General features: G+C 35.7%; 1 protein-coding gene and 1 non-coding gene across 5 annotated transcripts; both read left to right on the top strand.

Annotated features, from left to right (window-relative positions):
• The first annotated feature begins 58,741 nt into the window (after positions 1 to 58,741).
• On the top strand, positions 58,742 to 125,156 carry LOC131039851 (sphingosine kinase 2). Of its 4 annotated transcripts, none has more exons than XM_057972706.2 (11): positions 58,742 to 59,392; positions 62,435 to 62,557; positions 67,793 to 67,893; positions 68,614 to 68,686; positions 73,054 to 73,140; positions 73,379 to 73,456; positions 73,684 to 73,754; positions 97,257 to 97,553; positions 105,796 to 105,918; positions 107,817 to 107,833; positions 124,676 to 125,156. In XM_057972706.2, exons 1-11 carry the CDS (start codon positions 59,053 to 59,055, stop codon positions 124,677 to 124,679), a joined length of 1,314 nt encoding a protein of 437 aa, XP_057828689.2. In that variant the 5' UTR covers positions 58,742 to 59,052; the 3' UTR covers positions 124,680 to 125,156. The 4 variants fall into 4 exon arrangements, with proteins under 4 accessions (XP_057828689.2, XP_057828688.2, XP_057828685.2 ...); XM_057972705.2 differs by having other exon boundaries at positions 107,777 to 107,833; positions 124,676 to 124,754; XM_057972702.2 differs by lacking the exon at positions 107,817 to 107,833.
• On the top strand, positions 91,504 to 91,575 carry TRNAA-AGC (transfer RNA alanine (anticodon AGC)). Its single transcript has one exon. It is a non-coding gene; the product is annotated as a tRNA-Ala (tRNA).
• Positions 125,157 to 144,179: the final 19,023 nt, after the last annotated feature.

The following is a 144,179-nucleotide window of genomic DNA, read 5'->3' as shown; positions in this document are numbered from 1 at the left end:
CCATATCACTAGGATAAGTCAAATAGTCTTCAATTGATAATTTACTCCCCAATAACTTTGGAACACACAAAGGCTTGTAAACTAGCATATTAAATATCTCCAACTGAGTGAACATACTCTAACATAATCAAAAAAATTATTCACTCTCTCTTATAATCATCATGCCTAGGATGCATGTAGCGACCCCTATGCCTTTTAACTAAAATTGTGTTGATATTTGAGACTTCAATTCATAAATCATATTCTTTTCATTACCAAAAATATCATATCATCAACATATAATGTAATAATAAGAAATCAATTAGCATCCATCTTATAATATATGAAATGATCCTATTTCAAATTTATGAATCCTAATCCCAACATAAATGTATCAAAATTTGGCCCCACGTCCTAGAATATTTTTTTAAGACCATTATAGATTTCTTCAACTTACAAATTAATTTTTTTTACCTTTTTTAATTTAGTGTTCTAGTTGTGACATGTAAAACTCTTCCTCCAAATTGCCATAATTTCTTTCTTCACATCCATATACTCAACCTCAATATCAAATATCGATGTGACAAGTAGTAGAAATTAAATGGATGCCAACTTAGCAACTAGAGATAAAATATCTATGTAATCAATTCCCTCAACCTAGGAGCAACCCTTCACAACAAAAAATCACCTTGTACAAGTATCAACACTACTATATGAACTATTTTTTTTTAATACCCATTGGCATCTAACAAGTTTAATTTCATTAGGAAATTATATTAGCTCCAATGTATAATTTTTTGAACAATACTAGATGTTGAGAGGGTGAAGGTGGTGAATCAACATATACAAAAACTTGATCTCATTAAGTTACTTGAACAATAACATTCATCCAAGCACTTATGCATAAAATTAAACCACTAAATCATCAAAATCATCCACACAAGAACACCAAGATTTTTTATGTGTAAAACCCAAACTAGAAAAAACCATTGTGAGAATCTAACTCACAATATATATCAACTGTTTACAATGAATAAGGCTTCCTGCAAAAGATCTTACTACTCCAGACTTGCAGACTAAGGCACACAACCTTAGGAAAGATACATAATAAGGACTCGCGCAACTGAAGATCACTTATTTAGGGAAAGATACAAGACACTTACCCGAATACAATTATAATAAATTGAACTATATACAAAATAGCATCTTCCAAAATGCGGATAAGAATTCATAGTTTTATACTCATTTGTCTACTTTGCATAACTTGCGGACCACTTCTACATATCATATTCACACTACAATAATCATACCGTATTACACAATACTGATACTCTCTCATAAACACAATATTGATACCAATTGGATCCACAATGGTCTCTACTAGGTTGCCCAAAAGAAAAGTGTAATTTGTACATAACATCGACCCAAAATATATCATTTGGAAGGTAAAGAAGTCATGTGAGGATTCACACAAAGTCAACACACCTTTCAATCATCATAAAAAATTTGAATGCAACCTCTTGGACCAATATGCATAAGTCAGTACAAACTGATCTGGTAAATCCAAAATGTCTTAACTCAGACCCAAAAACAAAATAAGCAGTCCACCACAAGAGAATTACAACACCTTAAGAATAGTAACACTTGACCTACATGATCATCTGAAGCATATCCAATACAAACATTCATTTCAAATCATAGCATAGTTCACAAGAGAAGAAAACAATGATTAAATCATAATTTCATAACCAAGTAGGGAACATTAAAACTTCTAGAAATGACTTAAATCAATATCCCATATCATCTAATTAGCACAACATACATCTACAAATAACTATGTAGCATAACATCATTTAAACCAAACATCCCGATCAAGAACATATTGAACCACACACTTCCAATGTATATCTCTTCTAATTCTCAACACAAACACAACAATATATGCATACCAAAATAATACATATCTGGATTAACAACATCACCAACACATAACACATGTTTGAAATCAATGAAAACAAAAACACCCATAAGTGCAACATCATTTTTCTTTAACACAACTATCATGATTCATGATGACATTTCAACACTTTGTATCATTCATATCCATAGCCTCCTTTATAGCCCTTAGTAATCAATGTTAGTAAAATTGAGGCAAAAATGCATCTCCAATAAGAAGGAAAATACCTATCTAGTTATTTTCTATATTGATAGAACCTATTTAATAGATAAGATGGAGGTTCTAACTCCTCTTTAGAACTCGCTTAAATATTTTATCTCTCCTCTTCTTTAAATATTTTGTAAGATTCTTATTTAATTTTATCAATCTCTGGAGAAAGCTCAACCACAAACTTTCTAGTCACAATAGCCAAAGTTTATACCCTTTCACACTAATACTATATCTAATGGAGATACATTTTACATATGTTTTCTCCAACTTTGACTTCGTCCTAGGCACATGAGCATATGTCTTGCAAGAAAAAAACTAATATGTATCAATGAAGTAAATTTAATTGGCCACACCTCCATAGGTATCTTATTGCAAGATTTGACATATGAGATCTATTTACAAAGTAACAAGTTTTAATAATTATTTCTACACAAAAAAAAATTATTTAAAGAATTCTCCTAGCCCTCTCAAATGTCTTATTCCTTTTTTCTCTAACTTCATTCTATTGAGAGGTGTACAAATTTATCTTAACTCTTTATATTCCATAATCCTTTTATAACCTATCAAAATCTACTAAAAATTATTCACTTCTATTATCAATTATCAAAATCTTAATCTTTTTATTAGCTTAATTCTCGTCAAGAGCATTAAGCTCTTTAAATTGGATAAATACTTCAAATTCACACCTAAGGAAATATGCCCATGTTTTTGTACTATAATAATCAATGAATGGAGCATAATAAATAGATTTTGAAATCAAAAGAACATTAAAACATAGAAGTATTTCAAGTTCAATACACAATTATTTTTTATAGAAAGAATAAAATTGAACACATATTTGTTTCCCATAAACACAATGTCTACAAAAATTTAAATTAAAGTTACAATCATTTAGCAACTTAACTAGAATTGGTTCAAATGGTGATTGTGAATAATTTATTTACTACAATACTCAAATAACTATTACACTCAATTGTGCATGCATCCAACTAAAATAGAGTACCTATTCAAACATCCTTAGCAAGGATCATAGCTCATCTCACAATATTTCGCCCTCTACTTTAGAAAATAACTTACCTATTGAATCATTCAATTTACTTAAAGAACATATGTTTCATTGCAAACTAGGGATATGCATTATATTATAGATCACCTCCGCTCATCTATTAGTGAATAAAATTAGGAGTCTCCCATGACTAATGATATTATTAAACTGAGAATCATCGAAAAGTTACACCTTCATGCCATCATATTCTTCATCTTTTGTATACCAACCTATAAGTGAGGTCATTTAAAATGATGCACTAAAGTCAATTAGCCAGACACATTCTAATGTACATGTGTAACCAAGGATGCAACAAAGGCATCACCATCATCTTGGGACAAATCCTTAGAATCATCACCAAAATATCTCTTTATCTTTTTCTTATGGGCTTCCTATGGTATATTTTGTAATGGATAGTCTTACTATAGTTTTGAAATTTTTCTTGCACTTGCCAAAAGTCCCTTCTATGAAATTTAGATCTAGACTTTATCTTGTTTCTTTTCCTTCTCCTTTCATTTTCTTTCTTGTTTACCAAAAATTGTTCTCTCTCCTTGGGAGATTTAGAATAATTTCTTCACATCTCTTGATTAGGGAATGATGACACCATATGATCCATTTTAAAAATAGTGATAGTGCTCCAAATATCCATAAAAGGTGGTCCCATTCAAAGCTTATGATAATGTAGAGGTATATTTTTGAAATGGTGAAAATCTTATCTTAGGTTTACAAGTGCATCAACCTAGAATCAATATCCTTCTTACACGCATTTAATTTAGAATAGGTGTGAATGGGTTTGTCTATAGTTCTCAAGGGAAATTAAAAAAAACCTTTTGAGTATTTGCAAGAAACATTTCCTATTGCTCTTCACACTTGTCAAAATATGAATTATCATGGTAAAATTTTATGCCTTAATAAGCAAGGAATCATACAACCTATTGATTCTCTATTCAATAAGGATAAAAGAGGACTTGGATACATAATTCAACAAGCACAACCCACAATAATGTTAACTCTTTTAAATATGTGAATATAACTTTTGATCTCATGGACAATGTATACACCTAAAAATGGTCTGAAGATAATTAATTAAATACGCAGTTATTTAATTAATCCCCCTTCCCATTTAATTGAATTCACAAGCAATTTGATTAATTCCCCTATTCATCTACTAGTAAATAAATCTACATTTATATAGTGCATTTCATCTCCCCTTTTGATTAATTAATCCTCCCCCCATTTAAATTCATTCTTCTAATCTCATAATTAGTTAAAATAAATCAAATCATGATTTGTTGAAGTTAATTATCTTTTTCTAAATATTTAAATTTTTAAATTCAAATGAGCACATGACTCCTAACTTTTAACCTCCTAACCTAACCCATTCTACCTAATCCTAGGGTCTAACTAACCCTATCATCTTGCACATCCTAACCTCTTTTATCATAACCTCTTATGGGTTGGATATTCTCCCCTTGAGACACATGCACTTTTGCCACATTTATCCTCCCTTGGACACTTGCCCTCTCATGAGAAAGGTTCCTTGACACTTGTCACCACAGGGATGACAAGTGTCCCTTCCTCCAACCTCTTCTCCAAATTCCTCAATCTTGACCCTTTATATCTTCAGATCAAATCTGGACCATCGATTCCTACCACCTCAGCTTTGGCCTTGGAATTCCTATAAATACCCTCATTTTGGAGAAATAAGGATCCCTTGCATTCATATTTTTAGCATCATTACTATAGGCATTTTCATTTCAATAATCTAGCATAATTAGCATATTAGATTAATCATGCATGATAATCATGCTTTTCATACCATTTGCATAATCATGAAGTGGCTATTCAACTCTTGAGTTGCCACTTTGGAGGTCATTGCTCTGTTGAGAGCCAACAATTCTTCAACCTTCAAGGTCCTCAAGAATAGAGGAATATGGGACATCTCAAAGAAGTATTTGGTTTGCATTTGTTTATCTTTATATTTGCTTCGTAATTTCATTATGTTGTCTCATCTATGTGTATGCTTTCTTTCATTGAACCATATTTTTTAGCATCACAGACAATATTACAAATGGATTCATCATACCCTCATTCTATAATTTATATATCTCCCTACTATTCACCTACCACGTTATCCTCACCATTGACTTCCCCTTTACCATCATGGACTTAAAGAATGGTACCAACAAGGCCTCACACATATTGATGTCTTTTAGAGTGATGACAAATTTCTATAACTCATGGGGCATGATATGCCTTCTAATGATAATAAATTTGGCTTTATCTACAAGCTTAATATTAATTCTTAGTTTGCATAAGATGATTTCCTTATCCACAAAAGTAAATATAAAAATAAAATAAAAAAAACACCCTAGTTAAAATATTTCTAAGTCACTTTTGAATTTAGAAAATGTTAAAATAAAGGATGTATATTCTAATGAAAACATCATTGAGGTGTTTGAGGATAAGGAACTCTTGAGGATAAGGAACTCCATCTTCCCCTTATGGATATACATAAAGAGTAGAAAGATACACCATCCTAATTAAGGAAACTAAGGAGATTAATTTTGGTATCTAGTTGAAGAGTTGAAAGTCACCTACATAACTACTTTCTTTCCTAAATAATGAGAATGATTATCTATTATCTTATAAAAAGGATTCTAGAATTATTCATGGTCCTGCATTGATATCCTTGGATTGGACCCATCATTATTTGTGCATCACTTGGTTGTGCATTTGAATTCTAATCCAATCAAACAAAGGATAAAGAAGATGAACTTTCAACCTTCCCTCTTTGTAAAAGAAAATTTAGAGAAAATTCTAGTAGTGGGATTCATTTGACTAATTGGCTATCTAGAGTGGGTGTAAAACATTGTTTTAGTGGCCAAGATAATTGGAGGCATCCAAATTTTCATAGAATTATATGATCTCAATAAAACTTGTCCCAAAGATGATTTTCCATTTCCCAACATTGATATCATTATGGAGTTTATAGTAGTCAATGCCAATATATCCCTTATGGATGGATTCTTTAGATATAGTCAAATTTTTATAACCACAAAATACCAACATAAAGCCACATTCACCACTCCATAGGGGACATTTTTCTACCAAGTGATTTATTTTGGTCTAAAGATTGCAAGAGCTACCTATCAAAGAGTAATGACTATTATCTTTCATTACCTCATATCATGATGGATGATTATGTAGATTATGTCCTTGGTAAATCTATGACAAGAGATGAGCATCCCTAGGTTCTTGAATGCATTTTTTATCAAATTAAACTAAGTAATAACTTCATCTAAATCCAAAGAAATATGTCTTCAGGGTCACTTTTGGTAAATTATTAGGCATCGTTATCTCTAGGAGAGGAATTGATGTTGATCTTATTAAGGTTAGGGCCATCATAGACATGCCACCACCTAGAACACTCAAGAAAATTCATAGCCTCTAGGGAAAGCTTTAGGCTCTCAGGAAGCTCATAGAACAACTTGTAGATAAATATCAACCATTCACTCATATCCTCCACAAGGATGCTAAATTTCAGTGGGAATCCTCTTGCTATTAAGGATTTGATAAAATGAAGGAATACTAAGCATCATCACTAGTTATTAGGCATCTTATTTTAGGAAATCTGTTTCTATTATACATCTCAAAAATTGTAGTAGCATTGTTGGAGCTCCTTTCCCAATATGTTTTACATGGAAATGAATAATCTATCTATTACATCAACCATACTTTGTTAGTCTATGACCTTAGCTATACTTCAATGGAAAAATAATTCCAAGTTATCATATTTAGTTCTCAAAAGATTCCATTTAACATCCTCAATCATTAAGCCAAGCTAATATCGAAGCTTGGTCCACTTTAATATATTCTATCTAGAAATTCCCTCACAAGATGCATGGGTAAATGGGTCATGTTGCTTAGTGAATTTGACATCTAATATGTGGTTTATAAGGCTATCAAGCAACAAGTTCTTGTAGATCAACCAACAAAATCTCCTTTAGTCTACATAGATTCATTGGTCATGTAATTTCTTGATGAGTATTTCTTTATGATCAATGAAGACTCATTATGGAAGCTCTAATTTGATGGATCTTACACACATCATTTTTTAGGAACCAGTATCCTTTTTATCACTCCTTAAGGTGATTTCATCTCCAAGGAATTTAGATTAGCTTTCTGTGAGATTTTGTCAAGATCAAGAGGCAACGGAAAGAACAAATGAGAGAAAACAAAAATAGATGATAGAAATAAACTGTATTCTATCAAGATGAAAATATTGATCAACTGGATCATCAATCAATACATACAATGAATATGAGCCTGCTTATATAGGCAAGGCTATATAGATATATGAGCACACAAACATGACATGTGGCTCAATAAGAAACAAGGGTAGGTAGGAAATAGGTGTGGGTAGGTAGGAGAAACAATATAATATTCCACATGAGGTGGATCACCCATTGAATGTGGAGTGTAACAACAAGATCATACCATAAAAGGTGGAAATTCTCCTACACACACTATCCCAATGTGGCACAAACACCCAAGTGTCTCATACCCAAACTACTATGAAATGCATTTCCTAAGTAAACTTAAGTAAAGTGTAATAATATCCATGATGAATAATTATTTACACCAACACCCCCCCTTAAGTGCAACTTAGGGGAATGCACTTAAGTCTACAATGCAACTAAGCAATGCAATATGGGTCCCGGCTACTAGGCCATGTTAGGTACCCATGTACAAATGCAAATGCATGAAAACCAATGCAAGGAAATCTCTCACAAAGCAGGGAAAGAGAGAAAAACCCAATGGGAAAAAACCCTCCCCCAAAAGAGAGATGGAAACTAGATACAAAGAACTCTCATAGAAGTATGTGAAGGACAAAACCCCATGTGAGGAAAAAGTCCCCCCCATATGAGAGAAGAAGAAGAGGGACTAGGAAGCCCCCCCTCAATCTGGAATCTACACCAATGATAGAAGCTTGAAGATGAATGAAGAAACTGCTCCATGAACGTCGAACAACATTCCTCCCCTTCGGAAGAAACAAAACCAAAGGTGGATCCAAAAAGTCTCCCCAACCATGAAAGGAAGATGGAGAAAACATACTCATGATGAAAGAAATCTCTGAAAAACTGCTCTCAAGTGTCCCCATGTCGATGCTGAAAGATACCCCCTCCAAAGGTGGTAAACTGTGTCACACTAATGAAAAGGGCACTCCAAGATCTAGTGGAGATGAATGTAGAACAATATCCAAAGACTCATATGTCTCCTCAAAAAATAAAGAGACCTACTCCAAGTGTTGTACAAAAGTATCCACAATCATGTCAACCTCTAAAGATTGATCATGTAGAGAATGCACAAGAGGGTCAGAGTGATCCCTCGCAACAATCAAAGAAGGATCATCTTCATCAAAGAGAAGATGAATTTCATGAATGGTGTCTCCCAAATCTTCAATGTAGGAGTCCACAAACAAACCTGCAATGTCTGTCAAGTAGGCATCCCAATCAACTGAAGCTAGAAGACATGAAATATCCTATTGCACTGAATCATAAGAAGGCAAAACTGTCGCACTAGTTGCATCATCAGGTGCAATAGGTGGTGTGATATCAATATAAGGAGATGAAATGCAAGGCTCAAGAATGGGGTCACATGTGAGAATCCCCAAGTTCAAATGCCCAAAGTTCTCCTCAAAATCTGAATCATCAACATAGGAAGAACCAACCTTATCAATAGGACCAAAATCTAAAAAAGAGTACAACTAGGATGCATGATCAACCACCCCAGTTGCAATGATATCTCCACTCTCCAAGTCTCTAATGATAACTGAATCAGGTGTGAACTCCATAGTTTTCCTAGTTGCCCCATCTATGATTTGATAGATGGAAAGAAGATTATTTGTCAAGTGGGGTACACACAACACATCATTGAAGGAGTTATCCCCAATGGCAATAGATCCTCTCCCAATCACATCCATGTATGTATGATTGCCCATCAAAATTTGTGGCATGTGGCAAGGCTCAAATGTAGAAAACATAGACTAGGAAGATGCCATATGATGAGAAGCCCCTGAATCTAGAAGCCATCTCCCTGAATCATGACTTGTAGTAGCACAAAGAGCTTGTCCCTTTCCTTTATCTATCCCAAAAGAGCGATCCTTTTCTTTATCCTTGGAAGAAGAAGCCGATGTAGACATTCTAGAAGGTAGGTTGATTCTATTATTCTCAAGAAGATTCTTCAACTCATCAATATCCTTCTTATAACAATGATGTTCATCATGTCCTAACTTCTTGCAATATCCACAAAAAGTATTGTCCTTATATGATTTCCTCTTTTGAGCATTACGATCAGCCTTAGGATCGAGTGGTGCTGTAATAGTTTCATTTACATAATGAATGAGTCCTTTTTCCATTAGTTTACTCCATGCTTTAATCTTCCATGATGCATAATTATGAGGAGTTAAAAGTGGAAATTTAGGAGAACCCATAGCACCAAAATAAAAAAACACAAGATAGAGAGAGGCACAATCACACAAGACACCCCCCCAAAATACTCAATCAAGAAACCCCCCAAAATGGTGATTTTGGTACTTTATACTTAGTGCATATACAATGGGCCACTTGCAAAACAAGGCAAAGTGGACTTCTGATTTCAATTTACAACTTCTCAAAATGAGATCTAAAAGACTTCAACAAATACTACTAGTGATCTAAACTGAGATCCAAGCAAAATGCAAGTACCAAATATGCCAAAAATGGCCAAATACTGAAAGTACAATTTCTACTTAAAATCACTACAAATAGATGGCATATTATGAAAATAGATGAAAAAATATGCACTTTAAAAAAAAACGGCACCTGAAAAGGAGTCCATATGAGCCCAAACGAAGCCTCCAAAGTTGTAAAAATCAAGATTTCACGATTTCCGAAAAACATGTATCTGAAAATTAGAAAAATCCTACACCACTGTACAGATCATGAAATTCTACCCCAAAACAAAAAAAATTGCTTTAAAAAACGAGTCCGGATGAGTGAGATATCGCCATTTGAAAATTGCCTGCAAAATTATAATTTCTAGAAAATTTCCGCCGCAGCGTCAAACTTCAAATGCCTCTAGATTTGACCTCCGAAGTCCGATTTGGATGAAACAAAAGGCAAAACTGACTCTCTTGGTCCTCTTGAATCCAATGGTAACCTCAGATTTGACCCATCAAGCTTCAATAATAACCTGCAATAGAAAACTCCAAAATACACAACCCCAAATAGCATCAAATTTCTCTCCATTAGCAAACCAATGACACTCTAATGGCTCTCATACCATGTGAGACATGGACCAGCTCTGATACCATGTGATATTTTGCCAAGATCAAGAGGCAATGGAAAGAACAAATGAGAGAAAACAAAAATAGATGATAGAAATAAACTGTATTCTATCAAGATGAAAATATTGATCAACTGGATCATCAATCGATACATACAATGAATATGAGCCTGCTTATATAGGCAAGGCTATATGGATATGTGAGCACACAAACATGACATGTGGCTCAATAAGAAACAAGGGTAGGTAGGAAATAGGTGTGGGTAGGTAGGAGAAACAATATAATATTCCACATGAGGTGGATCACCCACTGACTGTGGAGTGTAACAACAAGATCATACCATAAAAGGTGGAAATTCTCCTACACACACTATCCCAATGTGGCACAAACACCCAAGTGTCTCATACCCAAACTACTATGAAATGCATTTCCTAAGTAAACTTAAGTAAAGTGTAATAATATCCATGATAAATAATTATTTACACCAACACTTTCCCTTATACCAATAATATGGTAGAATATGAAGCCTTAATCAGATTTTTTAAAATGGTTGTTCAATGGAGTACCACCCAACTTCAATTTAATGGGTGTTCTCATCTTATAATTTAATTGGTCAATAATGAATTTCAAACAAAAGATGTGATAAGATTATCCCTTAAACATGCATTCTTGATAGATTCAATAAGTATTTCACCCACATCCAATTTGAACAAGTTCCTTGGCTCAATAATAAAGTTGTTGATGATATCATTACCATTGGATCTATTTAGCCATGTTACATGATAGTTAGAAATGTGAATTCCTTATTGAATAGATTTTCATTCTGGCTACAATATACCTAATAATGAGATGATGTGTCATATTATTGGTCCTAAATCCACATGGTATCACAACAAAAAATTTATTCCACCTAACCTTATAGAAAGTCAACAAAAATCCTTAATCCAGTGTGTATCTCATGACACCCTTTTAGGATGCACTTTTTATTGTTGAGGCTATGATAGTTCTCTATTGTCATATTTAAACATAGTATAAGATATTATCACATTGCAAGGTGCACAATGGTATTTGTGGTGCACACCAGTGGAATGGTCCTAATAATGAAGCTTCTTAGAATAAGGTACTATTGGCCTATTATGAAGTATGTTGCCAATGAATATGTTAAGAGGTGTATTCCATGTTAGCAACATTATGATCTTATCCATTCACAAACATAAGAATTGCAACCCATTACTACTCCTTGGCTCTTCTCTCAATGAGACCTTGGTCTAGTTGACAAGTGTCATTCACCTTCTTCTTATGGTCATAATTTCATTATTACCATCGTTGAATACTTTATAAAGTGAGTGGAAGCGATTTCCCTCACCCTCATTATCAACACTCAAATATCTAAATTCATGTTTTGAATCATTTTCTATTACATGTTGTCTCCTCCTCCATCATTATAAACAATGGTAGACCATTTAAAAATCATGAGATTTGCAATCTTTGCAAACAGATCTAGATCTAGCATTGAGTGTCTACTCCATACTACCCTTGAGGTAATTCCATATATTTTTTAGGTTTTGACCATGGTATTCTTAGTTTTAAACATGTAAGAAACATATCCTTTTCCTAGGCCACTTATTATCTCAATCTCACAACCATTTCTTTTGCATTTCAAATTTTCTCATTTATAAAAATATATTTATATTGACACTCCCCTTCAAAAAATAAAATCAAAATTCATATTTAAGATTTAACAATAACATCTACAATATCATCAAGGTGTCAAAATTGAAAAAAAAACACGTTTTTTCTCCTCCAAGTTGTTTACAAACTATGCTTTAATTGGTGTGATCATTTTCTATCTTTGTCATCAAATCCCCTAGTTTGAATAGAAACATTAATTTCAAACCCTTCCACTTTAGATTGTCTTTCCTCATAATCCTCAAGTATATCTTCCATTTAAATTCTTGGAAAGAGAAACTCAACTTCAATGTAGAGCTCAAGAAACAATTAACTCAAATTTAGTCCCAAGTAGCTATTGCCAAAGACCACAATGGATTTCCTCTCTCAACTATGAACATTATTGCGGAGGAGCTTGTTCTTGATACTCTTGGAGAAAAATGATCCTTTCGTAATTCACTTTTTGTAGTTGTATTATCTTACTCTAATGTGTTTTGTTGTTTTTCTCCACTTCGTAATGTCTTGTTGCAATTGTTCTTAATCTTTATTTTATGCCTTCAAGATTCATATCTTGAAGAGACATTCTACTATATTATTTATTTTTCATTAATATATGAATCTTTCCAATAAAAAAATATATATTTTCCATAACTTTAGAATAGTAAGACTTTGAATTTTTTATCCACGACCTCCCTAAACTATTGTGCAACCAATTTGAATTCCACAAGAGCATTGATTTAGTGGAATAAAATTACTTTTAAGTATTACCTAATGAAGTATGATGTACTTAATTATGCCATTTCACCATTTGCCATTTGCTCCAAAAACTTTGTTCTTTAAAAAATGAATTTTTTAAATATTACCTAATGAAGTATGATGTACTTGATTATGCCATTTCACCATTTGCCATTTGCTCCAAAAAAAATTGTTCTTTAAAAAATGTTTTTTTCAATAACCATTTTCACATTATTGAAGAAAGATCAGTTCCTACATAATTAAGAGTAGTATTAGAAAATTAGCGAATATTGGAAATCTCAATATCAATAAATGATTAGTAGTTGTGATTATTATACAAAATATATGATTGAAAACAAATATTTGGTTAACTTGTGTGTTGATAGTTTTTGTTTATAATTTTTTTATATTTTAACTTTTTAATTGAAAAGTGTTTTTTAAAATAGTTAATTTTTCTAAATTTGTAAACTAACATACTTATTTATGGGAGAACTTATATAAAACATACCATATCATTATGGGGACACCTGTTTTTATTGTATTTTCATTATTATATCTTTATTTACTTTTATAAGAAGAATTAATTTTAGTGTTACACTAAACATGTTTAGAAATATTATTATGTAATTTGATAAATACAAAAAAAATATACTTTGTGAATTATTTTATAATATGTATTTTTTTTATGTTAAAAAATTTAAATTAAAAGTTATGACATTGAATTGATATTTATATTTATATTTTACTTTGATTGAATGTCTATATTTAAAGAAGAGTTATTTTATTTGCTTAGGAATTATTTTATAGCTTGTATATTAACATAAAAGTAGTTGAATGATTTTAGTTTTACTTTTTATTATTTTTGTATGTGGTTCTTAAATTGTTATGTTTAACATGTTCTTCCCTCACTCCTTATTGCCATTGTATTTACACAGTTGAATGTGATTAGATATTACATTATCCACAATAATAATCAAATATTATATTATAATTACTTACAATTAAAATAAATATGTATTTTATAAATAAAATAAATTTATTAAATAATATAAATAAATTGATGTGTATGTGTATGTAAGTCAATCAAAAAGATTTAAAAATATTTATATTTACAATACATTTTGAAAGGAAACTTATGAAACCCAAAAAAAACTAAGGGGAACAATTATAGATGAGCTCAAAGCATCCGTTTTTACATTTTTTGGTCAACTCTTTTTTTTTAAACCTCCCTTGAATTTCATTTGTTCTCCATTTCTTTTTAAAATGAGTATACTTAAATAATACCTAGAAGCATCCATGGAGAGCTTGATCTATTTCACTATGGTGATTAAATATAATCTTTAGTAGAATCATTATTTAGATTACACTCAAATTTTCAAATGTAACCAATTATAGAAATTGTGGCTAAATTATCGTGTAAGGGACTTGCATAGCCTTTACTAATATTAATGTAAAAATTAGTAATAAAATTCAATTATTAATGTACAAATATAAATATTATTAAATATTAAAATAATAGTATTTAATGAATAATATGTTTTACAAAAATCAACTCACATAATAATTTTGATAAATAAATTAAATTTTTAAAATTCTTTAATCATTAAATTAAAAAAAAAACTCAATAAACATTTTATACTATAGAGTAATATAATTTTAAAATAAAAATAAAATAAAGAAAATATGTTAATTATGATTATTCTTATTTTATGATAAAATATCTAATAACTAAATTGTATATGTGTTAAATTTTATCAAATGTATGTAATTAGATTGTATAATAAATATTAATTAAAATAATATATTCTTGAACATATCAATTTTCAAATTCCATCTGCAATTAAGAGAGTATCTAGTCTTATAATTCAAATATTTTAAAAGCCTAATTCACACAAGCTAACTATTTAATGAGACCTTAAAATTCTTTCCACAAACTACCACATGGTTATTAGAACAATAGCATTGAAGAATGTTTTAAAACACTACAAACTCATTGTAATAACCCACTTACTTAATCCAAAAACTCAACTGATTTTTTTTTTAATACATAAAAATATTGATTTCTTATTCTTACTTATTCTTATTTACTTTTTTTTATTCAATCACATACTCAGGTACATCTATCCAAATGAGATAGGCATCCATCCAACCGGGATGGACATCTAACCATACGGGTTAGGCATCTATCCATACGGGACTAGGCATCTAACCATACAGGTTAGGCATCTAACCATACAGGTTAGGCATCTGTCCATACGGGACAGGAGGTTTCATCTATCCAATCCGGGATAGGCATCTACCCAAACAGGGTAGGCATCTATTCATAAGAATATAATGTGCTCTGGCCAGAGACTTTAGACTCATCGGGACCATCTGGGTCCTGAGGAACTCTCTAAAGACTACACTCCCCTACTAGGAGTGCACCGAGGTTTCCTTCTTTAGGAGTATAAAAATAATTACATTAACAAGCTTGAGTTTCGCCTTAGAATTCGGCCTAAAGCCTCGGGAAGTCAAGCGAATCCATACAGGATTCCTTCTGAGTATGCATTGAATTAATTTTAACATTTCAATTATTATTTGCACCATTTGATTAAAAGATCAAGCAGCTTCAAGAACCAACTACTCACCCATAACCAAATCCTAACCCCCATCCCCGAACGCCTGAGTACAAGGGACAACTTCATCCCTAGACTGACTACATACCCGTTTCAGCACAAGATCAAGGCGTAAAGTATGTAGTTATGGTTTCTAACTATGGTTTAATGTAAACTATTTGGTGGGTACGCAACCCTTTTTAGGGTCAATGTCCCAGACAATTTCTCTGTGGTTGCTACCCACGATGGTAGCTCTATAAAAAAAAGGGCTCAAGATGGCCTTTCTCTTGTGGCCTAAACAACTAAGTCATATTTCCTATTAAATACGTCACCCTTAATCCATTATCATCTACTGAAATCATCAAGATAAAATAAATTTTCAAGATCTTCACACACATCCAAACCCTAATGGGGTTATCTAAAGTTCAACTGATCGAATGTAAATTCATTTAAAAATTATTTTTTTTAGATTATCGATCCAAGGGGGATTACCCGCCCCTTGGATTTTAACTTCCAAATGACCCTTATTTCTCCCTGGAGATTTAGAGGGACGATGCCACAGACGTTGTTATTGCAGCTTTATTAGGCATTAAGTGCAGTAGTTCAACATGACGACATTACCCATAAGTGTGACCCAGAGGCACCATAGATACCGAACGCCGCTAATTTTTGGTCTCAACTACTCTTATTTAGTTATCTAACTAGGAATTTAACTTTGAATTCATGAATCTTAAATGAAGCAATATACCAATGCAATTATGAAAAAGAAACTATTATACACAAGGAATTATCGCTTGAATTTGAAAACTATAGTATGAATTTTACGTAATTGAAAGAAACATAAACAAATTGACTACTTGGAATAGTATTTTCTCCTAAGGAAAGTTATGATAATTAAAAATTCGAAAACTTGAACTAAATACATGAAATTACTAATTGCTTGGAAACCATGATACTTTCAAAGATAACTTATGAAAATGATTTGAATTACTTGCAAGATATAATTGTTTTGGGACAAACCATTACACAATAAGTATGAATCCTAGTACTGATTTGCTTGAAAGAAAATTAAATGATTGAATAGAAAGAATTTGGAAATGAATTTTAACACCTACTTGTTTGAAGTGAAAAGTACTTAATAATAATCCCAACTAATTCTTCCATATGAAGTAATACAAATTTCATCTACAAATGATAACACTACTTTAAATGTGAATCCTAATACTTGAAAGGTACTAAATTGCTTGAAATAGAATTTAAATTATCAAATAATTATACTTTGGAAATGAATTTAATACTCACTTGTTGAAGGGAAAAGGAAACAACTATTCAACAATAAGCTTCAAATTAACCACATTATTCTTAGTTACTAATTGTTTGAAAAAGAAATTAGACAAGAGTGTAAACACTTGCTAGTTAACCAAGTAAATAATACTAAGTCTCCTAATAAAACAATTCTAATCAATAAACTTCTAGTTGCTTTTGAACTAATACCTTTGCAAGATTATAAAGTGATAACTAATTACTCCTTCCACTTGAAGTAACGTTAACTTTATCGTTGGATACATTCTAAAAATAATAACTTTATCAATTTCAAATACTTCAAAGGGAGCTAATGTTTGCTCCTTAAATTACCCTCAATTAGATTTATTATTAAATTTTCTAAGTGATCACGGAATAGGTTTCTTGAAACGCATTTGCTAAAATAATTTCGGTTTTGAATAAACTCTCTTTGCATCCTAATTAATTCTATTACCATATGAATATTTAACTATGCAATTTACCTCTAATTTTAATGTTAATTAAATTTATCCTTACTAATTACTTGTATTATTAAGTGTAACTTTTCCTTTTTACTAGTCTTATGTTTCTTTTAGCTAGAAGGTAAATGATTTTAACTATTAAAAGAAGTGACTATTCGCAATGCCTTATATACTCATGTCTTGGAATATAATAAAGAAACAAATCAAATAATCAACTTTTCGAATTGAGGCAAAACTTTGTCTAACATTAACTCATATTGTTGAAATACCTAAAAGGGTTACTATGAATCTAAATACATCTACTTGTTAGGTAAATTCTTTTAACATTTGATACTGGTACAAATTGAAATATACAAAAGTTAGTTTTGAAATCCAGTAATTAAAGAACTTAAATATTTGAAATGTATTGAATGTCTTGAGGGAACCCACTTACTATTAGGATTTATTTATTTGATGAAAAGATCCAAAACTATGGAATAAGTGTATCATTGGCGCAATAACATTTTCCTTTGCTTTGTTTTTCCTAGTCAAACTAATCTGTTTAATAAGGAGATTTAACTATTATATCTACATCCTAAGAAGGATTAATTCAAGATGATAGATCTCTTAATGCTCGATTATCTATTGAAATTCTCAAGTGTTAATTGACCCTTTTGCCTTATGCAATATTTATCTTTTCAAAACCCAAGGGACTCTTTTCCCATCATTGAGGAGATACTAACTCTTTAGAGTTTAAAAAGAGTTCAAATTTGCAACTTAATTTTCCATAATTAAACTCCAATAAGGTATCCATTAATATGGGTTAGACCCTTTTCGCTTAAATTTTCCTTTAATCTATTAATAATCTAATTCTTAAAACTAGAGATGATATTTTAAACACATTTCCATTAATTTTAATAAGGTTAGATTATAAATAGGTCTCATTAATCCTTTTTAAATAGATATCAATAAATAAAACCATTTTTCATTAAATAGACCTCAATAAATAAATCCATCACTAAATTTGATTAATTTTCAATTTTTAAAATTTATAATTATAAACTAATCCTAAATGATTTTTTTAATCACCAAGTGCATAATTAAATTTCAAAGAACTATAAGCTTATTAATTTAATCATTCAAAATAACTTTCAATATTCTAAAACATTTTTAGGTTTGAATTAAACAAATAAAATTTAATTACAAACTCTAAAGTATAATTCAATTTTAATAAAACAATTCCTAACTCAAAATATATATATGCCTTTTTTTTTAAATAATTGACTCAAAATCTTTTGATAATATAATAATAAACTTAAATCTACAAACAAATTTAGAACATAAATTTAATATGATTTTAAATAAATTTGATATATATGTTTATATAATATATATTTGAAGGGAAATTTACTAATTTATTAATCAAGGCAAGATTTACTTCTTTTTTTTTTTTAAATTCATACATGCACATGGAATAATATTTTTTTCCTAAAAATCCAAAGAGATGAATATGTTTCTAAAAAGTACAGAGATGAACTTTTTTTTTTTTCTGTAATGCACAAAGATGAATGTTTTCCTAAAATCCACACATGAATATTTTCCTAAAATCCATAGAGATGGGTATTTATCTAACATACACAGAGATGAATATATTTCTATTTTTGTTTTTGATAATACAAGCAGCCAAAAACGAGGGGGCTGACCCATGGGTACAATTAAGAGAACAATGGAAGGACCATTGTCCGCAAACAATCAGCATAGAAGCAGCCTTTTACCTCTATCAAAAACAAAAACCATCTTACGAGAGTTTATCAGCAATAAAATACTACCAGTCAGAGTATACTTTCAGTGCCACGTAGGGCTATAAGCATTAAAATATAAACATAAGCCGAAACTAGACCTATCCAGCCTACTACACCACATAGACAAAAAACTTCTCCACATGCAGAAAATTAATTCTTTTTCCCACGGCTCTTCTTAGGGAGCAGCTTCTTAGCCCATTCCTTAGTGAGGAACTTGAACAGGCCTTTAAAGTCCTTGTCCTCCTTGCCTTTACCTTTGTTGTGCTATCCTGCAAAAGGCACAGAGTAGTGCCCGAGCATCTCATGACATTCAGAGCGAATTTAGACACATCATGCATCTTGGACTCCGTCGCCTCTAGTCTGCTGGTAATCACCTGCAGGTTGTCAAAGAGGGCTTCTATCTTTTTCCCGAGCTCTGCCAGGTTGGGATCTTCTTCCTTCACACTACTGGCCTCTTCAACAACCAGCATTTTCTCAATCCTGAAGGTCGGGGAAGGGAAATTGGCAGGTTCCGGGCTCATAGAGGCGGCTAGGCTTTCGGAAACATGGGTTGAGCTCACAGAAAGGGGGGGAATGTTTGTGCTGGGTCTGGGGGGTTTTATCAATCGAAATGTAGTTGCCCATGTCGTGCGAGGAGGAGGGGTCTCTTAGGGATTTATCAGAGGGTTTGGAGGCCAACCTGCTAGAGCGGTGGGGCGTGTTAGCGTCTTCGGTAAAGTCCAGGTCCGAATCAATTTCTTGGATTTTAACTTTTTTAGGGGTTCTGACCTCCTCCAGGGAGTGATTCTTGGTTTTCTTACTGGAGGAGCCAAGTTCCGTGCAACAGGGGCTTGAATCATTAATGGCCAGAGGTTGGGTCGAGGGGCCGACATTCTGTACAGAAATGGAACGGGGCGGGCAGAGGGTGAGGTGGAAGTTGAAAAGGCAGAGCATAAGGCCCTGGTGTAGGATAGGAAAGTCTTTTCCTTTCTTTTTGGCTTCAGCTATATCTTTAACGTTAGCATCCATCAAGTGCAATAAAAAGAACGGAATGGAAATAAGGTCTTTGTTCCTCAAATGGTTCAGGAAGGGGAGGTGGTAGTAGTAGAAAATGCCATACCTGCCTTCGAGCATAAAATACTTCATCACTATGTAGCAGACTTTGTCCCAAGGGTGTGGGAGTTCCTCTCTGTTAAAGCCTCCGGCCCTCTTGACAGGGTTCTCGCCATGGCGGAAAAACTGGTTAAGGCTGGTAGAGTCCGCAATGTAGCTCTGTTTTTTCCATTTTTTGCCCTCCATTGAGAGGCCAGTAGCCTGGGCTATGACCTCTTCATTTATTTCAAAGGAGATTCCCCCCACAGTCACCCTTCTGTCCTCCCAGGAGGACACAAATTGTTTAGAGAGTCTCTCGTCGTTGCCCTTCATGTTCTCCATAAATTTGTCAATGCCTCCTTCAATGCACACGAACCAGGTCGTTGGTTTGGCTTTGAACTCCTCAACTTTGTTAGGTTCCAATCTGAGCTTGTCCCCCCCCCCCCCAATTTTAGAATCCTCCAGCTTCACTGTTTGAAAATGACTGAAAGCCAAAACACAGAGCCAAAGCAAACTCAAGACGAAATGGTTAGGGAAAATGTGCCAGACTTGGGTTAAACGATCGTAATAATCATAGTGATTATTATCCTTTAAGGTCTCGTAGATATCGCTAGTTGGAGATCTACTCGGAGCATGCGAGCCTTTACTCAGGCCAATGTGAGTTGACAGCTCTTTGCTCGGGCCAATGTGAGTTGACAGCTCCTCAGCGCTGCCTTTGTTGTCACCAGTAGGCACCATCTGAGTCATAAATGAATGGTAATCATTCCCAATGTTAGTCCTTTATTTATAAATTCATCCCCTGTGGTAGTGATGACTTCGTATACCTCTGTTATGTGTCCATCTATAGTAGAAATTGGCGGGATCTCCGCGCCAATTTGAAAAAATTAACATATTTTCCTTCATCATTGGGCGGAAGGGTTAGTCCTTTCCTGGCACAAGGCTTTTTCCTTATCCAAGATTTCCTTAATTATGATTGGCAACATATTGGGGTTCCTCCAGCATCGTAAGCCCATTTGTAGCCTTCCTTCAGCCACCATGGAATCCGTCGCTCTATTTCCTTCTCTGAAGATGTGGTCTATGGTGAAGTCCTCCATTTTGACCAGCAAGTGCCTGATGTCCCTCAGAATGGGTTCCACTCTTCATCCAGCTGAAGCCTTCCCTTTGATAGAGTCAATAATAACTTGAGAGTCTCCTTCGATTTCCAGATGCTTTATTCCTATGTCATTAGCCATTTTCAGCCCCCAGAGGAGGGCCATTCCCTCAGCTCGAGTGACCGAACTTTCACTGAGGTTGCTAGCATAGGCTACAACCATGTTCCCTAGATGATCCCTGATGACTCCACCACCAGACTGATTGTTGCATTGAGCAGAGCCATCAAAATTCAATTTAAACCAGTGAATTTTGGGGGAAGAACACCTAGTCATTTGTCTCTTTTTCTTGGTGCTGTTGTTGAAATGGTCAAAGCTAAGGGGGAGCTTCCAGCCACCAATGATCTTCTTATCCGTCTCATCAAGAGGATAGGGGGGGATTTTCCATTTTGTAGCTTCTAGATTCTTTGATATCAACTTAAAGCAGGTGAGGGCAACAGAGTCCGGAGGGGTCTCAGTGTCTCTGAAAATTTTGTTGTTTCTCTCCTTCCACAAAGCCCAGCAGATGTGTGGAGGAATTTGTTTCCAAATTTGAATGATGAGGGGATGATGGGAAGGGGGGGTCCAATCAAACACAAAGTTTTTTATATTCTTGTGGAAGACCCAACACAGACCACATTTCTGAAGCATGATAGACCAAATGTGAGCCGCAAAGGGACATAGAATAAAAAGGTGCTCAATAGATTCCTCGTCCTTTTTACATAAGCTGCATCTATTGGGGAGATGGAATCCCCTCTTTTTCAAGTTATCAAGCGTGAGGGTTTTGCCATGCATGAGGGACCACCAAAAGAAATTAATTTTAGGAATTAACTAAGGGTTCCAGACTTTCTTCCAACCTTCCACATCCACAGGGTGTTTTAGGAGCTGAGAGTATGCAGATTTGACCGAGAACTGGCCCGATTGAGTCTCTTTCCAAATGAAGTTGTCTTCGTTTGTGGTCATGGGAATTCTAGTTTTTAGCAATAAGAGTTGAAACTCCTGAGCCAGGGGGACCAGGTTCGGTTGATTGCTGCAGATGGGGACTAAGTCCTTCCAACCACTTCCTGGGACCAAATAATCCATAGCATAATCCCCCAGGATAGCCTTGAAATGGTTCCTGATTTGATGGAAGTGAGTGTTGATTAACGGTCTATCCCCCGTCCAAAAGTCCTCCCAGAATCTCACCTTTTTGCCATCTCCAAGCTGCCACTTCAGACCTTCTCTGACCATCACTCTATTCTTTAGGATGTTGTTCCATAATTTGGAGCCTTGGGGAAGGTCAGAAGTGTTGAGATTATAAAAGAAATGCTCCTGGTCCAAATACTTAGCTTTGATGATGTTGCATCAGTCCACCTCCCCTTTAGCCAAGGTCCATCCCACCTTGGCAATTAGCACCTTATTAAGGGCATTAATCTTTCGTATACCCAAACCTCCCAGAGATTTGGGTAAACAAATAATATCCCAGTTGACCAGAGCCAGGCATTTTTTTTCCTCTAAGCCAGTCCATAAAAAGTTTTTTTGAATTTTTTCAAGTTTTTCACCCATGGTCCCTGATAAATGAACATGGAGAGGAAGTAGACCAGAATTCCCTATAGGGAGGCTGCGAGGAGCTGGAGCTTCCCCGCACTACTGAGAAATTTCCCTTTCAATCCCACAATCTTTTTTCTGCATTCTTTCCAAGATAGAGTTCCAGAAGGTGGGGGTGACTTCCTTGACCATGAGAGGGAGCCCTATGTAGGTCCCTGGGAGAGTAGCCATTTTGCATCCGAGGATGGAGAGGATTCTGAGTTGGAGGTCATTTGGAGTGTTGAAGAAGTAGAGATTACTCTTCTCATAGTTGATGCACTGTCCTGACGCCTTGGCATAGTCCTCCAGAAGGGTCTTCCATCCTTTAGCCTCCATGACAAAAGTTCTGCCAAAAAGGAAAGTGTCATCCACGAACTACTGGATATTAGTAGGGGGGAGCATGGAGGTCGCTTTGAATCCTTGGAGCCTACCATTGGTGACTAGATGAGTCACATTTCTGTTTAGGACTTCAGCTATCATGATAAAAAGATAAGGGGATAAGGGGTCGCCCTGCTGGATACCCTTCTCAGCTTTGAAGCCTCCCCTAGGAGTCCCATTAATCAGGACTGAGAATTGGACCGTGGTAACACATTCATGAATCATACTCACCATTTTTTGGTTGAATCCGAGTTTAAGGAGCACTTTGAAAAGAAATTCCCAATTAACCTTGTCATAAGCTTTTGATATATTAAGTTTAAAGGCCATACCTGGTAATTTGCTCCTATCCATGGAATGGATTATCTCATGAGTTGTAATGGCGGCATCCAGAATTTGTCGTCCTGGGACGAAGCCTTTCTGAGACGGACTGATAATTTTTTCTAGGAAAGGTTTGATTCTGTTTACAAGGACCTTGGAGAGAATCTTGTAAATGGTATTGCAGAGGCTTATGGGTCGATACTCCTTCAAGCCGCTAAGAGTGGTGGTCTTGGGGATGAGGACAATGAAAGTGTTGTTGATCTTTTTTTTTTGTTTTCTTTATTCTGATTTTATATTACTTTGGCAATTGATTTATTTTTGTTCAAGCTATTCTAATATATATATTCCATTCTAAAAAAAATCTAGTTTTTTGTAAAATAAAGAAAGTTGATTGAGGAAAAGATTTCAGATTAAACAATATTCAAATTTGTATATGCATATTTTTAAAGAAATCTATTAACCAATTTATTTCCTACGTGCAGAATAAAAGAAGATTTTTCTTTTTCTTTTTTTGGATAGAAAAGCAATTTATTACATGTATTTGATTAAATCAATTAACAAAAACTGAAAAAGATTTCCTTGCAAAAATCTGAAATGGATAAAAGAGATTTCTTTCAAAAAAAATAAAATTAAAATATAATCTTTCTTATGTGCAAAATTTTGAAAGAGACGAGAAGAAGATTTTCTTTGAAAAAAAAAAGCAAGCAATGAATGTGCAAGAGGGGAACCTGGATTTGAATGAAGAACCTTGCTAACCTCCTTCAATTCCTCCTTGAAGCTTGGTAATTATCTTCTCCAAAATCTTGCAACACATCTACAAAATTTCTCCTACAACTAACATGGTATTGAAAATAAATTCATAAGAATTTCAAGACTACTTTATCATCCAAATAAACAATGAACTCTCCTTTTTCAAAAATTTAGAACTCGATATATAAAAAAGAGAGTCATTTTCCCACTACAAAAGAAATTAATTGATTTCCATATTCTTTTCCCAAAATAATTTCATGCAAAATGATTAATTGTCATAGTGGGGGTTACGTGCAAAAAATTGAATTTGAAATTCTCTTCTAGAACCTTCTCATTTCCTCCTACAACATGTGCTAAATAGCATATTGAGAAAATAAACAATTTCTAAATTAATTTCATGCAAAAATGATTGTTGTCATAATGGGGGTTACATTTGACCATGCATTCAAATTTCAAATTTGAATTCTCCTCCAAAAATGCATTTTGTAACTCCTTTGTCATAAAAATGCGATGAATAGAATTATTATTGTCATAGAATAATTTTGTAACTCCCATGTCATATATTTGCTAAATATAATATTTATTCTTTAATATTTTAAATTTTAAATTTCTTTTCTAGAATCTTCTTATTTCTCCTACACCATGTGCTCAATTAAGATATTGAGAAAATAAGCAATTTTCAAATAAATTATGACCTCATGTGTGTGTCACCACTTAAATTTTTATTTTTTTTTAATTTAAAAACTTCAACCTCATTTCAATTTATATTTTCTTTCTAACATTGTGGTGGTGGTGGTGGTGGTGGTCGTGGTCGTGGTCGTAATATACCTTCAAACACTTCCATATACTCTTTAGTTTATTTTGACTATAATTAAAAGAAAAATGTCTTCTTAGAATTATTTTACATCTCAAAATGCAAAAAGACATAGATTATTAAAGGGAGAAAACAATAGGATTTAAGATATATAGTTGTTTTGTGAAGTTTCAAATCATTTTGTTTTATAGTTGTTTAATTTTTTAATATTATATGAATAGTAACAATTTATTATTTGGATCAAATATAGTTAAAATAAAATTATTAATTTGAAACATCTTATTCAAAGTAAATTGAAAAACAATACATTACAATTATAATAATAAAAAATATCAAAATTAAATAATTTTACAACAATTATAACTAAACAAAAAATTAAAAGTTGTATGTAAACATAAAATGATGAATAAAATATCAATTGCTATAAAATATTCTATGAGAATAATTAATACATAAAACCTTTTTTTTCTCTCAACCATTTATTTTCCAATTAAGAAAGAACTCTTTTTCTCTCAATCAATCATTTATAGCTCACATTAATAAAGAATTGTTATCTCTCTCAAACATTTATTGGCGCCCTTTAAGAAAGAACTATTATCCCTCTCAATCCTTTATTGTCCATATTAAAAAAAAAAACTCGTATTCCTCTCAATTATTTATTGTCCACATTAAAAAAAATTAACTCTTATTCCTCTCAATTATTTATAGCCCTCATAAAAAAGAACTCTTATCCCTCTCGATCATTTATTACCCACATAATTTTATCTCAAATAATTCAAAATATAAAATTAATATAGTTACTCTATCTTTTCAAACTTTTAAATCAATTGAATGTCTATATTTATTTCCTCACAATTATGTTTTCTTCTAGAGGCCCATCAATTCAAAGCATGTTTCTCACTGTACAATCTCAAGTCTTTTTTGTAATTCAATGATGTTGTCAGTCAATATTAAAGAATTTAATGAAGTTACATTTTTATTATGATGATGAAATGTGAAAAGAAATGGATCAGATATTCCCTACATATTAATATGCATAATTGCTACCGCCATAACTCAAAGGCAATGAAAAAGATGGTGTCCTAAATTATAACAAGCGAAATTTAAATAGGATTTTTGAAAGGAGATAAAGCTAATGATAATAATGTTAAAAATAAAAATTAAGTGTTAGTGGTTACTATTTGTTTTAGATTATTATTGTAAATTATTTTCTTTGTAAAATATTTTGTTGGTTAAAATGAAAGGTTATTTCGATAATGATTTGGAGGTTTATAGGGAATTTGTGAATTATTTTGTTTAGATGAAAGATTTTATTCATAAAGAAGGAATTGCATACACATTTTTGTATTGTTTTTATATTGTTCTTTGAGAGTGATCAAGATATAATATTTTTCTTCAATTTATTATATTGAATTTATGTTTTTTTTAAAACTAAAAATAACTTGTCAAATAATCAATTTAATAATAATTTTGTAAAGACAAATGTTAAAAAAGAATTTGCAAGTTGAAATGGATTAAGAGTTTTTACATTATTGTATTGAATGCAATTAATAAATCAATGTTGTTATAAGTCAATGCTCCAAGGCCATTCACTAAGTAATCAAGCAAATGGACTGTTGTAAGCAATTTGGCTTGAATAGTCTCCACTCTGTAGATATTTAAATTATTTCATAGATGACTACTTAGAGCAACCTTTCAAACTAAGTCATAATTAATATATAATTATGTTTTATTTTACGTTAAACGAAGTAGATTACCTCTAGAAACTCTAATATTTTATTGATAAAAGTGATCTTATTTAAGGGTTATTCCCATTTTAAATATATGAAAAGGATTTTTAACAAAGTTCAAATGCCCTAGCTAAAGAAATAAATAATTTAACTAGCTAATTTTTAGCTATGTTACTAATTTTTTTAATAAACAAGAAAGACCAAACAAGGAATTCCATATCAATAATAAAGAAAAATAAGGAACTAGCGACCCTTCCATTTCAAAATAGTAGCCAACAAACAATAGATCAACCAAGGAAATTGAGCTCAACTAACAATATCTATATAGACAATAGACCACAAAGGTCAACAAACTTAAGGTGGCTTGAAAGCATTATTCTATGGGGTATCAAACAACCCCATTAGAAAAATCCCTGAATATATTTTCCTTCTTGATTGGTCACCCTTTATTTACATCTATACAAACAAATTGGTAATTTTCTTTTCTCATTGAATCACCTTTCTTAAGGACCAACCCTTTCATAGAAAGAGTTATAGAATGACAAAGCCAACTCCTATCTATAACCCTAATCTTGTTTTCCTTAGGAAAAACCCCAAAGGGCATGTGTTGGCTTTTTCATGAAGCTTTGGATACTAGTCCAAGCAAACTAGGGGTTGATCCCTACTAAAAACCCCTAATCCTAATGTTACAATTTCCTCAATGCCAACAACAATGTCCAAAAAGTGTAATTGATTCACACTGAGGATTATTGGATGACTCGACTTTTTTTCTTCTCAAATTTTTTCCTTATATTGACCAAGCACCCAAAGAAGGAGTGGCCATTCATCTAATATAATCAACATATAACCATAAAATCTTCACAGATAATATGTTAAGCCTAATAACCTAATTTTGAAGACAAGGTGATAAAAGAAGGAAGATCTTACCAATGTTAGTGAATACACAAAACCTATCAATAATCAAATGATTTCATAAAATGTAATCAAATCAAAGAGAATGTACTAACCAATAGTGGAAGCTACAACTTTTAGGACCTTTACCTCCCAATATTCAAGGGAAAACTTGCAATATTCACCCAACTAGGGACTTTGTTGATGCACTCCTCAAGATCAAAACATAGACTTTCATGAAAAAATCATTAACTTTCCCATAAACTATGGTCCATCCAAGAGGGTTCTATCTAAATCTCCAAGTTTTGACAAGGAGATAGAAAAACCCTTCACCATCTATTTGTGATCTCAAAATGGTAACAAGAAAGCCATTTTATTCTGGTCCACTTTCTAAAATCATCTATATTAGGTGGAGGCCTTTCCCTAGGGAATTTCCCAATAAAAATTTCTAAGCTTGGAAGAAATCATGTTAATGCTAGAATCCAAAACCCTAATATAAAGGCCCTAAGACAACTCAATTGGTATTGAGAAAAAAGGTAGAATAGGGTTGTGTAAGCTAGCCACTTCAACCCAAGAATTATACTACACCATGGTATAAGAAAAATCATCTTATATAAATGGAAAATCCACAAGATAAGCCTTGATTTACCTTTTTAGAAATAGGACACGGAAAAACTAAGCCAAGACTTCCATGTACCACAATTATACCTAACCCACAATCACAAATTAATTTATTGCCATATATATAGAGGTCCCAAAATAAGAGGGAGAATCATGTGCTTAAAAGGACATGGGAGACCCTAACAACAAGCACACATATTAAGCCAAAGTGAATGAGACAACATCCTTTATAGGGAGGCAGAAGTCACACCACATTACTAGGTTCAATCATTCTTTTTCTAGCTGCTATTTTGATTGTGATCATTATGGACATAAGGTAGTGGGTTGTAGAAGGTTTCTTACAATGAAAAATATTTTGTGAGTAGAAAGGCATTTACTCCTTTGGTTGATTTAAATATCATGTGTTACAAGTGCAATAATTTGGGACATATTTCAAGATATTGTAGAAGTAATTTTGTGAATAATTTTATACTAGATAAACGAGAAAATACCTCCGCTAATAGGAGAAATAAGTTTGAGAAGGTGTGGAATAGGAAGAAAGAAAAGCAAAATCCTGAAAGGTGATTATTCCATCATACTACATTTCATGATCAATTTGGGAGAAGTGATGGATCTAGAGACAAAGGTTGCATCATTGCATTTTGTATGAAAGAATGTGAAACCATAGAAGGAAGTTTCGGCAAGACTATTGTGGACAGTTCCAGTATAGAAGGTGATGACTTCATTGAAACCAAGGAATTAGAGTGCTTGTTGGAAAAGAGGGATGCAAAGTGGCCTTGGTCTAAAAATGAAGAATATGATATTATATATTTTAGTTCTTCAGGAAAATGATGAGAGAGAAAGAGAGATTTGTTATTTGATATTCTAGAGGAAGTATAGGTTGGGGGGATTGGTGGACTTGTGGTGTAGTACATAATCTTTCAGTACATGAAGTATCTCAATTAAGGGGAGAGAAAGTTTTTGAGGAGGAAATGGAGTGGTCCTTTGCCATTAATGTCAAAGGGGAAGAGAAAAAACCAAAATGCTTGGATGATAGAATTTTTGAAGAAGAGTGTTATTCTCATCGGGAGAATTTTGTTGGGTTTCCATGAATGACAAAGGGGGAGATTGTTGAGTATAGGTTTTCAATAATGTCAAAGAGGTTGATCAGTTCTATCATTAATGAATCAGAAGATTGAAATTATTGTTATGCCATAACAGAGCATCTAAGTTTTGGAAAGATAAAGTCAAGTATGATTCTGAGGCATGTTTCTCAGGAACAAAATATGCATTCAATTAAAATTTTAGAGTGTTGGGTTTTTCATTCGACTACAGTTGAGAGTTATGACCTATAGTTTTGAAGTGAAGTAAGTATACACATGATGTTTCATAGTCCATATTTTTAGAGGTTGAGCTTCAACAAACATAAAGTAAGAAGTGATAGAATGTTCACTATTCTTATTGTTTGGCTAGGTTTATGTTTTGGTGTGATGCACCAAATGATTGTAACATGTTCTAGCCAGAAGTAGTGTGTTATTGTACATTGGGGCCGACGGAACATGTGTTGGGGAATGCATAGTATGTCCCTTATTTTGGAGTAACATGTGGGCTTTTGGACCAAGCCTGTTACATGTTTGGTGTAAGGTTTATTATTGTGGCCGAATTGCAGATACACTAATCTTATTTTAGGTCAACATGGAATGGAATTATGATTGTAATTCATATATAGTTGATCTAGGTTCACTCCTAGTGTGGTTTAAAGTGTATAGATCTGGAAGGTGTGATTTATGTGTGACTATGTGAGTGATGTTGTGAGTGGCATCTTAATAATTGTGTGTGGTTTTCATTGAAGATCTTAGGAACCATGTGAAGGTGTTATGATGTTGTTCATATCAAATGAAAGCTAAGTATTCAATCTTGAAGGTCTACAATTCATATCACTTATATTTTTGGTAAGATTGGTGTCTCATGTTGAGTTGGTGCTTAGATCTTGTAGTAGGGGATTGGTGCCTCCTATAGGTTGGTGCCTAAAAATTCATTGTAAGGGGATTGATGTCTCTAGTGGGTTGATGCCCATAAATAATTGTAAGTTGCATGTTTCTTTGTGAGGCTAGATTTGGATAATAGATCCAAGTAGATATTCTCACTGTGGTTTTTCCCTTCTAGGTTTCCACATATATCTAGTCTTATCTTGTATGGATGTGTGTTTATGTTTATCTCTTGGATAGATATTTTAATGTTAGGTGATATCCAAAAATTTACAAATGATAAACTGGATTTGAAGTTGAGATCTTGCATATGCAAACTCACCCCACTCTTAGTATATTTGTGTGCCTAACAAGAAATCCCTAAGGTTTTTAAAACATTCCTCTATGGTTGGTAGATGTTGTGGAACATAAGTGTTCTACTTGTGCAACATTGAATTGCGATGGAGTATATTGAGCTAGTTATTTGAGCATAGATTTTCTAGTAAGTTGTCAATGTTAAACATAATTATTTAAAAAAATATATATTCTTATGTTTCTTGGCTAATATCCCACAAGTTCCATGGTGGGGTATTAAATCTATTATTAGAGAACCATGTTCATGTGATGGGAGACCTTTCTTATGTGCTTACTATGTTTGATGTGTGCTTGGTGTGTTTGACCCTATGATAGCATGTCTTAGAAGGGATTGTACATATTCCCTTATATTTTATAACCCATGCAACGCCTTAGAATGAAGGATGCCTTCTAATACTAGTGGTGCTCATCAAATTACTCAATTGGATGACAATTAGAACGAGAACCAAATTGATAACCAAGAGGAGAATTAAGCTGAGTACCAAGAAAAGAATCAAGAAAATGGTTCATTTGGGGGTCATCAAGTCATTAATATCCTTTAGGGGATAAAAAATAGATTGGAGCCTCGACATGAGGTATCCCATGAGGAGAATGCCTACCCTTCCTAGTGCAAGAAGGACAAACAACATAGTGGAGGAGAGCAAGAGCACTCTAGGAGCCCTAGTCATTTGAGGGTCAATAAAAGGAGAGATCAAGAGCCACCCTATAGATGTGATAGGAAAGAAGTGGATAAGGACAACATGCTAGCAAGGAACATGTGAGAGCTTCTTAAAGAACATCCACCTACATTTGAGGGTTCTTCTAAGGGTTCTAAGGAAAAGAATTGGTTTTTGGCCTTGGACCATTATTTTGTGATGCACACCTGTGGTAGTAATACTAGATCTCAATTTTCCATCATGCACTTGAGAGGATTTTCTTCCACCTAGTGGTGCTAGGAGGAGTAAAAACATCATCTTGATATTTCTACTATCTCTTAGCAAAATTTCATGGAGAATTTTTATGCATATTAGCTCTCAAATCATTATAAGAAAAGATGTGCTAATGAGTTTAATGAGTTTTGCCAATTGGACTTGATGCTTAATTAATATAAGAAAAGAATAATTAGAGAATTTTAACAACTAGTTATGATTTTTTTTTTGCTTAAGTTCAATTAGTTGTGCTTTTATGTTTCTAGTTCTCTTATTTGTACATTTAGTTTAGCTAGAGTTCTGATTTTTTTAGCTCCTAATGCTTTCACTTTAATTCTCTTAATTTAGCTTAGGGAATCTTCATGCTCTCTATAAAAGCACATATTTATGCTTTGTAATTAGAATCCTGTAATCTTTGCTTTTGAGAAATATGGCACATTTTTCTTTCTACTCTCATTTGTGGAAGGTGTTCTAGTCTATTGTTTGGTCTTGAGGCTTGTGTTGCAAAATTCAACACAAACACTATGCAATAATTGTTGAAGATGAGAGTATATTGGTATAGGTTTTTGGTATGTCTTGAATTCTTAGATCATAAGTAGTGTCCAAGTATTTGAGCTTAAGACATTAGAGGTTGTTGTAGAGAAGGTGATACTGATAGAGGATAACTTGGCTAGAAGTTTTGGTGGTGAAGTTGAACTACAAGTTAGGCATTCAACCCCATCAAGTTCTCAAACTCAATCTACAATAACTTCTAGAGGATCATCAACACCTTCTAGGTTGATTTAGTATCAAGAGTGATGACAAAGAATTTCATAGGACCATTCAAGTGAATAAGGCTTAGGTGGCCCTAATTATAGACATCACAAGAGAAAAAATTATCAATGTCTTCAAAATACTCATCTAGTATAGAATAGTCAACCTAGTTCTGGTAGGTGGAGTTCTCATCAATCATAATCAATAACCCCAAGATGACAACAGGGTGAAGGATCATGTTACTCTTATGGTCAGTAGGATCATATTGTAGTGTACTATTCTTAAAGGTTATCAACAAGGAGTATTAAAACATAGGAAAATTTAGAGCCAACATATAAGGGATGTTGGTAGATCACATAGAGTATTTACAATGGTGGATAACCATCAGACTGGGTATTTCTTCACTGTGGTCTAGTCACTAGGTGTGTTGAATAGAATTCATGTTTCTATTCTATTTGATTCCAGCGCTTCATATTATTTTATATCCCCATTCCTTATGGAACAATATAGGATTTTGGAAGCAAGGTAGAGTGTTAGTTGGTAGGTCAAGTTGGCTATCGATGCTAGGATAGCAATAGACTCCCTATTGTATGGTTATATGTTAGATTTGAGTAGCTTAACCACCACCATTTACCTATATGTATCTTACCCTTAAGTTCCTATAGGATTGTATTAGGTATGGATTGGTTAGAGGATCATTAGGCTTGTATTGATGGTTGGAATAAGTCAATTAAGTTTGTGGATGACCTTGGTGAGTGACTGGATCTTTTTATAGTTTAGAGACTCATATCTCCTAACATGATTTTAGCTAAGCATCTAGAATAAAGTATGTGGAAGGGTTGTCATATATTTTCCATCTTGGTGAGTGATATTGCTAAGGGTGAGTATTGAGAGGAATCTCTTAATGATCACCCTCTTCTTTGAGAGTATATAAATGTGTATTTGAGTGTTATTTTGGGTATGCCACCTAAGAGAGATATAGACTTTCATATTGGTCTTGTTTTTGAAGTAGAGCCCAAATCTTAGGCACCTTATCATATGACCACACATTATTTTATTGAGCTTTACTTGCAATTGGATGAGTTTTTGGAGAAGGGACACATCAAAATGATAGTGTTCCCCTTGGCGAGAAACATTCATCTTTGTGAGAAGAAGGATGGGTCTCTTTGTTTTTCATTGATTACTAATAGTTAATGTATTGGTGAACAAAAAATAGGGTTTCACCAATTAAGATGATAAAACCACTAATCTTACCTATGGGACCAATGCATTGAAAGAGGAGTGAATTCAATAGATCTAGCCACAATCCAAATATGAAAAGGGCTAAAATTCTGATTAGATTCACTGGTTTTGTCTACCACCCTCTTTTAGCTGAAATTTGGATGTAAATTATGAAATTAGGGTAGAACAAGGGATAATTGAGATGAAAGACTAAAAATAGACCACTACAGATATCAAACAGATCCATAGATATGGATCTAGGTATAAGAAGAGAATCATAACCTATTCTCCAAAAGTTCGAGCTGATTTTTCAAGAACAAGTAGTAGAAATTTGCCCTAGTCCTCTGATTTTTGCTCCATCAAAATTTGAACATGTTTGTTGTCATCAACTCTATTATAATCTCTGAGTAAAACTCCTAAGTTGATTCCCTACACATGGAAAGAGAGGGAAAAGGTTGTGTATAGGGGTTTGCCTTAGGTCAAACCCTAGTTTAGGAATTAACCTTCAAATTGAAATGATAATTGTAATGAAAATTGCAGCAAGATACTTTCCTTTTGAGGGAAAGGTTAGATATGAAATGAGACGCTTGTAATTGAAATGTCTACCTTGATCAAGCTTGCTCTAATCCTCATTAAAGGGTCTTAGGATGTCTCTTGTAGAATGTCTTCATAGAAGGTTGATCATGGATGCCATCTTGAATGCTTGAACTTGACTTCACTTCTTCTTCAATGCTTGATGAATGTCTAATTACTTGCTCACTTGAATTGAATTTATGATAATTAGATGGCTTAGATTTTATTAGGATTTCAAATGAGAGGCTTAGACCTCCTTTTATACTTTATTACTTGAAAATTATTGGAATTTCCAGATAAGGTCGACACGGGATCCAATTTCCCACTCATTTAATGTGACCATTGTAAAGACCAAATTTGGGTCCTAATTGAGAGGACTAGGGCGCCAAGTGCCCTGGTCCTAAGAATTAGGACTCGAACTTGGGGACAAGGTAGGAAAGATGGTGAAATTATAAATTTGTGAGGTGGTATGAGTATAATCAAAATAGTCATCGGGCATCAAAAGACGAAGCACCAAGGTGAGGTCTAGGTGAGGATGAGATCAAGTATGCAGATAAAATTTATGATGCTACATTTAGACCCTACTTTAGCGGGAGTATGAGACTAAACCATACTCATGGTAAAGTACAAAGTCTCATTGTAAAACATTTGCCAAGATATCAAAGAGACAAGACACACCAAGCCCCCAGGGACTTTAGGATCTTACTACTCTAATACCAAGATAAAAGGGACAACACATGGAAGAGAAAGAGAGAGCATGATTACAGTGCCCTAGTAAGGTTTGCTTACTATGAGTCATGAAAAAGGAAAATACCAAATTACAAAGAAAAAGGTTCATTTTGTAGAGTAACTTGAGTATCGAAAACAAGCCATGGTGTGTGCATAAATTGTAACATTGAGCAGAGTGCAAAAGGAGGGAAAAATGGATGCAAAGATTGAAAACTATAATTAAGCAATGCAATTATTTATAAAAATGATTAATTAACCAATAAATTAAACAATGTGAATTATGATATTGGATATTAGTTGCATCTAAATCTGAACATATCATGCCATAATAATCATATATGAAAAACACAACTGAAAACTATGCAACCCGCAAGTCAATTTTAAAATAATAAGTTAGGTTTTTTATGAAATTAACCACTAAATTCATGTAATTCAATTACAAATATGATTTATGAGTGCAAATATTAATGTTAAAGTTCATCATACAAATCACATCTAAGACAACAAATTAGAAACAAGCATGAAATAAGGCGGGTTCACCAAAATGTATTGCTGAACAAAAAATAAGGTTTCACCAATTAAGATGATAAAACCACTAATCTTGCCTACAAGACCAATATATTGACAGAAGGGGTGAATCCAATAGATCTACCCACAATCCAAATATGAAAATGGCTGAAATTATTATTAGATTTGTTGGTTTTGTTTATCACCCTCTTTTAGTTAAAATTTGGATGTAAATCATGAAATTAGGGTAGAACGAGGGATAATTGAGATGAAATGGTAAAAACAAACCACTACAGATATCCAACAAAGCCATAGACAATGATCTAGGTAGAAGAAGAGAATCAAAACCTGTAAATGAAAGTTCTGACTGATTTTCTAGGACCAGGTAGTAGAGATTCACCCTGGTCCTCTATTTTTCACTCCGTTGAAATCTAAACCTGGTCGTTGTTGTCAACACTATCAAAATATTTGAGTGCAACTCTTGAGTGAATTCCCTACACACAAAAGGAGAGGAAAAAGGTTGTGGATAAGGGTTTTCCTTGGGTCAAACCCCAGTTTAGGAACTAACCTTGAAATTGAAATGATAATTGTAATGGGAATTGCAACAAGATACTTTCCTTTTGAGGGAAAGGTTTGTTGGAAGCATGAGCTTGTATGGTTGTCTTTGATGTCAAACCTAGTTATCCAGATGGATGTTGGTCTATATATGCTTTTGGTTCTTGCAGTTGTGCTTTGTTTTGCAGATTGAGATCAACACTTTTGGTGTTGGTTGTGGCATTTTATTTTGGATAGTTATCTTTGTTCTCTGACAGGGAGTGTGTTTGTCAGAATGATCTGATAGATTTTGGTGCCCTATATATGTTGCAGACTACGTTGTGGTTTCATGGACGTTGTTTCATCGAATGTGTAGTATTCTTAGTATGTTTCTTAGATGGTTCCTTTGTTTTGCAAGAGAGCTTTGTTGATTTAGTTTAGGATATTCAATTATGTTATGACTCAATATGTCCAATTAATTTATCTCAATTGAATCATATTATTTTGATCTGGATATGAGTTGGAATTTGTATTAGGATGTTGTTATGGGTCTCACCTTAACATGTGAATATTTTCATGGATTATTTTGCATTGGAAGATAATTTGTGGTTGATTGATTGCTATATCTACATGGTATGTTTAGTAACGACTTTGGAGAATGTATTAGCATGTGTGAACCAATAGATTAACCTTGGAGGGATGTATTGTAATATGTTTTGATTCCCTCTTTCTCCTGGAGAAGACCATTTTGAGTATTTTTGGTCTAGGTGGCTTATTTTGTGTAATATTGCTTATTCTATTGTTGATCAACCCTTAATTAGGTTTTCATTAATTTATCTCATATTTAAGGAGTGTAGATGGATGAGTTATTGTGTGATGGAAATGTGAATTGTATGTGAAGTGTATGTGAATTATATGCAAGCAGATTTCAGATTGTGAATGTGTGAAAGTCAAATTGAGAAGAGCTTTGAAGGTGATATATTCAATGAGACAATGTGTTGTGCAGTAGAAGTTATCAAAGATATTTTTCATGATGTTGGTCACTTGATCCAATTGTTCAAGGACAATTTCATGTTCAAAAGAATCCTTCTCAGTTTTAATTCAGCTATTTCCTTTGTTGTTGATTGATAGTGGGTCCTTCGATGGTTGTTTATATCTTGCCTTGAAGAAGTAATCTTCAATTGTCCAAGTCCTAATTTTATATCTTGCCTAAGGTTTTTCACCTTAGTCTGCAAGTTTGGAGCAATGAGTTCTTTGGTAGGAAGCCATATTTATTATAAATAGTTCATATATATTGTGAGTTAGATTCTCACTGTGGTTTTTCCTTGTTAGGGTTTTCAACGTAAATCTAGTGTTCATGTGTTGATGATTATTGTGTTACTGTTAAGTAAGTTGTTTCTATTTATAATTAATTTGTTTTGAATTTTCAGACTTATTCACCCCCCCTCTTAGTCTTGTCATGTGTTCAACAATTGGTATCAGAGCATTGGTTCCTCTTTGGAAAGCTTATCTGCTTGAGGTAGATTCGAAAATGGCATAGGAACTTCATGTTAAAGCATCAATGTGTGATGGAATAAATTTTCCTTATTGGAAGGAAATAATGGAATCTTGCTTGGAGACATTGTAAAATGGAATCTAGGATATTATTCAAACAAGTTACCAACAACCTTAGAATGGACCTTTGACTTCAGATGAGATTAAGGCTCAGGAGACAATTACAAAAGCTAGAACAATACTCAACAATTGTCTAAGTGATGAAGTATTTGGTAAGGTTAAAGGATTGAAAGAAGTTAAGGAAGTTTGGAACAAGTTATATTATGCATATGAAGATGATCCAAAGACTTAGCAAGCAAGACTCTTGAATTTGAAATAGAAATTTGAAGGTTTCAAAATGGCTGATGATGAAAGTGTTGAGAACTACATACACAGAGTGAATGATACTATAGAGGTAGCCTGATCTATTGGTGGAATCTTAGAAGAAAGTGATGTTATTAGAAAGATCCTATTTACATTGACCAAATCCTACAAATTGAAGAAGTGTGCTATTGAAGAATGTCATGATCTGAATAACTATTTGATTGATCAGCTTATCAGAATGTTTCCTGCCTATGAAATTGGAGAGATGGAAGATATAAAATCCTACTAGATAGAAGTTATATTCAATGTTTCAAGGATATCAGGAGATGAATCAGAAACAAGTGAGAACCTGGATGCAATTGAGGTGAACATTGTAAGAATACTAAAGAGAGGAACTAGAAAGTACAAAGGTAAGTTACCCTTAAAATGCTTTAAATGTGGAAGAATTGGTCAATATGCTTTTGAATGTATATATAAAGAAGACTATAGAAAATCTGATGATGATGAAAAGAAAAGTAGATATAGAAGACATGATTTTAAGAAAAGGATTAATGATAGAGATAAAGGGAAAAAGAGTTTCTATTCTATGGAGACACGTTGATCTGAAGTAGAAGATGGCGAAGACTTGAATGAAGAATCTTTATTCTTGGCTATAGAGGAGAAGAATCGGCATAAATCCAAAAGATTGGAAGAGAATACTGAATTGCATGCTAAGGTAGAACAAAGATCTTGGATCATCGACTCTGGATGTTCAAATCACATGACTAGAGATAAGGACAAGCTCATTAATCTTAAGAAGTATGATGGTGGATCAATAAAGTTTGCAGGAGAGGAAGCTACACTGATTTGTGGAATAAGAAGTATCTTAATTGATGGTAAGAATAAAAATAATGATGTTTATTGTGTATAAGGTTTGATACATAGTTCATTAAGTGTTAGTGAGATGTGTAATAGAGGTTATGAAGTTGTGTTCACCAATACCAGATGCATTATCAGAAAAAGAAAAACTGGAAAGATAGTAGCATAAGGTATTAGGATAAGTGGAAATGTTTATTATGTAAAGGATATAAGTAGAAATAAATGTTTTTAGACTCAAAGCAATGAATATTGGTTATGGCATAAAAGGATGGCACATGTTAACTTCAATGACAACATGCTAAAGATTAGTAATGTACTAAAAGAGTGAGAGATTTACCAAAGATTGTCAAGCCTACTGATATTGTGTAGGGAATGTCAATTAGGGAAGCAGACAAAGAGAAGTTTTAAGAACAAGGAATATTCTACTTCATATATCTTGGAGATGATTCATATAGATCTGTGCAAGCCTACAAGGAGAGGTGGACTTTATGAAGGTATTTCATGTTATTTATTAATGATTACTCTAGGATGACATGGGTTACATTTTTGAGAAAAAAATATGAAGATTTTGAAAGGTTTAAAGTTTTCAAATCAATGGTAAAAAATCTAGTCAATGCTAAAATCAAGTGTTTAAGATTTGATAGAGATGGAAAATTTACTTCGATGAATTTGACAATTTTTATGAGAAATATGGTATTATAAGACTTTTTTTTGCTCCGAGAACTCCTCAAAAGAATGGTGTAGTAGAAAGGAAGAATAGGACTATTATTGAGATGGCTATAACTATGATGAAAGATGCTAACTTGGATAAAGTCTATTGGAAAGAAGTTGTGCATATTGGTGTTTACATTCTTAACAAGGTACAAATAAGAGTAAATCATACCAAAGCACCTTATGGGCTATGGAATGGAAGACCTATTGTAAAGTATTTTAGAATATTTGGGAGCAAGTGCTATATCAAAAGAGATGAAAATGATATTGGAAAGTTTTATACTAGAGAAGATAAAGGAATATTCTTGGGATATGCTATGAATAGAAAAGCCTACTAGTGTTACAATAAGAGACTAAACAAGATAGTGGAGAGTAAAACTATGAAATTATGTGAGACATGGGATTAGACTACCCCGGAACCCATTCAAGAGACTGAATTTGAGATTATTCCAGTTGCCGCAGAAGAAAAGACAGATCTTAAAGATAACAATGTGGAAGAGACAGTGGAGGAGAGAGATTATTCAACGCTTATCCTTTATCTCCTAGATTGATGTTGTTGTTTCTCTTAGGAGGAGCAGTGGTGTGTGTTGGTCAATATGTTATATAATGCCCTTTATCATTGTTGGCAAAGGGGTAGAGAGTTGTTATGAGATTATGGGAGAGATTTATTATGAGATTTGTCATATTTGTTCAAGTTGTTCAAGTGTTGTGATCAAGTGTTTCCATCAGTGACAAAGAGGGAGATTGTTGGAAGCATGAGCTTGTATGGTTGTCATTGATGCCAAACTTGGTTATCCGAATGGATGCTGGTTTGGATATGATTTTGATTGTTGCAGTTGTGCTTTGTGTTGTAGATTTAGTTCAACACTTTTGGTGTTGGTTGTGGCATTTTGTTTTGGATAGTTATCTTTGTTCTCTAGCGAGGAGTGTGTCTGTCAGAATGGTTTGAAATCTTTTGGTGCTCTTTGGATACGTTGTTAATTATGTTATGGTTTTGTGGACATTATTTCATGGTATGTGTAATATTCTCAATATGTTTCTCAAATGGTTTCTTTGTTCCACAAGAGAGCTTTGTTGATTTATGTTCAAGATATTTAGTTATGTTATGAATCGATATGTCGAATTAAGTTATCCTAACTGGATCATATTCTTTTGGTCTAGATAGGAGTTGGAAGTTGTATTGGGATGTTTTTATGGGTCTCACCTTGGCATATGGAGATCCGCATGAAGTATTTTGCATTGGAAGATGAATTGTGGCTGACTAATTGCTATATCTATATGTTACATTTGGTAACAAATTAGGAGAATGTATTAGCGTGTGTAGAGCAATGGATTAATATTGGAAGGATGTATTGTAATATTTTTTGGTTCCTTGTTTCTCCTAGAGTGGACCGTTTTGAGTATTTTTGGTTTGGGTGGCTTATTTTGTGTAATATTGCTTATTATGTTTTTGGTCGACCCTCAATTAGGTTTTCATTGATTTAACTCACATTTAAGGAGTGCAAATGGATGAGTTGTTATGTTATGGAAAAGTGAATTGTATTTGAAGTGCATATGAATGAAATGCAAGTAGATTTGAGATCGTGCATGTGCGAGATTCAAATTGAAAAGATCTTTGAGGTGATATATTTAGTGAGACAATGTGTTGTCACAACAAAAGTTATGAGATATGTTTGCCATGATATTGATCACTTGATCCAATTGTTCAAGGAAAATTTCATGTTCAAAAGAATCCTTCTTAGTTTCAATTTAGATATTTCCTTCATTGCTAATTGATAGTTATTCCTTTGGTAGTTGTTTGTATCTTGTCCTAAAGAAGTGATCTTTAGTTGTGTGAGTCTTGATATTGTATCTTTCCTAAGGTTGTTTGCCTTGGTCTGCAAGTCTGGAGCAATGAGATCTTTGTCAGGAAGCCATATTTATTGTCAATATTTGATATATATTATGAATTAGATTCTCACCATGGTTTTTCCCTATTTGGGTTTTCCATGTAGAATCGGTGTTCATGTGTTGATGATTGTTGTGTTACTATTAAGTAAGTTGTTGTTGTTTATAATTTATTTGTTTTGAATTTCTATACTGATTCAACCCCCCTCTCAGTCCTGGTGTGTGTTCAACAAGATTATATCTGAAATGAAATGCTTGTAATTGAAATGTATACCTTGATGAAGTTTCTTGAATCCTCATGCAAGGTTCTTAGGATGTCTTGTAGAATGTCTTAATAGAAGGTTGATCATGGATGCCATATTGAATGCTTGAACTTGACTTCACTTCTTCTCTAATGCTTGATGAATGTCCGATTACTTTCTCACTGGAATTAAATTTGGGATCATTAGACAATTTAGGTTTCATTAGAATTTCAAATGAGGGAGGTGGACCTCCTTTTATACTTGACTGCTCAAAAATTATTTGAATTTTTGGAGTAGGTCGATATGGGATCCAATTTACCGCTCATTTGATGTGACTATTGTGAGGACCAAATTTGGGTCCTAATTGAGAGGACTCAAGCTCTAGGCACCCTGGTTCTAAGATAAGGACTCAGATTTGGGGAGAATGTAGGAAAGATGGTGAAATGGTAGGTTTGTGAGGTGGTGTGAGAAGAATCAAAACAGTCACCGGGCATCAAAAGGTAAGGTCTAGGTGAGGATGAAATTGTATGCGGATTCAATTTACAATGCTACAACTAAATAAGGTTATGGTGAAGAAATAGTATCTCATGTAAAGGATTGGTGATTTATTTGATCAAATGAGGAGATCCAAGATGTTCTCCAAGATTGACCTCAATTTAGGGTAACATCAAATTTCCATTAACAAATATAACATCATCAAACAATATTTTGTACTTGTTATGGACAAACACACTGAGTTCACAGTGGTCCCATTTGGGTTGACATATGCTCTTTAATTTTTCATGAGTATAATGAATGGGGTGTTTCACATGTACCTTAACCATTTTTTCCTTGTGTTTTTGGATGCCATTTTGGTCTATATAAGGATAGTGGAGGAGCATGAGGTCCACTTGGGTCAGGTTTTATAGTGTCTACATAACCACCAGCTTTATGGTAACTTGGAAAAGTGTGATTTCTTCCGGAGTGATGATATATTTAGAACACATTATCTTCGGTGAGGGTATCTCAATGAATGGACCTTGAAGATTCAGGATATTATGGATCAACAAACATCCTTGAGTGCCTCCAAGGTTCATAGTTTCATGAATTTGTTGGGTTACTACCATCATTTTGTGAGAAACTTCTCTATGATTGCTCATCCTATCACTTTGTTTTAGAGGAAAGGAAAGAAGTTTGTTTGGTCATAAAAGTGTGAGGCAATGTTTTAGGCTCTTAAGGAGCTATTGAACAGTGTACCTATCATGGTAATGCCAAATCTAGCATCAAATTTTGTTGTTTTCATTGAAGCATTATTGGATGGTTTGGGGCAGTTCTCATATAGGTGTGTTGAGTGACTACATATGAATCATGTAAACTCAAGGATCATGAGTTGAATTACTCAACTCGTGACTTGGAATTAGCAGTAGTTGCCCATGCGTTGGTTTGGTGGAGGCATTTTATTTTGGGTCATTGATTTGAGTTGCATATTGACCATTGTAGCATATAGTATATTGTTACTCAACCAAACTTGAATGCTCAATAACCTTGTTGGGTAAAAAAATTGTGGGTATGAATTTGGTGTTTATTACATCATAGGGAAGAAGAATGAAATTGAACAAATGCCTTGAGTAGGAGGGAACATGAGATCTTATTTTTGACCCTCGCTACCAGTTTGTTGGGTTGTATCCTTGAGGTGCTTCCTAGTGCTACTTGGTATCTAGAAGTGAGAGTGGAGATTAAATTTTAGAGATCCCTTGAGGGTAGGTTTTCAAGATACTCTTTAGAGTCAAATGGAATTTTGCAACATATTAGTCATATTTAGGTCCCAATTTTAAATAATATTCATTTATTTTTTGTCTAAGGCACATTGTGCTTTTTATTCAACACAACCTAGCATTAAGAAGATGTATGTTGACCTTAGGAAATTTTATCATTGGGTATGGATGAGATGCAATGTTGTCAATTTTGTGGCTAGATGTCTTGAATGTCGGTGAGTGAAGGGTGAACATCAACATCTAATAGGTCTCTTTCACCTAAATTTTATTCTTGAGTAAAAATGGGATACATTTTCTCAAGGTTTCATTGTTGTGCTACCTATGTTTTCTTGTCATCATATTATGATTGATTAGGTATCAAAGATTGCTCAATTTTTATCCATCTATGGCATGTGCATTTATCAAGGATATTGTGTGCTTGCATGGAGTACCTCAAAGGATTATTTCAGATCAGGACCCAATGTTTACATCCATTTTGTGGACTTCCTTACAACATGCCTTGGGTGCCCAACTTAATTTTAATTCTCCCTATCATATTGAGATTAAAAAATAAACATAGAGAGTGAAATAGGTCCTCAAATTGGGAGGAATATTCATACCTGGTAGAGTTTTCTATAATAATGGATATTACAGTTTTCTTTGAATGTTACCTTTTCAAGCCTTGTATGGTTGATCGCCCTGAGATGCTTTAGGACATGAAGCAACATGCAGTCTAGATCAGGGAGTAATTGGTGATAGCCCAAGACCGTTAGAAGTATGTAAATGCCCATAGGTTATATTGATACTTCTCGATAGATGATCATGTTTTATTAAGATTTTACCCACATAAGAGCCCCATTCATTATGTGAAAGGCTCTAAGCTTGCACCACATTTTGTTGGACATTTTTAGATCCTTGAGAGGATAATTTCTTTTGCCTACTGTCATTGCCTTTCCACCAAACCTATTGTGCATCTATGATGTGTTCCATGCTTCAGTTCTCATGTAGTATATTACCGATGTGACACATGTTCTTGATTGGGGTGTCTTGTAGGTTGAGGAGAAATGCAACTTTCTTTATATCCCATGCATATTCTCCAACATTGGAGGTTGACCTTTAGGTGTCAAGCTCTAGAGCATGTAAAGGTCCAATGGAACCTAAATGATGTGTCTTCAATGACTTAGGAGGATGTGATGTAACTGAGAGCTTTTTATGCCCATCTTTTTATAGTCTTCCAAGAGAAAGACAATGCCTAGTGGTGGAAGATAAAATGCCTCTCACATATACATTTTGATAGTTTTATTTTAGACCTATCCATATAGCTATACATGTATATTTGATTTAGGATTATTCATATTACCATTTTTTGCATTGGTATCAGTATTGGATGCACTTTATGACAAATGTATATTATTACCATATTATAATATATTATGTTGTTCCATTTCTATTGATTATGCATATTTTATCATTGTAAATTGCAACCTTGTACAATTTATACCACTTTTTGTGCCCTTGCATTAGTGTGTTTTCACTTAGCTCTTATCCAAGCCTATTTCTAGCCTTTCTACTACAAAACTAATTTCATACGCCTGCATGGTGATTTTAACCCTTGTCTTGAACTAAGTGAACTTCATCCTCAACTTGTTCACCCTATTTGGGTAGACAAGGGTGGTTGGGATGTCCTTGTCCCCCAAAATTGGGCCCAAATTTGAACATATCAATACTTGCTTCCTGCCAGTTGGTTCTTGATCACGATGCCTCAATATGATCATTGTAGGTCAGCCTAATTTACAAAATACCTTGATAACCTTATATAAGTGCATTCTTTATATTCATTTTCATAACACAACATCATATCACAAGTATTTACCATCCACTCATATTCATCAAGCATTAAGGCGACATTTCATCCCACCATATACTTCAAGTATTCTTTAGATCTTGACAAAATGGAGCAACAAATTACATAAATCTCCATGCAAGAATGTGCTTATGATGGATTCATTTAGATCTTATCATGTCATGACATGTTATTGCATCAACACTTGTGATCACGTTCAAAGAGCTTGCATAATCTATCTTCAATAACTTCACCAAGCTTGAGGTATCACATTCAACATTTTACTTTAACACTTTCGATATCATTTCAATTCAAGGGTTATTCCAAACTTGGGGTTTGAACTAGGCAAAAACCTACCCACAACACCATTTTCCTCTTTTGTATGTGTAGGTGGAAGGATCTAAAGACACGGTTGTGGATTCAAGAAGAGTATATCAAGACATATAGGTTTAGGTTTTGTAGAGGTGAAAAGTGGAGGACAAGGTCACCTCAGGAATCTATGTCTAATAATTTTTTGATGAAACTTTAGGAAAACCATTAGAACAATATATTGATCTTGAAGTTACATCTAATGTTCACATCCAACATCCTGAGAACAAGGTTTCCCCATACACCCATGTCTAGAAATTTTGAGCCTAGATTTCAAATAGAAGTTCCTCTCATCTTCCCAATTCCATATCTATATTCATGTTTGTATATCAAATATGAAATTATTTGTGCATGTTGATTCTTGTCAATTTCACACCTTTATCCCTAGATCTTGCATTCAATTTACATCTTTCCATAGCTCATTTTCGACTCGATCAAGGAGTACTAAATTCACCTTGTGCTAAGCCCTTTCATAATAAGTTTGAGGTTGAACCTATTGAGTTCATTCTCCTTCTAAGTGTAATCATTGTGAAATAGGTTTAGTTCCTAGTTTGCATAATTAAACTTGCAAACCCTATTTCTATACATTACATTTTGGTGAACCCAACTCTTCTTACACTTACATATCTTTTGATTTTATACCTGATTTTTCATAATTTCATTGAACTCATTGAGTGAACATTGCTTTGGTTACATCTTTAATTGATTAATATGGCATGTGAGTATCTTTTATGATCATAAGTGCATGTTTTAAATGGAATTATTATCTTCTTTTGCTAGTTCAATTTCAAGTTCTATTCAAGATGTTCATGATGTTCCCTTTCATGCATATGATGACCACTTAGCTCTTCCTTTGATCCATAGCTATGAGTTTCCCTCTCCAAAAATTGGCCCCACCAATTAGGACATTTTGGTTCAAGAAAAGACTATCAACACTTATTTCAAAGATCTCCCTCCCAAGGATGAAGATCTGAAGAATGATGTTCATCCTTCTCCTAGAATGTACCTCTCCCATGAGGATCGTTTGGTGCAAGAAAGTGATATTATGTATACCTTTCCTAATGATACCTTACCTTCTTATCATTTAAATGACCTTCCCTCTAGAGATGAAGCATTAATTAGTTATGTTTGTCCCTTTCCTAATGTTTCTCTTACTCATGAGGATACCTTGGATCAAGAGGATGATACCATTAAGACTTCCCTTGATGACAATATTTACAATGCTCTCTCTCCTAACAAAGATCAATCTTCTACAATTTATTTAATCCTTTCTCAATATAAAAAAATGCACCATATCCTACTAGAGATACTCTTTTACCTAAAGAAGCACTCTTGGAGGATGATTGGGGGTCATTAGACTTCACACCCTTTTTTTGTCGCAAATATAAAGCCTCGAAGGAGCCTAGTGTGTCATTTATTCAAGCTTCTAACATATGTTTAGATGTTGATTGGGTCTCCTTAAATTTTAATCCAATTCAACCTAGAGTGAACCCCCTCCTTTAGACATTGCAACACCTAAATCTAATTCTATAGATGGATATAATGGACATGGTTTAGGATGTGTGCAAAAATATTTTGAGGCTCATGAGAAGTCTACATCACAATTTTCCAAAGGTTTAGGTTTCCAACCTCCTCCTTTTTCAGCATGTGCTCCCCTATTGTCTAGTGCATCTATGTCTTCTTTTTCCAAATTTTCATTACAACAAGATAAAATTTTGTTTGACCTTCTTCAAAACAATTTGATTACCCTTCTTTGGCCCAAATGAAGAAGAAAATGTAAACAAGATCTTGAATATTATTCTTTTTGCAAGTATCATCAAAGCCATGACCATTCCACTAATGAATGTCAAGGTTTGCATGCTAAAAGTCAACAATTCATTGATTTTGGTATCATTCAAGTAATAGGTGACAATAAGTGGCATCTTTTTTATGATCATTATAAATAAAATTTATGACCTATTATGTTGCTCCTCACTATGTGACTCTAGAAGCTTACCTCTTGGGGGCTCATTGTCATTCATGGTGACACACTTTCAAGTGCAAACATACTCAGCGAGAAACATAATAGCTTAATTATTATTGTCTCCATGCTTGGGCTGAAATAATAGCTTTTCAATCATTCCTTCTATCTAAGGATTCATTTTTCCTGTGTTGAGTTGCATCTTTCATACTTGATGTCCTTTCTTGCATAGAATTATCTTTCATGCAAGTACATATGTGTTCCTTGGTTAGGATCTATTCCTTGCTTGACATGATACATATTTTATGAGTGATATTTCCTTAGTGATAGTAAGTGTGCAATCCTTCACTAAGAATCCAATTTTTCTAGCAATAGAGAAGGTGTGTATTCTTAACTTATCCTTTCCCTTTCAAAGATGTCATGTTTATTAAAGATCACCTCTATTCTCAGAGGTAGATATCTTTTGGTGGAGATATCTTTCTCCTTTCACTATGCATCCCTCAAAAGTATCCATTTACACTTGATTGTAAGATATTTCTTTTACAACTATTTCTTTCTTGCTTTGAAAGAGTTATGCCTCTTTAGTTGGGAGTAATATACATTGTTGCTTAAAGGATATCTCCTTGGTGATAAAAGGTGTTTATCCTAGTATTTTCTTTATACCTTAAGACATCAACATAGGGTATGTTGACATATTAAGGGAGGGGGGCATACATGTAGTCTCTTTTTCAACTCAATATTGCAGGATTTCCTCACTAATTGTGTGATTTGTTTAGCTATCATTATTCCCTGTTGCAGGATTTCCTCACGAATAGCGAGATTTGTTTGGTTATTCTGTTTCAATCAGTAGATTGTTTTTAATTTTTTTTTGTTGCAAATTTTCTTACATACAATGCTTTGTTTGGTTAGCCTAGTTGTGGTGTCCCAGTAATACCTCCTTTGTAGTTGTTTTCCTTGTGATAAGAAAGCTTCTCTTGGCAAAATATTTCCTTTCAATTTGCACCAATCAATTGCCTTGAAATAAGAAAAATTTGCTTGGAACCACTTTTATAGGATGAGTGGAAATAGTATTTCACATCTTGCTAGACTATTTTGACTCTTCCTTTCCACATAGATCACACAACATAACACAACTTTTTATCTCATGAGAATCCATGCTCCCATGGACCACCTAGAATAAAACAACTTGCTAGCCTATGGAATCCATGTTTCCTTTCTCCTTTCCCCATAAACCCATAAAATAATTGTAAAGCGGAAAATTGAACCCTAGGTGTTCCCCCACTCCAAGGAGAGAGAAAGGAGGTCACTAGGATTGACGGTTTTCACTTAGGAGAGACTTTACATTCAAAAGAGGGGTTGAAACTCACAAGATCCAATCCCACACAATGCAAGATTGAATTCTAAATGAGTTTCAAGGGTTGAGACAACAAGGATACCCTCTTTTGTAAAGAATGTAGATAGAAGGATTGAACTAGGAGTGTATGTAAAAGTAAGAAAGATTCGCTTGTAGATGGAGATAGGGACACGTGATGAAGCTACGAACCTGAAATTAGCAGTAAAATGTCGAGACGATGTTGTCCTGCAAGTTTGAGCGAAAGTTGACAGGACGATGGCGCCCGGAGTGCACACGGTCCTCCGAAAAATCCGCGAAACGAAGGGGGATCTGTTTGTCTCTGCACAAGGATTCCAGATCTTCAATTATAGCCGCATACTTGCAACCTACACACAGAAAAGAGAGGATGATTGGGGGGTTAGGGATTAGGGGTTTGCCTTCAGGTCAAACCCCAGTTTTGGAATTAACCAAGAAATGAGAATGTTGTAAATGTAAGTGTTTGTAATGTAATCAAGTATTGATACCTTGTTGTAAGAATGTTTGTATTCTTACATGCGAAGGTGTAATGATGTTGTATGTTGTAGGTGATCTCCTCTTCAATGGTTGAATCCTTGTCTTGAATGCAACACCTAGCCTTGAATGGAGACCTAGAATGCTCAATTGCTTGAAGGAATGTTTGAATGTTTGAATGTTTGAATGTCTTAATGTTTGCCTATCACTTCCACCTCTTGCACACATATGTTTTTCCTCCTTCCTCCTCAAATGGGAGGGGAAATGTAGTTTATATACTTGTCAATTAGGGTTAGGAGACTAATTTTTTCGACCTTAGGCTGACCTAGGAGCATTATTTTCCAAATTGCAAACTTGAAGACCTGATGCCCAACAAGAGACCGGGCCCAAAATAGGGCCAAGGACCAGGGCACTGGGCGCCATGGTCCTAAGGGACCAGGGCACTAGGCACCATGGTCCTGAAGGACTAGGGCACTGGGCGCCATGGTACCACCTCCCGGGACAGCAGGGTGCAAGGAGGATCAACCCAAGGTGCAAAAAGATGCAGTTTTTGATGTCGTAAACAGGTTTCGGGGTCTCCATTAAGGTTCAATGTTGCACCGCCATCATGAAGACCCAAATGCAATCGAAATTGCAAGTGTCACAATTTTACGACGCTACAATAACATACCTTGCTAATCATTGGATCATGGTTCATCATTCAATGTATTCTCTTTCTCTTTCTATGAGACCACTTGTGCTCTTGAGATAACATTTTGAGAATGATATTAGTGGTTCAGACATTTTGATGATCAAGGTCTCTTCAACTAGTTGACTTGGAGCCTTTGTTTTTAGTACTAACCCCTTTTTTGTGTCTTTTGTCTTTGTTTATCTTTCTTCCTTTGTTTTTGTCTAGTTTTGTGTGTCCTTGTATGTGATTGTATGAGTTAAGATCCTAAACTTGGGGGCTTGTTCACTTGAATTTAGTGGTTTTATCTCCTTGTAATCTTTCTCTCAGTTGCTCATCTCTCTCTCTCTCTCTCTCTCTCTCTCTCTCTCTCTCTCTCTCTCTCTCTCCACCTTTACCATGAGTATGTGTGTAGGCTCAAACTCCCACTAAAGTGGAATCTAAATTTAGCATCGTAAATTTTAACCTTGTACATAAACCACTTTTTGTGCCCTTTCCTTAGTGTGTTTTCTCTTAGCTCTTATCCAAGCCTATTTCTAGCCTTTCTACTGCAAAACTAATGCCATATGCCTACATGGTGATCTGAACCCATGTCTCAAGCTTAGTGCACTCCATTCTTATCTTTTTCACCTTATTGGGTGGATAAGGGCACCTGGGGCATCCTTGTACCCCAAAACATGTTGGTGCTTGGTTCGTTCTTGATCATGGTGCCTCAATATGACAGTTAGATGTCATCCTAATTTGTGAAATACCTTGAGAACCCTATATAAGAGCATTCTTTCCATTCATTTTCATAACACAACATTATATAACAAGCATTCATCATCCACACACTCATCAAGCATGAAGGCAATATTTCATCCCACCATATTAGTCAAGTATTCTTTAGATCTAGACATAATGGATCAACAAGTTACATAAATATTCATGCAAGTATGTGTTTATGATTAATTCATTTAGGTCTTGCCATGTCATGTCATGTTATTGCATCAACACTTGTGATCCCATTCAAATAGCATTACATCATCTATCTTCATCAACTTCAGCAAGATTGAAGTATCATTTTTAACATTTTACTTTAGCACTTTCAGTTTCAATTCAATTCAAGTGTTAATTCCAAACCCGAGGTTTTGACCTAAGAAAACCCATATCCACAACACCAATTTTCTCTTTTGTATGTGTAGGTGGCAGGATCTGAAGACGCAGTTACAAATTCAGGAAGAGAAGATAGATACATATGGGTTCAATTTTCATGGAGGTGAAAATCGGAGGACAAGGTCGCCTTAGAACCTATCTCTAACAATTTTTTGATAAAAATTTAGGAAAATCATCAGAACAATATGTTGGTCTCGAAATTAAGATCGATGTTCACATCTGACATCCTCAAAACAAGGTTGCCCCACACACCTATGTTCCATTGTTTTGAGCCTAGATTTTAGACAAAGGTTCATCTTAGCTTCCCAATTCCAAATCTATATTCATTTATGTATATCAAATCTAAAATTGTTTGTGCATGTTGATTCTTGTCAATTTCACACCTTTAGTCCTATATCTTGCATTCAGTTTACATATTTCCATAGCTTATTTTCAACTCAATCAAGCAGTACTCAATTCACCTTGTGCCCAAACCTTTCCTAATAAGTTTGAGGTTGAGCCTATTGAGTTCATTCTCCTTCTAAGTGTACTCATAGTGAAATAACTTTAGTTCCTCTAGTTCCTCATGCATAAACTTGCAAACCCTATTCCTATACATTATACAAATGTATGATCGTGTGAGTGTTTCCATGATTATGACGTTGTATGCCCATTCTAGGTGATTGTATTTGCTTGACATTGACTATGTGGAGATCTTGCATTGGTCATACCCATCTTACTCAATCCATGTACGATTCCCTATTATTTTGTTAAGTGATTTACCTTAAATATCACGGTTGGTATTATTTTGAAACCTATGACCTATGTGGATGTCCAGTAAATGAGTATTTGAATTTTTTATGCAAATTCATTTTTATTTGTATGTTTAAATTTGAAATAAGCTTGTATGGGTTTAAATCATAAATTGATGTTGAATTTGAAATGTGGTTTTTAAGTGAATGCTAATTGTCGGTTTTGGGAAAAATGAGGGTAAACAAAATCAAATTGGGAATTAAAAAGAAATGTTTATTTATTTATTTTCAAAAAGTGAAATTGGGTTTGGGTTGAAAAGGGTAAAGAGGATTCATTTCATACTTTGCTTGTTTTGGGGAGCAAAACTGAAAGAGAGAAAATCCTCTTTTGCTTGAATCTTATTTTTTATTGTGAATCCATTTGATGACCAAATTGCATGATATTGGTGGCATTGTGAAGGGAAGTTGTGTCTGTGAGTGTTTGTGCATTCATTGACCATTTTAAAAGATCTCTTTGATTGGAATTCTTGCTAGAATTTGAGGTATTTTGTTGATTCTTTATCTATGATCATTTTTAATTATTTCAAAAGGTTTGTTTAGCATTTGTAGAACATTACTATTCTCTCTCGCTTTTTTTCACATTCGATTTGAGCATATATAATTAATTATGATTTTTTAATAAATTTTCTAAAAAACTAGGTTTCTAATAGTGAATGTTCAAGAGGTTACAATAATTGAATGAACAACATTTACAATGTAGTTGAATCAATTAATTTTCTTTAAATTTTCAAGTTGAGATCTCTTAAATCCTCTCATAATAGGATTTGATTAATTGTAGTGCAAGTTTCTCTCTACGATAAACAACTAGGTTATAGTGCTAACCAATAACTTTGTAATCAATGATCAACAACTAATATTCATAAAATTATTGCTCCTAGAAACCCTTATATATAGTGTTCATCAACCTTGCCAAGGGTTGGAAAATTTATTTCATTTAGCCTTGTACTTGTTTTATGTTTCTTAATATTGGTATCATTTTATTCCTTTTCAAATTTTCAAGTATTGTTTATTTAAGAGTAATTTTATTACCAATTTTACTATGAGTACACCTTTGTCATAAAATTTGGAACTTAGAAGAGTATCTTATGCATTTTGGTGGATGGTGCATGTTCCTTGTTGATTTGTACATTTTTATGGTAGTCATAATGACGAATGTATGCTACACATTTTGTGATGGTTTATGATTTGAGTAATTTATGCCTAATTATGGTGGTTTTCTTGTACATGAAACTTGATTATTGTTCTCCCTTTGGAGCTAGAATCATCTAGATTTGTGTTAAATTCAATTTTCTTAGGAGGATTTTACAAAACTTTATTGGAGATACTTGGTAACTAGTGGTGAAAACATATGTTATTATCTCTAAAACATTTCTCTTCCCCCTCTCTATATTTTTTGAAACTAATTAGTTTAGGAACAAATTTGGATCAAGCACTTTGAAAAATATTATAAATCTATTTATGTGTTTTAGTTATAAAAAATGTGTTAAGTTAAAAATATTATGTTTATTGTTAAGCATTCAAATAGAATCTAAGGTTTGAAATTAGCAACTCTCTTTTAATATTTGGATCCCAATAGGTCCCTTGTGTATTGACACATTATTCTCCCTATAAAATCACTTCCAATATGTCTACACTAGATAATCAAACCATTGGGAAACTTATTCCTTTAATAGAAGTGTATCTCACATACTTAATGTTGTTGTGCATTAAAACACCATCAGCACCACTCAAAGGATAGGGCTAGATCTAAAACATGGTATATTGATAAAAGTAATAACTATGTGATTCACAGGTCTACTTATATGTTTTTGGTACACAAAAAATAAAAAAAAATGACATGCTTGGCGAAATGATAGCACCATAATGATAATCAAATAAATGGTGTATTTCCCTCTCAAATCGATTAACAAAAAAGGAGAGGAGACAATCAATCAAGGACTGAAGGTAGGATATGGGAGAAAAGAAAATTCATCAAGGTATAGTAGGATAATAAATATGATAGGGGGTGGCCTATTAATCGATCATCTAGGATTGATCCTTCTTAGTGTGACAAGAGTAGTGACATTTGGATGAAGCCAAATGTGGGATGGATCAAAATAAATGGTGCATCTAGAGGTAATCCAGGTGCATCAGGAGTTGGATGGATTGCAAGAAAAAATAAAGGTAAAGTGTTGGCAAGGGGAGCAGAAAAGTTGAATGATGGTACCAATAATGAAGTGGAGGCTCAAGTGATGCTCCTTGTTGTTTCTCTAGCAAATCAATTGTCAATATCTAGACTCCATATAGAAGGAGATTCAAAAATAGTGGTCGATGCCATTTCTAAAGGAGAGGCACAATGTTGGAAAATAAATAAAATCATTTCTATAACTGTGCAAAAGCTTAGCAATTTTCAAGATTTTAAAATTTTGCATATTTCGGGAGAGAGAAATGGGGAGGAAGACTATCTATCCAATCGGGGGTGTGAGCTCAATGAGCAAGAGTGAGATGGTAGGAGGGCCTATGGGAAGAACAAGGGTTAGTAGGGACAGTGAAAGGTGATGTCACTTGGTGGTGTGGAAGGACCACGTGAGGTGGCGAACAATTGTTATCCTCATCAAAAAATCGACATGCTTTTATGAGAGAATGTTGCATCAAACAATGATAATAATGGAAGGATAGAGAGTATGCTACCAAATCTCCCTCTCACATGCTGCACGGTAGGATTCAAGCGCTTCGTGTAGGATTGGTATGTGTGAGTATTAATGAGAAGACAAGGTGGTGGCACAAATTAAGTAGCATCCAATTTGCAAGGATTTTGTGAAGATTGTAAGGATATTTTATTCTCAAAAGGATTGCGTTGGGTGATAAACGAAGTTGAGACAAACACAACGCAAACCAGTGTTGCTTGGAAGGTGGAAACAAGAGAGCTCAGGTTTGTGTGTGACTAGAATGAGGAAGTGGTGGAAGTTTGGTGGTGCGGGTGTGACAATGGAAGCAAATTTCTCCCTTGTCACAACAAAACATCAGTTGCTATTTATCGGGATGATTTCAGAAGACAAAATGCATAATGTCTTTAATATTGACAACCCAAAGTTCTTCCAGATGGTGGACGTCCTATTGGGAAGAGAATTCATGGAATTTAAATTCAGGTACAAAACAAATATAGACTTGGTTTCAATGTATTTTGCATGGGGGTTTGAATTAGGAATGAAGGAGGATGCAAAGTGGGTCATGCATGAGAGTCTCAAGGAGGAATCAAATTTTAATGACAATGGTGAGGCCAAGGAAAGGGTTTGTAGCCACAAATGGAGAATAGATACACTCGGTGGAGTTTGTGCCACCTCTGAGACCTTTTTTGATTTGGGGGGTGGATATGGATCGAGAAGCGCGGAGGGAGGAGGCACATGTGGGTTGGGACTACATCAAAGACTACCTGCAAAGCAGGATACAAATGGTGAACGTGTTGGGGCTAGACGAGCCGAATAAATCAAAGAATAAAAGCGAATTCAAGAAAGAGGACTATTGGCTGAGTTGTAAGAAGCTAGTGAATTAAAATTTCACAGAGACTTTAGTTTTTTCCTTGCATAGTGGATGATTTAGACTATTAATAGTTTATAAAATGTATAAAACTCTGTAATAGATAATGGTGTGTAGGTGTTTGATACATGGAGTAGGATATGGTGGTTAAATTTTGTATAGTTTTATGCTTGTATGGGTGTGTAGTTACAGACATTGTGAATTGATGTACAACTATTTTGATGAAATTAATATAAATATATCATTTACCAATAAAATAAATAGATATGATAGGGGGTACATAAGAGGAAATATCCCATAATATTAATAACATTACTCCTAAATGATGGGCAAATGGAAATTGATAAAGATATATGTTGAAAATCATGTGCATTCAGTAGAGAAGTAAAAATAAGAAAAGATAAAATAACTGAGCTATGTAAACATAGGTGACACCACCTACCATGAGAAAAAAGATAAATGCTTCAAAAGAAAGGACACAAATAGTAAAGTGAGAGAAGGGAAATATTCTATGAATAACAGTTGAATAGGTGTGTGCATACATGAAGGTCGTAGCATGCAAGATAGAAGGGTAGAGTTGTAATCTAAAGAAGAATAAAATATGTGCATGTGCTTGAATATGTCAATATAAGCACTACACAATATAAGTAAAGTGGAGAAAGAAATATGCACCTTAAGTAAGATAGTAAAAGATAGATCATAAATGGAATAACAATTTATGTAAAAATAAAGAAGTGGGAATATTTTACATAGCGTAGAAAGTCGTGAGTATATCAAGAGTAGATTTGTCATTTGATACATGAAAGATAAGAATATGTCAAAATTTGAAATAAGTGTATGAAAATCAACCAAGAACTAAGATTTAAAAGGCATCATGATGATTAAATATCCTAGTGTGGAGGGGTAAGGAGAAAGATAGATGATTATGTTTAGCCAAACCCTAATTCAAATGAATAAGAAAATGTGGATGAAACCCTAGAAAATTTAAAAATAGACAATAAAGTTAGAATTGTATTAGATCTAAAAATCCTAAAAGTGATGAGAAACCCAAGAGGGGAACTAGGTGGCATGAGAGAAGATGAGTTCGCCAAATTTTTTAGTAAAGAAAAATAAATTTTTATCCTACATTAAATTTGTTATCTAGACTAATTGATTAAAATAAGCAATAAATACATGGACCAATCTATATATCAAAGATGCAAGCACAAATATCGATAAATTGAAACATTAAATGCTAATTTTAGAAAGTAATTGTGAAGAAGGTTAAGGAAACTTAGCTTTAGAAAGATAAAAGCTAAATATATTTGTTCATGCACTAAAATATGGGTGTCTTAGGGTTATAATTGGAATATCTCTATCTATAATTTGCTCCTAGATCTTAATAGTTGATCAACTATGTGAGAGGTCAAATATGTGGTTGTGAATATGATCTTTGCTTGCAAAATTGGTTGCGATGATTGTGAATATGATCTTGCTTCTTATTTTATTGAATTCATTACTCTTTGGTTTGTTATCTAGATTGGTATAATTATGAATACCTTTGGAGCTTAATTAGATTGCTAGGGAGAAAGTTCTTCTCTTGGTCAACCCTTAAAAAAGATTGGCTTTATGATCATGCAAATGATCAAGGGCAACCAGATTTAGTCGTGTATATGTTCTAGAAGAATATGTGATTCTAATCCATTTAGGTATTCTAATTAAAGTGTTTTTAGAATGATATGCAAATAATTGCTTAGAATAAGAGGGTGATGAGGAGATATCAAATGAATGAAATTGAATACCTTTATATATAAGGACATAGTAATAAATCATGCAAATTGTGTTTAATTGGCTCTAGGTGGGAAAATATTGGGCAAGAGAATCAAAATTTGTTCATTCAAATTTTAAGATTTTCTTGTCAAATCTACAAGTGTAAGCATGATTCCACTCTTACAAAAATCACTTGGGACATGGGAATGATAAAATCAAGGTGGATAACAAATGCATGGGGATGAGTGCATAGATAAGCAAAATAAATGCAAAATATAGGTGAATATATTGGAATGTGTAAACATATTAATACGGTAAACAAAATGTGTACACATGAATATGGTGAACATAATGTGTCAAAATGTACATTAATGGATGAGTAAGGACATATAAAAAGAATATAAGCTTCACATAGAATTTCAAGATTTTTTAATACATAATTATATTAAACTATAACATTCCACACTAAATACAAAACTAAGTGAAAAATACCTTAAATATAAGAATTTCACCATTAGAATATGGGAGATGATTATGAAGCTTTTAAAAAGCATGAGAACAAATCTACAATTAATTAATTCCATAGGGGAAGAGCACCAATTACTACTTACTTTCCATGTTCCAATAACTGTTCACTTCTTGCACACCCAATTCTCTGATTACTAACTTAAAAAAAAAACAAAAAAAACAAAAAACAAAAAAAAACCCATTAATAAATTTCACATGTACCAATAGACACCCATTTTCTAGCATTTTTGGATTGTAATTGGCCCATTTGTGCATCTTTATTGTTACCCAAAGCGCACAACTACTAGGACATTTGTGCATAAGTATTGACAATTTTAAGTGCACAATCACTGGGGCATCTTTAAGCAGGGATTAGGCGACACTTTGAAATGTGTACTTTTTGACCTTTGTGTGCATAACAGATCTTACAACGTGCATCAAGGTATCTTTGAGTAGGTATTGGGCAACATTCTGAAATGTGTACTTTTTGACCTTTGAGCGCGCACAACGTTCATCGTTACTACCCAAAAAACAAAACAATAGATATAAGCAATTAAGTCACATATAAAAGACAAAAAAAAAAAGATTAAAATTTAATATACTATTTAGAATCTTTGATACATGTACACTTACCAAAATTGTTGAAAGTTAAAGAATAGTTTTACTGTGGTAGTTAGTAATGGATGTCCACATGCCAACTGCTTAAAGCCTGTATTTAAACCTCTTCAAGAATTTAAAATACGGAGGCAATCTTTGTACATATCTTTTTATGACACTACTCAGCTGTTTTCAACTATGGTTAATTCATTATAGAAAAAAACAGATGCTTTTGAGGTGTATAATGACAGAGGGTCTCGTTTACACTATTAGAATCACTTCTTTGATGTTTCTTCCTACATTAAACAGGAAGTCAAAGCCTCTAAATCGGGGCTTTTCACAGTCAACGGTTCTAGAAAGGTTCGAAAATGGGCGTCTACTAAAGTGGCGCAATATCGAAGCATGGTATAGATTCAATCCAGAGATCTTGGAGTGCGTCTACACCGTCCGGTACAATACTTTGACGGAAGATTTGTACCGCTTTTATGTAATTTTTTTGGTAAATTTGGAGGGAAGTAATGTTTATCGGGAGTTCTAAACGTACATTTGACTGTATTTATTAATGATTTGGAATTTTGAATCATGCCGAGGATCGGGAAATAAACCAATTCAAGGTTTCGATTTAGTCTTAAATGAAGTTATCGGGGGCCCGCTAAACTTGGCGACACCGAGAGAAAACGAAAGATGACATGAAAGGACCGTCTGCAAACAGAGGCTTGCCGTCCGATTGAGGAGTTGAACAGAAGAAATTTTACGTCACGTGACGCTGAAAAGGCGAATAGAACTTTTGCGTGTTACGCTGTGTCGATTGGATCGTAGGTATATAAATATCGATTTGGAGGACTCTCTATAAATGGAATTTAACCTGTAATAATTTTCTATTTAGGGGAGTAATGGAAGCGGCCAAAGGAGGAGAAGAGAAGGAGTTGTTAATTAGCGAGGAAGTACAACTGAACGGCGTGGATGTAACCGTGTCCCTGTCCAGCCAGGGGCTTATACGCTGGAGCGGCGGTTCCACCAGCGGTTGCCTTTCGGTGGAGAATGATCTTTTAGGGTTTAGCAGGGAAAATGAAAGCCTTAAGCTTCATGGATTTATGAAGCATGAGGCCACTGGCTTGTGCTGGGTCAGTCGCCCGGGACACAGGGTGCTGAAGGAGTTGCGTTTAAAGACGAATAGTGAAGAATCTTTGAACAATTGGTGTTTCTGTATACAGAGATGCCTGGACGCTCTAGGTGAGCATTTTTTTGTTTGTTTTGTTTGAATTTGAATTTTTAATTCAAATTAAATTGTTTATGGTTTTCGCGAACTTTTTCATTTTTATTGATTGCTTTGGTTAGTAATCTAAATTGACTTAAATTGTTTTTCATTTAAAATTAATTAAGATTGTAATCTAAATTAAATTAAAATTGTTTTTCGCAACTGTATAGATGTTTTCGAATATGAAATTTAGTGCCTAGATTTTTTTGATATGGAGATATTTTTATTTAGTATCCAGTACATGACTTTAAATTTACAACAATTTGCTATTTGGTCGAGAAATTCTAATTCTCGATAATCGACTAATTGTGTAAATTTGACTTACAATTTTGTGCAAATTGACTTACAATTTTGTGGAAAATTGACTTACAATTTTGTGTAAAATTTGACTTTCAATTTACATTAATTTGCAATTCAGTAGATTTTATATATCGATAATCGACTTTTTCTGGAAAATTTACTATCAATTTGCAACACTTTACGTTTCAGTAGAGATATACAGAAATTCTCTTCACTCATTACAATAAACTGTAGAAAAATCTCATTACAATAAACTGTAACAGAATCATGTTTCTTTTAAAACAAACGTGTTTGGTAGAGATTCTTGTTTATGATAATCGTCTAACTTTGGAAAATCGAAATTAAAACCAAGACGCCTGAAATAGTTTTGTAGACAAGTGAGATGAAATATACCAGTAGCAAACTTCACGGTTTTCGTCAAATTTGCCTACATTACATATTTTGCAATTTTTTTGACGCGCAAACATTTACTTCCTGTTCTATATTCCTAAAAAAATTTGTTCCTCTCTGTCTGTGTGGTATTTTACCAAACTGTATCTTTTTACTATGTCTTATGGGCGCTAAACCTGGGCTTAGACATCGAAGCTTTCATACTTTTGTCACCTGCATATACCAGTTAACCATGCTTTACTTTGCATGGCCTTACTTTTCATGCATAGACAATTTCATTCCTCTAATACATAAATCTTAATTTATCAAAATCGAATAATTTATTTTACAGTACTTGTTTCAGTTCAGCTCATACCGTTTGACCCTGCTTTACTTGGCATGGCCTTTAACTAATTAGATAATGATATTTGCATTCATTTAATAAATAATTCTTAATTTTTGAAAATCAAACAAATTGATTTTATACTTTTGATACTTGAGCTCGTACCATTTGACCTTGCTTTACTTTAAATGAACTTACTTAATCAGGCATAGATGTTTGCATTCTTCTAGTACGGAAATCTTAATTTTGTGAAAATCAAACAAAATTTTAAAAATTCATATTTTTTCCTTGGAAGTTGGAACTGGTTTTTTTATTCCAGTGAATTGAGCAATTGTAGTGCGAACACTGGGCTTGGTAAGCCACCGTGCTCCCATATTATTGGAAGTAGAAAACCCATATTTATGGCCTTACTAATAGCTGGCTAGATACTTGCACCCGATTTAGCACTCCACCTTGCCCTGATTGACACAAAATGTCACTTTTAAGTATCTACTACTGAAACAATCTTCTAAACAAACGAGAGATGATAGGACTGTCCTGCACTGGAAGGGAGAGGATGTTGTGAGCCTTTAGGAAGTTGATCAATGAAAGAGGAACTGAGATCATTGTTGAAGGTCTAGCAGATTAATGAACTCAATTTAGAAAGTCATTTATATCATTGATGGGTATAGCAAGATCTGCAGCGATTATATAAGTGTGTTTATTTGTCAACAAGATTACCTTTGGTGATTTGTCAGTTTGAAAATAAATTTCACCATATTTATTTGATTAGCTTGATTTTGATTTTTCTGATTGGGTAAATCTCCTTACGGGGTACTTTGGTTAGTTATGATCAACGGGTATCTTTTCTGTCAAATTCACCTGGGACTTGCAGTCAGCCCTCTCTGTTGGGATAGTGCTACATCAATGAGTTGGATGTGCTATGTTAATTTTAATGCTTTATCTTATTTACTGGAGATCTCAACCTCTCGGGAAGATCAAATACGTTGAACACTTGAGCTCATCCCATATGAGAGTCCGAGCTAAAATTTCATCTACCAGGTTATTCATACAAATGTATTTTTAATTGTGTAAAATATCATTATATAATGGACAGGGTAAGGAAAACGTGTTTCATTTTCTACTGCATTTTGAGTAACACGGTTTACAGATCATTATTCTTAGGTATCTTTTCGTGGGTCCATCTATTATGTTTCTCTGCATAGTTTGTGTGAGTTAATTCTTGATTTTGCAATGACGATCATCTCGAAAATGATTACTTTATCAGTGTAAGTGGAATGCTTTAATTTGGGTTTGAGGGTATTCCCATGCTACAAGAGTTATTATTTTTTTAAATTTCTTTTTATGATATTCTACTACACTTAACATTACCATCAGAGTGAACATACTCTTGTATATCATACAAGTAACTGCATTGTGATGTGTCTCTATTCTTTGAATTGTCCTATTATATTATTAACAATATTCAAATTTCTTATAAAGAAAATATACCTGATAGATCCTACAAGTAAGTAAAATTGAGATAAACACATCCAAAAAAAATTATGAAAATGATATTAAAGCTTTATATTTTTATTTTTATATTGTGATAGAAGATGAAAGCCTTAATATGTTTCATCAATTGAAATTTTTAGTCTTATTCAAATATAACATGGGAGTGAAAGTTTGTAAGATGTCAATTTGTCCAAAGTTTTGTTTTCAGTTCAATGAAAATGCGAGCTGAAATATCTCATAATATGTTAAAATTATATTTCTATTGAAATATAAGTGAAGGATTTAATTTCTTCTAGTATAAGGAAAACTATGTTTCTATTTAATTAAATAGAATGCTAAGAATGGGGAAATATTATTTTCTTGATGTATTGAATTTGGGTCGAGAAAATTCTATTATTTTTCTTTTCCGATTAGTTCAAATTCAAAATATTTAACATCCAAGGTAATGAAATTTAGGCTCATGAAGCCTTGTTTTAATAAGGGTTTTAATCTAGATGATATTATTGTGCAGATCGGCCAAAGCGATTGTTAGTGCTTCTGAATCCTTTTGGAGGAAACAAATGTGCGCAGAAAATTTTTCAGGAAGAGGTGAAGCCTCTTCTAGATATAGCTGGAGTCTCTTTTACTTTACAAGGTAATGGCAGGGACTTGTTTTAATTTTTTGTTTTAAGAAATTCCATTTACAATCCCTGAAAAGGGTCAAGGTTTATGTTGCTCCCTCATCATTTTGGAATATTCCATCAATTGATCATTAATATTTTGTATTGATTAAGTGTAGGAATTACATGATTCATTTCAAGGTCACGCATATCTCTATTTTAATATGGTTTAAACTTAAAAGCTCATGCTTCATTTGGATAATTGTGAAGGTGGTAATCCGATTTACTGCAAATTATTCCCCCATACTACCCTCAGATTGATGTTGATTGACTATGAGAGAAGTTATTAGTCATATTGAGGATGGCGAGTTCTGTTTTGCATGAATAAGTTAGTAGTTCTGCATATCAAGAAGGTATATGGTAGGGGACCAGCAATTTTAGCTCTTTAGGACATGAAATCACTGCACACGAACCATATAGTGATACTGGTAGATGGGTCCCTCAATAATACCTTGGAAGTACAGACATTGCAAAATGTGTAAATTTAAATGAATAGAAGTTGATACACAATTCCTGTATAGATGTCCACTATGCAATGAAATTAGGCAGAGTTACAATGGCTTTTGTGAACAAGGCTTTGGGGAATTTGTTTTAAATTAACTTGTCACTAAAACAACCTTCGAAACAAGTGAACACAATTTGATAGGTTCTACGAAACCATGTTGGCCTGAATGGAAATTAACATTCACATAATCAATAGAGCAAGTCCAAAGAGGGTCACACCTAGGTCATCGTGATGACATTTCTGCTACCTTAGAACTAGACCAGAGTTTGTTGGACTTATTTAGACTTATTTAGGTTTGATCAAATTTAATTGTGCAATTTCTATGCATTAAGATTTCAGCTAACAATTGTCAAAAGGGGCAGTGATCAAGTAGTAGGGCCATTTGGTTCTTATGTTGGAATCCAAGGTTCAAATCTCTCCAAGTGACATCTTAGCATTGGTGGGCATGTTGGAGTAGTATCCCCACTAGAGGTAAAGTGGTGTCCTCATAATTGACACTGAAGGAGCATGCTGGAGTTGGAGGAGTGCAGGAGGAAAGGAGAGATAGAGGAACTGGAGGATAAAGGTAGAGTGGTATCCTTGCAGGTGACCTAGTAGTTGGAAGAGCACAAGGAGATGGGGTGTAGAAGTTGGAAGAAAGAAGAAGAGTGGTATCCCCGTCGGTGATGGCATTGCAGGACCATTGGAGTGGCATAAGATTGGAGGAGTATATAGAAGTGTAGAAGCTGAAGAAAAGAGGAGAAGCAAGAACTTTATCCTTGCAGGAAATGCTGGAGAACGTATGAAAGATAAGAGAGCTATAGCCCCTGCAAGAAGACAATAGTGCTCAGTAGACCTGTAGGTTGAATTGTAGGAAAGCAGTATTGTTGCAGGTTGAGTGGTAAGATAGCATCTCTATAGGTTGAATTGTAAGAAAGTGGTATCTCCGTAGGTTGAATTGTAAGGCATTGGTATCCCTGCTGGTAGAGTGATAGTTAAAGCATCATCCCCATATGTTGATTGTTAGGTGTGAGGGCCCTATTACCATCAAATCCTCGTAAAAATAAAAAATAAAAATATTTCAGCTAAAAATTTGTGACTATTTATTGGAACTACTGATTATTTGCTTGTGGTAAATTTTTAATGTTGTTTGCCTCTAGTCCCTATTTACTGATATTTTGCTAGATTACCCAGCATTTGTTGCAAGCTAGAATTAAAATTGTGAATTTTTCCTTAATAAAGTAAATTTCTTCCAAAATGAAAAGCAGTTCCTGGAAAATATTTAACAGACAAATGAACTGTTAATATTGTTCAATTCTCAATTCAATATGCAAGATATATTTCTATTATCTGATATGTATTATTACATTCTTATTGTATATGTCTAACTATCTTCTTGCTTGTGGCAGATGAAAGGAGCATTTAATATTTTCTATATCCTATCTCACGAATGCCACTTACTATAAGTATATGACAAACAAGGCACGGTCAAGCAATGCCTTGATCGGTCATGACCGATCAAGACATTACTTGATCGTGTCTTATTGTTAGTACTAATAAACTGCATGTTACGTAAATGTCAATCGGTGTGGAGTATAACCGAAGATTTTCGGTGTTTACCAAGCGCTACCACCCGATAGTATATCAGTGGCTGTCAATGCTAACAGCCAATAGTTATCGGTGTGTTAGCCTTGACAACTGATAACTATCGGTGTAGACTAACACACCGATAACTATCGGTGACTAACATAATACTACCCGATATGCATTCGATATATACTATATGCACCCCGATATAATATGCAACCCAATCTAATGCAATCCAATAATATATTAATCGGAGTCATCATTATGTTAGATCGATATTCATCTAGATACAAGATTCATTAGATAGATGAACATGAGGAAGATGCATAGTATGATTTAATCAATTGTTTGATCATATACAAATATAGAATGACTATCAAGGATGATTCAATTGCTTGATGGTTTTATCATAGTTATTGATATGATAAATGATTTAATGAGAGACTTCATTTATCTCTCATTCAATCATTTATCTTACCGAAGCTATTATGCATTAACATGAACAAGTCATCACACCAGACAAAACAAAGTAACTCAGTATATTGATGCTATCAATATGAGAACATAAGGCAGTGAGAGTTTTGCAATTTAATAATTATAGCATCTTAATATTTCATCAACATTTTTAAAGAAATACTGTTTCTTCAAAAAAAAAAAGTCTGCAGCTAATGATGGCATATATGAAGATTGATGAAGGGTCAATAACGGTCAATGTTAATAAAAAAGTGCTAGAACATAATACTATTAGGGGTCAAACTCTTATAATATATGATGTTTTATCATAATGCTTGAAAAGCATTCAACATTTCTTGTGAATAATTAATAAATTAAAGAACTATTAAAAGTTATTTATTTATTAATTGTAAACAAGATTGTTATTGAAAAGGTATGGTAACTACCCTTTTGGGTATTTTACCAACCTTTCTCCCTATATTTAAGGGAGGATTCCTCACCATTTTGGGTGGTGTGAAATATTATTGAATTTATGTAAATTATTGGAGAGGCCTGTGGAAGTTTGAAGAGAAGTCTCCCTAGGTTGTGTTCTTGTAATATAGATGCTATATTTTTGGGGTTTTTTACCAGTAATGGTTTTCCGCATGTAAATTCATGTGTTCTGTGTAAATTCATTGTTTTTCTAATATTTCTATAGTTTACATTCTTAAAATCATTTAATTTAATTATTTCATTATCATAGTTTAAATATTTTACATGTTCAAACAAAAAGTAAAGGACATTATTTGACTGTTTGGTACCTGGTTGTGTGCTTTGTCCATTACTTCCAACAATAGGAATATGAAGCAGACCTAATTGGCTTCATATGCAAAATACTTGTGAATTTGTCTTCAATCCAGAAGGAGGATTAATAATTATTGATTCAACTTAATCTGGTTGTTAGCATTATTGAGCTTGTATCAATTATGTAAATCTATATCAAATACCACGGGCACCTCATTGTGATGATAATAAGTAGCATCAACATTTTGGATCACATATTTGAATTGGGTAAAATGATTGGTGATTTGAATTGCTTCCTGAAGCTACCATTTCTTGAGTTCTCAAGAAGATGATAACCATACAGACTGGATGATGTTTGGAACTCCTTTCTAAGTTCAAAGTGTATTGGTTCATAAGATTTAGTGTTTTATGGGTCTATTCATCCTATTAACCATTACATCTGATCAGCTGCTATGAATAGGGACTAGAATCTCTTTTATGAGATTGGTCCTTAGAGGCTATGTGACCTGGCAGTGGGGTTTCTAGTGATTGAAGACCTGACTTAGAGATAGTATAACCCTATTGAAACTTTGAAAGGGAAAAGGAAAACCTGAATTCCCATTCGACTGAGGGCCCTGATTGAGTAGATTTCAAAAGGTCTAAATCTCCTCTTCAGCTGGATGAGGGCCTTTAGGACTTTAGATAGACTCAGCAACTTGACCTAAAGTTTGTAGGTAATACACTGGTTAGAGCAATAGAAACTAGAGACAAAAGCTTAAAATGTTTAAACTTTCAAATTAACAGATTAATAACTTAATATTGAGCACATGGGACATGGAAAATTAAAGTGGCAATAGGCCACAATAGATTGAACACTCTATGCTTACATCGTACTTTATGCCTTCTTTTACACAAGAGAAGGAAAGAGTATTTACTTAAAGATCTAATTATCTACAAGAACATAAAAGAGAATTTGTGAGCCTGGAAATGGGATGATGAAACTGATTTCATCTTTGTATGTTTTGAGCAAACAATATCCATTCGCTGGGGATAGTTGATTAACTTTCAATTTTTTTCCCATCTTTACTATTGTACTTTTAGTCAGTTCCCATAAGCAACTAATTTGGCTTCAAAACATGTTAATGAAACCTATTGATCTTGACAAAAGTGTTGTTACTTGTTTGGCTATTATCTAGTTAATTGAGTTAATCATTATCCAAATTTCAAGAATGAAGTATTATGCTGGTTATCTAATAGAAAGCATTGAATGACAAGAGGATGATGAAACTTATTTGATGCATTTTATTTTGGTAGCAAATAACGTCCATCCACTTAGGATAGTTGATTAACATTTGTTTTTCTTTCTATCTTTGCTATTGCACTTTTAGTTATACCTTTGTTAAGTTTCATAGGTCTCTAATCTGGTTTCAAGGATGTTAATGAAATCCACATGATCTTTCCAAAAGCGGTCACATTTGATTGGCTATAATCTAATGTCAAAATAATTCTCCAAATTTCAAGAATGAAATATTATGTTGCTCATCTAATATATAGCTGTTTTCTCACTCTTTTCACTGTTAATCCTGATTTTTGTATTTCAGATTTTAATAGTTTGATATGTTCTAGGTCTCTGTCATGTCTAAGAAGTAATTATGCTGATCACAACAGCAATTTTGTTATGTCCTTCATTATCACCGGAACTGTATCTTTTTTGTAATGTGTAGCTGAATATCTGATATGTCTTCTCTTTGTGTCAGCTGGTTGATATGCTTTTAAGGATTGCCTGATTTTAAGACTAGATCCCTTCATTGTAACTGTTTTACATTTATAAATAATAAATTTTCTGTTTTCTTAAGTGAGATATTATATTAAAAATATGAGAACAAGAAGGATTTGCTGATTGTTTGTGTTATGTTTTTGCTAGAAACTCAATTTCAGTGCCATGCAAAAGATTTGGCAAAGGCTATGGATCTATCAATGTATGACGGAATTCTTTGCATTAGTGGAGATGGTATACTTGTTGAGGTAAATGAGGAGACTTTCATGACTTGTATAGGTCATACTTCAAGATGACTTGTATTTGTTTTAAAAGTACACGTACTTTTAATCTTCATTTAGGATTATACTATTGAATTGGATAAGTGGTGCAGTGTGTTTTTAACATTCAATGTCTTAGATGTAAACTCTTTAAGATTGCTTTAGGATTAAGATAGTTGAAGAAAGCTTACTTTGATAATTTGATATGTTTATGGGTACTGAAACTGAAATGAGCAAATAAGAGAAACCATGAGCTTATCATAATTCACGACTATTGAAATCTCTTTTTTGTATAACTTATGTGTTTTGCCTCAACCCTTGAAACAACTCAATCCCACATTTTTTTGATGAGAAAAATTGATACCAAAAGGATTTCCAATTTAGTGGAGAATATTACCCCTAAAACCAATTTTTAAATGTATAAGAACCATATTGAACATATGATAATTAATGCAGTTTATGTTACTTTTGTAATGGTGATAGTAGGATTATTCCTTGCTGATATAATTTATATCTCCTTGGACCTTGCTAGATTGCATATTATACATGATGACACCAAAATGGAATTGAAAGAATGCCACACGACTTGGGATTTATCGTTAGAAGAACACTTTTAACATAATACCATTCTTATTTCATGTGTTAGATATAATATATGTTTAGATAATTTTTTCCTATGAATTTAATATATATCATATGATGGTCTAGGTTGTAAATGGTTTGTTGGAGAGACCTGACTGGGAGAATGCAATAAAGATGCCTCTTGGAATCGTACCAGCTGGTATGAAATTTGTCACTTCATCTTTGCTTTATGTTCAATGTGTAAGATCAATTTTAATAGAAACAAAAATTAAAACATCAACTATGTAATAATATAATTGTTTGTTTCTAGAGAAGGATAATCTTGGCCACTATATAGCATCATATGGAAACTTTATACATATGTAAGTTTTAATTTGATGCATAGATAGGGATTTTAATGTTTCATACACAATTTTAATTTGAGATATGCCAGTCAATCTGTTTCTCAGCAATATCAATTGTAGTTTTGCTACAATAATAGAGAAAAAACTTTATTTTGTGATCCATTAGATAACTTTATTCTTATTTTGTTTGTAGATTGGAAAGGTTTGATCAGGCTGTTTTCGTCACATGCTCATCTTCTAATGAGCATATACTAGAGTAGAAGTTAGCAGTTCTACTTGAAGATTGTTATTTAATATAAAACCTGTGTGTAAAAATGCTGATGCTTTGTCTAACATGAAAAATAAGCGCTGTATGTAAACAACTATATTGCCAGTGAACTGTTGAATTAATCTATGGTTGATTAATATAGACATACATGTGTTGTATATAGACATAGTCATTATAATTGGGGAAAAAATCTATAATTGATAAATTTATGGCTTAAATATTATACCTGGAAAGTTAAAATACAATCACATTAAATGCAATAGAGCTGGTAGATGTCAATTAAAAGTTGACAGGACTAAGTCCATTTTTGGACTTTGAATTGCATTTGCTAGATCTTAAGAATATCTCCCAGGAACATGGGCAGAGAGACATAAGCTGTCTAGCAAAATGGAAACAATTTCACACTGTCAAATAATAACTGAAACCATTAACGAAAGAATTTGGGAAAAAGGAGTTAGTATTGAAGAAGAAAATGCAAAATTAGTGTCAAAAAGTTTGCTTCCCAAAGACAATAACATGGCTCGTTCATGTTGTCAATTGTCAATGCAAAGGTAGGAAGTGTCTTTTTCTCTGTGGAATTGATAAGCTCCTTCCTTCATAGAAATCAAACCAACAGAAAAGTCAAATATAAGTGACAGAATTTGTTACTATTGGAAAAAAACTAGTCATAGCTTTCTAGATAGATTAACACTTATTTGGTTGGTTGTTAGCTTAGCATAAATGATTGTGTAGATGATAGCAGGATTCAACCATTATGGGGATGATCTCAGTTTGATGAAGCATTGCAAGTTTGGAAGAGTGCCTACATGAGTCAAAACTTAGCACAAAACACTGCATCTACAAGACATAAGGGTGATGACATCTTGATTAGATTCAAGATGATAGAGCTTTGGAAGCTGGTAATGAACTTCAGATATGGGATTGAAATCTGAAGAATAGATCACAGAGTCAAACTCAGAGAGTACTCAACAAGCCAAACATTTCCAGTTTGGCATACATCTGGTAAAACTTGACGAGGAAACTCCATGGTTAAGCATGCTCGAGTTGGAGTAGTACTGGGATGGGTGATCTCCCAGGAAGTCCCAATGCTTCATGTCTGTGAGCATCACCTAGATGCAATGAGTGCTAAGTGCGTCATTCATTCTCATGAGAGATGGGTTCTTGTGAACCACTACTCATGAATCATGGGTCAATGAGTTTGACTCAAAAACTACACAGTTGAATCCTGATAGCAATATCATAAATTAAAAAACACTTAAATTCAAAAGGAAACATAAACTTTATGCAAAACATAGTTACAAAATGTATCAAATGTGTTTGGTAGGGGTCTATAGGCAAGACTCCCAATAGGATCAAGATGGTGTGCCCCTCGTAAGATCCTAGTGTGAGCAATCATAATGGAGTTGAGGGGCAGTGCCCCTCGTAGGGGTCTAGGGGTGGTGCTCTCTTGGGTTTGGGGGCAGTACTCATGTCTTTCCTATCTTGATACCAAGCAAGATTGAGGGATGGAACCCCTACCACCAAGGGCAAATAAAGACCTTCAAAACCACACAAAGCTTCAATAACATTTTCATAATTATTTAAAAGGAATAAAACAATGTTCATTAAGCTAAAAAAACAATGTTTTTGGAGTGTTCAGCATGGCTTAATTGGGCATGTATAGGTGAAAAACCATGACAACATTTTTCCCCTATTTTTGTGAAATTTTGGTGTATTATTTTGGAGTGGTGAGTGAAACAGTTGGAATTTCCAATTACTTCCATGAAGACTTAGTGGGTTTTTCAAAAAAAATGGTGCCTATTCTCAGCGAGTCAGTCTTATGACTTGCTAATAGGAAAACTGTGTGAGTATTCAGCAGCTCATCAAGTTGGTGAATTTTGATTTGAAGACTTGAATAAAGCCTTTGCTATGTGAAATTTGTGTAATGACTATAATACTCAATATGTTGAATAAATCAAAAGATCGAAATTGGATGTTAGAGGGCTAAGGTAATTTGGGCAGTTAAGGCACAACTATGTTACTAGATTTGGCGCTTTTATGTGACATATTGGTTGGGTCTGATTCAGGTCTAGATATGGGGCTTCAAAGCCTTGAGTTTGCCTAGGGTCTGATCCAAGCACCATAAGTTGCCTGTGGGTCTACCCTAGCAAACTCAATTATAGGAGCTAAGATATGGCTATCATATATGGCTATTGCTTTAGTGTCAAGCTAATTAGCAGCAATATCATAGTGTCATATTTCTACAACAAGTTTGATCTGGACGTGGAGGTTCTAGGCATCATTGTTTCTTGCTTCAGTCTTGCAATTTTTTTGACAAGTCTATTGTGGAGAGATTTTGTTAAATGCGATGGCCTAATAGTTGGGAATGCGAGGGAGGCAGTTGGTTATATAAGCACTGCAGACAACTGCAGAAGTATTTCACGTTTTGTAAAATGTGATGGCCTATTTTTTTACAAGTCTATTGTCTATCATTGTTTCTTGCTTCAGTCTTGCAATGTGGAGGGATTTTGTTAATTGTGATTGCCTATTAGTTGGGCATGCGAGGGAGCCAGTTGGCTATATAAGCACTGCAGACAACTGCAGACGTGTTTCACATTTTGTTGGGCAGAGCCAGCTGGTATTCCCACCTCTCCATACTATTTTTTCTTCTCTTTTCGTATTCGTCCAAGTAACTTTAAGAAATCCCAATAGGCATTTTTTGTTATTTTTTATTGGCTTTGTGGACACTCTTTTTTTTGAACTTCTAATTACCATTCATCTACCATATATATATATATATATATATAACCCAAACCTGTAATTTAACTTGAACCTGAGCTGGCAGCTTAGAGGCACAATCTTAATGTATAGAAAAGAGAATTCTCTATTGTGATATAAACATTTAGTCTCTCAAATAACTCTTTCACTTATTGCATTCAAACCTTTCCTTGAAGTCTTGGTTTATTCCATCTATGGTGCGTCTTGTCCCACCAAGGGATATTTTATTGCTTTGCCCACTGATAATGTAATTTTAGGTTTACTGTTGTCATCCAAAGGATTGTTTCAGAATGGAACCATTAATGGTCTTTTTGAGGCCAAGATATCAGCTCTGCTATGAATGCCACACTCTTATCTGGATAGAGGATGATAAAAACTGAATCAACCGTAAGTGCTAGTAATTGGGATTTTTTTCTTACAAGTATTTAAAAAAATTGCTTTCCAGTTAAACCATTAGTTGTTATAGTCTCTACATTTTTTTCACTAAATAATTGTATTCAGGCACAAAGAAAAAATATTCTAAAAGCTTTGGTATTTGGAATTTGATATTCAATTTTTGAATAAGATCTAGAATACTTGAAACAATAGCACTGAAATATCAGGGAAACCCTCTAGAAATAACTTTTATTGTTATCAATAATCTTTTAGATGGTGTATAAAATGATAGCTATTTGTGCCAAAACAGGCCTAAAAGAGTCAAGAATAATATGGTCACTCTGTGTACAGCCAAGGATTTAGTCTCTCATAGACTAGTTGCAGTGACATATAATGAAGAGTTACTCTAATTCAGTTATTCATTTTGCAGCATGAACGTGGGCATTTCATCTCAGGTGGGAATAATACATAGTTTTTGGGCATTATGAAAACAATTTCCTGACAATTAAAATCAGAAGTAGCATGTCATCTTTGATAGAGGTCTTGAGATTTATGTTCAAAGATTTTTTGCAAGAAGGAATCACGAAGTATATCTAAGTTTTGTCTATTAAAATTTTATATTAGCTAGATCTTACTCAGATAGCAAGTAGTGTTCCAACTCTGTGTTCCTATTGACAAACATTTTAATAATTAATAATTACTGTGCACTGTATTTAAAAAGTTTCTGATGGATTATTCTATTTCCTAAGGCATCTGTTGAAAAATTCTCTCATTTTTTTCTCATATTGGAGTTAGCATGTAATATTTTATTTTATCCTGCAGGCACAGGCAATGGCATGATTAAATCTTTGATGGATCATGCTAATGAGCCTTGTATTGCTATGAATGCAACTTTTGCAGTTATCAAGGGTATGTGCCTTTCATTTTTGCTTCTGGTCTAAGTTTTTGCTGATCATTTAATTTATTTAATATTCTTGTCATACAAGCTTTCTTTTCTATAATTCAATGTTGATTGGCCTGAGAAAAAAGTTTAACATGAAAGAATGAAAGAAAAGAAAAGTTTTTAAGAATTAGTTCAAGGAAGTAAATTAATTTCAGAATGTTTCATATAAGTACTTTTGAGCTAAGATATAATTTTTCTTTTTAGGTCACAAGCAAGCATTAGATGTGGCTGTTGTTACACAGGGACAAGTGAGGTCGTTCAGTGTGTTGATGCTTACATGGGGTATGTGGAAATGAAACATCTGATGCTTATATTATTGTTGTGTTATAAATGAGGTAGCTGGCCTGATAAGTAGCCATAATGAAAAATTTGCTTATTCTTGCCCAAATAGTTTTCTAATATGTTGTTGTACCCTTGTGGAAAGTCTTTTTTAGTATTCTTTTTCATAGCTTAAATGCTTATATTGTAGCCACTTTAAAGTTCTAATTACAAGATAATGAACATTCCAGGACTTGTAGCTGATATTGATATTGAGTCTGAGAAGTATCGATGGATGGGGAGCATGCGCCTTGACTTTTATGTATGTAAAATTTTGTGTTATGGTTTTACTTTCTGCCTTCTGTATCAGAAGGCACCTTTTTTGTTAAATAAAATTATTTCATTTTATAATAAATTGAGACATATCAAGCTAAGGATATGTCCGCTCTTGAAGACCTTAGTAATATTTTCTTTACAAAATTTGTGAATTCCTTTTTGCTAATGTTTTTCTCTATATAAATAACTTGAGAAGTGGTTTCAAATTTTGCTATATAGAACGCTTGCAGTTGAACTGTAAGAAATATGAATGCAGTTAGGCTGCTATTTCATTCTATTTTAAATGAAAATAGACATAACCTGAAGTACCAGGATTGTTTGTGTGTGCTTTTAAAATATTAGTAATTGCAAACCTTTGGATGCAATCTTTGTACATATTTCATGTTTACGAAATCAATTTATCATTAATATTTTATCTTGATATATTATTGTGGTCACTTCTGTCCTTTAGCTTGTTTTTAATTTCAGATGTATTTTTCCTTGGATCATTTAGTTGTGGGTCCTATATGGACCCAGACCCAAAAGCCAATACAAAATATTCTAGATAGCATAAAAAGCCCAAGATCATCTAATTAAGACAAACTAGGATGCCTTTTGTCTAGAGAATGCAGAACCATCTGTGAAGTAGCCATCTTTCTAGATGCAGCTTTCCAGTTTGAAACCAAAGTCCACAATCCCCATCCACCACTTGGCAGCATCCTTTTTGAGGGAGGGGAAACTAACACCTCAACTTTTAAGTACTTAGTAACAACAGGTAAATAATTCACCAAAGCCGACTAAGGTATTTATTTGGCTAGAACATTTGATACCACTACATCCATAGGAATTTCCAAGAAGGGCTCCAACTCATTACTTACATGAGAAGTGGGTAGGGGCACCTCTACCCCCCTAATAGAATTAGGAAGCTTTCCCCACCAAATACTCCAAAGCTGGTTTACAAGCAACAACCAAAAAGGGAACAAAGACCAAAGAAGAAGACAATAAAGGGCACATTACCTATTAAAGATGAGACTGAATGAGACTTAGTACTAAATCTTGCAAGGGTTGAAGAGAAAATTAAAGAAACTGCTGTCACAAAAGTTTGCACCCTTGCTGAGCTATCAACCCAACAACCCTGTGAAACATAGAAACAACCCCGAAGTGTGGGACCTTGCTCAAAGGGGCTGAATCTTCGGAGAAGGCCGACTTCCTTCTCAATCCAAGTGCAAGTATGTAACCAATTCAACACTCTAAATTCTACTTCTAAACCTATCCTAACAGCGTGCAGAGAAGAGGGGAAGAAGGAAATGCTAAAATGAAAGGAGGTGATGCACCAAGATAAGAGATGTTTCTCTCCCCACCCAGAATTGACAAAAAGAATCAATCAAAATACCTAGGAGATGCACAATACCTAGGAGATGCATTTTTTAGGGTTTTGGAAAACGTTTTTTTTTGGTTTTCGAGTTATTTTTCTTATGAAACACTGACTTCACAGCAGAAGAAAACAGGAAGGCATGAAGGGTTTTGTTCGAAATCACATTGTTTTTTAATTCATTCCATATGAACCATGAACATATTTCTGGAGTGCAAATATTTTCGAGTTGCAGGAAAAAGGGCATGTTTTATAGTCACGTTTCAGCTCTTTGTGGAATGGAGGTCGAGCCACTACTGAGAGAAAAGAATTGCTGGTCTATCAAGCTGCATTTGTTGCAGGATACCTTCCATTTTCGCCAACAGCCATCCAAATCTTTTTGTTCTTCTGTGTTAACCCTGCGACTTTTGTGTGCCATTTCGTCCATTTCCCGCTCCTCGTGACCTTGTCCATGGCTCCTGGGCATCCAAGGAGGCCGTGAATATTATTTTAGCGCTTTTTCTGTTATTTATTTCTTTGTTAGGTTTTTTCATCTAAATATTTTATAAAGTATTTTAAATTTTCAACAATATATGTTTGTCATGTCAAATCTTATTTTGTTTACATTATATTTAATATATTATTTTATTTTTGAAAGGTCTTTTTTCATCTATAAAATTTAATTATGCACTATAAATTTTAAACAATGCATGTTTATAGCATTACAAATGTCAAGTATTATTTTAGTTAAATTAAATTATACATTGTTTTATTTTATTTTTAATTTTTAATATTAAGATTTTATAAATAAAACTGTCATATTTTTAAATATTCAATTTAGATTTTAAACTTTTTTTTATATAAAATTCAATAGATTTAAAATATTAAAATTATATTTAACAAATATAATATAACTTTAACATATTTAAATTAAATTTAACAAATATATCTAATATAATATTATTTTATTTTAAGTTACACATTTATATAACGCGAATTTAATGTTGAATTTTATTTTAATTTTACCCTTGCCAGACTTCACCCAAATTTTATTGTTACCGAATTCGAACCTTGTGACTTAGGTATACTGTCTCCCCGGACTCCATAACCTGAAGTTCCCTTTCCTTTTGGATTACGAAATGCGGACAATATGTCTACCCCTTCCCTCTTTGGGAAGAGGTATGTTGTCTCCCCGAACTCTGTAACCCGAACTTCCCTTTCCTTCTGGATTACACAATGCGGGAAAACAGTCTACCCCTTCCCTCTTTGGGAAGAGGTATACTGTCTCCCTAGACTCTGTAATCTGAACTTCCCTTTCCTTCCGGATTATGGAATGCGGGGAACCAATCGGCCCCTTCCCTCTTTGGGAAGAGGTATACTGTCTCCCAGGACTCCATAACTCAGACTTCCCTTTCCTTCCAAATTACGAAATGCAGGGAACCAGTCTATCGATTCCCTTTGGGAAGAGGTATACTGTCTCCCCGGACTCCATAACCCGGAGTACTCCTCCCTCTCATTCCTTCGGACTACAAGGTTCCCACCTCCTCTTCCCTTGCAACGTTTTCCTGAAGGCGTGACGTCCGACCTTCGGTGACATCAACACTTCCAGATGGCGTGATCAACACCGAAGGCTCTTAATGCTCCACCAACTCCTACAACTTGTCCACCTTCATTCATGGAGCTATAGGGGTGCCTTTAATGTTATTTGCACGATTGCCATCAAATTGAGTCCAGGGCCATGCTTATTTATGGTTACTTGATGACCTTCATGTCAGGTCTGTACACTCTGACTTTGGAATGTCAGGCAATCTACCTTCTAGAAGTACTTCTTGGAATTGCCTTGTCAGGGTATGGATGGGTTTCTTGCACGCACAACCATATCAGATCCGTGCACTTCCCTACCTTCCCAAAATGACATTCCTCTATGTATGCCAAGGTCAAGGCTTCCCTTCTTTGACCATTGGTCTCTTCCCTATGACCAATTTGCTATATATAGGTTGTTAAGCCTCAATGTAAAGGTTTCTCTCCCTACTAGCTTGAGCTACTCTTTGCTCTTTCACTTCTCTTGAAGATTTGTATATTTCCTTGCATTTTTGAAACTGTAAGTTTGGCCATTGGCCTAAGAATGAATTGAAACATCATTCTTGCCTCTCTTCAACTTATGCATGTTGTGTATATTTTCTTATCTTCATTATAAGTCTATGTTTCATGGCTTTCTCCCATGTATATGTTGTGTTAGCTTGTTTGTAAGTGTGACTTGTGGGAAACTTTCTCCCCTTTTGATATTCAGCAAATTCTAACCTCCATACATGCACCTGGGGTCACTCATACACCAGGCAATGGCATGGTTAAATCTTTTTGTTCTTAACTTGAGAAGTGGTTTCAAATTTTGCTATATAGAACGCTTGCAGTTGAACTGTAAGAAATATGAATGCAGTTAAGCTGCTATTTCATTCTATTTTAAATGAAAATAGACATAACCTATTTGGTCCAACTGAAAACCAAGTTTTTCTTCAACATGGAAGTGAGGGGTTTTGCCATGGTGGCAAGGTTGGGAATGAACCTCTTCACGAAGTTGATCCTACCAAGGAAAATTTGCAATCCTTTCTTGTGACTGGGGAGTGGAAGAGAAAGAATAGCCTCCACTCGCTCTGGATCAATGGTCAAGTCCTCCTTGGATACGATGTGTCCTAGCAATCTTCCTTGATCAGTAGCAAATACACACTTGCTAGGGTTCAAGGACACACCATACTCCTTGCATTTCATGAACACCTGCTCAAGATGACCAAGATGGTCAGCAACATGCTTTGAATAAACAGTTATGTCATCAAGGTATATAAGCACAAATTTTGCTCATACCCCCTTGAAAGCCATGTCCATTGCTCTTTGAAACATGGTGCCTGCATTGGTTAGCCCAAAGGGCATTTTACAATAAGCATAGGTACCTCACTTAGTAATAAATGCAGTCTTTTATTGGTCTGATTCTTGGACCAAGATCTGATTGTAGCCTGAATACCCATCCAAGAATGAAAATCTTTTCGAGCCACTGACCTTTTGGAGAATCTGCTCCATAGAGGGAAGGGGATAGTGATCCTTGAGGGAGGCTCTATTGAGATCCCTAAAGTCTACACATAGCTTGATTTCCCCATTTTCTTCCTTATAGGGACGAGGTTGGCCACCCAAGAGTAGTTCTTGATAGGGAAGATGGTATTGGCTTCTATGAGCTTGGCCAACTCCTTCCTCATTAGTGGCTCAATCTTGGGGTTTATTGGGCTTTGTTTTTGTCTAATTGGCTTTGCTGTAAGAACCCTTACTAACTTTGCCCTTAAATCATTGATTTCTACCCTTGGGAATTTTGTCAAACACTTGTCTTGCAAAGTCTGTACTTGCTGTTATGAGTTTTCTGTTTGTATTGTTTGGGTCTTGTACACTGCAATTAATGTTTTGAATGCCTCTAACCATGAAAGATTGACTAACAATGTCATAGAAATGATATGCCAATTGATTTTGATGCATATAAGTAACTAAAAATAACAACTACAGCTGCTTGACAAATCATCAAACACTTGGCATGCAAACTAGAAATTATGTGGCAGCAGCATAATGAAGTTTTTATTAGTTATTCTCACACCAAATAGTTACAAAGGTATAACATGTAATTTCCAAAACTTATGACAGCAAAATTAGAGAACCTGATATGTAAAATGCTTGCTGCAAATGATGGTCTCCACTCTTCAATGGACTGCCAATTAAACATGTTCCTGCTGTAGCTACGAATAGTTTGCCAATTAAATGCCTGATTTCTTAGTACTGTAGCACGTCACTATTCACGCCACTGTAGCGTTTCACTATTCACGGATTACTGTAGCGCGAGTACTGTAGCGTCTACTGTAGCGCGGGTACTGTAGCAGCAATTGTATCTTGAAATGATTGCTTCAATTCTGATTTTTAATGGCTGCCAAATGAAACTGTAGGTCTGCAATTGATATATATTCGAAAATCTGCATACCCTAGATGTCTTCCCTTCTTTTTAAAGCCCAAATAGAACTCCAGAATGAAGCTCTCCTGAAATGCCAAATTCAGTGGATATTTCACCACCTCAAATGGTTGCAACACTGAAGAATTGTCACTCTCCAATGGCTGACTGAATCAGAAACCCTTGGCTTCTTCTCCCAAGTTCATAACAAACAAATATCAATTCTCTAGATGGATGATATAAATTGAGCTCTTAAGTCCCTTTTTATTCTTTCTTATGAGACCTCGAACACTTTCTTGGCCAATGTGGGATTAAAGACATATTCACACATTATAATATTAAAGTGACTTTATTATTATAAAGTTACTTTATAACTTTATAATAACATTAAAATATTTAAATAAATCACTTAAGTCACTTTTAATTAAATTAATTAAATATAAAGTCACCTTTTTTTATTTTATTTTATTTAATGATTTAATAAGAAATTAATTTAATCAATTTCTCCTTATTTCTCCACTTAGCCTTCGGAGAATGTAAAGGCTAAGAACACCACTGAGATGCTAAAAAGGTGGGGACATTACATTTGCATCCATGTTTAGCTCTATAGTATGCTGGGCTAAGCAAGGGTCAAAACCCTTCAAGTCCTCATAGGTCCAAGCAACTATGTCATCATATTTTTGGCAAAGTTCAACAAAGGCCTCTTGTTCAGTTGAGGAACACACCTTGCCCAAGTTTAGAGACCTACCTTCGGCGACAACAACAGGCTTGGAATCACCCCTTTTTGCAGCCAGGTTCATCTTCTTCTTCAAATGATATTCAAGTTGAAAATGCCTTCCAAGGTAACTAGACCTTTAGGCAACTTGTTGGAGTTGAGCTGCATTATTTGATCTCCATACCGGTCTTGCAGCTTAGACTGATTTTTAGCAGAAAATTCTGCTTCATTTTGCAAGAAGTTGATGATCTACTAATCGCTTTCGAACACTTGCCAATTTACTTGATTGTCTGGGACAACAAGTCTTACAACAAGCTTGATGTGTTGCTCCTCACTTGCAACATGCGCTGGTATGTCGAATTGAGCACCAATCGCTGCAAGCCTATCAGCATGCTTGTTTTGACTTCTAGGAATGCTCTGGATATCGAAGGCCTCGAACACTTCAATCTTTCACAGTATGTCTGATATATTATGATATACATAACTAGATTACTAATAAAGTTAAACCACTAATGGCTCTGCCCTTATGGTAACCTCGGTACCTGTTGACGTGTATTTTGTACACTATCAAACACAGAATAAAATACCTAAAGGTACCTTATCCTCTCTTGAATAAAGCCTCTGATTGCTGAAGATATCGCGAAAAAGGATCAATCAGGATGACTCCAAGGTTCTTGTATGTAGGGTCTCTACGTGTGGATAAGCTCTCTGTGGTATGATGTGATTTGCTGGAATCACAAGGGGACTTACATTTGATGCCTGAACTTCTGATTTGCTTTGAATATTGCTGGACACAGGATTTTACTAGCTTTGACTTGAAAAATAGAAAAAAGATGAGGGCGAAGAGAGGATCTAATCCTAATACTAAGAATGTAGGAGCAATGATTGATCTTTGATGAAACTCTAACTAGGTCTTGTTTTGACATCGTAGGACCATCTCCACAAGGCTAGTGCGATCTTCGAAGGGAAGCTTTATGATGTTCAAATCATCACTGCAGGCATAGACACCATCAGGTTGATGCATATCAATGAAGAAGCGACAATTGAAGTTAGGCTTAAGCTGAATGATTCCAGTTGACTACGTGTTGTGACCATTTCACACATCGCCCCATGCAAATGGGGGCCCCTTCTTTTTTGCTCGTTTTGCCTGTTCTTTTTCTCTGCCTTTTTAGGGTTTTGGTAGTTTGTCAGTTGTCTGGATTTAGGGTCAAGCCTTAGGGTTCCCGTTTTGACGTTTTCAGGCCAGAGTCCAGTCGGTCTTGAGAGCTTTTTTGAGCTTCCTCTCGCAGGATGCAATTTTGAATAAAGAGAATTCGCCAGAGGCTAAGTGAGTTGGTCTATTTTTTGGAATTTTGAGTGAATTTGTCTAAGTATTGATGATGAAATTGTGAATTTTGTCCAAGTGAGTAATTTTGACCAAATTTTGAGTTTTTTTGATATTTGATCCTGGACATGGGAAATGATTTGTTTTTGCCTTGTGAAGTGATTGTAGTCCCGAAATCATGATATTTTGGCCTGTAGGAGCAAAATCGCTCCTGTCCCTCAGTGAAGGACCGGAGCTCGTTTTCAAAAATCTTACTGTCCTTGCAGGATCCAAACGAATTTCAAAGTAGAAGTGATAAAGGGAGGCATAATCTTTCCGTTGGATATAAATTGAAGAATTTCACAAGCGTGGAAATGTCCCAGGAGTAAAAATCGCTCCTGTCCCTCAGTGAAGGACCGAAGCTCAAAATCAAACATTGCCTTGTCCTCGCAAGATTTGAACAACTTGACGATTTGAAGAGATCAAAGGAGATATGTTTTATCAATTGAATATAACTTGAAGTGCCTTCGTGAAGGAAAACGGACCAAAAATGCAAAGTTCGCTCCTGTCCCTCAGTCAGGGACCAGGGCGAAATTCAGTGTAGCTCCTGTCCCTCAGCCAGGGACCAGAGCGAAATCTTCATGATGGCCTAAGTTTCAAAGGTTTATCAAGTATCAAGTGGCCAAGAGGGATCAAGGGACTTCATTTTACACGATGAAAGCAATGGCAAGTTGATGAAAGCAAGCATGAGCCCAGGACATTGAAGTTCGCTCCTGTCCCTCAGTCAGGGACCAGGGCGATATTTACCATATTGGCCAATTCCTTCAAAAATCATGTCAAGACAAGGTTATGCGAGGTCACAAAATATCAAAGGTATCTTAAGAAGATGATATGTAAAGAAATTAAGCGTTAAAAGGTGATCAATTTGGACAAGGAAGCTATATTGCTCCTGTCCCTCAGTCAGGGACCAGGGCGATTTTTCATTAAATCACTCATTTCCTTCAAGGTCACGTCAAAGCCAAGGTACATAAGATCAAGGATATCATTTGGAAGGCGACACAAGAGAAGTGAACGTCAAAATATTACCAATTTAGGCTAAGATACAAGGTTCGCTCCTGTCCCTCACCAAGGGACCAGGGCGATAATCTGTTTAAGCATCAAAGTACCTTGTAAAAACCAAGTGAAGTAAAGGTAGAATGAAGAAACAATGTTCTTGTTTGCCTTATGATAAAGATTGGTGATCGAACAAGCAAGATCAAGGAGAAAACACCTAGATCGCTCCTGTCCCTCTCCAAGGGACCAGGGCGATATCACCTCAGGAGGCATTCATTTACAAGGTCAAGTTAACCAAGTTTGAAATTCCTAGCAAAAATGCCAATTTCAACGTAAGGATGGAGATTTTAAACGTCAAAAGCACGAGATTCCAGGCTAAAATGGTAGATCGCTCTTGTCCCTCAGTCAGGGACCAGGGCGATGAGGTTTGTACTTTTCCACCTTCAAATTTTGGCGCTAACAAACATTTTTTGAATTTATTTTAAATGCTAAAAATCGATAAGTTTGAAAATTCAATTAAATAGCATTTAAAATTGTGCTAAAACATTAATTAATTGATTTTTGCCTTTTAAAAAATCGAGTTTATTAATTAAAAACGATGGCATTTAATTAATTAATTATTATTTTATATAATAAAAATTGAAGCGCTTGGATTTATTTATAAAAGTCGGCCTTTGTTATTTATTTAAAAATCATTTTAATTTCTTTATTTTGGCAAAGTCGGCCTAGAGGTAAATATGAGGTGAGCGCTTATAAAGGGAGGGTGAAAATTTTCATTTTCACATTATCTTTTTATCATCTCACATGCGATCTTGGAAGGAGAAGTGCGAATTGTGTTCAAGGTGCGAATTTCTATCCAAAGGTGGTGCGAAGCATCATTCAAAGGAGGTGCGAACCTTAGTTTCCATATTGAGCGAACTTGCCAAGGACGTTGAAGATCACGTCAAAGACATCCCCAAGGGTGGCCAATTGATAAAGAGGACGTTCATTTGAAGGAGATCACGTTGAAGCCATCTAATTTCGAGTTTTGCCTAGGCGATTTTCTTCTTTTTTGCATATTAGAGTTAAACTCTCAAGTGAGATATGGCGAAGATCCCTTGTTTTGAATTTTGAATTTTGATCGTCATGGCTTCAAATTTTGAATTTTGAAATTTTGAATTCCAGTAGCTCAATCGTTTTTAGGAAATGAGAACTCAAAGACTTATCATGAAGTTTCCTAAAATTAATCTAATCTATGTTATGCATTGCAATATCTAGTTACTTATTATGAAATGTTGTGTAGGTATGGCAACCCCGAAGACGGGAGCATCCACCAGTCGTCCAGCTCTCATGAAGGAAGATCAAAAGACCGAAGAAGTGGAGACCAAGATCGTGTCTAAATGGAGCAACATTGGAGATACCAACTTGGGCAACTTCAGCACGAAGAAGTTTCGAGAGGTCCCCTACATTGGTAAGCCATCACCTGTCGCCAGGAGGATAATCGAAAGTGGCATCATCAAGGCGGCCGGCTTCCCTCCAGCAGTACAATGCCATGAGTTGATGATCGAGTGTGCTGGTCATTATGATCCTCAATCCAGAACAATCGTGTTCGAGGAAGGAAACACTTTAGCATATCTTTCAGAGGAAGCTATAAGTGAGGCTTTCTATCTTCCAGAGCACAGGGATATGGTCTACAAGAGCATAGAAGGAGTCAGGTCAATGTACGAAGATGATCCAGATGCTTGCCTAAGCATCATTAACAAGAACTGGTTACTCAAGAGTCGTCCTCGCCTGAGCAAGATACCGAACACACCACATAGGATCGATTTCCAGGAGGAGTACAGAGATTTGATTACAATGCTCAACCGAGTCACAGGAGCTCCTCAAGCCTTCTACTTTGAGAGGTGGATGTTCTACTTTATCCAGGTGATAGTTCAGGGAAAAGGAACAATTCATTGGGCCAGAATGATTAGCCATTGCTTGGACGTACAGTTGAGGAGACTCAAAGCTACCAAGTCCTTCCACATGAGTTCATACGTCATATATGCTTTGATCAGGAGCTTTGAGTACGCAGGACTACCTCACAGAGGAGTGATTGGAAGAGGACCCGGCGAGGTCAGAGTTTGTGATTCCTATGTCCACTTGCATCATCCGCCAGGAAGCAACTACAAGTTAGTTAATGATACCTTCACGATGAACATCACGAGGACGTTGCAAGGTGGGATTCACAACAGATTATCACAGAATGCACAAGAACTAGTAAAGAGGTACGGTGCTTGGTTTATCCAATTTCCGAAGTTTACTTATATCAGAGTTCATGGATGTCCTTCACCTCCATACATGTTGCCGAGATATCCGACAGACAGAATAGTGTTACTTGAGGTAACAAGACAGTTGGCAGCTTATGCGAAGGCTTTCAGACACAGACATGGAAATGGAGTTCTTGTACCTATCATCTTAGGCAATTCAGTTGAGGTATGTCCTAATGCTTTAGCCATGGATGACGCAGAGAAGGAGTTAGCTTTGTATTCTTTTTCATCCTTTGCCTTGAGAAAAAGCTTTGATCCACATGGATATATAGAGGAGACAGTCGGTAGGAAGTTTAAGCATGAATTTCAGATAGAAGATTTTATGATGAATCTCTTAGACGATCTTGAAGTGAAAAGAAAGATGCATTCTAGATTGCCTTTGGATTTCATCAGGAAATGCAAGATTTACAGAGTGGCCGACCAAGCTCAGGACAGTGGTAGACATCTCCAGTCATCCTATGATCGAGAAAGCAAATCAGTAAGGTTGGATTGGAATGAGCCCGAGGTCGTGGATCTAGATGCTTTGATGGCTCCAGTCTTGTCTTGTACTCGCAGATGGGTTGATGTGCAGCATCCGAAGTTGAGAGAGCAAGGCATAGCTATGACTTTCACTTTGGAAGAGAAACCAGCCGAAGGTGGAGCTAGTGTGAGCGAAGGTAATTCTAATCCCAGAAATACAAATGAAGGCAACCTTCGAAGTGCAAGTGAAGGCGATCTCCATCCAAGAGGCTCGAAGAGGAAAGAGAGACCTGAAAAGAGAGAATCTTCCAAGAAGAAGCAAGGGGCCAACCGAGATCGTTCATCCAGCACATCTTCTCGACCTGAGAAGAGGACACTTGAAGTGGAAGATTCGATGGAGTCAATGGTACAGAATGATAAAGAAGGACAGGCAACAGGTGGATCTCTTCAAGACAATGAGTTGCATGAAGATGGGGAAGATAATGAAGTAACATCTCCGCCCAGAGAAGAAGAATTGCCCAAGGAAATACAGGTTAAAGAGACAAGATCTGCCATCCCAGATTGGTTGAAGGAAAGATTAACTAAGGTGATCGTGATTGAAGACGAAGACAATGTAATTGACTTGGAGAGCCTTGTCGGACATTCCCAGGAAGTGACAGAAAAGAGGAAGGCTACCAAGATGTCCAAGATGATTAGAGATGAAACTGGATCCAGAAAATTGCAGATAGCTACGCCGGCAGTGGACAAGTATGAAGGTGAGATCTTAGCAGAGGAATATGATATAGAGACATTTGAGCTAGGTCCATCCACAGCCGAGCAGACACTAGATGATGCCACTGATTCATTTGAGGCCTTGAAAGACAAGCTTAGGGAAGAAATGGAGAAGAATAGGAAGCTTGAGAGAGAGGTTGGTGCATGGAGAACATATTTCAGCCATCTCAATCAACCTTTAGGACGTCAGGATCCAGCAAGATCACCCATACAGGCACTTCCCCTTCAATCAATTGGTGAGGCAGAGAGATTCAGGAGTATGGTCCAGCGTATGAGTACTTGGATGGACAAATCTCATACAGTTGCCGTAGAATTTACAACAAGGATGATGAAGACTATTCATAGGGCTATCAAGGTTCTTGAGATTATCCACAATTTGATGATAACAGTAGCTGCTTTTGCTCATACCAAAGAGGTTATCATTCCTGTCTTGAAGGTAATCAGACAAACATCGAGGAAGGTCTCAGCACAGGAAAAGATCATGGATGGAGGACCTCATAGTTTGCTTCAGTGGTCAACCTTACTCTAGATGAAGGAAGTTCTCTTTGAGGACATCAGTGCTAGATGTAGCCATGTTGAGGAGGTGATCAATCCGATCCAGGACAGAGTATTTGAGGTACTACGTACCATTCTTGGCAGGAGGATCGAAATTGAGACAGATGTGGATTTGCAGGAATTGGAGGATAGAATCAAGGTCATCTTTTGCAAGGACGCTAATATCACAGATGAGCAACAGGACCAGATGTTTGCTACCATGCTCCTGATTGAAAAGACTAAAGAACTTGAACTTACATGGGACGCAGCTCTTCTAGATGCATTTGATCAGGTCATCCACTTGGAAGAAAGAATGAAGAATCTTCCTGAGATTCCAATTGCTGAGATCAAAGGAATCGTGTCAAGATTCATTGCATATGCTAAAAAAGAGAATTGGAAAGGGAATAAGATTCTAGATGAGAGGTTGTTATAGATGACATGGCACCTTAGTTGTCATTGGTTTATGTCTCCTAGATTTTCGTGCCAAATTTAATAATTGGCTATGCATTTAATGTTGTGCAATAAAAGGGGAACTTTTGTAACAAACCCTAATTAGGGTTTAGGTGTCATGATCTTGACCGTTGATCTGCTTTTGATCTGGACCATTCATTGTAATTGAGGATGCTATTTATACCCTCATTTCATTTCATTTTCATAATAAGAATTAGATGTAAGAAGATTAGATTATTGATGAGAGATTAGAGTTTAGAAGCAATTTACTTTCGTAGCAAGATTGAGCTTTGAAGAAAGAATTCAAACAATTGTTGTACATGATGACTTTGAAATCAATGAAATATTGAAGTTATGGTGTTTTGTTGCAATTTTCTTGGTTATCTTCATGGTTGTTCAATTTTCTTGAATCTTTCTCAATCAAAGTAGTGTGTTAATTCGAAGGACAAAGTGTTGGACTTGATCTTTGGTAGGATTCGCTTTCCAAACCACTAGCTTCTTGCTGATTGTAGGAACGCCTTGCGTGGTCGACTGGAGAATACTCGAATCACTTAACCTTCAATCGTTATTGTATCTTGGATATGTACCTTCGTGGTAGTGTCTTTAATCTTTGATGTGTTGAAGAACCATTTGTTACCTTAGAAGATCGCATCAATTTCAATTGAGTTGTTACTTAATGGCAAAATTGAAGTTGGTAGAATCTTGCCAAGTCTTGTCCACATGAAGTCATTCTTAGGGTTAGACTAGATTAGACCTCTTGCAAAACCCTATCCTTTTGTTATTTTTTGTAAAAGCTTCTTTAGTTTAGTAAAATTTTCGGCAACGTAAGGCCCCTTGAGGACACAGCAAATCACAACGACCACTGGTGCTTATCCACACGTAGAGACCCTACCAAAAAGAACATTGGAGTCATCCTAACTGATCCTTCTTGCGAAATCTTCAGCAGTTAGCGACTTTATTCAAGAGAGGATAAGATGCCTTTGGGTATTTTATTCTGTGTATGATTGTGTATGAAATACACGTCAACACTACGCAAGGCAAGTCTGCAATCAACAAACTGCTAGTAGTATGGATGTACGAATTCCACCATCAATCAAGCACATTTCTTCCACTCATCTAATAACATGAAATCAAACGTGAGAAGTATAAAGACCATGCAAATTGTCGAATCGACCCATAAATTTCACCATTTCTTCAATGAAGTTACAAGTCTTTTACAACAACATCTTGGCAACAATCTTTGCCTTCTCTCTCTACTCTACTCTAATTGCTATTCTATCAACTATATTCTAACTCTTGCAACTATCTTCTAACTCTCTCTAATTAGCCTTTACAAATGAAATGCCAGGGCTTATATAGTGCCCACAATACAATTCGATGGCCTAGATCAATTCGAGATCAATGGCCAAGATTCAACAATGAAAACCCTAATTAGGGTTTGTTACAACCATTACATAACATTTAATGCTTGACCAATGAAATAATTGTATTGCTTGGACACATGTCCTCTCTAGAAAATTCCACCAATGGATAGCTGGGGTAGGTACATCGGAGTTTGTGCCACCTTCCATGAGTTAGGTACATTGAATCTGGACATGCTGAGGTGGACCACACTGACTGGAGAAGTGATGACTAGGATGCCACCTCGTCTGACACTTGTAACTTGGTAAATATTCAACTTGATGTTGTTGAGAAGCTAGCTTTAATTAATTCATTTGGAACTATCTGCTTCTTCAACAAACCCTTGTTCTAACTTCTTGTGTCCTTGATGTGCAGGATGACTATTGTACCTCGCCTTGGAATGCTGGATTGGAAGAGGTCGCCCTTGATGACGTTAGTCCAAACAAGGTCGTCCTTGTCGATGCTAGGTTGGAGGAGGTCGCCCTTGCCCTTGCTAGGCTGGATCGAAGAAGGTCGTCCTTGTCCTTGCTTGATCGTCCTTGATCTGGCTTGATTTTCCAACTCCGGGATCTCCATTTGATGCCTACACAACATTTCAAAATTAGTAATATATCTTTGAAAAAATTAAACTTTAAAAGGAAGATTCAAGATTTTAATTAGGAAACTTCATGATAAATCTTGAGTTATCATTTCCTAATTTAGGATTTTCAAAGCAAAATTTAAATCTTCAAAAATGGTGCCAAGGTGATTACGCCATACCTCCACTTGGGAATTAATTCTAAAAAATGATGCAAAAATAGGAGAATTCGCTAGGCAAAATGTAGATCAAGACTCCCTTTAGCAAAATGTGCCCCCTTTAGCTTGGAAAAGAACTCCATCTTCCACTAGCTTCTTCAAGATCTGGAAATTCGCCTTCAAATACCTTCAAAACATCTGGAATTTATCCTCCAATCTAGCAAGAAATACGCCTCTCCAATAGCCTTCAAGATGAATTTCGCCTTCCTTAGTATCCACACTTGGTAGAAATTCGCTCCACACAAGCTAGATTTCGCACCTTGTTGTCCTTCTCCAAATCGCACTTGTGTGAATGAATGAATGATGGATTAAAATCGCTCAACACACCTCTCTTATATGGGCGCTCATCCTTTCATTTCCCATAGGCCGACTTGAAAAATAGGGCAAAAGATAAATAAAAATTAAATAAAAGGAGAGGCGGACTTGAAAAATAACATTAAATAATACCCCAAGCGCTCCCATTTTATTTTTAAAATAATAATAATTAATTTTAAATGCCTTTATAATTAAAAAATTCGATTTTTAGGCTCAAAATTAATTATTAAATGTTAGGCGCACTTATTAAATGTCAATTTAATTTTTAAAATATCTCAAGGTTTCATCGAAATTGGCATTTAATGTGTCATAGATGATATTGGTGCCTAGGCATGGCAAGATAATGGACATCAACAAGATCGCTCTAGTCCCTTGGAGAGGGACAGGAGCGCCTTTTCATCTTAGCCTTACAATTTCTTGTTTTTTACGTCCAAGACCTCATTTTTGACGTCCAAGATGGCATTTTTACTTAGAATTTCGAGTTCAATTTATTCGATCTTTGAAATGAGTGCATTTTAAAGCATTTTCGCCTTGGTCCCTTGGTGAGGGACAGGAGCTATTTTGCAAATCCAAGCTTATCCGTCCTTTGTTAGCCTTCCAAATTATATTCAATGGATAAATCATGTTTTCCTTGGTCTCTTCAAATCATAAAATTGTCTTGATCCTGCAATAACAGTGCAAATTTGAAATTCAAGCTCCGGTCCTTCAGTGAGGGACGGGAGCACTTTTGCAATTACAAGCCAATTCGTCCTTTGCTAGCTTCGAAAATTATCTTCAACGGATCGATTGTGTCTTCCTCCATCCACCTCAAATGCGAAACTTGCTTTCCTTTTGCCCGAATCTTGTTTTGAGGGAAAATCGCTCTGGTCCCTTGGAGAGGGACAGGAGCGCCCTTGCCAGTCACCTTGGTCCCTTGGAGAGGGACAGGGGCGAACTTGTTACTTAGGCCGATTTTCTTCATTGTGGCGTACTTAAGTTATATTCAACGGGCAAAACATACTTCCCTTGACCTCCTCAAATCGCGAAACCACTTAAATCTTGCAAGGATAATGCGAAATTGGAATTCAAGCTCCGGTCCTTCAGTGAGGGACAGGAGCGAATTTTGCTCTCTAGGCCAAATCGTTACAATTTTCATCAAAAAATGTCTTGGCTAAGGAAGATATCATCTTACTTCATGCTATGAATAAAAGTTAATGTCCAAACAAGGTCTAAAAATGTGCATATGAATAAAATCGCTCTGGTCCCTTGGTGAGGGACAGGAGCGAATTTACCTTTCTAGACAAATACTCCATCATTTCATCGTCCTTAATCAAGTCTGGATGCTCTATCACGTTCATTTTGTCCTCCATCATGCCTTTGATGTCTCAATTTGTCCAAACAAGGTCAGGAATGACTCCACTAAGCTTTTTCGCTTTGGACCCTTGGTGAGGGACATGAGCGATTCGCCTTGGACCCTTGGAGAGGGACAGGAGCGCTTTTCGCTTTGGAACCTCAGTGAAGTTCAGGAGCGAAATTTGACTTTTCGAACTCTCTATCAGGACAATTTTAATGGAATATAACATTAAGTGACATTTCCTTCTATCTTTCTTCTTTCTTATAAGTGACATTTCCTTCTATCTTTCTTCTTTCTTATACTTTAAGTTATATTCCATATATACTTTCAGGATGTTTGAGAGTGGTTTCAGACCTCCAGGAGTTATATTGCAAAATCTAGTTTTTTGAGGTTTTCAGTTTCCAGACTTAGTCAAATTCAGGATCAGGACATTCCAGACTTAGCCAAATTTCAGGATCAGGACTTTCAGACTTAGCCCAAATTTCAGGACATTCCAGACTTAGCCAAATTTCAGGATCAAGACATCACTCAAGCCGAACTTGCTTATCCATGTGATCACCTGGGCGACACTCAAAATGCAAAGGCTAACTAACAAAACCCTAAAAGACCTAGAAAACAAACCCTAAAAAGCAAAAAAACATGGGTCCCCATTTGCAATGGGGCGATGTGTGAAAACGTCACAACAGTACCATACCTTGTTCAAAAGAGCATGTGGGACCAATTAGAAGACAGGTACCCACCTATCTTGGCGGTGAAGTCTCTAGACAGGCAGATGGCAAAGAAGGCAGGGAGGTCGATGATTGATACGTCTTGCAAGACAGTGCAACCAAGGCATGCATGCAAGGTTAACTTCAAATTCTTAACAACCCGAACTGTCTTAATAGAAGTGCCATCCAATTGGACCACCCCTTTAGTCACAGGTTCATATTCTATGCCAAGAAGATCAACTACCTTCTTTGTGTTGGTGTTGGAAATAAGCCACACCCGGACCGACGATGGACTAGTCCAAGAGGGGCCAGTAGCTCAGTGGTAGAGCACTCCAGTAGCATATGGAAGGTCCTAGGTTCAAGTCCTAGCTGGTCCATGTCTCAACATGGTATTAGAGCCAGGTCCAGGCTAGGAGCCCCAAGCACACAAGAGGTGTGGCTTAAGGGGGGGTGTTGGTGTTGGAAATAAGCCACACCCGGACCGACGATGGACTGGTCCAAGAGGGGCTAGTAGTTGAGTGGTAGAGCACTCCAGCAGCGTATGGAAGGCCCTGGGTTCGAGTCCTAGCTGGTCCATGTCTCAAGACTTTGGCATGGCTGAGCTACTATCTCTTGAATCTATCATGCAATTGTGAATCAAGTTATCTCCCATGATTAAGGAGAGATAGAAAGGGGGAGGCTTGCTGATCTTGCTTGAATCTTCTTCCTCCTTGGGTCGCACCAAACTGGTGGAGACTGCTTTTTTGTTGACTGCTGCCTCGTCACTTGATTGGTCGACGTCCTTCAGTGCCTCCTTAAGTAAATCCCTGTTGAGATGGGATGGAAAGGGCTTCCCAAATAGTGACGTTGAGGTTGGCCTTCTTCATCTGATCAACTATGTTGAAAGGAACACCAGCTGATTTTAGAGGCCCCTTTGAGGCTATAAGGTCTACCTTTGCTCTTTGGACGACTTGGGCCTCTTCCTACCTCTTGCTCCCTTGCAAGGTACTTTGGCTTGTATCATGGACGACTACGGTGGGCGTTGGAGCTTGGGCTGATGTTGAAGGTGCGGCAGCATAGACTCACCATTTGTTTGATTCAAACCACAAAATTCTGCTTCCTGCCAATTGACAAAGGTAGAATCCCCTTGCAAGTAAGCCTGAGTGCCAACATTAGGCTGATTTGGGTCATATTGCTGGTCAGAAGTGGTTGGCTCATCCTGCACCACCAAAGCTTGGCCAAACCCTCCATTTTGGCATGCACCTTGGTTATGTGGCTGATTGCATGGTTGACACCAATCCTACTCTTGGGCGAGGTTATTTTGCATTGGAACTATCGCTTTCGAGTTGCTTGCAGCTGTGGGGTTCACACTATTCAAAGGCCTGGTGTTGCTCCATTGGTTTTGCCCTTGAAAGGGTGGCCTATTTTGCTGATAGTTCTGATTTTGTGCCTGATAAGGTCTGCTATGCTGGGCTTGTTGCCTATTTAGTGTCACCAACTCATTGCTAAAATTTTGCAATAGAGCCTTGATCTCATGGAGCTCATTGGAGGATGTAGATGGTGTGGATGATTGTCCTGCGAGTGCCATGGGGATAGGAGCCAAGGTGGGTTGCTGAGTAGGAGCTTCTGGGATGAGAGGCATTGGAGGCCTTGGAGCTATCTTCCCAGCCTGAATCAAACAATTTTCTGCCCTTATGGCTATGTCATATGCACCCGTTAAAGAGGCTCCACCCATTGATTGTACCATGACAGCTATATCGCTGTTGAGAGCTCTACGATAATACAAGAAGGCATGATTTGGAGATGGCTTCACTAGAGCAGGAATTCTATTCCATGTCTTATGAAATCTGAAATTGAAATCTCCCATGAACTCGTGGGGTGCCCTCTTGATCGTAGTCAACTGCTCCACAAGTGATAGGTGATCACTTTTGTCTTCAAAATGGTTGTACAACCTCTCCCCCAATTCATCCCAATTGTGAATGGAGCTAGACGACAACCCTCTATACCACCGCAAAGCTTTGCCTTTCAAAGATGTGGCTAAGAGTCTGACAACGACATCATCCCGAGTAATATTATGAATGGAGCAGATGTTTGCAATGTCTTGAATGTGTGCTCAATGGGCGTAGTAGCTGTTTCACTAGTGAAGTATGGTATACTCTTTAATGCAGACACTGGTATATCATTCCATTGAGTCAAAATAAGGAGACTCCCCCCATTGAAGGTAACAAAAATCTGATTTCTTGCCATGTGGAACAATGGTCTATTGATATGAGTGGTGGGAGCCCTTGATAGTAATGGTCTTGTAAATGGAGGGGTAGAATGAGACCTGGGAGATGGAGTGTTAGCAACCTTGACTTCCCTAACTGGTGATAATGAAGGTCTACCTCTCCGCCTTCTAGTGCCTGAAGATGAGAGTTCTTCGAACTGGAAACTACCTCTAGAAGATGCCCTTTTATGCATTTTGGGCATGAAATCTGGAGCTGCAACAAGTCACGAGCAAGCAGTGGACCTGTTGAGTAGAGATTTCGGAACTTGGGGGTTCTGGACCTCCGGAGTTGTGCACTTCGGAACCTGGGGGTTCCGGACCTCCAGAGTCGCGCACTTCGAAACCTGGGGGTTTCGGACCTCTAGAGTTGCGCACTTCGGAACCTGGGGGTTCTGGACTTCTGGAGTTGCGAGAGTTACGATGACTTGGGAACTTGGGGGTTCCGGGGCCCTAGAGTTATGAACTTCGTATGAACAAGAACTGGACTTTGCGCAGTCACCAAGTGCTTGAAAGGTGACTGCCTCTAATGGCTGGAATACTAAGAACAACACTGAATCCTTAGCATGTATGTCGAAACTAAGTCCCATTGGGCGTGCCAAAACTTGTTATCACAAAAGCTCGCACCCTTGTTGAGCTATCAATTTAGCAACCTTGTGAAACATGGAAACAACCCCGAAGTGTGGGACCTTGCGCAAGGGGGTTGAATCTCCGGAGAAGGCCGACTTCCTTCTCAATCCAGGTGCAAGTGTTGAACCAACTCAACACTTCAAAACTTACTCCTAAGCCTATTCTAACAACTTGCAGAGTTAAGGGAAGAGAGAAATGCATAAAATAAAAGGAGGTGATGCACCAAGAAGAGATTGTTTATCCCTACCTGAAATGACACAAAGAATCAACTGAAACACCTAGGAGATACACAAACTTCAGTTGTATGAGTGACCCCAATGCATGTATGGAGGTTAGAAATTGCTGAATGTCAAGAAGGGAGAAGGTTTCCCACAAGTCACACTCAAAAATAAGTTAACACAACATATACAAGAGAAGGGCCACAAAACATACTCCTATGATGAAGGTAAGGAAACATACATAGCATACATAAGTTTGAAGGAAGGCAAGAATGGTGATTTTCAATTCATTATAAGGCCAATGGACAAACTTACAGTTGCATAAATGCAAGATAAATACAAAAGAAGTGAAAGAGCATAGAATAGCTCAAGCCAACAGGGAGAGAACCCTTTTCAATGAGGCTTAACAACCTTTATATAGAAAATTGGTTACAAGAGTGATCATGACCCTTGTGTGTGCAGGGAAATGTCAGTCTGAGACTGCAGAGAAGTGCATGCACTTGACTTCTGTACATGCAAGCAACTTAGCCATACCCCCAAAAGGCAACCCTGAGAAGTGTAGATTGACTGACCTTCCAAAGTCAGAGCATGCAGACATGACCTAAGTCACCACAACAAGCATGGCCCTGTACCTCTCTTGATGGAAATCCTGCCAAAAACATTAAATGCACCCATGTGGCTCCACAAAAGAAGGGGCACAAATCACAAAAGTCGTCGGAGCATTTAAAGCTTCGAGTGTTGATCATGCCATCCGGAAGTGTTGCTAGCCGAAAAGAAATCTGAGGACTTCGAAAACTCGGGTTCCCGAAGTGGGGAAAACAAGGAAAGAACCTCGGAACCTCGGGGTTTCAGGAGGTAGAAAAGAGAGCAGTAGGGAACTTCGAGACCTCAGGCTTCTGAAGTTTCGGAGAACTGAAAAAGGGCTAAGGAAGGAACTTCGGAACCTTGGGGTTCCGGAGTTCCGGGAAAGAAGAAGGGAAGCAAAGGAAGAGAACTTCGAAACCTCGGGGTTCTGGAGTTCCGCAGAAAGAAAGGAAGAAAGGCTAGGAGGGAACCTCGGAACCTCGAGGTCCTGGAGTTCCGCAGAAAGAAAGGAAGAAAGGCTAGGAGGGAACCTCAGAACCTCGGGGTCCCGAAATTCCGAAGAAGGCAAGGGAAAGGAACTTCGGAACCTCGGGGTTCCAGAGTTCCGGGGAACTGAGAAGGAGGCAAGGAAAAGGCGGGATCTAGCAAAGGAACTTCGGAACCTCGGGGCTCCGGAGTTCCGGGGAAGGGAAGAAGAAGAGAAAGGAACTTTGTAACCTCGGGGTTTCGGGGAATGAAAGAGAAGGGGAAAGAAAGGGAGGAACTTCGGAAACTCGGGTTTCCAAAGTTCCGGGAAAAGAAAGAAGAGGCAGCAAAGGGAAGGAACTCCGGAACCTCGGGGTTCCGGAGTTCCAGGGAAGGGAAGAAAACGAAGAAGGAACTCTAGAACCTCGGGGTTCCGGAGTTCCGGAGAAGGAAAACAAGAGAAGGCAAAGAGAAGGAACTTCGGAACCTCGGGGTTCTAGAGTTCCGGGGAAAGAAGAAAAGGTCAAGGGAGGAACTTCCTCCGGGAAAGGCAACACCTCACACTTCATGATTCTTCTGCTTTCTCCTTGATCAACTGGGGCAGCGCTGGTCCATGGATCGTATCTCTGATCGGTCCTTATTGATGGACCAAGGGTGTCATAAAATGACAACAAGACACTTGGCCAAAGATGAGAAAATCTACCAACTATGCCAACTTTAGCATAGTGGGCATGCTCTTCCAATGTTTCATTACCAAGCACTAGATGAGGGGTTTTAAATGTACACTTAATCAGGTTAACAACTCTTTTATCCACACCATTGGTAGAAGGATCCATACCCTTCTCATAAATGCCCTCCATGATAGAAGCAAAGGTATGTTTAGGAATACCCTTTTGTAGTCACTGCCTTGCAATTGTTAATAGATGGAAATGAAGAATTTGAAGATAACAAAGAATTGTTTAGGCTTGAAGCTTGTATAGAGTCAAACGGAGGAGAATATGCAATATCAAAGCTGACAAACATTGAGTACTATCTGCTCAAGACAGGGAACGGTTAGTCCCTGAACAAACAAACAATCACTAGAACTCAGCAAGGGAGATTCCATCACTCTTCCATTTTGCCCTCCATACAAAGAAGCAAACAACATAGGAAGCTGGGTTAGCTGCTGGGCTAAGAGCAACAAGAGTGACATGAGGTAATTTTTAGGTGGACAAGTTCAGATGTAATTTTATCATTAATGTAATTTGTATTTACAAGTTTACTCTCTAATATGCAGAAGATATATGGCACCCCAACTTAGTGATCTATGTTTTAAATTTTTTAGTCTTATATAATATACTAGGTCCATGTTAATAATAGAAAGTTAGAAACTACATTACCAAAACTACAATACATAGAAGTAAAGGATTGGAATCATAATTAACTCAGAGAATAACTATATGATAGTATAGAAATATAAGTTGTTTTATTTTAATTCTTTTAAATATTTATTAATCAAAGTGTTAAAAAGCACCTTTTTCTCTCTGGTTGCCAACCAGCTAGGGAGGGGATATGACGTTCATTTACATAAGACAAACTTCTGTTATAGGGCAAAAATGCTGACATTTCTAATGTCCCAGCTTCCATATCAACTTCGAACTGTTAAAATACATTTTAGTTTATTTCTATCTGCCTTCAAATAATTTGACTAATCCAAATGCATATGGATTTGGCTAATTGATAACTATAGATGACTAATTAACTTTAATAGATGTCCTCATCACTTATACAGAAGAACTGCATAAATGTATACACACAAGCACAAACTCATGCAGATTCGAAGGTATATATTCTTGGAGAGGAGGAATATTATTTTGTTTATAAGTATTCTTGTTCAAAAACTGAAGTATGCAAATTTATCTACTTTTTGTTTTTGCAGACTTTTGTGCGGATTTTTCGTTTACGGCATTATTCTGGAAATGTTTCATTTATTCCTGCTCCTGGTTATGAAGAATATGGAGAACCTATATCCATAGATAATGAAAATGGGAGCATTCTACAGGATACAGGGATCAGTGGAACTGAGGAAATGAAACCAAAAACATCGAATTGCTTAGGAGCATTGGATAGTTCAGAGAACTATAAATGGAAGTCAATAAACGGGCAGTTTATCATTGTCTGGTTACACAATGTGCCTTGGGGAAGCCAAGATATCATGCCTGCACCTCATGCAGAGGTAAGTTTTTACATCAGGAATTGAGGATAATTTAACCATTCTATTCTTGTCATGAAAAATAATCAAGTAATAGAATGAAGTTAGAAAACAAAGCAGACAGGAATGCAATTACTGTATCTTTTATTAGCTTGAAATGCTTCTTTGTTCTTGGATATGAAATGCTATGCAAAAAGATTTTGGTTTAATTCACTTTTTATTGCATTTTCCCCCTTGTCTGCAATTTAAAAGAAAGAGATGCTAGTATTACTATTTACAATTTTACAACCTTCTTATATATGGGACACTTTACAAAGTGATCAAATCAGATCATAAACCTTTTAGCATGAATATTAATTAAATGTATTTCTATTGAGTCTTAATTTTAAGGAAATTGGTATTTGTTTTAAATATGAAGAATGATTAAAATAATTATTATGAATAGTATCAAGAATGCAAGGTATTCTTTTTTATTGTAAATGTCATATTTATAAATCGTTCAATATAGTTGTACAACCACTAGGTGAGGATATTTATATAATCCAACTTTGAAAAAATCATTGATAACCTTACTAATTACTAATTTACTACTAAATATTAGATATAGATATGAAAAAGAAGATTTTTTAATTTGAATAGACATTATTCTCAAATGCTACCCTTTAAGTCATAACCATTAAGAAAGCCTTAAAAAAATAAAACTATTTTGAACAGGAGAGGAAAAGAATTGTTTATAGCATCTTCAAATTGCATGTATGTTGTGTTCCTCTTTTCTGTCTTCTTTACTCTTCTAGAAGTGTCATCTCTTAGAAGTGTCAGTAAGGTTACTTTCTACCTCATAAAATTTGAATTTTCAAGACATGGAATTGTAAAATCTAACAGCTTAATTTCATTTGCACAGTGATAACATGTAAAATTGGTATAATGCCCATATCTCTACTTGTGTTGGCTCTGTTTTTGTTGCCCTTGGTTTTTCCTTGAACTGAAAGAGCCTTTTCTAATCCAAACATGGCATCTTTTCCCTTCAAGCTGTGTTGCCAGATCCTTCTGACACCGTTTATACCTAAAATGGTACAAATTGATCTTCATTGTAGGCTGGAATCTCCTTGGCAATAAATTGGATTATAATCTCAGGGCTCTTCCTGAAACATACAAATGGTATTTCTGGGACGATTCCAGGGTGATTCTAGGCTGTTTTTAAGGCAATTTCAGGCAGATTCTGTTGTAACTTGGAAAGCATTTGAAAAAACAGATAATATGTATGTAATACTGATTCCAAATAGACTGATAATATTTTGAATTATCAATGATGGTGTATTCTTAATTTTAAAATCTAACATTGAATATGTACACAACACAGAAATTATGGTTAATTTTCTTAGAATTTTTTATATTTTATGCATATGTGTTCCTGAGATGATCCGAATGCAAGGTCCCTCCCAAATCCATCTCTATATCTATTTCTAGGAAATCTTTGTTTTAGGAAATATCTTTTGGTCATGCCATCCACGTTCTACGTTGACCATGAGGTATTGAAGTATTTTTAGTACATGTTTGAATTGACAGTTGGTTTTCTATTCTAGTGGGGCATATGACACAGTATAAAGGCAGAAACAACTGGTAGCATGCAACACAGCCTTCTAGTTAATCAAGGGTATGATCTACAAGCTTTAATTGGATGGTATCTTTTGGAAGTTAATCCATGAGCATGCTGCTGTTTCACATGAATGTCATGGAGGGATTTCATGGTGGCATAATGCAAGAGTGGTCACAATTAGGAAGGTCTTCAATTGGATGGTATCTTTTGGAAGTTAGTCCATGAGCATGTTGCTGTTTCACATGAATGTCATGGAGGGATTTCATGGTGGCATAATGCAAGAGTGGTCACAATTAGGAAGGTCTTCAATTGGATGGTATCTTTTGGAAGTTAATCCATGAGCATGTTGCTGTTTCACATGAATGTCATGGAGGGATTTCATGGTGGCATAATGCAAGAGTGGTCACAATTAGGAAGGTATAAAAGAAGGTTTATGGTGGCAGACCCTTTTCAGGGATGTTGAGGATTATGTGGAGAAATGCAATAAATACCAGTGCCTTAGGATATCCAATTGACAGGATATGATGCACCCACTCATAAAAGTAGTGCAATATACATCATTGTTGTGATAAATTACTGAAAATGTTGGGTAGAAGTGAGCCTTTCCAAAATTGCACAATAGTCAGTAATTCATTTCTTTAAAGAGATGATTTTCTATAATACATGAGCAATCAACTTGGTCAACGATTAGGGAACATACTTTCTCACCTAGATGGTTGAAATGTTGCTCGTGGAGATTCTCATTTAATGCCATTGTAATGGATTGCACCATCCTTGAGAAAATGGTACAATTGAGGTGTTCATCAAGAATTTGGAAAGCATCTTAAAAATGATAAGGGATATAGGGAAAATTAATTGGGATGAGGGTGTGCCAATAGTGCTATGTAATTGCAAGATTAATATAAACATTTGAACAAGTAAACCTGATTTGAGTTCATGTATGGGCTGATGCCATAATGCCCATGAAATTGTGGTTTCTACATTGTATATTGTGCCCCTTACATAACTAGACAATGAAATCATCACTTCAATCATGCTTTGAGCACCTTATGAAGTTAATGGGAAACTAAATGCTTCAAACCATACCATGGTTACCACATGAATGGCAAGGCATTCAGGAAGGGGGATCAAACCTTGTATGATTTATGGTATTACATGCTCCAAAATAGTTGACATGGTCCCTACATAATTCATATGAATTATGTAGTTGACATGGTCCCTACATAATTCATATGATGGCTGTAGAAGCAACGAACTTATGCATGTTGTAGGGAACCTTTATCAAGGATGTCATGCCCCTGAATTAGAATGGAGTCTCTATTAATACTAAACTAGGGAGATAACAGTTAAATGAGGGCTGACCTGTTTGATATTTAAAATAAATTAAAATAATATTGTTTTACAAGGGCTGACTGCACTCGGGGAAAAAAATAAATGAAGGTGGCCAACTAGGGTAAGGGCTGACTAAAATGTGAAATGTTTTAATTATTAACATTTTATTCAAAAGGGATTATTGGGGGCCTACCTCTCTTGAATGGATCGCCCATCTTGGGAGGAGTCACATCCCTTGGTAAAGGGGTATGATTGGGGTATAAACCAAGGGTAAGAGGAAAAGTGAAAGGGGAGTTTTAAGGTAATATCCTTCCATTCATTAGCAGACTTATACTCAGACTTGGGATTATTGAAATCAGATCTTATGAGCAGATTTTAAGGAAGTGCGTAAGCAGTGGGATTTAATTTAAATAAAAACTGATCTACAGAAGACCTAGAGCAGAGCAGAAAATTAAAGGAAATGTTATTTTAAGGGAGCAGATCTTATATAAGATAATCAGATTCAAGCATACAGAGATTTAGTGTTATACCTGTGATTTTGCATGAAGTAATAATTTTAATGGTAGGCAGCATATTGGTGTTTAATGGATAACTTTTCATATAGTAATAAACCAATAATTATAACATATGCAATGTGCAATCATTCTTCTAGGGGCATACACTTAAAGATTATGATTATGCTAGGATGTAATGCAGTCTAGAGACATGACTATGAACCTACAAGGTGATAATCTGTGGTAATGACTGGGCATTTGTTGTATCTAGTGTATATATGTGATATGGATAAAATAGTATGCATAATTCCTCATATATTGGATATAGGCAATAATGAGGAATATCTAAGTTGCTGCAACCAATCATGAGAAGGTTAGTGAGGGAATACAAGGAGGGGAAACAGTTATGAGGTCCTCTTCTAAGCACGCCACCTCATGGTGGTGATGGATAGTCCCATGAAGCCAAGGGGGTGCAGGGAGTGCTCCACCCTCGGGCTTAGATGGGAAGGATGTTCTAGACACCCTGTTGTAGTTTCCCCAAACCTCCACCATGGTTGACCATTGGATTAAGGAACTCCAATCATAGGGAGGAGAATAAGGGTGACAAGAAGAAGGCAACGGCTATAGGATTCCTCACTAGGTACACACCCTTATATAGATGGCAAAGGACCACATGATGGCCAAGAGGGATGGTATATCCATCTGCTCTTGGGCCTAGGGTAGAGGATCATTTAAGGCACCCTTATATGACCCCCTATCCAAACTCTCCTATAGTTGAATTCCATCAATGAATTAGATATATCATATGATTGAGTTAATGTTCCCAACCCTATTAGGATTTTAGGGAAAAAACCAGGGCATTTAAAAAGGGGACATTACAAAGGATTTTTTCATTGAAAGTGGCTTCAATCCAATTTGAAGTTGATGCTACATTTGAGCACAAGAAACAAGGTTGTGACCAAAGGGAAGGTTTTGCAGATGAGGTAATAGAAAGAAAAGTTTCCTTGGTGAGCATCAATAGTAAGTAGGACGCCTGAAATTCTGATTAGGTCAGTTCAGCAGTTTTGACTGCTCATGGCTAAAAGAGGCTAGAAGTCTGATTTTAAATGAGGTTGTCCCAAAAAATATATCATGAAGCTCTCTTAAAATTTGTTTCATAAATTGAGCATTTCTAGTCATTGTGATTAGATGTGGTTAGACATTTAAGGTCTGGGAGTCAATCTCCCTTTTAATGTTTCTATCAGTATTTTCGTTCTTTTTCATGTGGTTATACTAGGCTCTAGCTTCCAAAGTGATTACATGCATGTAGATACACATTGACACCCATTGGAATAGGCATGATTATGCTGATTGAGCATGTTGGTTCAATATGTCTTGTGAGATGTTGATCCTTGGAAGCTGTGACTTGTGGGAATAACCATGTGCTGGATGATGTGTCAAGGGGAGTATAAAAATTATGGCACCATGACCAAACAAGAAGGTGGGATGCAATTATTTTGCATTAGCCAAAGACTTGGATGGTAAAATCAGATTTATCTGCTGAACTGCTATAGATTCCTCTTCTGGTAAATTAAAATTTAAAAGAGTGGTTTAAGAAAAGTTCTTTATACATTTTCTTATGAGTTTGGCAGTTCTTGCGTTCAAGTTCAATTTCGCCTAAAGAATACAGTCCAGGCTTGAGAACCCAATTAAAGGTTACGAACCAGGTAGCCCTTTTACAAAATTTGTAACAAAATTGCAACAAGAATATAACATAAAATTCCAACAATGCAAAATAACAAAACAATACTTCTCTATATCAGTATTCATGAACCAGTCTCAAGCACGGGTGCTCGGCCTGAAGGCTGAGACACACCACTTTTTCTTATTCAAACATGACAATTAGCATTTTCTTTTTTAACATGCCTATGGTCATTCAATGTAGAATTATAGACATTCTTCACTTTCAAATTGGGACTCTTCTAGTGAAGTATTTGGGAATTCTTCTTTCCATTGGATGCTTGAGAAGAGACAATAAAACTCAAGATAGATTCCACTTGAGGGTTAGTCATTGGACCTTTCATTGGCTTTCTTTTGTAGGTCACTAGACCCTCTTAAAATCTATTCTCCAATCTTTGCCAATACATTGATTTTTAATTTTCTCAAGCAATTTGATGCTCTCTCCCAAAAATTGTTATGATCTGGAAATCTTGAAAATAAAAAAGAGTCTCTAACGAATTGGGACCTGGTTTGTAGTCCTAAGAAGGCTGGTGGCCTTGGCCTTTGAAAGCCAACTATTAACTACTAGGGTTTAGCTACCAAATTATATTGTAGATGGTGCAAAAATTCAAATTAACTACAGGCAACAATTCTTAACTCTAAATATTTGGGAGGGGTAGCAGATGAAGATATTTTGAGGATGGATTTGAGTGGGAAATGCTCCTTGATCTGGAATACTATAAAGAAGGGTGATTTTCTTATAAAGAAGGGGCTCTTTTGGATAACTAACAAAGGCAACAATGCCTTGTTTTGGTATGACTCATAGGATAATCTCCCCATATTTTCTTGTCCTTCCTCAACTTCTAACCTTTATACAACATATGTTTGGAGGTTGGTTGGTCTAAGGTTGCTGATTTTAAGTATTCCAATACTCCAATTCTTTAGGGGATATCTAGTCCAACAGTGGAAAGAGCCTTGGAGGTGATCAAGTGGGGACTCTTTGGAAGATCATGATATTGTAGCTTCTATATTGGTTGAGAAATCTTGTACTTCCTTGAGTGAATATGATATTCTTGCTTAGGTCATGAATCAAAAGGAGTTTATTTAGTTTCTCTTGGATATCAAACCCTTGAAATGTAGGGAGCAAGGAATGTGGTGTTTCCTTGGTGGAAAAGAATCTAGAATAGGTTTGGATGGCACAAATTTAATTTCTTTCGATGGCTATTGGGACAATATTAGAAAGAGATGTTTCCAAGCCCCTTCTTTGTGATAATGAGGAGGAATGCATTAGCCATCTTTTCTTTCAATGTCCCTTTCCTAAGGAAATTTGGAACTGTGGAACCTCTAGCGCAGATTTATTATTCATGCTACTTCCTTGCCTGATTCTTGGAATAGTTTGGGTGAGCCCTTTACCTTTGCTTCCTTCCTTCGGGCTTCCTAGGACATTGGTCCTTTTATATTTTGTTAGATTTGGTAGGAGCAGAATTGACATATTTTATAAGTGTCATAACAAAGTCAATGTAATTTTGGCTCAAAATCAAAAGATTGATCAAGGAGACTATTGACGAAAAAATCTGTTTGGATGAATCTCTCACCTCATCTAATCTTCATTTGCTTAAACTCGCGGAGTTGTCTCTCTCTCCTTCCTCACTAGTTGTATCCAACTAGGATTTAAATTTCTAAGAAGGTGAGTAGATCTAGAAAATGGCTTGTGCATCCCAGTGGTTTCCTTAAAATTAACACTGATGGTTTCTCTAGTGGCGATCCGAGTGTAGCAGGAACTGGTATTGTTGGTTGGGATAGTGAGGTTGGGTTCAATTCCTCTTTTCTTCGTATATGGGTGTTCACTCAAATAATTACATGGAAGCATGGTCATTTCTAAAGGCTTTAGAAAAAGTATGTGAAAAGGGATGGAGAAAGGTTATTTGTGAAAGTGACTCCGTGATTCTTGTTTCCTTCTTGAATAAAAGGAATTTACAAGAGGCTGTAGTGGTCAAGCAAATTCTTGGTTTGGCCAGAAATTTTGATTCTATTTCCTTTTGCATATCCCTAGAGAATGGAATAGGGTGGAAGATTGTTTGGCCAAATGTCCTTTTGAAGGAGTTCATGACTGGAATGTCATTGATTGGGGTGATTTGGACCATGATAAATTGCTGCAGCTCCTCAAGATTATTTATGATTCTCAAAGGGTGTATGGTTAGATGGCTGGGAGGGGGATGGATGGGGCTTAGAAGGTCCTTTGGGTTTTCTTTGCGCATTGATTGCTGGTTTTGTAGGTCCTCATGGTGGATTATTCTTCTATTGTATGTTGTGATGATAGTTGTCATCTGGAAATCTTGTTGCTGTATTGGTATTGATGCTTTACTAAATGAATTTGTTAGTTTTACCCAAAAAGAAAAATAGTTTCCAAAATAAATAGCATATTACATCTATGTCTTCACCTATGTAGTAAATAAAATAGTTCCAAATAAAATAAAATAATTTTTAAGTAAATAAAATAGCTCCAAATTGATATCTCTTGATAGATGTATTTAAAATGTCTATACTAGTTAATATATTTAATATATAAAATTCAACATATTATTTACAAGATTTAAATTTGTTTATATTTTAATGTACATATTTAAATTTGATACTTATTAATAGATTTATTAAGTTAATAAATAATAAAATAAAAAAATTGTGATTAGATTTACTAAAAAGATTCTACAAATTTATATTAGTCGAATTAAATCACAATCTTTATTTGAAATTTTTTATTTTTGTTGAACTTGATTCCAACTTAAACTTTGCTGAATACTAACATGAACATAAACCTTGAAAATAATGAATAAATAATACCACACAGAAAAAATATGATTGCTGACTAAAGAATGCGAATAAAGCTGGGAGAAGGTTCCTCTTTAAGCTGTCTCTGTTTTTAGTCCACAATTATGCTTATTATATGGTGGCCGTGCCATGCTACTTTATTTATGATTTGAGATAGCTTGATTGCCCACGTAGAGAAAATGAAAAGAGCATTTCCCCAACAGTTTGTGTGAGTGACATGTCCTTTTTTTTATCTTAAAAGTGTGTTATACTGTTCAAGCTTTCTGAAGCATTGGAATTTGGGATATTTATTTCCTTTATATTTATGTTTTTGCAGTTCTCAGATGGCTATGTAGATTTAGTGATTGTTAAGAAATGTCCAAAGTGGTCACTCTTGAGCCTACTTCTTAAGATGAAAGATGGAGGTCATGTCAAATCAAGATATGTACAGTATTTGAAGGTGAGTTGCAATTAGTTGATTCATACAATGCATCTACTCAATGCAAGTTAACATTGTTATGAAATCTTATATTTAAAATTTTGTTTAAGATGTTTTCTAATTCGTATCAGAAACCTGTTAACTATGAGAGGAGGCAACTGAAGAGGAAACACATCTATAAATGTATTTGGTGCAAATGGATTCTGAGCTCAGTCCTTTGTGAGCCAAAATTTGTGCATTTCTATTTTGGATTAACTATCTTGTTCCATACAAAGCTACTCTATATCCAAGTATTTATTCAGCTCAGGTACTAATAACAGATCAGTCCAATAAAATGCACACCCATACTGATAAGAACCAATGATTAAATTATCGAAGACATGAATGGACTTCTATTTTAAGAAATGGAATTCAAACTCCTTGATAGTTTTCTCCAAAAGCTTACATCTTTTTCTTGGAAGAGATCTAACTTGTATTACTCCTAAAAACAAGAGAGTTACATTAGTTTAACAACATAATTATGAGGAAAATCATGAGTGAATAAAAGCTTGATGAGATGACTTTCTGAGCCTTTATCCAAATTAACATCCTTGCAAAATCTAGCAAAGCTAAATATTGGTTGAACACTCTGAACTCTAATTGAGCAGAAAGTTTTGTCTAAAACATTGCGTTACACCTATTCATTAATAGAAAATCAATGACTTTCAGCTGAATTGTATGGCAAAGAGTTTTGCAACTATCCCTGATCATTCAAGTGTCTTCTAGGAGCATGCCTCATCAAGAAAGAGGGACAAATGAATAACTAATGCGTTTTGTCTTGAAATCATATCGAAAAGACTTGACAGAAGTACATTCCGAGATATTGCAAACTGACTCTTCTCTACCACATATGGCATATGCTACATAAAGAATTTGTGATCCCTACCTTGTGAAACTTTGATTTGACTGTCAAACTCTGGTCAAGCACTAGCCACTGCAAAACTCTATCCTTGGTAGAGGACCTTAATATTTCAGTTCTCTAGCAGCTTATTAACCATTAAATTTTTGTTTCAAAAGGTTATAAGCTTTTAGCTCTATTTATAACTTCCCTGTCAATGTCTTTGACATGGTCTAAAACTTTTGTGGCTTACTCTTTACTCCCTTTTAATACATGAAATGATAGCAGAAGAGTGTCTCACTTGGTCACAAACCTTTAGTCACATGGTTATAAAAGGGCTTCCCTTTACAGCCCATCCAATCATTCTGATATTTTCCTGATGCTTGACCAGTTTATTAAGATGGACCTGTATTTTAAAAAGATAAATTTACATCCTTTTCATAAGCAGTTTTGTTTGCAATATTTCGCATTTGTGCCTGGTTTAAATTATGGCAAGATATAGGTTTGATTTATAATGCCAAAGATATCCCTCACGAAAATGTCCATTTTATCCAGCCTTGTGCTGGAAAAAATAGGTAAGAGGTTAGGCTGCCAATGTGGAGAATAAAATGTTCATATAGGTCTTGAAGCAATGTTTCAGGTATCATGTGATTCCTGTAATGCCAACAGACAGTTGCCAGTCACAAGGCTACCTAGACCCATTTTGTGGGGTTGACCTTGTTTTTATGAATTTCTTGACATTAACAAGTATATCTTGAAGCTAAAATGAGCCCCAAATTCCTTGGCCATCACCATCCAGTGTTGTTTTGATACATTTCCAGGAAGAATTGTAATATGTACCCCTGATCCTTATCCAAATTTTTTCAGTCAACCCTTTGAGTAATTTTGTCAAACAGTTTGCTTGCTTATAGATTTTTCTGATTTTCTGAAATTGTGCAATGTTTGCTTTCTCTGTACTGTTTGTTTGCAACCTTCTGATCTGTGTTTATTGCTTTTGGAAAGGAAATATGCTTACAGCAATGATGCTCATTCTTATTTTCAGACTGAGACTACTTACAGGTATTATAAACAGATTTACCATTCACCGATGTATATTATGAATCAGCCAATGATACCAAGAAAGAACATGCAGATATGACCCCCTGAATATATATATGATGACTGACATGCAATGATTGAATGCTACAGTTCTGGTACAAATATCAGTTTAAAATGCATATAATTTATTTATGAACAAACAATGTATGGCAGACTGAGGAATGTTGCAGCTTGTGGGAAAGAAGTTCGCCCAGCATTCATTGAGATATAGACTCAGATAATGATCTCCCAGCTAAGCCGTCCCAATAGCAGAAGTAATTCCACACTTTTCAAAGGGTTTCCATCAACTGACTAGTGCTGTAACCTTACGTCTAGCAGGAAAGAAACTAAGAACAGCAAGAATAATTGTGACTCATACTAAGGAAAAAGACCTTCGTGAGATATATTAAAATCTGCACAGGATTGTGCTATACACTCTTCTTTCCCACATTGCCTTAGGAAGGGTTCATGAATGCTCAATAGCAGCAGCTATCCAAAAATGGCTTGATCAGAAAACCCTTATCTTCCTTTGCTCTCCTCCTTCAACGCTCTTTCTTTGACGTCCACCTTGCCACACGCTCATCCACACCAATGAAAATCTTCAATTTTATTACTGAAATCCCACAAACTGCTGAACTTATCTTTGATGTAAACCGAGATTTCCAATCACCTAGCTTGTCTCACGCCATATTGACCAGCAATATAGCCACACTAGCTAAGAAAGATCAAACATTCTCTCATTGAATAGTCAAGCCATCCATCCAAACTCCAACATTTAACTTTCACACAAAGGATATTACAAACCATTCATTCAAAACTGAATCATATGGTCCAATAGAGAATACCTAACCATGGTGTCTAGTTTGGTGCACAAGACTAATACTCTGTGGCGTCCCTTTTTAAGTCATCTGCAAATCTGAAATCTCTAAATCCCCAAACTCCAATCTTTAAACTAAACATTGATGTGCAACTACGAAACTTGGATGATTCCACCAAATCGCCAGCTAGGGTAGATCTTCCACCACTAAAATTGATTTTCCCAAAGAGGGTTTTTGTCTTCCATAGGCTGAGATGAACCATGTTCGATCTCTAGTACCACAGGGGGTTTCTCAATTAAAGAAATAGAATAAACTCTTAAAATGTATCATACCAAATGAGCTCTCAATCCCCCTTTTTATAAGCTATTTTGGGGAAATTTTTGGAAACTCCGAAAAGTGATATAATTTATTTTTAAAACATTTCTACCACTGAAAGTCTCCTTTTCAATGTCTTAACATTTAAAACTCTTTGTTCTCTTTCCAAGGAGCTATAATATTGAGGTCCTTGATAAATTATTTTAATTAAAATGGCAACCTTAGTGCAATTAATTAAATATAGCTCAATATTACATCCAATTAGTGAGAATGGTTGAATTGATCAAAATAAAAAACTGAGTGTGCAAGAGTGATGCTGATAATGAATGATGATAATCGGACCTGACCAGGTGGCTTACTAAAAATAGACGCTCTCAGCAAAACTAGAAGCTGGAAATAACATTTGAAAGTGCTTAATGAATCCTCTAAACCATTTGAGCTCACTGGTAACTTCAAATACCCACTCTCATTAGGTTGACACACAACCAAAAGATCAGTGTCATCAATAATGCAAGAGAACTCGAAAAAAGGGACATTACAAGGATTGCCATTTGCACTCTTACATAAGGAACCTATTATGACGTTTTCACACATCACCCCATTGCAAATTGGGGACCCCTACTTTTTAGGTCCTCTTGGTTTTTTGGTTTTGGTTCTTTGGGTCTTTCTGCAACAATCTCTCTGGTCTCCCCGGTTTGCAAATGTTTTGATGAAATTTGATCAAGTCTTTGAGTCGTTTGAGTAAATTTGGCTAAGTCTGAAACCTGTTTTGCCTATTTTAGGGTTTTGCCCTTTAGACTTAGGTTTGAGGTCTTTTCCTTAGGGTTTTGAAAAAATTGAACATTGCATTGGAATTAGGACCCTTCAACAAAACTACCAATGAAATTTGAGCGAATTCTGAGCAACTTTCTATTTTTAGAAAGTTCTTATTTTATAGGGAATTTCACTGCCTCTCGAATTGTCTTTATTTTACCAAAAATCAAACTTACTATTTTTAGCAGTTTCTATTTTTAGTGAGCGTCAATTTGTCCCAATTTGCCCTAATTTTGACATTTCGAAGTACTAAGTCTAGTTTTGGCAAGTTCTTCATAGGCAGGAGTCCTGACACTGAAGATTGAACATTCTTGAATATTTGTCTAAATCCGGAAAGTAAAAAAAGTAGACAGTTGTTCAAAAAAATGACTAAATGTAGAATTCCTTCTTGAAGTGGAAAAGCTCGAAAAATCTTCTAAGGAAGGAAAAATCACTTCAAAATCCAAAAATGGCATCCCAATCTCGAAAGAGCACAAAATGGCTAAGTCTGGAGAAAATTAAACAAGAATTCTTCATCCCGTGGAAAAGGCATTCTAGGAATAGCATGGGCGCTAAAGTGACCCCATGGAGGAATTCTTCTTCTTGCAAAAATCCTCCACAACATGGTTTTAGTGCCTAGGTAGAGGTGGAGAGCTCCCAAATGGGGTGTGGAGGAATTTTCCTCCCAAACCCAAATTCCTGCACAACGTGGTTTTAGCACCCAGATAGAGGTGGAGAGCTCCAAATAGGGGTTGTGGAGGAATTTTTCCTCCATGACCAAAATTCCTGCAGATGGTCAATCTAACGCTCAAGCATGGGAGATGGGCGCTAAAATGGGGCTGTGGAGGAATTTTCCTTCACAACCAAATTCCTCCACACTATCAAATCAAAGCCCAAGTTAGGCAAGGGAGCGCCAAATTGGGGTCAGGAGGAATTTATCCTTGGCATCAAATTCCTTCTCATGAGCAAATTAACGCCCAAGTCCTAGTTGGAGTGCTAGAACAAGGTGATGAAGGATTTTTCCTTCCCAAGATAAATTCCTCCATGAGGTAGATTCCACGCCCAAGGCAAGAAATACGTGTTGAAGCAAGGGTAAGGAATGAATTCCTTTCAAGCAAGATTTTCCTCCACAAGGTCAATTCCACACCCAAGGAAAAAGTTGGAAAGAAGGTCATGGAAATTAAGTCAAGGATAGAGAGGAAAGGAAAATCCTCTTGGGAAAAAAAATTCAAAATGTCTCTCAGAGGCATGGAAATTTGAAAAAAATTGAAGAAATTTCAAGAGGGAAAAATTGATCAAGAGAGAATTGTCTCTCTCTTGAATTTTGAAGCTCAAAATGGAAAAAAAATCCTAAAAAAATGGAAAGGTGATGAATTGATCAAAATATTTCTTCCCAAGATGAAGAAATTCCAGGAAAGTGAAAAAATTGATTAAGAGTGAAAAATTGACCAAGTGTTGGAAATTTCTTCTTTCACGACAGAATTCTTGAAAAAAGTGAAAAATTGATAAGTGTTGGAAATTCCTTGCTTCAGGACATAAGTCCAGGTTAGTGAAAAATTGACTGTGTTGGAAATTCCTTCCTTTAGGACAAAATTCCTGGAAAATTTGAATTTTGGTTAAGGATTGAAGAAATTCCTTCCTCGGGGGTAAAGTAGAATCAAGGTCAAGGTGTTGGCATTGCACACTCCAATGAGAATTGAAGGTGATTGAAGGTGTTGTCATTGATGGCAACTTACCGGCAACCTTGTGGATATCGACCGACATCGGCAGTTCACCAGCAGCGACAATAATGTTTATCGGCATCTCAGCTGATAGGATTTTGATTATTGTATTTTGTATTTAATTGTAATATCTTGTAAGCCGACATGGCATATTGTAATAAGACTCATATATAAGTATGAGATCTTGTAGATCATTTTGCAATACATGATAGAGGATAGATATGATGGATATGTAGAGCAAATATTATGGCAGATCTTGTATAAGGGTTTATGGTTATTGTATGAGCTTAAACCGGTACTGAATTTGGCATAGCAGATGCTGTTTTGTAGCAGTACATTATATTGGATTCTCATAATCCATTTTGTAAGTCAGTGAGACTTCCTTTTGTAATTGAGCAGTGAGCTCTAGGTAGTTGGCCTTCCTGCATGTGTAGGCCCCTCTTGTAAGTAATATCCATTCATTGGCCAGTGAGTGAATATTGTGGGTCACATATCCCACCGAGGTTTTTCCCACACCGGGTTTCCTCGTTAAACATCTTGTGTTATGGTGTGCTTTCTATGTTGTCTTTACTATTCATATTTACTGCATTAATTCTTGTTTACCGGTACATTGTTTTGGAATGCAAAATACGTAATAAGGTCATAAATTTTGTTAACTGGTTAGATACTGATTCACCCCCCCCTCTCAGTATCTTTGGGACTATCATCAATCCTAACACAAGGAAGGAGCGCCAAAATTGAGTTGTGGAGGAATTTTCCTCCCAAACCAAAATTCTTCATTCGCATGTTTCCAGCGCCCAGTCCAAGAGAGAAGCGCTAGAGAGGGGTAATGGAGGAATTCTCAAAGGAAATCATCAATTCCTCCTCCAAGATGAAGTTTCCTCTAGGATAAACTAAAGACGAAATTCCAAGCAAGGAAGAAATCACACCCAAGGATGAAATTGAGATAGAATTCCAAACAAGGTGGAAAATTTGCCCAAGCAACAAAATTCATGAAGAAGTTTAAGATGAAGGAAAATTTGGCCAGGTGAGATAATTTTCTCTCCTAAATTCTGGAGTCTAAAATGGAAAAATTCCTAAAAAAATAGGAAAAGTGGCAAATTGATTAAAAATCTCTCTAGGCATGATGAACACAAAAACAAGGAAAAATTCTTCCCCAATAAATTTTTTCTCTATCCAAGAATTTTCACTCTCTAAAAGCTAGGTGTACAGGTATCCTTCAGAAGTGGAAATGATTGTTAAAATTCTTCCAAGGTAGGAAAATCTTCCAAAATGTCTTCTGTGAGCCCGAAATGGAAAGATTCTTGTAAAGGATGAGTTGGAGACATGCAAAGAGAATATTTTGTATTAATGAAGCACAACTCGGAAAATTCTAAAAGCTCTTATGATGTCGGGGTCCATTTGCATGGCGAGAATCTATTGAGTGCAAAGGTAACATGATGGCACATTTATTGCTAGTGGACATCTTGACCAAGTAGTGGCATACTTGATTCATGGCGGCTACCATATTCTTGGGAGTGATGGTGCATTCAGTGCACATTGGGCGAATTTGGAGGTGATGGTGCATTTATTGCACAATGGGCGATATTTTGCATGAAGGTGAATTTATTGCATAGTGGGCACTTTTTGAATGTAATGGTTGATTAATGCTTTATGGGCGCCATTTTTGGCAGGAATGTAATCAATTGTTAATGAGCATGATGGGTCATTGATGTTTATTCCCACCTTGTTGCATAATGTGCGTGGAATCTTTTGGGTCAAACCCTAATTAGGGTTTGCATGTAATCAAGGCTGGAGGCCTATATAAAGGGGTGACCCCTTCATTTGTAAAGGATGGAGATTTGTATGAAATTGTTGCGATAAGTTATTGGGATAATAAGAGTGATGCATTGTTCTCTAATGGTGTTCACTTAAGTTATTTTTCAAAACTTGAATGGTTTCACCTTCCTCACTTAGAGTAGAAGTAGAGTAGTGTTTTGATTTCAATAGAGAATGTAATGGTGTTTGATGAATTTCCACAGTTCATACTTTTTGCATCTTGTTGATTATAAGTTGCAGTGTAAAGTTAGCCTGAGCCACTAAATTTGTGCTAAGTTCGATTGTGGATAGTTGTTTGGATTGCACCATTTTGGGTATTCAAATGCACTTTCTGTAATGTCCCGAAACTTAGACATTATATTGCTAGCATTCCTCAATTTTGTGAAGTCTCTAAAAGAGACAAAATTGTAAAATATATCAAAAGATAAAAGAAGCAAGGGAGGCTATGTAAGGAAATAGAGTAGTAATAAAGGAATAGAAAGAATATGATAGGTGGAATAATCCATAATGGGTATTCCAAGCATGAAGGGACATTACAAAAGACATTAAGATGTGGGCCCACGTATACAAACATATGCTTGCTGGTAATAATCCAAAGAGAACAGGAAGATGTCTATCTACCGTCAAACACTAAAACTTGATAACTACTACAATTATATCTAATATATTTTACTATGCTGAGCAAAGGAGTGTGGAGCAGTGGATATGGGAAGTAGTTATATGGGCTCTTTGACTGGTCAAATGAAGAAAGAATACAAGAAAATGGGAGGTAAAAAGGGGACGCTACCTGACATTAATATATAAAATAGCCATAAATATCATACCCAAGAATGACCAAGATTATCTAATGAGTGATGGATTAGAGAATAAGAAACAGTACGATTATACAATAAGATAGAAGTGGAGAATAATAAGCAGTGATTCCTCAAAGAAAATGCGATAGTCGATTTCATGAAGATAGTCCGTTACATATCTCCATCAACATTATCGTGACAAGAATCATTACCTCAAAACAAAGATAATAAGTAACATGTTCCTTTCATCTTACTTATCTTATACCAAGTGAGAAGACCACCTTCATGGAAGAAGGATTGGACTAAGATAATCGAGCTTATGTAGAGAAGACATAAGTAATCATTATACCTCGATCAGTATTGAATTAACATCAGCAGAGCCATATCGACAACTATGCAAGACACAAGATGGTTGATGATTCCATGAAGATAATTATAGCAAGATATGTAGATGGTTCACCTTCAATCGCATATGTCCGATTACTATGAAGACAACTATCATTGCATCTCTGGTCTAATAAAAGACATACTATCCATATACCATCAGCGGCAGAACAATCATCAAATTAAATATCATCGCTGTGATATTGGAGAACTTGACCTAGAATCATGTAATCCTCATCGTGGGATAACAGCTAGGAATGAGAAGTCAACATAAGGACAGCAAGTTATATACTAGGAAATCCAATATGGTGCGATGTGCAATGGACCTGTTCACTGCGATAAGATGTGATGAGCTAGCAAAGTTAATAATCACAGATTGCTAGTAAGAGAGTGGCTATTCATAAATACCAAAAGCCAATCACTAAGATTAGTTAACCATCAACTATTGCCAACGAACAGCATACATGGGAAGGTGCGATATAGATTATTTACCATGATTTATTATGACTAATGATTACTCTCCAACGGGATGTGATTAAGGGAAAGAGGCATGTCGTATGAATTGGCGTCTATTTGAAGAGAGGTATCTCTATGAAGGATAAAGGTATAAAAGAAGATTGAAACATTAATTCAAGGGAGGGAATCAATCCAAAAAAATAAACACATCTTCAGATACCAGTATCAATCAGCAGTCGGCAAAACATATCTTCAGAAAATAGCAGTATCAATTATCATTGATTATCGATCAAGAAGGAGAGATTAATAGTCTGCAAGAGGTCTAGATCAGATCAGAACTGTTATTAAGTTCCAGACAGTAATATCTTGGGACTTGGCGGTATACACGGGGATGTGCTTAATATATACAGCCTGATAATATTTGTTATGCAAGATTTAATAGTAATATTTAAGGGTAATACTAATAGACTATTTTAAGTAAGGCTATCATGCTTAACTTCACATACAGGGGCAGACCAGATCTGACGCATGTCAGATGCGTCAGATCTGTCTGCCACTACAGCTACTAGGTAGAATAATGAATAGTGTTTTAGTAAATGACAGTGCTAGTAATTTATATTTTATAGGAAATATAATTATTTATCAATTCAATATCAGGAAAAGATTATGTTATCACTGATTTGATTCATGTTAAGATATATTTGTCTCCTACTCAAGTTAGTTTTATGTCGAAATGTATAGAAATAGATTAATTATGGTTAAAACAGGCCTAAACTTAGTAGGGGACATTACACTTTCTCAATGTGAAAATCCTTCAACATCGTTGGTGTTAAATAAAATCAGAAAGCTATAAACTCACATAAAAGAAAATAAGACAGCAAGAGAATAGAAAGACACCAAATTATCCTGGAAAACCCTCCTCCTGAGGGTGAAAAACCCAGCCACACCAAAAAAATAGATTTTATTGAAGGCTCAAAATAATTACATAACACTCACACTTTGAAAACAATCATTTTAGCAATGATCGATAATGATAAAATAGAATATGACTCTCCGAAAACTGCTTACAAGATACTTGAAGACGATGTCAATAGAGAGAGTCTTCCCCACAACAAAGTTCACTGTCAAGCTTAAATGAACATCTCAGAAAATAAGAGCAGATAAAACCGTAGCAAAAAATCCTTTGAAGAATATTGATACCTCCTGAACTTACTCACGACAACTGAATAAATAGCTCATCATACAACCCGATGAAGCTCATAAAGAAGACGGAATGCCAAAAGATGTCAGTTATACATCGACATACCCAAGAATCGATGAAGACAGCGAAAGAAAGAAAACGTATTGCCAACTAAAATAAAGTTGGTGATAACTACCAAAGACTTCGGTTCATGAAATAAGATCATTGACAGAAGTAATATAAAGTCGAAACATTTCCAGCAAACTGAATACAAATAGGAGCCCGAGGATACCATAAATATGGCAGGTATGATATCTGTTGGAGTTACCATCTTCAACACTCCCTCTTAACAAAGAAGATATCATAAATAGATATTCAATTCATGGAGTCTCTCAACATGACAAACAACAAAAATTAATCACGGATTCTCTCAACGTGATAAACAAAGAATATAAAACAATAAAATTTAATCACGGATTCTCTCAACGTGATAGCCATCATGGATTCACTTAACATGATGTTCACCATTGCTACTCCCATAGGTGAAATAACACAAGCTCTCATCACGGAGTCTCTCAACGTGATGTTGTCATGGAGTCTCTCAACATGACATCCACTATGGCTACCCCCATAGGTGGAAAGAGTTTCAAGGGCTTTCATGTCAAATTTCTCCATCACAGAGAAAAAATGCATTACAAGGGATTTCACCTCGAACTTCTCTCTCATAGAGAAGAACTCATTAACAACACACACACACACACACACACACACACACACACACACACACACACACACACATATATATATAATTTATTGAAGCTGAGATTTTCTCTCAGCTAGAGCAACATTTTCTACATTACCAAGGTTATCTCGAAAATAACAAAACTTCACTCTAGGAAGTGGCTTGGTAAGAATGCCTGTTTGCTCCTTTGTGCAAATGTATTTGAGCTCCACTGCTTTCCTTTGAACCATATCTCTCAAGTAATGATATTTTATTTCCACATGCTTGGTTCTATCATGAAAGACATGATTAATTGAAAGCTTCACACATCTTTGGTTATCACAATGAATCACTGTAGGTTCCTAAGGCTGTCCAAACAATCTTGCAAGCAATTTACGAAGCCACACTGCTTCTCTAGCTACAGTATTAGCTGCAACATATTCAACTTCAGCTGTACTTTGGGCCACACATGATTGCTTCTTGTTGCACCAGGAAATCATAGCTGAACCTAAGCTAAAACAACAACCGGAAGTGCTCTTCCTGTCAGGTACACAACTTGCCCAATCTGAATCAGAAAAACCTTGCAATTTCAAACCTTCACAAGAAGAATATTTTAGACCATATCCCACTGGACCACACACATATCTCAATATATGTTTAGCTACAACGAAATGAATCTGTCTAGGCTCACTCATAAACTGACTAAGAGTGTTAACAACATAACATATGCCAGGCCTTGTATTGACTAAATACATCAAAGATCCAATCAATTGCCTATACATAGTAGGATCAACTAAATCTGAACTAGCTACAAACTCATGTAACTTTTTCAGATTTGTTTCCATGGGAGTTGACATAGATTTGCAATTTAACATACCAAATCTTTTCAAAATATCAATGACATATTTCCCTTGACTTAAAATGATTTCATTTGGTCTTTGCCACACTTCCAAACCAAGATAATAATGCTCAAACCAAGATCTTTCATTTCGAATTCAGAAGTTAACTCTTTCTTACATCTAGTAATGAGATCATCCTCTCCAGTAAGAAATAAATCATCAACATATAGAACTAAAATTAAAGCTTTACTATCAATTACCTTGAAATAGATATTTGAGTCTGCAACATTTTTGAGAAAACCCAAACTCAACAAATACCTATCAATTCTTTCATATCAAGCACCAAGAGCTTGCTTAAGGCCATACAAGGCCTTTTTCAATCTGCATATTCTTTTTTATGAATCACAAATCCATCTGGCTGCTCAATAAAAACTTCTTCAACTACACCATTCAAGAATGCTGTTTTTACATCCATCTGATGCAATTTCCACCCTTTAACAGCTGCAATAGCAATAATAGTTTTGATAGAGGTATAACGAGCTACAGGCGCAAAAGTCTCTTCATAGTCTATGCCTTCCTTTTGTGAAAAACCTCTAGCTACAAATCTAGCCTTATATTTTTCTACACTCCCATCAGTTGTATGTTTAATTTTAAACAACCACTTAGAGGAAACAACAGATTTATCTTTGGGCCTAGGAATATATCCCACACATCATTTTTGATAATGGATTGATACTCCTCCATCATGGCATCCTTCCACACTTGCTGATTTGAGGCTTCTTCAAAATTAGAAGGCTCGGATGCTAAAAAGTGACTCATCAAGGCTACATATCTTGCAAACTTCTAAGGCCTTTTACTCCCTCTGAAGGTGCCACGAGGGGCTGCATATTTTTCAGCTTCTTCCATAGTGTTTCGAGCCCACAAAGGTCTTTTCTTATTAGCTGGAATATTACTGGGACCTGTAGAAGTATCTATAGAATCAATTGGATCAACAGGATCAGCTGAGTCTTCTAAATCTGTATTCTCCCTTTGAATTTTTGAAGGTGAATCCGGAACATCTATATCATGAGGAAGCTCAAAGTCTTCTCTATTAGATTCTATGTAAGATTCTTTGGATTTCTTGCAAGTACTTCTTCATCAAAAGACACATCCCTGCTGATTTCAATTTGCTTTTGACCTGGAATGTAAATCCTATATGCTTTTGAAGACTCACTATAACAACAAAAATGCCTTTCTTTCCTGAAGGCTCTAACTTAGTTCTTTTCTCTTTTGGAACATGAAAATAGACAGGACATCCAAAAATCCTGAAGTGACTAATGTCAGGTTTAATACCTGAAAAAGCTTCTTCTGGAGTTATGTTGTCTAGAATTGGATGAGGACTACGATTCTGAATGTATACTGCTGTCCTGCAAGCCTCTGCCCATAAAAATGTTTGAAGACTTTGATCATGGATCATAGCCTTCGCTGCCTCAACAATTGTTATGTTCTTTCTTTCAGCTACACCATTTTGTTGAAGATTATAAGGGACACAAAACTCCCTCTTAATCCCAACTTCAACACAAAAGTTATGAAATAAACTAGAAACATATTCTCCCCCATTATCAGATCTTAGAATCTTTATCTTCTTGTTAGATAAATTTTCAACAAGTGCTTTAAACTCTTTAAATCTGGACAACACATCATCAGATTCTTTAGACTTAAGAAAATAAATCCAACACTTCCGAGAAAAGTCATCAATGAAAGCAACATAATACCAAAAACCACTAAGGGAAGCAACTAACATGGGGCCACAAAAATCATAGTGAATTAATTCTAGAATATCCTTTGCTCTATTTTCACTACTATGAAAAGTACTCTTAATGTTCTTACCTAGAGCACATCCCTTGCAGACACCTTCATGGTTTTGATTCAACTTTGGAAGACCAACAACTACCTTCTCCATTGAAGATAAAGTTCTAAAATTTAGATGACCAAATCTTTTATGCCACAACTCACTTGAGCTTGTAGAATCATGAGCTAAAGCTTGAATAGGACGAGTTGAAAGCTTGTAAAGACTATCATGACGAACACCAATCTCACGTGCAGACTGAATGCTGGTGTTCTTCTTCCATGCAAGAACTTTTCCATCAACAAAAGCAACATGATAACCCTTGTCTTCTAATGCTGAAATAGAAATCAGATTCCACTTAATACCAGGAACAAAGAGAATATCACTCAGAAGAAGAGGAATACTAGAATCCAACTGAAAAGAAGTAGAACTAACTCCCTTCACAGAATAACATGCATCATTACCAATGATAACTTGAAGATGTGAATCTTTTTCTTTCAAGTTGGAGAGGTGTTCACGATAACCAGTGATATGGCGGGAGGCTCCACTATCAATAAGCCATGTATCACTGTCAGTAGGAATGTTTCTGGAGAGACCAGAAATAAATAAGAACCCTTCTGAATTTTCACTAGACTCTCTATGAGGAGAAACATTTTCAACATTTGTTGCAGCAGCTTGAGACTTGGGTCTCGTAGGACATTCTCTAGCAAAGTGACCAAATTTGTCACATCTGAAGCATTGAACCTTAGAGAGATCCTTTCTTTTCTTAGATTCAAGAGCTGAATCAAAATTTCTATCTCTGTTCCTTTTGAAGTTTCCTTTCCTTCCTCTTCTTTTAGATGCATGGGCAGCAAGAACATGCTCTCTTCATGATGAGATTTACGTCCAAATCTTCTTGCCTCCAATCTGCATTCCTCTTGAATGCAATCAGTCCTCAATTGATCAAACTTAGGTAATTCATTTCTTCCACTAATACCTTGAATGAAAGATTTCCAAGAATGAGGAAGACCATGTTGATTTTAGGTAATCAGATGTTAATCTAGTTACTTAAGTTATAAACATATTGAGAATAAGCAAAAATAACAATAAGAACACACAACACAAGACACAAGTACCTTGGGAAAACCTCCCTCTTGGAGGAAAAACCCAACATGAAAGATTCAGATCAGATTCTTAATTATGAGCAGATTACATGAATCAGATTACTTATCTGATTTGGTTGCCAATCTAGGACAGACTGAACCTAGCATATGCAGCTGTAATGTGTCTTCAGGGAGAGCAGAATATCAACATCAAATTGAAGAGGGAGGTCACTGAAGTATAGCGCATCACCTTGCCCAACAAGTTGTCCAATGGATTCGCTCTATAAGATGCCTGATTCGTTGACTGTTCTTGCATAAGGCTGATCGCACTTGATAAGGATATTTGTTATGTAGAATGAATCTTGTTTATATACAAGATTCATGTTCAAGTCTTCTAAGTCGGCCTTAACTAATTTTCTTTATTTTACATATTTCACTTTGCACTTTGGCGCCCACTTTAGGGCCTACATAACTTGCAACTTGTGACACGTTTCCTGTTTGGGGCCCAAACCTATAAATTGCTTAACCACACATTACATTTAAGTGTGTGTTTCACACGTTTCATGTGGACGAATACATAATGTGTTGCGTGTGAACATTTATGGGTCCACACGTTAGGAAATGGTCCTGTCATAATACAACGTATGGTTATTGGGCCCAGCCCATTACAAATGAACAATACATAACTAATTCACACGCCACATGGTAAGAATGGGTCCAACCCTATTACTTAAGTTGAATTCTAATGTTGCCTTGGGCAATCAGAATTCAACTTTTATTTTTCTACCTAGTTACAAAAACCAACAGACCATTCATGGCTAGCATAACAAGATCTTTATCCTCAATAAAATCACCAATAGCATTAAGTTGATCTTTTAATTCAGTAATTTTCATAAAGAAAGAAACAACAGAATTACCTCTAGCTATTTTGATATGGAGTTGACGTCTCAATGCTAGAGCTCTACTAGTACTGTTGAATTCATACAAACTTTGAAGACACTCGAACATCTCTTTGGCTGAATTCAACTTGGATATAACAAGTACTAGATGATCCTTAACATAATCAATTAAAATTTTTCTAGCCATGAGATTATTCTTCCTCCATTGAGCTTTCTCTGTGTCATCTGAAGGTTCATCTACAACAGACTTCACATAGTTAAGAAGATCATTTTCTTTTAGCACAATAAGAATCTTGAACTTCCATGAAGTGTAATTGGCTGCACCATCTAGTCTGTCTTCAACTTTGAGTCCATTCACCATTATGAAAATTGAAATAAACATACTACAACTTCAAATAAAGAAAATTTCGAAACTAAGCAATCTGATTTAGGATCTTATTTTATACCTGCTCTGATACCATGTTAAATAAAATCAGAAAGCTATAAACTCACATAAAAGAATCTAAGACAGCAAGAGAACAGAAAGACACCAAATTATCCTAGGAAAACCCTCCTCTTGAAGGTCAAATACCCAACCACACCCAAAAAATAGATTTTATTGAAGGCTCAGAATAATTACATAACACTCACACTTTAAAGGCAATCATTTTAACAATGATTGATAATGATAAAATAGAATATGACTCTCAGAAAACTTCTTACAAGATACTTGAAGACGATGTCAATAGAGAGAATCTTCCCCACAACAAATTTCACTGTCAAGCTTAAATGAACATTTCAGAAAATAAGAGCAGATAAAACCGCAGCAAAAAATCCTTCGAAGAATATTGATACCTCCTGAACTAACTCACGGCAACTGAATAAATAGCTCATCATACAACCCAATGAAGCTCATAAAAAAGACGGAATGCCAAAAGATGTCAGTTATACACCGACCTACCCAAGAGTTGATGAAGACAGCGAAAGAAAGAAAACGTATTGCCAGCTAAAATAAAGTTGGTGACAGCTACCAAAGACTTCAGTTCATGAAATAAGATCATTGACAGAAGTAATATAAAGTCGAAACATTTCCAGCAAACTGAATACAAATAGGAGCCCAAGGATACCATAAATATGGTAGGTATGATATCTGCTTAAGTTACCATCTTCAACACTTGGAAGATTGCACAAGTTCTTGTGAAGTTGTAGTTAATCTTGGCGAAGCAGAATTTGGTTTATTTGGAATTCGTCCATTAGAGCACTATCTATTGATATCACTGCCCTTAGGAGTAGATTTAGATCCTTCTAACCCTTTCCCCTTTAATTTCAGTCCATTCCAGTTTAGTTCATTCAAAGTAGAAGCATCACAAAATTGCTATATTTGATGATGAAGTTCCAGCCACAGCAAAGGAGTCAAAGAATGATCCAAACGTAAGTCCCGTTGGATTACCAACAAACATCAAAGCCAAACGAATCTATATCCGCAATAAAGTCGCTAGTACGCAGTTGAAACCTTGGAGTCAATGTATGATCTTCTTGCAATCTTAGCATACATCTGATTTTGATCAAGAGAGGATAAGGTGACTTTATTATGTGTTGCGCGTGGTCACAAAACGCACGTCAACAGAACCCCTAAGTCTCCTTGATCTCTCAAAATAGTAATTTTCCAAATTGCTAAATTCCACAAAAAACTTTTGAGCACCTTCTTTACCCGTTTGTGGTTTTCCTAGGAAGGGAAAAGATAATCTACTAAATATGTCTCGCAGTTAAAATTATGCTCATAATCATCGTTTTCCCAACTGGAGGAAGGTATAAAGTATAAACATCCAATCTGCATTTTTTACCCAAATTTAGACAACAGAAATTGTTATCTCAAGCAAAATACCAGCGCAAATGGTGATTTCCTCTATATTTTTCACCCTTCTTGAATCTGGTTCTAAGGTCCATCTTAACCAGTAAAGACCTGTCTTTTGTTCACCACTGCTTAGTTTCTTTAGCAAAGATAACCAAAGAAATTAGAGTATCTTAAGCTGAGACTTTGTCACCTTAGGACTCGAGTCATTTGCAAACTAAACATTAAGTAGCTGTCTGCCTTCCAGACGAAGGACTTCCTTCAATTTGTTTTGGTTCTCTAGCTGCCTTTAGAAATGACCACTGAGCATCCAATAAATATGGAGTTGTAAGGAAGCCTTCCAAATAGGCCTTTTAAGTATGTGGGGTTTGAAAGGGTTGCATTCATACTTAACTCTTGCTGAAGCCAGCAAAAAGTGAATAGCTACTATCCCATGAAAATTGGATCCCAAGCGCAGCCAATCCAGCTTTAAACAGAAGTCACAGTCAATCTTATTACAACCATTGTCAAAGTATATCTTCCAGAGGAAACCCTTGCCTCCCAAGGTGTAACAAAATTGGATATAGTAAACGTTTGCTTCATAAATCAGGATTGTTCTCTTCTGAGTATTTGAGTAAAAAACAATTCATTCTCCTAACAAGAGCTTCTGCCAGACTTTTGTAAGAAACACTGGAGTGTAATGGGCACCTTCCTACCATTTCTAGGCATATTTTTACATAGTCCGGACAAAACAAATGTTGCCTTTTCTTGTGTAATCAACCAGAATATCATCAGGATCTAGAGACTTGCCATTCTGTAGGTCCTTGAGAGGAATTGATTGGACTGGATGACTATCCCTCCCTTATCTACCAAGAAAGAAATTTGAAGATCACGAGAACTTGGAAACTAGTATTTCTTGAGGTCCTCCACAGCTGCTTCCAACTCATCCAACTCTTATTCCATGAAAGAATCTTCCCCTCACAACATCCAATTTTTGGTGAAACAAATTGCTTAAGAGCTCTGTAGAAGTGCTACTTAAAGATATCCATTAGGAGTAAGAGGGCTCAATTCATTTAAGTACTGTTTTTGGGAAGATTTAACAACAATGGAAATCTGTGAAATTATATTAGCCATGCCTTAATCATTGATTTGCCAATGCTATAAAGAGATTCATTTGAATATCTCCTATATATTCCTTCTTAAATGCCTTTAAATGACTATATCAAAGTTGGTAAATTTTTATTCAGCTTAGGATCCTTGTGGCAAAATTTGCTTTTCATTTATATTGAACAGCTTCTACTTTCTCTACTAAGCTGATGAAGTTTGCATCTTTTATATCTGACAATAGTTCATTGATTTCTATTTAGGTGAAAGCATTTCGTCTTTCACCAGGTGGGCGCACAGGAAGCTCTTCACAAGGAGGAATAATTGATGTAGATGGTGAAGTCTTGGCTATGGGCAAAGGATCATTTGGAGACAACGATTCCTATCTCATGTCATATGGTCCTCCCATTCAAGTGACAGTTGAAAAGGGCTTGGCTACTATATTCTGTCCCTAATGGACATAACATATTTTGCCATCGATTGTCTGCATAAGCATGTTTTTGTTTCCCCCTTTTAGTTTCTTATTCATTGTGATCCTTTGTTGCCCTGTTTTTCACCAAAAAAATGAAAAAAAGAAATGCAAAGAAATATCTACCACCAGATTCCTTGTTGCCTTGTATTTTCAATTGTACAGTAGTCATACATTTCTTTCAGATGGTGTATTTAAAGAAAAATCCACTACTTATACTAGCAATTGTTATTCTTTTCATTCTTCTAAACATATAATATTTGTTTGGATGTTCATTTGCTTAGAATATGTTACGTTTTGTCTATCTGTCTATCTATCCACACACACACACACACACAGGTAGTATCTGACAAGGAAAAATATTGGACTCTTTAATCTAATTCCATGACCTAATGCTTCAACTTGGACCTTTGACAATTGTCACACACTAGCATGCTTTCATTAGGGCTCATTCAAGATACACTTAATTTTGACACTCCATTTTTCCAAGGCAAAATCATCATCAGGACACTATAAAATTGAGTTTGATTAACTTAATGCATTTTTCTGTCAATTGGTTTATGGATTCAAATGTCATTTTCCCTATGCTGAAAATCCAACATAGTTGCATATTAAAGAAAAATGTTAAGTGCGCAAAGTCATGATTTTATTGACACTTAAGGGGGGGTTAAAGTTGATGGATAATACTGCCCCTTAAAGAACAAAGGATGAGCACATAAAGTTCTTTTTACTACAATCTAGATTAATTAATGCAAGAGTATACTGGATAATTCCATGTACTTGCACACTATAGGATCAATGACTTAGAAAAGAACAATTTGCTAAAGTACTTCAATGGACTTTGCCCTTAGATATATGTAAAGATATTATCACCCTTCAAAGCCTTGCGACAAACTTTTCATTAAGTTTCCAAGATTGAAGAGAAAGACAAGTTGAAAAGAATAGAAAATTACCACCTTTTCTAATCCTATACAAAAGAATAAGCTCGTCTTTAGCGTGTAGAATCAAAACTAGTAGAAACAAATGTCTTGTGTAGTAGAAGGCTTCAAAGAATCTCCCGAGGGAAGGTGATTTAATGACTTTAATGCACATGATAGTTATTATTGTTTACTTCACACCTCAACCTTCAGAAGATGAAGAAATTTATCTTGGTTTCTCCCATAAAGGACTGAAAGTTCATGTTCCCCACCAATATATTGGCTCAAGGGATAAACTCTTGATGTTATACTTGCCAATGGTAGGTAGAAGAATCTCATTGCACAAGATGCATTTATGAAGGTAATGGTAGTAAGAGTATTATAATGCCTTACAATAATATTCTAATGTTTTATAGAAGGTGGCAAGGTGTAGATATATATACTTAACACGATTCTCTAAATATTTGGCATTTAAGATTAGCTTAAAATAATTCCCTGGTTAATATTTTTGAATCATGAACAATTTACATACCTAAACTAAAAAGGGGTAGATATATATACTTAACACGATTCTCTAAATATTTGGCATTTAAGATTAGCTTAAAATAATTCCCTGGTTAATATTTTTGAATCATGAACAATTTACATACCTAAACTAAAACTAATCTACTCCTACAGTCAATCGGGACAGAGATGTTTAAATAGAAATGCTTGATCTTGAACTACTACATTGGGCAATAGAGTCATGAATAGTAAAGAGGAACTTGGAAAATATTCAATACAACATCACTAGAACCAATTTTTCATTTTAATTAAATGAAAGATTATATCAAATATAATGGACATATTTAGTGATCCATCTCATAACTGTCATGTCCTCTCCATGACATCAATACCAGTAAGTTAAGAAACACCTAGACAAAGAAAATTTTCTTATTTTTAAGACTACACAATTTTCTGCATTCCCAATCGGACCAAGACAAAATAAGGAAAGCTGTCAACTCTATCCTAAGATACGTCAGCCATCTATCCAGCATCGATGCTTAGAGCGATTTACACACAGCAATCTCATTATTACTAAAGGCATCGTCAATGATTAATTATAGAGGGACAAGTTTGAGAAATGATTTTAATTAATAACAAACATCAATTTCCAGCGATAATATATTACTAAAGGCAGCGGTAAAGTCTGACTCAATGATACAATGAGCGACGGGAAAAACATCAGTGATTAGTAGAAACGAATATACATTGGACATCGATTAAGGAAAGGAAAAACAATCCATATGACGCAATAATAATATCAATTATATCTTAACAATACAAATTAAGGCGGTTTGATTAACCATAATCAAATTTGATGATCTACAAGTAATTAGTTAAGGCAAGGGACTTGTGAGGGGTCAATCAAACTACTTAATAACCTTTAACTGGAGCACATAAACATTGAATACCGGAATAGCATAAATAGATACCAGTAAGCAGTAAAACTTAAGAATGTAGCAAAGAATTAACACAATGCAACCATGCCACATAACACCATGATTTGTACATGGAAAACCCGGTAAAGAGAAAAACCACGGTGGGAAGCCTACTCACAGTTAGATGATACAATAAGGGGCCTGCACATGCAGGAAGGCACACTGCTTAGAATGTACTGTTCATTACAAAAGAGTCTCACTGACTACAGAGAGGTTATAACCATCTCAAGATAATTGGACAACAATCCAGAATAATGAACTGCCAAAGATAACATTTACCATGCTTGATTGTAGTCCTGATTAAGCTCAATACCAAAGGCCTTTAACCTCTTCCTTAAACCCAATTTGATCACTTATGATCGATCAAATCTCCTTCGCTTATGATATTGCATTCCACGACCATGACACTTATTTCATTCCCATACCATACCATGATCTACAATGAGATCTTACATCAATTTATACAAACCCTAAGGCCTAAACCAATTAGGTCGGCCACCTAAAAGATATTACAATAAGATCATTACATACATCCATATTACAATGATATGCCATGTCGGCTTTAAACCAAAACGACAATAACCAATTCATAAATCATCCCGGTAATGTGTAGAGAACACGTTAACATGATACTTGTCCATAACCTAGATAGGCACCAGATCTAATTTGGGTCCACCACGCCAAAACAGTGTCTTCAAACAGTTGAAGCACGATCAGGGATCACCTTTTGCATCCCGAATTCCATTAAGAAGCAGCACCAACACCCTAGACAACCAACTGAGAAATTTGGAGGGGGATATAATCTTCTACATGAGTTCATATTTGTTCTATTCCATTGCTAGAACTTATAGATACAGAGGTCTCACTTGCAGAGGAGAGGTGGGAAACAAAGAAAATCAGTTTCTTGTTTACGATTGTTACCCGCAACTGCATATGGAAGAAAAATTACATTTCAAGAGGGTGAATGATGTATTTTTGATGCATATCACATGAACACTGCAAGGTGGATTACATCAGAGAGACTCTCAAGAGTCTATGGACCTCATAAGAAGATTCGGGTATTAGTATATCCAATACCCAAGATTCTCCTATATCAGAATTCAGGGATTTTTGAGATCTCCTTACAAACTCCCAATTTATCCTACCAACCGAGTTGTGTTGCTGGAAGTTGTGGGGCAATTGGAGAGCTTCATAATAGAGAGAGAAGCAAAAGAAAACAATAACATCTTCTCTCACTATTGGAAATGGATGAGAGACATGTCCATCATCACAAGCTACCGCCACTTCTGAAAAAGAGTTGGCATGGTACCCCTTCTACCAATACAAGGCAAGAAGGAACTTTGATCCATTCCGTAAGATGAAGAAGGTAGAAGGAATTGTATTTGAACACATAATTGATTTGAAAGATTATTGGGCTAATGTAGCCGATAGTTTTGAAATCAGAAGGAAATTTTGGTTGAGAATTCCCCGAAGTATGCTGAGAGCAACGAAAGTATTCAGGGTCGCTGATAAAATAGAAGACAGTCCTGAACTTGAACAACCGCGTTTCGAGAAGATGAGAAATCAACCACTTGCCTTGATTGATTGGGCAGACGGGGAAAGGTCAGATTTGGCTGACCTCATGAGAATGATAGTTGAATACTCTAGATGGTAGGCATCTGAGAGAATAAAGGAGCTAAAGTCAAGAGGTGTTGCTCTTACTTATGATCTCATGGGAGCGAATGACTCTATGTCTCCCAACCATGACATTTCTTCAGGTAATGCACTGAATCCAGAAAGTGTTGGGTCTCGGAAGAGAAAAGAACCTGCTGGAAGTTCTTGAAAGGCCAAGGGAAAGAAAATTGTTGGAGATACAAGTAGGAGAAATAAATCAAATGAAGGTCATTCGACCTTGAGTGCCGCATCTGCTGTGCCTGACCAGAATACAATTGAAGAACAAGAGATGGACATAAATATAGGGGATAATGAAGTAAGAGTGCCTTCTCCTTCGGTTGAAGAGATAATGAGAGAGGCTATCCAAAATCCAGCCAAGGAATCGCTTTTTACTAGAGCTATAGAGGTTGAAGAACCTGAGCCTCGAGAGGTTTTTCTTGATGGTATAGTTACAACCTGGAGGAATAGAAGGTGGATTTGATAAAGATACTATGGAGAAATAAACCATTCTAGATTGGCTGAGGGAAAGAATGAAGGCTAAGGCTCCTAAGGAAGCTCTTTCAGAGGAGAATACAACAACATTCCCAGCTATGGTGAGTAAACCAATTGAAATAAGACAACTCAAACTAGCCAAGAGATTCTCTTTAATTCAAAGAGATAGCGCATGATTCAGATCAGTGCAGGTAGCTATACCCAAAGAAGGCAAAACTCGGGATAACATCATGCCTGAGGATTATAAAATCACCACTATGAATTTGGGTAAGCCTACTCAGACCCAAGAGATCCAAGATTTTGATGATTCTTGCAACGCTCTCAAAGCAAGACTAACCAAGGAAAACGAAAAAAGAAAGAAGATTGAAGATGAAAATAAGCAATGGAAGAGATATGTTCAACATCTGACAAGACCTATAGATCGGGAGGAGGTACCTGTTACCCCGCCCATACCTCTTCCGCAAGAGTCATTAAAAGATTATGAAGACATCAACACAACCTTCAAAGAAGTAAAAGAATGGATTGCAGATGCCTCAGAACGTGCTAACATACTCATTGAGAACTTGATAGCAGTACATGACTCTACATCTTCCTTGTTTAGCAGAATTTGAGACATGGTTGAAGCTTGGGAAGATATTGAGGATATTCGGAGGAGGATTATTCCACATCTAAAGGAAATCAAAAGACTTTCTCAACAAGATCTTGTAAACAAAAAAGTCATCCAGCCTGGTGACCTATACGATTTCGGTTCTTGGTACTTTGTCTTGGTTACAAGGGTCGGATTTTCAGAATTTCAAACTTCATGCGCATAGATGAAGATTTCCTGACACAAGCAATTGGCTAGGAAGACACTCTCGCCACCTATTTTGATGACTTGGATATGGTCGACTTCCAAATAAGCAACTTGCCAAGTGTCACCATAGAGGAGGTTCAACTCATTGTGTCCAAATACATTGAATCTGCAAAAAAGGAAATTGGACACTCACCTCAGTGATAATAGTAGCTGTTCCATGTGTCACTCTTTTCTTGTTCTAACTGTTAGAGTTTGGGGAAACCCTAATTAGGGTTTTGTAGCTTTCAATCTGGGCCCTTGATCACTGTTTGATCTTGGCCATTCATTGTTTTATGGAAAACTATATAAGGTTACCTCCTCTCATTTGGAGAGTGTGAGGTTTTTGATATATTGTTGCGTGAAGGTCATTTTTCAAATAATACATTGCATGTGCACTTTCTCTTAAGACTTTGCAATATTTGTTATTTGAGTGATTAGCATGGTTTCAATTTCTTCAACACATTAGTTAGAAGTTAATTTAGATTCACTTTCAAAGTTGGTAGAGTTGAATGAAGGATTTGATAAGTATTAATTAATGATGGATCTCTGCTCATACTTTTTGTGAATGGATGATTTCTATTTCACTGCGCAAAGTTAGTCTGAGTCTATCTCTTGTGTATGCCGAAACTTCGATCATAAACACAACCCATTGAAGATTGCACCCACTTTGTGTAGTTATCCTTAGTGTGGCGAAGCAAAGTGTGGTTTCCTGAGAACACCTAGTTAATACCGTCTACAGAATTCATAGGTTTAGATCAACTTTCTTAACCCTATCCCCTTTTCCCCTTTTCCCCTTTTTGAAAGCCTAAATCTCGGACCCCCTCCCCCCCCCCCAAAAAAAAGAGAGAGCTTGAAATTGACAAATTTATTTAAGTCCAGAAGCTTGAAAGACATTTGTAAACGTAAGTCCCCCTTGAGATTTTCAACATACACTACCCAAGTAGCTACCCCACTAAAGGCGCTTGTTCACACATATAGACCTTGGAATTGCCATATGATAAGCGGTGATTTTTTAGGAGAGGATAGAATACCTTTGGGTATCTTATTCTAATGTTCAGTATATGATAAAACATACACCAACAGGACCATGCAACAAGATTAACACAACAAAAACAACACATAATATAGAGAGTTTCAGATCAGGCTTTAACTATATCAGGAATTCAAATACAACTGGCAAGAACCATCCAAGTTACAAGAAGACTAACAACCTTGATTATAGAATACACATTCAATCTAGAGCCAGAGAGATGTTCAAATTCGATCTATATCTATATGATCATCATCTATTACCTCTAACTACTCATCTAGGATCTAATACATCAATATATAGCATCCAAAACACATTTAGGTCGGCCAAGAAAGATTTCAATCCCCAAGGCAGGAAAGTGTAACGTGCAAATAGGTCAACCCAAAGCATAAAGAAAATACTCCAGAAAAGATCCTGAATGAAACGTGGACCAAAAGGAAGCTCGATCAAGCGTATGGGAACATCGTACAAAGTTCCAATAAATTCCTGCAAGTCAAGGGAATGGTTTGCAACACAAGGAAACACCATGTAGCTGTTAAAATTCAATTGGTTCGGAAACTAAGAACTGCTAGACAATCTAGAAGCGAAATCTTGGCAGAAAAAGATCCAAATGAGCTGAGATCCAGGATCAACACTCAAGAACATGTCTACAAGCCAAATCTAGCTCCACACAAAAAATGAGCAACTCAGAGGGGTCTAGAAACACAGAAACTGAACTAAACAAGAAACAAAATAGAAAGCAAATTTTTTTGGTTGATGCAAGATTGCTAATGAACCAAGGATGCCCTAGCATCAGACATCCGGGGTTGTTTGAAAAAGTGAGTCCCTCACTTTGATGGGGCTAGAGGAAAACCAAGATGGTCTACCTCAGCTTGAGAAATCCAAGAAGAGTCTTCCACTGATCTATGCTTCCACTTCACAAGATATTCTCTGTACTATCTTCTTTGCGTGCTCTTACCAACTCTGCTATCCAAAATATCCTCAATCTCATCTAGTTTCTTCTCAAGGAACTGCCTCTCTAAATCTGATCCATTGTCATCACTGAATTCTGCTTCATGATACTGATAGAGATTTGCAATATTGAATATAGGCGACATACCCAAGGTATTCAGTAACTCAACTTCATATGCATTACTTGAGTCGAAGCTCTTCAAGATCTTGCAAGGTCCAAATTTTCTCATCTTCAACTTATTGTATGTTCCAACTGGAAATCTTCCCTTTCTCAAATACACCATTATCTCATCTCCAACTTCAAATTCCTTATGTCTCTTTTTCTCATCCGCCGCCTTCTTATATTTCCGGTTCATATCTTCCAAATGTCGTTTCACCTGATTATGTAATGATTTCATGTGGTCTGCAAATTCTTCTGCTTCAACACTTCTTTTATCCTCATGGATAATGTCTCTCAACTCTGATATACCTTTAGGATTCATTCCAGTAACAATCTCAAATGGTTTTTTTCTAGTACTCCAGTTCACTGAATTGTTGTATGCAAATTCTGCTTGTGCAAGAATCAAGTCTCAACCTCCGGGTTTATCTCCAACCAAACATCTCAACAAATTTCCCAAACTCCTGTTCACTACCTCTATCTGTCCATCTGTCTGTGGGTGAAATGTAGAGCTGAACTTTAATCCGATCTTCATCTTTCTCTAAAGTGTCCTCTAAAAGTACAACTAACAAACTTAGTATCCCGGTTTGAAATAATACTTCTAGGTAACCCATACAACCTCACAACTTCCTTGAAAAATAGGCCTGCTACATGCATTGCATCTGTTGTCTTCTTATAGGGTATGAAATGTGTCATCTTTGAGAATCTATCTACCTCCACAAATATAGAATCATTCCCTCTCCGTGTCTTAGGCAATCCAAGTATGAAATTCATGCTTATGTCTTCCCAAGGTTTCTTCGGTACCGTCAAAGGTTTATACAATCCTACATTCTAACTTCCTCCTTTTGCAACTTGAAAAATTCTACAACTCTGAACGAAGTTCCATACATCCTTATGAATCTGAGGCCAAAAGTAATGCTCACTTACCAAAGCCACTATCTTGTCAATGCCAAAATTTCCTGTTAGTCCTCCACTATGCTTCTCCTTTATCAAACTATCTCTCATGGAACTCCGGGGTACAAAACTGTTTTCCTCTAAACAACATCTCATCTTGAATGAAATAATCCAACCATTTTCTCTGGTCCATCACAATAGGCTCTTTACAAGCTTTCCAAGGTTCAACAAAATCAGGGTCTTCCTCATACAATGTCTTCAACTCATCAAAACCCAACACTTCAACTCTCATTTCGGTAAACAAATTTCTTCTCCTACTCAAAGCATCAACAACTCTATTTGATTTTCCACTCCTATGTTTCAAAACAAAAGTGTAACTTTGCATGAACTCAACTCACCTCAGGTGTCTTTGATTCAACTTACCTTGACTATCCAGATAGTGCAATGCTTGATGTTCTATATACAACAAAAATTATTTAGGTAGCAAATAATGTCTCCACTTCTTCAAGGCTTGAATGATGGCATAGAACTCCTGATTATACACTGAATATCTTCTCCTTGCATCGTTCAACTTTTCATTGAAATAGTCATCAAGCTTTCCTTCTCGACTCAACACTGCTCCAATTGCATTCCCACTTGCATCACAATCCACTTGAAATAATTTATTGAAATCCGATAGGGCTAACACAGGTTGTTCAGTCACCTTTTGCTTGAACAACTCAAAACTTCTATTTTCTCCAGATGTCCATCTAAAATCCTTTTGGTCTCCTCATTGTCTCAGTCATAGGGTTGTAAACTGAAATTTCTAATGAACTTCCGGTAGAAACTAGCCAATCCATGAAATGATCTTACCTCTCCAATGCTTTTCGGTGTAGGCTATTCAACAATTGCTCTTACTTTCTCAGGATCCATCTTCAATCCATCCGTAGATATTGTTAGACACAATGCACCACTGAGAGAGGGGTGAATCAATGGTTCTCAAACTTTTCCCTTTAGCTATCCTATGTGAGCATACCAGTTAATAGATCTAACCCAATGCAGACTTACCGGTTAGTAGGGAGACCAATACAAATGTAATCAAACAAGGGACATCACATAACACCAATATATATGAGGAAAACCCAAGATGGGAAAAACCTCGGTGAGCAATGCTGCTGGAGTCTACTACTCTAATCCAACCTCACAATGAAAAACTCTGTTACAATGTTTAGGGCACCAACCCAAGGATCTACAACCCCTGATTTAGGGTACCAACCCAAGGAGCACCAACCCCTACTTTAGGGCACTAACCCAAAGAGCACCAACCCCTGATTTAGGGCACCGACCCAAGGAGCACCAACCCCTACTGTTTTAGGGCACCAACTCAAGGAGCAACAACCCCTGCACCGAGCTACAACTCGGTGTTCACAATAAAAAAATAAATTACAAAAGTAGTTGTCTTGTTACAAGTGAATCTCGTAACCATTTCATATACCTTACTCTGCCTGTTAGATACCTTCTCTGCTACACTGACTCACTCTTCTGTTGCTCTCATTCACTGCCTTGCTTACCGGTAAACTCTACCGGTTCACCTCTCTTTTTTTCTATTTTTACTGAATCTCCTCCCACTCCTTAACTCTTCACCGGTACTACACTCTGTCGGTTCTATGTCTGCCTACTCTGCAGCTTCCTTCACCTCTGCTCTGCCGGTATGGACACTAACTATTCTGCTCTTCACTCTCCCTCTTTTCTCAGATACTCGTTGAGCACTTGGCTGATTTTCTCTCACATGCAGAAGTAATACTCAATCACTTCACAGTAGAACTATCCTCTTCTCTTCAACAACATCTTAACTATGTCTTTGGCCTGCATATTTATAGACTGGTTTTCCCACCAAAAGCCAATTCAAAATCTGGACGGGTAGGGTTTCCTCATCACCCTCGAGGCAAACCAAATCCAATCAAATCTTTCTTGATCTGATCTCCCAGACAACCAATTGTACAACTCTGCCAATAACACACCTTCCAATACATGTTTTCCAAATGTAGCAAACACAGTCATGTATCTTGACCTGCCTCTGTCAAAACACCATTAATGTTTTTGCTGTTTCCTCGTCGAGGTATTCTCACAGTCTGATCTTCTTGCTTCGATCCATGTGCCAACAACTCCCCGATTCTTCTCTATTGTTCATTCTTCCTCGAGCCACACTTCTCTGATCTGATCCATAAATCATGAGATCCATATTGAATGCACACCTGTAGAAATACCCATCTCTACACGACACTTCACCAATCTCTGTGAGCTTGCCACCTTGACTCCAAGTGGCATCCATGTCAACCAACTACCAACAAGACTCTTCATGTCGGTCCATATAGGATCACCGACCAAATACTCTACCGGTTCCTATTTCCTGCCAGTTTTCTAACCCTACTGGTATCTCTCATTCTACCGGTCAACTCCTCATGTTTGCACTTGTTGAACAGCCAGTGGAACACCTAAACCGGTCTTCAGACATGTCTATCTGAAGCATGCACATTCCCACAAGGTGGGGGAGGGGGGGACATCTGCATCTGCACCTTGCTCATATTTCTGGTGGACTTACATACTGACAAGCACTCTTCATCTGTACTGGCATCTCAACATGCCTTCTCAGTCGATCCAATGCATATCTCCGATTTCATGCACTTAATGCACACCTCTTCTTCCTTATCTTACAAAACTATGATTCACACAATGCATGATAGGTGATAAGTTCCACTTACCGGTAGAGTGGCACCTTGTCTTCTGCATCCTACAATGTACTCATGTGACTTCCTTGTTTGTGCAACATATCTTCAAATAGGCACATGCGATCTGGTGTGGGCACATTCACTGTCAATCATTGCTTCTCATGATGATTGCATCTTCGTCATGTGGGAGTCCTACTGTCCTGCAACCTTACAACATCCTGTGATCTGTTCATCCTTCTCCTCCAGTGTTGATGTGATTTAGGTAACATTCTGCCCCTTCATCACAAACAATCTCCAAGCACCTTGCTCATCCTGATTGTACATTGGTCATGACCTTTGTAGGTTGACAACCACTCACTTGGTTGATTTGACTTCCCCATGTCAACACATCACTTACCAGTTGACATCCTTTCCTTATTGGTGATGTACTGTACCGGTACCGATCACCTTACCATTCCATCCACACAAGTCAGACACCAACTTGTGTACCGGTGACTCCTGGGGTCATCTTCCTTACCTTATCGGTGTTCTGCAACACAAGGTGATATCAAAGATATCTCAACTTGTACTCCTCCTTAACAGTGTTGCACATACATCTCTCATATCAGTAGTCATCCCATACCGGTTGACATCAACCCGATGCCAACAGATATCACAAATCCCAAATATACTAGTTCTTTCTTCATGAAACTACACTTCTTAAGGTTTATCAACAATTTCTCTTCTCTCAACCTTTGCAAAACTTGTCTCAAATGCAACAAATGCTCCTCTTTTGTCTTATTGAAAATCAAAATGTCATCAAATACACAATCACAAACTTACACAAGAATTTCTTCAATACCTCTTTCATCAACCTCATGAAAGTACTCGGTGCATTAGTCAGTCCAAAAGGAATCACCAACCATTCATACACTCCTTCATTTGTCTTGAATGTAGTCTTCCACTCATCTCCTTCTTTGATCCTGATCTGATGATATCCACTCTTCAAATCTATCTTTGTAAAATATCTAGCTCCACTCAAACAATCCATTATGTCATCCATCCTAGGCAAAGGAAATCGGTACTTCACTGTGATCTGGTTTATGGCTCTAGAGTTAGTACACATTCTCCACTCTCCATCCTTCTTAGGTGCTAACACAATAGGGACCACACAAGGGCTCAAGCTTTCTCTGATCAAACCTTTCCTGAACAACTCTTGTACCTGTCTATTCAGTTCTTCATTCTCTACCAGTGTCATCCAATGTGCAATCTTATTGGGCAAACTAGCTTAGGGAATTAGATCCATACAATGACTGATGTTCCTCATAGATGGTAATCCATTTGGTACGTTGTCTAAAATTATGTCTTCATATTCTATCAGTAACTTCTTTATCTCCTCTGATTGTCCCTCTTCCGGCTTCAAATCAGACTTTTGAGGGATTAAGGCATAGCACATAATTTCACTCCTCAAACCATCCAAATTTTCCATCCATCAACCAAACAAATTCTAACATTTGTACAAATCTCACTCTTATGAGTCTCTTCGAAAGACAACAAAGTTTGTTTCATCCCATTTGCAACAATAGTATATATGTTCTTTCTCCCATCATGCAATGCTTGTCTATCATATTGCCATGGTCTTCCTAATAGAATATGACATACGTCCATAGGCATACTATCACATATAAGTTCATCATGTTAAGATCCAATCTTCAATTTTACCAAATATTGTTCACTCACTAGTACCTTATGATTATCCTGAATTCATGCCATCTAGTAGGGTTTAGGGTGTTTCAACCTCTACAAATTCAACTTGTTCACCAACTCCTCTGAAGATAAATTATCTAAACTACCACCATCAATTATGACTTTTCAACACTTACCTTCAGCCTTGCACCTTGTCTGAAACAAATTCTTCCTTTGCAACGGTTCCTATTCTATTTCATTCTAACATAGGGCTCTCCTTATCATCAAAGCTTCTCCATCTTCAGGTTTATTCAGGGATTTGGTAGGCTTTTCCTCAGCAAAAATAGTTCTTCCATTGTTCTCTATCCTCCTATTCGAATTACCTTGTTTACATTCAAAAGCTCGGTGTCCTTCTTCTCCACACTTAAATCATGTTCCTCCAAACTTCCTTTTTTCATCTCTCTTACATCCCTCATTCTGGTAGCCATTCTGTCCACCATTCCGGTAAAAGTTCCTATCGTCTCTCTGGTGTGAATTATCATCTTTGCCTTCTTCCTTGCCTTTGTTCTACTCTGCAAAAGATCTTCCACTTCCGGTAAAGGTTTAGCCTCTTTGAAATCTTCCTCCTCTTCCTCTTTGTCTCTACTCATGTCTAATGTTCAACTTTTCCTCAACCTTCAATGCATATTGATAAGCCTCTTCCACTCTTTGCAACTCAATTAAATTGGTCTCCTCTTGTATAGACATCCGCAATCCATTGATATATCTTGCAATCTATTCAACCTAATCCTTGGTATGTCCGGATCTAATATTCAACCTGTAGAATTCTTTGGTGTACTCCCTCACGCTAGAATCCTTTTTCTTCAAGTTTTTGAACTTTAAGAACAAATTCACTTGATAATCGATATGTAAGAACTTCACTTTCAACTTACCGTCCTATCCCAAGATTTAATTTCCTCCTTGCCTCTTCTCTGTCTATCTGTTTGCAAATGTTCCCACCACAACTACGCATGTCCTTTCAGCTTTGTGCAAGCATACTTCATCTTCTTATCTTCATTGGTGTTTTCAAAATCAAAATATTTCTCCATCTCCATGATCCAGTCTATCAATTCGTTTGAATCCAACTTACCACTATATTTCAGTGGATTAAAATGTGGTTTGTTACTCACACAAGTTAGGGCTCTCAACAACCTTTCATCTCCTTTCTTGAGTTCTGGTTGACCTCCATCTTCTGGTTCAACATTCTGTTCTTGTTCATCATCACTCACATCATCAATATGTAGATCTCTTCTTTGGGCCGTTTCAACAACTTCCAATCGTGCTGTAATCTGTCTCAACATATCCATCACCGCCGAATCTACATCTCTCTGTGCTCCACCTCTAACATTTCCTCTTCGTTCCATTTAGACAAGTCCTCTGTAGTTGTATTTCGGATCCGCAATCCGCCACCCAATAACAAGTTTCAACAGGATGCAATCCTCTCAATCGAGAAACCTTCGCTCTGATACCAACTGGCGCGGACACGACATGAGGGTCCTCAAAGAGAACTGTTCAGACCATGCAACAAGATTAACACAACAAAAACAACAATACATAATAGAGAGAATTTCAGATTGGTCTTTGATTATATCATGAATTGAAATACAATTGGCCATAAACATTCGAGCTACAAGCAAGCTAACAAACCTTATTACAAAATACACATTCAATCTGAAGCCAGAGAGATGTTGAAATTTGATCTATATCTATTTGGTCATCTTCTATTACCTCTAACTACTCATCTATGATCTAATACATTTAGGTTTCTTACCATATTTTTCTTTACCGGTAGGCTTCTCCTTGGAGATCTTGGTAAGTTTAGGAGTTTTAGCCTTTACTTCCTTCACGGTCTCATCAGATTTGGTTTCTTCTTCATCTATAGTCACAAATTTGATTGTCTTCCTCTTCTTCTCACCACCAAATGGCTTAATTGAAGATCTAGGCTAGCTTGCTGACTTTGCAAGACTGGAGGAGGGAGTTGTGATTTTGACTTGCCTTGGCTTAGGCTTAGATACTTTCGATTTTGCTTCCTTCTTCACATATGACTCAAAGAGAATATATCCTTCTCTATCTTTCTGGATAAATTCCTTAGATATTCCCATACTCTCTGCAAAAGCCTCAATTTCCTTCCTAACCTTCTTCTGAATTAACGGTTTCTTAAACTATTGATGAAGTTTTAAACTTTTCTCCTTGTATGTTTCGAATCTTTCCTCATTAGGATCCATCAGTTTTCTCAACATATGTTGTGCATATAGCTCCAAAAAATTTTCTTTGACCTCATAACCCATAGGCATGATCCATACGGTTCAGGGCTCTACAAATTTCCTCAAACACTGATCAGTATCTACCCTGAAGCAAATAGTATCTTGATATTTATCTACAACAAATTTATGTATCCTTTTTCTGTCATGCATTTTCTTGTGAACGTTATTTAAATAACCCCATAAGTTCTTGCTTCGGACCTTAGAATCACTAGAATTGTACAGATGTTCCCAGATTTGTACTTCTACAAGTCTATTAATTGCCCATTCCATCGGATCAACACTCCGAACCTCCTTCATAAAGTAGTAAAAAAATAGGCATAGAAGAAGTGTTCCAAATTTAAAAGGATTTTTCTTATTCTCTTTGATCTTCTTAATATTTTTGATAATCTCACTCTGGAGAAATTCACATAGATCATATTTCTTGTTCTCTCTCATCATCTCATATGCAATATAAATAGCAGTACCAAATACAAAATTTTCTCTGCTAGAAAATAGATTTCTCACCCAAAAACCATAGACACAAATCTGATATCATGTTCCAGAATGTTGTTGATTGTCATTGCCCTTTTGTCAAATTTAGATCCAGTTGCATTGATCACAATTTCATTCTTCACAAATTTTAGGGATGGTAGTTCTCCGATTGCACATAATCTAGTTACAGTTTGAATGACTAACTTGGTGATTTTGTAGGGTTCATCCAACCATATACATTCATAATGAAATCGGCTCAAGATATACCGAATCCATTCTTGTTCATAGAACATCAAAAATCTGACAAACCGCTCAAAACCCCTGCTCTCCAAATCTTGAAATTCGGGTTTCAGTACTGAGCTTTTGTTTCCCAGCTGATTGTTGTACAGATTCAACATTTGTGTGCTACCCAATTCCTCAGTGGGACAATGCGTATATACCTCGATATCCTTAATATGCAGCACTCCGTAGGTCATGAATGAAAATGTGCTCTTAGGATCATCTTCCATCAAAATGAATGGATGATTCTTGAAATTCGGAGGTGCATGCTCAGTGATTTCCACAACCAAAGGAGTTGCAGTGCCAGACGCAGTGATTTTAAAGCTTCAACCAAAAAGGAGGGTTTCACAGTTAAATACCTTTCAACCGAACTCAAGATCACACACCAAATCTGAATATCGCTTCAGAATCTCTACAAGTTCTCCTTTACTGTGCTCTACTACTCTTCCAATTTGAATGCAGGGTGAAAATTGGATGATTATCCCACCTTTTATCCCTCATAAATCTAACTTTTACTGCAATAAATGCTCTTAACCCCAATACTTCCAGATACCCTTCATTTCACAATAATCTTATGCAGACCTTTAGATCCTTCCAAAAATCCATCATGGATGCCTGCAATCACCATATATGCCTTTGTAACTTGCTGGAATTAGGAATAAATCTCAGACAGGGGGTTTGAAAGATTTTCATGAAAGCTTCCCCCAAGGCCGGATGCCTTAGCTTAGTTACCAGATGAGGTTCCAGCACTAGAATCAGGTGCAGACCCATCTCCTGCCTCAGAGTCACACTTCTTGACCCATTTCTTCTTGTACCACTCTCTGATTTCTTCAAATTTCACCTTCCCCTTACCATTAGATTTGTTCTGGTCTGTTGGAGCATTCTTCACATTCTTGTTTCTATAGTATTTTGCAATGTGACCGGTTTTGTTGCAAGCATAGCATGTAACACTGTTTCTCTGATAAGGCTTGAAATTACTCTGGTTTCCCTTTGATCTGCATTGGTTAGCAATATGTCCAAATCTTCCATAAGCATAGCATTTTACATTCCTTCTATTTACCATACTTTTGCATTCAACTGACTTATGTCCATATTTATTGCAATTGAAACATTGACCAATGAACGATGAATTATTCTGATTTGTTCTATATCTGCATTGACTTGACATATGACCAAATTTATTGCAAACAAAGCATTTACCATTGAATTTATAATCATTAGGTTGTCTTACCACAGACCTCTTGATCTTCTTCTATTTGCTTTGACTAGGTTTGAAGCTTTCCCCCTTCTCAAATCCAAGTCCTCCCATACCATCTTTGTTCTTCTAACTTTGTAGCATTTCATCCAGCTTGGCTGAGCTAGTATTGAATTTTTCTTTATACTCATTTATATTAGTAAGTTCATCTCTCAAAATTATGATCTGTCTCTCAAGCTCTTGCTCGTTATTTTTGGATTGCATCAATTCAAGCTTCAACATGTCATTTTCATGATTTAGTTTGAAACATTCATCGGATCTATCCTTTAGGGATTGAGTCAGGCTCTCCCCATTCTTCTTCTAGTCTTCAATCTCCTTTGTCAATTTAATCATAATGGCTTCCATCTAATTCTTCTGAAGTGCATTAACTCTTGCAAGTCTGTCACATTCTTCTATCTTTTCTTTCAGGGCTTCTTCATCAATGTTTTGACTTTATTTCTCTTTGAGTTTTCCCATCAACTCATTTCTCTTTTCTTTGGATCATCTCACTTGATCTTTCAACAACTCAGTGAAATTTTCAACATCTTTTAGATTTCTCTTCAATTCCTAGATTTTGGCTTTGGAGTAATCTAGATCATTAAGTGCAACAAGTAGCCGTTGTCTTAGACCACTGGAATCCACTAAGACACCTTCCCAGATCTCCCTCAAGCTGTTAGGCTCCTTCTGAGGAACTAGGCTCTAATACCAATTGTTGGAATCAAGGGAACACTAAGAGGGGGTGAATGAGTGTTACGCAAAATTGACTTCAATAACTGGATCACACAACCACACTAAGAAAATGAAGTAAAGTAGATGTATAAACACAAAGCCAATATCATTAACACCATAACACCAATATTTTTACGTGGAAACCTAGTTAAGGGAAAAACCATGGTGGGATTGGAACCCAAATATTATAATACTATGAGTATAATAATATTACGGGGGATGCACATGCATTTACGCACACTGCTTAGAGCTCACTGCTCAAAAACAAAAGAGGGCTACAACCCTGAGGAAGGCTCACTGCCTTACAAGTGATTACAAATAAGAACAAAGATATCTAAACTAAATAGTAGCATCTACATATGCCAAAAAACAATTCTGGTTAAGCTCAATTAATCTTCTTCCACTGTTTTGATTTTCTGCTCTGTTTTTTTGCTACTCTGTCATATATCGGAGCACTAAAACCTTCAATCACATTCAAAACTTTGCACAATCACTCATACAATCTTCCTCCATCATCACACACTCATGCCATCACATAAAAATGCTGAAATGAATCAATTTTTTATATCCGCATCATCAAAATAGATTAATTCTCATGCCAGCTTCCAAAAACTTGCATAACACACAACATGAAATGTGTAATCCTTGTCAGCTCAATCCGATCCAAAAACAATTATCCAAACCAAAAAAATATGTCCACATGCTTCCCATATGTCAGCTTATCGACCTCGAACATACAAATAATTATCAAAATTACTCAGCACGATCCACACAACAAATCTTTACATGTTACTATACCAAAACATTGTTATACCAAAAAAAGGGTCTACCGGATCTTCTAACCAACACTGAACTTAACACTGAAGGCCAAAAACCTGGAATAAGGTAAATTGCATATCCACAACACATCTTCCAGATTTGCAAAGCAAAATACTTAACCAGAATAATCTGCTAACCACCAAACCATACATTCTGCTGATTACACTGTTCTTCTTACCAGACCTTATTGAACCTCAATCAATCTTTTAGAATGAAGAAATCATGAACTGCGGATTGGATATCTGAATCTCCAAATGCTGGTTTCCATCAATGACAATAACTAATCATCAATGCAATGCCTCATGTCAACATGTCTATTGGTTATTTCCTTAATGTGGATTGTTGTGAATGGGTTTTCTTCTTAGTTTGCATGTTTAGACTAGTCAATCTCATTTCCACCATCTACAACAATGTTATGTTCTTTTGATAAAAAGAAGACCACTTTGTGTGGGTCCCCTTTTTTAACCCATCAATTTTTACAACTTTGTTAAAAAATAGTAGTTTAGAAAGTAGATTTGGAGCACTACAACTCTTGTTCTTATTGTGCCTTCAAATTTTGAGTGTAGCTATATTCAATTTCTCATCCATGATTATAATTTTCTAATTTCAGAAGAAAAAAAGTGACCACTTAAGACCCCCTTTTGGTCCCCCATATTTGTACATTTACCCAACCATTACAAATC

The sequence above is a fragment of the Cryptomeria japonica genome, chromosome 7 (genome assembly GCF_030272615.1).
Source record: "Cryptomeria japonica chromosome 7, Sugi_1.0, whole genome shotgun sequence".
Lineage (NCBI taxonomy): Eukaryota > Viridiplantae > Streptophyta > Pinopsida > Cupressales > Cupressaceae > Cryptomeria > Cryptomeria japonica.
The sequence above is the reverse complement of the archived record's forward strand: the minus strand, read 5'-3'. Positions and strand labels throughout refer to the sequence as shown.

Bases quoted from the DNA above. Each gene is read 5' to 3' on its own strand.
- LOC131039851 (XM_057972702.2), top strand. From the start codon at position 59,053: ATGGAAGCGGCCAAAGGAGGAGAAGAGAAGGAGTTGTTAATTAGCGAG. The intron at 73,457-73,683 runs GTATGTGGAAAT...TGAACATTCCAG, and splicing joins TGTGTTGATGCTTACATGGG to GACTTGTAGCTGATATTGAT. The intron at 105,919-124,675 runs GTGAGTTGCAAT...ATTTCTATTTAG, and splicing joins GATATGTACAGTATTTGAAG to GTGAAAGCATTTCGTCTTTC.